This window comes from Candoia aspera, chromosome 3 (genome assembly GCF_035149785.1).
Source record: "Candoia aspera isolate rCanAsp1 chromosome 3, rCanAsp1.hap2, whole genome shotgun sequence".
NCBI classification, from domain to species: Eukaryota; Metazoa; Chordata; class Lepidosauria; order Squamata; family Boidae; genus Candoia; species Candoia aspera.
In genome coordinates, this window is record NC_086155.1 from 92,979,105 (window position 1) to 93,123,283 (window position 144,179).

Here is a 144,179-nt window from a genome sequence, read left to right on the forward strand (position 1 = left end):
GACTTGCAAGATTCTGTTACTGTAACCCTATAATAAAAGTAGTATTAGCATTCATAACTTTGGTTCCCTTGTCTGGTCTACCTCATAGGGCTGACACCCAGGCTTTCTATATAAATTTGTTGTTTATTAAATCAGACTACTAAGTCATCTTGTTCACAGAATTCATACATTATTCTAAGCTACACTCGTTGCCGTTGCCTAACCTTAATACACTTAACATATTCTGCTGAGTCAAATCCAAACAGTGTTATGACTGGTTCAGATATTACATTAGACCATAATGTGGTTTGTTTGAGTTTGGCTTGGTGTGTTGTAGACCTCAGCCATTGTGATTTATAAGCCATGATTGATGGCTAATTTATTTATTTATTAAACACATTTATATGGCCATCCAACTCACACACGGTAACTCCGGGTGGCTTACAGAATTAAAACCCACAGTACAAAAACCCATCAACCCCCCACCCAATGATGTGTTAACGCAAACAGTTGAGGCTTAGCATGATGTATGAACACAAAGGTGTCCATAGGGGAGGAAGGGGTGTAAATGATGTGTGTATGATGATATGGTCACGCAAACATTGTAACTTATGGATTTGAGGATGTGTATGTTGTCATTTGGCATTCCTACATTTTGCCGCAGACACAACTGTATGAACTGACACTGTGTGGCAGTGGCTCTCCAGGGTTGAGGCAATTTTTTCTTCCAGTTCCATCTCGAGATCAAACTAGGAAACTTATGCATTCGAAGAATATGCTTTACTGAGCTCAGGCTGACATTAGGGTTCAGTGAACTCAACCACAATTTGATCATGCAGAGAGAATTTTGGGACTGTTTCTATGCTCTTCCCCTTTGTATGCCTCCTTTTTCAAAATTAGCAATGTTTACCATAATGTTTGAACTGGGTTAAGTAATATTTCCCAAAGTCCTATTTTACCTCCCAACCCATATTTAAAAAACATTAAAACATTAAAAATTTTCCATTCTGGTTTTGGGAAGTAAAACTAGTGTTTGTATTTTGCCTGATTCAGAAAAACCCTGAGCACTAGGAAGAGAGAAAAAGAAGCAGAGCTTCGAAAGGAAAGGGGAGGAGAAGGGGACGAGGGGCCCTATGCACAGAACAGGGCTGCCTCAGGGCTGCAATCTAGCACATGCACAGTAGAACAGAAGGGTTTGGGGCGCGCTGTTGTGTATACAGCATTTACATTCAGGATTAGGAGAAAAGACTTCTTAATCAGAAGGCTCTATTACAAATGGGTTTTAATCCTTGTAATTTTTCATAGTTAGAAAAGCAGGGGAGGATCTGGAGTCACAGGTCAAGTCCTTTTTGCCCCTTATATGTAGAACCCTTTATATAAATATTTCCTGTCATTGCTTAGTGGCAAGAGAGTTCTCGTTCCTCAGCAGAATGATACAATTCATACGGTTCTCTTGTTTCAAGCCATAGCTAAGGAAGCATGTAGATCAATCGGGGCAACCTTCAAGCTGCATGAGGCTCCCAGGTTCCTATTTTGGACTCCCAGAGCTCCAAAAAGTGGACAGGTTCAACATTTTAGTATTTTTCCCCATTTTGGGGAATACTGACAGTTTTAAGGAGTAAAATTGGTGCCTTGAACTTTACAAAGGCTTAAGACATCAATTTCTCCCCTTACCCCACAAATAAAACACATACACATGCAGACCACTGAGGCAGCTATGCACAGCTCCCAAGGCCTGCCCCAAAGGTTGCCCATCTCTGCACTGATTTGCTGAGCCAATCCTCATTCTCAAATCTTCCCAATCCTTTCGGGCCCCATTCTCAATATACATTGTAAAATCTTAACCGCTCTTTCTCCTCTTTTAATTAAAACATTAATATTAATGTTTAATTAATTCAATTAATGAAATATAAATTTAATGCATCCTCCATGTTATGAGGTCCCATCCGCTGCAGTGCAGCCTCTGACAGGCAGGTGAAAATTCTGCACCCCTGCTTTAGGTTATGGCAATTAAAATAATGGGCTTGTTCTGTAAATGCTACAAACAACACCAGATTTCAACTTATTCCCACCTTCAAACTATGCTCTTTGTCTAGGAGCAGTAAAGAAATCCTATATTTTGCAGATAACTGTTGGCACAGAAAGTGACAAGTGTTATAGAAGCTGAGTTGTAATATCTGCTCTACCATCTCTGACTAAATAAATTAGCACATTTAATTAAGCAAGAAAAGAGATTGTAGCACTTTTAAAAAGCCACAACTTTGAAGGTTGAATGCAATGCTATTAACTTTAAGGATTTTTTTTCATCAGAATGGAAAGAGGCCCTTGCAGCTGTATAAGAACTTCCATTATCCCATATGCAAATAGAAAGGCATGATGAAAATACGTTTTAGCATATACTAATTTTTCAAATTTCTGCATTCTAGGACTAAAACTCTGAGATTCAGTTGATATTTATAATTCCAACAGTCATTGAAATGATATTGTAATCTCTGCCATCTAGATTGGCATTTTAGAGTAAATATATCTCACCTCAGGAAAGTATTCAGTATTCATTGGCAAATGGCTGCTATTGTGAAAAAAAAAAACCTTGTGCCAATTAAACAGATGTATTGGGAGGGTGAACTATTTGAACCCCAAAATGAAGTAAGGGCACTGAGTTTTACCTGGGTAGCACTATTTATAACATATTCTATTTATTCAGGTTTTCTCTCCCAGCATTCTGATATATTTATTTATTTATGTCTTTGTCATATTTTTATTACTGCCCATCTGCCCCACTTGGGAGCACATGTGTGCTTACTGTGGGCACAGGTATGTGTAATTTATATTATATTTTACAACTTAAAGAGAGATGTGGAATGAGCTGGGATGTAATTCCTAGCATTACAAAACAGACTTGGAAATTATTAAGACTGCAACTATTGACATGCAAGTCAGTAAATCCCACTGAATTCAATGGGGATTATTTCTGAGTAAACCTATTTAAGATCATATATCTAGATCTATTGGACTTAAAGATTCCATCATTTGCACTAGATGTTAAATGAATAGCAAAAGATATATACTGCAGCAGGCTGTGTGAATCCAGCCAACTTTGTATGTGAATCCAACCAACTTTGATACCTGACACCTGACATACAGCCACCATTATGTAACATATGCAAAATATTTAAATTCAGAATGTTGCTATATCTGTAGTTAGTGTTTTAATTGTTCTTTTCCAGCATGTAGGAAACATTGCCTATTGGCTTTCTTCATATTAAGTCAGAGAGAACCATACGCTTCTTAAAGATAAGAAACTGGAGGCTGGAGGGAGGTGTACAGTCTGTTTAGAACTGCTGCTGTTCAACAACTTAAGAAGATAACATGGATAAAAAATATAGAGTGTAATAGCACCTTTAACTGACTCATTACAAGAAGTGTGGGTTTCCTAGGCAACAGCCAGCCTACTTCCCCACACGCATGAACCATGTAAGGTGATAACTAGCTTTCCATACCAGCAAGAATTATATTTAAGCATTTGATCTGTACAGAAACTGGCTCTAAGTTGAAGAATTCTATATATCTAGAAAGTTGTATGTTAGTATAATTCTGCTACTTCACAGGATGCTACAGCTATTTTGCTGTATCTAATAACTCCCCCACTATAATTGCTACCCATTAAAATACATAGGTGGACAAATAACACTCATACGTGTACAGCTGTATCTGGATTGCTCTTGAATGAACGAAGATTGCAGCACACAAGGGTATACGGCACATTCAACAACTGAATGGGATAGGGCTCCAGGGATGCCCCCAACTATTAATTTTTTGGGGAAGGCATGGACGGCACCCCAGAACCTAAACCTGGGGCACTACAACAGCATAGCTTCTGGGATGCTGGAATACAGGCATCATTCATATATATATAGGGATGCTGGAATACAGGCATCATTCATATATATATAGGGATGCTGGAATACAGGCATCATTCATACATACATACATACATACATACATACATACATATATATATATATATGATTTGCTAAGAATGAAAAAGAGTCTGGATACTCTCAGAGATTCTGCAACTGCTCTTTAAAGGCTTGGAGGCATTTGGGAAGTGGGAAGTCAAAAATGTCATCCAATGTCTCCCTCCAATTTTTAAAAACTTCTATATAAGCACAGTAAACTTATATTTAACAGTAACGGAATGTGCAGCAATTAGCACTGAAGTTTTAGAGCAGGACTGAAGGATTTGAGATATAATTGCTAAAAAAGGGTGTAGGAGGGAGAAATTCTACTGTCACAGACCTTTTTCCATTTAGGCAATAGAAAACTTAGCACCTGCTAAATAGGTTGTCCATTCAGTTGAAAATAAAATTAAGTAGGGAATATTAGTCTACAATTGGTGGCAGCACCTAGTTGATCATGGCTGGGCTAAAACAAGAAGCGGCCAAACACTATCAGATCTGCTTAGTATTGGTTAGTAACATTTCTAACAGGAAATCCCAGCTATAGACTAGACTGGGGAATGATGTGTGAGATGAGGAATAAAATGAAAGGCTTGTGGAACGAGTGACTGTCGTCAGCAACCGCTTTAGCTCTTTTCTCCCTTTGTAGGAATATACCTGGGTTGCAAAGCTTCAAACGATCACTAGAGGGCAACAAGAGACAGTAAACTCTGACCTTCTGCTGCTCTCTAGCGGTCTTTCCGTTTCATGCAGCACAAGTAACTTCTGAGCTGCTTCGGAAAAACCGGGAATTGGCAGGCTTATCCAGAGAACCAAACGTGCCTTTGTTTGCGTCAGGCGGTTACAAAGAAAACTTGCCTACTTAAAAGTACGTGTTCACATTTTATTCGGAAGTATCTGCAACGCCCTACAGTTGCTCCCGACTCAGCCCATGTTTCCAGCAGGAACCGGAAATGAAGTCTGTGAAAGAACAGCCCCTCTTCCGCCCGCAGGAGAATCCGAGGCGCTGTGATGACGGCTAGAACGGCAGCAAGTGTTGTGATGCGTAGGTGGGAGGACGTCCCGGTATCGTGTATGCTGGAGGACGAGTTTTACAGTTTAGATGATTAAGGAAGTCTGAATCGCTTTCCACGGGAAACCGGGTCCGTCGGTTGCTGCTGCTGTAAATGCTTCCATTGCTTGCATGCTGCCTTTTCCATTGGACCGCCACTTAGCCTTTTTGGTCGCTATGTATCTCTCTGAGGGGATGTGCTAGGAGAGTATCGGAATCCGATGGAAAAATCGTTTGATGACAGATCTATGGGGTGATTTGCGGTAAGTTGGCAAAGATTTTTCACCGGTTAGAGTTGGAAGTTATTTTTAAATTAAAACTAAATATCGAGTGGCCTTACCCTAGTTGCTTATATTTTTAGCATTGCTATTTTCCCCTTTTGCAATTAGCTGCCTTGACCCTGACCTGGGGGTAGTTCTCCTTGTGTTCGAGAATCACACATCACATTCTTGATTAATACACTAACTGCGGTGTAGATTTATGTGCACAAAATACGATTCGTGGACTTCTGTTGATTTTTATTATTTTTAAACTCACTTGTACATATATACTTATGTTTTCCCATATGACAGTTTCAGAAAGAAATTTTGGATATTTCTTTTCAACAGATTTAATTTCATTTTACATTTAGGTTTAACCCCATGGGTCCATTGTTGGGAACCTGGCTCTGTAAGTGGACCTTGGATTTGGTTAGAAACAAGAACAACAACATAAAAGCCTAAATCTGCCCACCCTGCTTTAATTCACAACAGCATATATTGTGTACCTTTAAGGTACATTAAGATAGCCTTTTGGTTTTTTCCTCAGCAGTGTTATTTTATAAATGCTGTAAATCAAAACATAAGTCCTGTGATAACTGTGATAGGTGTAAAATTGGGTAATAGGGTAATTCATGGCAGTTCTTTATGATTTTGATGCTAGTTATTTCTTCTTTTTTCATGGAAACATCTTTTATAGAAATTAAAAGAGATATTAACTGCTACACATAATCTGAATAAACACAACTGCTCTCAAGCAACATTAGTAAAGGAGAAAGTCAAAAGGTGCAGGCAACCTTTCCCGTTTTATGTCTATCTGAAAATGCGGGATCAGCAGTTTTCAAGGAACAGAACTCTAGTTTTAACGAAGTTCATTGTCCATTTATTCTGTGTCAGTTTAAGAGGACAGAGAATAAATAAAGGCTGGAAAAGGTCAGCCTGGTTGAGATTTTCTTTCTTTAATTTCATAGAAAAAGAGCCAGTGAAGCAGAAGGGAACATTTGAGCCAACATGAGGGTGTACTGATTTAGTCACTCACCATGTAAACCCTATTTCAGAAGCTCAGCGGGGAAAAACTCAAGTTAAGACAAGGTATAATTCAGGACAACTTTTTGATGGTTAGAACTGCATTTAATATTGGGAGTGGAGGAAGTACCAGAGTGGGGCTTGGAGCTGCAAAAAAGTGGGTAAAGAGTGGGGCCTCAGTTTTACTCTCTCTCTCTCTCTATATATATATATATATAGTATGTGTGTATGTGTGTGTGTGTGTGTATAATATTATTTTACTGTATCTTCAGTCAAAGTGACCTGGATTACAACTGTGTTGATCTAAGCAAAGGGTGCTTTCTATTTGAAGGACAATATGTTTGGGTACAATACTGTTTTGCTTTAAGAAACAACTTTTTAAATTTTAGACAAAACGAAAGACACTGGGACAGAGTATAGAGATTATATTATTAACTTAGAAACAAATGTTTGGCTCAGTCACTTAAACTAATACAGAACTATGAACAGTGTCCAGAGCAGTAGAGGCTGCCTTGCATTTAATGGCACAATGTACTAAGGGAACTTTTCCTATAACCTCAGTCTTTGCTAGTTAAAATTTCTAAATAGCCATCACGGTAAAATTCCCAGAGTTAAGTTTTATTTCTCAGTGTTGAAACTGGAGCCTTTGCAGCCTTTCATAGCTCCATAGCAAACAAAAAAAGAACCAATCCAAACCTATGTGCATTGTTTCCATTGTCCAAAAAAGTATAAGAAATGTAGTAGATGGACTTAGTAAAAAAACTCTGAGCCTCTGGGTACCAGGTTTTCCTTGTAAGATTAAGTCAGTCACTTCTATACTACTTTTCTGTGTTACTTAAATGCTGTAAAACGATCCATGAATTTCAGGTCTAAATAACTCTTAACACATGATACAAGTAATAGACTCTAACCACAACTTACAATATTCCAATTCAAATAAACTTGCTCCTGTGTAAATGGAGAGTAATCTGTTCTGTGATGTTCCTACTGTCCTTGCTGAATCATTTGGAAATATTAATTTGTCAGAAGATGGCCCATTCTAATTATTGTACATTTTCATGATAGGTTGTTGAAGAATGTTTGTTCCCAGATCTCTTAAAGTCAAGAGGAATGCTGTTGATGATGAGTGCTGTGTAGCTAAGAAAAACAAATCCTCCCACAATGAATCTGCATCTGAAAAGGCTACAGAACTCAGAGATTCCAAGTCTGACATAAAAGATGTAGCAACTGTTGAGACTGATTCATTGAAATCAATAGAAGGACACACTGTCCCACAGATATTTTTAGATTCAGCTCTGGACCTTACTGAATCAGAGTTAAAAAACAATGAGGACCATTGTGTTACAGAAGAACCCATAAAATCTTTCAGTAAAACTCAGCGCTGGCCACAATCTGGAGAACCTGTATGTGTGGTCTGTGGTCGGTATGGGGAGTACATCTGTGACACGACTGATAAAGATGTCTGTAGCTTGGAATGTAAAGCCAAGCACCTTTTACAAGTCAAAGGGGAGGAGGAAAGCTCAAAACCTACTAAGAGTGAAAAAGCCAACTCTCAGCCTGCCTTCCTTGATGCTGCTTATATGTATGAAGAAAATGAATTTCTGTTAAGCCTTCGGGATGAGCAGATTGAAAGTTTAAAACAGCAGCTGGGCATAGATGTTCAAGGGCAAGGAGTTGCAAGACCAATTGTTGAGTTTGAACATTGTGGCTTCCCAGAAATTCTCAACAGCAATTTGAAAAAAGCAGGCTATGAAGTCCCAACCCCTGTCCAGATGCAGATGATTCCAGTTGGGTTGCAGGGCAGGGATGTTGTGGCAACTGCTGACACAGGCTCAGGAAAAACTGCAGCTTTCTTGCTTCCTGTTATAATTAAAGCTTCAGAAGAGGTAATGTATATTCATTGAGAGGATCCATGTTTACTGAGAAGAATTTTTCAGGGCATTCCAAAGCACTGCTCCTTGAGAAATTCTGCATAAGATCTTAAGACATGAACATGTTTTGTGGAAGAAAAAAGGTTAAATTTTTTGATACCTGGGCATTTGAAATATTGATAATTCTGGAGACTGGATTTTTTTTAAAATGATCACAGGATAATCATTGTAATGAAAGCACAAGCAAATCTTTCCCATGTTCAAATGACTCCTTTCCTTCTGTGTTTATTCCTATGGCTTCAGTTCTTCTCTGGCAAAAAGAATTGCAAGGCCAAAGGAAATTTTGCTAGCCTCGTTAATTTTTTAAACTAGAATTTAAAATTAAAGTACTGATAAGAACAATGTAAGAGGACTTTCCTTTCAAAGATGCAAGAAAAATACATTAAAAAGGTTTTATAAACTTAAAATGCTGAGCTGTTTTTGAGATGAATGAAAGGCCATTTATTGGGACAGTTAAAATTTATAAGAATTGCTGATGATTTCTGAAATAAATAAAGGGCGCCAGTTACACCCTTTCCTGGATTGGGAAGCCCTTTGAACAGTCACTCATGCCCCTGTTGTCTCCCATATAGACTATTGCAATGCGCTCTACATGGGGCTACCCTTGAAGAGTATCCAGAAGCTACAGCTGGTCCAGAATGCAGCCGCGCGGGCTATTTTTGGTGCCCCTAGAAGGGTGCATATAACACCTTTACTACGCGAGCTGCACTAGGTCCCAGTCTGCTTCCAGGTCCAATTCAAGGTGTTGGTTATCACCTTTAAAGCCCTACATGAGGGTCTGCCTCTTCCCCATCACATCAACCCATCCCATCCGATCATGCAGAGAGGGTATGTTGCGGAACTTGTCTGTAAGAGAATTCCATTTGGCAGGGTCCAGGAAGTAGGCCTTCTCTGCAGCAGTTCCTGCCCTCTGGAACATCCTGCCCCCAGAGGTGAGGTTAGCCCCATCGCTCCTGGCCTTCCGGAGGAACCTGAAGACTTGGCTCTGCCGCCTTGCTTGGGGTGGGGAGGGGAGTAGTTCCGCTTGGGGATGGCTAATGCCCTAGGGTGCTTCTCACACACATGGACTGAATTAGACCTTTCTGCCACTTGGATTTTATTCTTATTTTTATATTTATTTATTAACTGTAATTATATTTTTATATTTTATGCTTATTGTTTTAATTGACCACTTTTATTGTAAACTGCCCAGAGTCCCTCTGGTGGGAGGAGATGGGCAGTGACAAATTTGATGAATAAATAAAATAAATTAATAAATTAAAATTATCAAAATACTGCGAACTTCATAGATGATTGCATCTATTTGTTATGCATATGCAATATAATAATAGACAGAGTTTGCAGAAAGTTTCAGGGATTGGACTGCCTTTACACAACTCTTTTCTAACAGTAAGAATACCTTCCATCAGTCTTCCGAGAAATGCATTTTATTAATTTCTTGAAATTCTGCTTTGCTACTAAAAAGCATTCAGAATAGATTTACTGCACAAATTACAGTTGATAAATAATAAATGCCAATGGAGAAATGTATTGGGTCTACCTATCCCACAAATTAGTTTGCATGTGCTGTTATTATGCTGCAACTGACTGCTGTGCGCTTTCTTAAAACTGAATGTGTGTAAAGGTACCATAGGAAATTATTATACTTGATGTAGAGAGAGACGGAAGATTCAGCTATAGTGTCAAATCTGTGATGGCTCTTTGATACATGCATACCAACATTTGCAGCCATCAAATACTGGTGCAGCACATTACATCTGCAAATGTCCAGGGAGGGGATGGAATAATGGTATGTGCATCATCACATTATTATACAAATGATGCTGCTTGTTTACTTATGTCAGACATTACATACATTAATCATTTGTGTGATGATATCACAACACACATGTTGTCATTTTGATATCATTGAGGCATACATGTACAGAAGTTCTCTGTAATGGATCACCTGCTTGCTTTCACTTCTGCACTTACGGCAGCATGTAAATGTATACCTCCCCAGATCCTTACAATACCCAGAGACTATTCACTGACATCACCAGGTCACCTATGGATGAAGTTGATGCTGTTGGGATGATTTGATATAAATTAACCCCTCTTACATTTTTTTTATCTGAAATCTTTAATGAGAGTAAAAATCAATAACTTACAGTTTGTTTTTGTGCTTTTTAAGACAAACACTCTATCCGCTCTTATTCTGACACCAACAAGAGAATTAGCTATACAGATAGAGAAGCAAGCTAAAGAGCTCATGATTGGTCTACCAAATATGAGGACCGTTCTGCTGGTTGGAGGATTGCCTTTACCACCCCAGCTTCATCGCCTGAAGCAGAATGTGAAGGTAAAACATGTTATGTTCTCTTCTTAAGCATCTGAAACAGCAGTTGATGCAGTTTATGTTCAGAATGGCATGGAAGTCAGAGAACTTGATTGAAATGTTGCCTCCGTTTTGTTGGCAAGTTCCAGAATAGCAGATAATTTCAAAACTGGACCAGAAAAAGAAGAAGAAAAGAAAGCTAGGGGATAAACTTTTTTCTTCTCATTCAATCAATCAATCAATCAATCAATCAATCAAAACTTTATTATGAGTGACAGACCCAGACTTCAAAAAACAAAATACAGTATTGTGTACAATGTAGCATGTGTAATAAAAAGGCCTGTAATTGTGCTTAATCTACTTGGCAGTCAACCACACATGAATTCTACAAATACAAACTTTGCAACAGCAAGAGTTATCATGGGGTCTTTATCTGCCAAAAGTGTCTCAATAAAAACTAAAGCAGGCGGTGATCCATGATTCATTGCTTCCATCTTTATAAAGACAAAGCCTTTCAGCATAGAGGATTTTGTGATATTTATCCTCCAGCATTGCTGATGGTAATGCAATTCCTTCTGGGATTCACAATTGTTGCTCAAAGAGCAGGTGACAGTTGTGGCTTGGAGGGCCTTTGCACAGCTCCATCTTGTACCCCAATTGCACCCATTCCTGGATCGGGAGGCCTTGCTCAAAGTCACTCAGACCTTAATCTAGTGATTGGATTACTGCAATGTGCTCTACATGAGGCTGCCCTTGGTGACCACTCAGAAGCTTCAGCTGGTCCAGAAGGCAGCAGCACAGGTAGTTCTGGGTGTGCATTGGTATGCCCGCATAACATGTCTACTCTGCAAACTGCACTAGTTACCCACACAAAGCAAGAGTCTTGAATGAGATCTCTTCCCCACTCCCAACCCCTTGAGCTGATCAACTACTGAAAGCTGCTGAGAGATCAAGGAGAGCCAGGATGGATGTACCATTTCCATCTGGGTTTACCATAGGTCATTAACAAGTGTGATCAATGCTATATCCATACTTTGTCAGGTCTCAAACCCAATTGGGAAGGATCCAGATAATCCACTTCATCCAAGGCTCTTTGAACTGTAGTGTGGCACCCTTCTTAACAACTTTCCCTTAAAATGGAAGGTTGAAGACAGACCAGAAGTCATCCAGCACAGTTTGTTCCACAAATGGTTTCTTAACCAACCTTAAACCTTCTTAAATGCAGACAGGATCATTCCTTCTCTCAAAGAAGAATTCACCACTGCTTGGATCCAGCCACATACCACCTCCTGGGAGGCTTTAACCAACCAAAAGGGGCATGGATCTAAAATACAGGTAGACACATACTGTAGGTCCAAGGACTCTGTCCTTTTTCTCTAGGCTACTAGGATCAAACCTTTCCAAGATAACCACATCAAACCATGTCTCAACCAACTCCCCAGGACCAGCACATCCAGAGTCCATCTCCAAGCGAATCCAAGTGATTTCATTTATTTATTTATATTTATATTGCAAATTCCGTCACTGCCCATCTCACATGAAGTGACTCTGGGTGGTTTACAATAAAACTAAAAACAAATACAAATTAAAGTACACTAAAAAAACATATTTCTTAAATACAAATATAGATATACAGTAAATATAAGTATATAATATAAAATCCGAGATGGCGGTATTAACAGTTCTTAATTTAAATTTGTAAATTCATGAAATCATGAAGCCTCTTTAGGGCACTAACCACCTCCAGAATTGGCTTGATTTTATCTGACAAACGCTCTGAAAAAACCTGTTTGCCAAGTTTAAACATTTTCTCACTTGGGATATTTGTTTTAATAAGTCTGTTGGAATCTTTAATGGCAATGAATGCATTTATTTTCTATTGTTTGTATTTTCCACCTTTATTTTAGGTGATCATAGCAACACCTGGACGGCTCCGAGAAATTCTAAAGCAATCCTCTATTCAACTTCACAATATTAAAATTGTAGTCGTTGATGAGGTAAGTGTATATTATTGTTCAAAACAAGTTTTTGGATAGTCATTAGTGTAATGATTCTTCTTTTGGGGGTGGAGATTGAATGACTCTGCTTCAATTTGGTAACTAAGCACTGTAGGCCATGGTGGGCAAAATATTACACATTTTTAATATTGTAGTTTGTGCATTATTAGATTGTTTGGGTTAACTTGGCTTGAAATGTAATCCAGTAGTATCTCTATTTTACAACAGCTCTAAATTACCTCTGAAGGTTTTCTTGTACTTGGCAAAGAGGCAGCTGAGTATGTAAAAGTGTTTACTTTCACCTACTTCAATGGTCTTTTTTTTTCCAAATTTCAAAAAACTTCCTATTAACTTCCTATGGGCTGTTCAACCTAATTATTGTTAACAGAAGCAGTGGGCAGAGCAGAGACATAATTTGAGATACTGGGAATATGTGCTGTGTTCTTCAAAGAAGCCAGTTACTGTAATTCTTTTTTTCCCCCCCCAAACCACTATCTAAAACAGTGCACTTTCTCTGTATGTGGACTTCAACTCCTGGCAGTCATCAGCTGGCATGGTTATTGTTAAGGATTCTGGGAGTCAAACTTCACACAACCAGAAGTAGTCAAGTTTGAGAAGTGCTGATCTGAAAGTCCAGATAGATGTTGATAATGAATGTTAAATACTGTTTTCTCTCATCTTCAAAAAGAGGGGAAAAAATACTAATGAATCAATTTGTTGTTTTAAAATAGGTTGATACCATGCTAAAGATGGGCTTCCAGCAGCAAGTGTTAGAAATTTTGGAAAATATTCCCAATGATCATCAAACCATTTTGGTGTCAGCCACAATGCCTTTGAGCATCGAACAGCTGGCAAACCAGCTTTTGCAAAATCCAGTGAAAATAACAGTTGGGGAAAAGAATCTGCCATGTTCCAATGTTCGCCAGATTATTTTGTGGATAGAAGAGCCTTCCAAAAAGAAAAAGCTTTTTGAAATATTAAATGTTAGTATCCTCATGGAAAGACAACTCTTTGTTTATTTTCATTCACCATAGATACTTGGGAGAAAATGAGCTAGAACTATTGCTGTGATCAGTTATTTTCCTGGGAACTGGAATTAAAAACATAAATCTATCCCTATAAATTGTCTTGGGCAATTTCTCCGCTGAAATGTTAATAGTTTCAGTCTTACTGGTTACATTGGCTTGCATTACTGTAAATATGTCTGAAACTGTGATGGTGGAAGCTATTTAAATTAAATAACAGCTAGTATTCAGTGAACTATGGCCAGGCTCCAAGAAGTTTCAGGTATGTTTGAATAGAAACCATACCATGCTATACTGTACGTTGTTTTCACAAGTGAGTTAAAATAGTTTCTATTGTGGCATGTTTCCTTGATAAAAAAACTAAAACACATATCCTTTGGGCTGTGAGAATTTAAGCAGCTCTTTTGATTTGGTCAGATTTATTTTATTTTGATTTATTTATATTCCAAAGTTAGTCACCGCCCATCTCACTCACTTAAAATTACTTGAATCCTCATGCAATTAAAACCAATTTATAAAAAAACTCTGTAGTAATAGAAAACGATGACTATTTGCATTTTTTTACTTTATGAAAAGTATTTGAAACATTACTTCAGAGTTACTAATATTGCAAAATAGTTGGATAGTTCTTTTACTTCATTTACTACTGCTAAATCTCACACTATTCCATTCCCTTTGTTTTGGTATATATTCAATCTTCCAGTTCTTACCTTATACTCAATGTGGTCTCCCTGCCCTCTCCCTTCTTTTTTAGGATAAAAAACTCTTTAAGCCTCCAGTATTGGTATTTGTGGAATGTAAGTTGGGTGCTGACCTTCTGAGTAGTGCTGTTCATAAAATCACAGGTTTACAGTCAACATCCATGCATGCTGAGAAATCACAGTCAGAAAGAACTGCAATATTACAGGTTTGTAAGCGTCTAGAAACTGGCTAAAGGAACTCTAAACCAACAGTTCCCAAAGTGTGAAAGTGAAAGTGTGAAAGTGAGACACTTTCAGGAGGTCCCCAAAGTCAAATAAATATTTTAAAATTCCTCAGTTTTAATTTCCAATACAGTAAATATCAATAGATATAACCCACAGAAACCAAAGCTCTTTAGGGTTTCAGTAATTTTTAAGAATGTAAAGGGGTCCTGAGACCAAAATATTTGAGAACTGCTGCTCTAGACACAGTGCAGAGCTATTAGGTAGAGTGTTTGAGATTTGAGATTGACCCCTTAGTAAGCTTCCTTTTAAATGCAAGTAATTTTTCATGCCATGAAATATATCTGAAGTTTCATTGTGTTGGCTAGAGAGTAGCTATGGAATCAGGTTTGGGAATTTATGTTCAGAGGAAATGCCTCATGGGGAAAATGCTTTCAGTTTTATTAAAATAGATAGGTACTTCTTTTTCCTTATTGCTCAGCTATTGTTTTTTTAAGTATTTTTTAAAAAATGCATTCAGAATTTTTACTGATGCCATTGTAATTTTGTAAAAGTAAATTTCTATTGCTGAAAATAATGTTTGTATTTGTCCTGTGCTAGGGATTATTGCAAGGGAAATATGAAGTTGTAGTAAGCACTGGAGTCCTTGGGCGTGGACTCGACCTTGTCAATATTAAATTGGTTGTGAATTTTGACATGCCATCTAGCATGGATGAATATGTACACCAGGTAAATATACTTTCTGATTTAAAAGGCACAATGTAATACTGGAACTTTCAACAAAAAGCAAGCCTCATTGCTCAAAAGTCCTACAAAATGCTTGATGATACAAAATGGAGTGGGGAGGAAGGACTTTTAAAATTAGAAGCTCTCTCTTGAGTTACCACATTTTAAAGACTGGCTAAAGAGGTATGTTCTGGATCATGGTTTAAGAATAAACAATGAATTGTAGTTTTCCAAGCACATTTTGAGAAACAGGTAAGAGGAGTAGCATTCATTTAAATAACTTCCTTATAAAAGTGAATTAAAATACAGTGAGCAACCTTATTTTGGTATGCGTCAATTACTCTACGTATCCCGGCAAAAGAAAAGCTGAAATACCGGAGCTGATCATGAAACTTGAAAATGTAATAACAATCAAAGAAAGAGTAGAATGAAATGTGGTCATTCCTGAAAGAGCCTTGGTTTTATTTGCAACCCAAACCAATCACAGCTCTTCAGTTATGTTTCGATTTAACATATTTATTAGTTGCTTTTCAGCTTTTTAAATTTTGACAATAGCATAGAAAATAATAGAAAAATGCAGTTAATAATATTAACTCATGGTAAAGTAATACTATTCCTAGCTGTTCACTGTGGCTCTGCTTAGAGACAGTAAATGGATTATTTGAGGCGGAGAACAGTGATTTTTCTTTTTGTGCACAACTGAAACTTCAGTAATTTTAATCGTTCATAATTAGATATGTATTATATATGCCTATAACATTTGGATCCTTGTCACTGATAGTTCGTTTATTTTAAGTACCACTGCTTTTTTCTTTTTTAGGTTGGAAGAGCTGGTCGGCTGGGTCACAGTGGAACTGCAATTACATTTATTAATAATAACAGCAAGAAACTTTTCTGGGATGTGGTAAAGCGAGTTAAACCAACTGGCACTATTCTTCCACCCCAGTTACTAAATTCTCCATATTTACATGACCAAAAGCGGAAAGAACAGCAGAGGAGCAAAGAATCTCAGAATGATCTTGTAACTGGGGATAATCTTATGGACATTATTAGGAAACATGATAAAAGTACTTCTCAAAAGTAACAAGCTATACTCAAAAATATAACCATTTTATGTTAACTTGTTTTATATGCAAAATTTTAATCCATTTCTATGGATGTGCTTCAATAAAAAACAAGCATTTTGTAGCCCTATTCAAATGAGAGAGCTAAGCAAGGTGTTAATTTTTTTTTCATTTAAACTGATGCTTAATCTTGGTTAGATTGTATTTTACATCTGATAGTTTATATGTCTCCATTCTTATAAGATATCAAAAGTGCCATTTTAGTAAGAGAACGGTTTTGTTAGGTTGAGATAGTGATTTATTCTGAGTCATTTTATATTTCATTAAGGGCTTAGACCTCAGGTTAAATGGCAAAATAATATGTTTTTTCACTGGCTGATTTTATTGCAGTATGTGTAGAGAAGCAGAGATCAGGAAATCTCATTCACTGTTACCAGATATTACAGCATTCCACAAATACAATTATTTAGTCGGGATTAACTTTTTAGTTTTGGCAACCAAAATCCCGCATCCTGTTAAATCTCAGAGGTAGAGGTGGTTTTTGAACAGACATTATCTAATTTACGATGTGCCTGATGAACTGAGATGCTTTGAGTGTGCAAAATAAGCAGTTGCTTCTGCATTTGTTTCTTGAAGTGGCTGGTTTTAGAACATGGAAAAGCAAAAGAATATAAGAAGATGGAGGAGTGACTGAAGTATAGATTAAAAACAATAAGGCTCTGCCAGACTTGAACTTAAATTAAAAGGTAAATTTAAGTTCAAATTCAAAAGATGTTGAGACAGGCAATGGGTCAAGTACTTCTGAAAGGTAGTATTTGTTCAGTTGTATCTGTAAGCAGGGATTAAGGGGGAGGCAGATTGTAGGTGGGGATTAATCTTTTTTTCTTACATGTGATTATTTCCAGTCCCGGTTCAGACTGAGTTAATTGGGTGCATAGATTCAACTCACACATTTCAGATTCTTTGTCTGGACAGGAAGGGCCTCGAGACAAAATTGAAAAAGGACAAAAAGATCATGTGATTCTGAGCCAACTATTCCTTACCCCTGTCTGAGTCTGGGATGGCTACAAAGTCACACTAGTAGTCAAAAATCTCTGGAATGAGTAATTGCACCTTTTGGTTTTCTGGTTTTGAAATAAAAAATGTAAAGATTATTGGCTACCTGGCTGAGCAGTAATACACCTGTACAGAAGAACTGCAGGATACATGTTTAACACACATGTAGTCCTAACTTCAGTCTTGGGTATCATTAGTTAACAAAGGAAGATCAAGAAGAGATTCCTACCTCCCAAATCTTTGGAAGGCAATGTTCAGCCAATAGTGGGTATTGAGCTAGATTGGACTTTCCCCATCTGGGTGCTTGCAAGATAGGTGGATATTAACTGCTCAGATTTTCAGCAGGGTCCTGGGAATTATATCTGCACATCTTTTATTTATTACAAATATTTATATGCTGCCTACTTGCATGGCCCTATGGAGGGGAGCCAGGTTGGGGAAAGCTGGATGAGGCTGACTCAACAGTTTACCTCAGTATAAAACAGCTTAAAATGAATATTGATGATTGCAGTGGAAGTGGAGTGGAATTCCAGAGGGAGAGAGGAATACAAATCTTGAACTTGAGATCATTCATTGAATTGTGCGATCAAACTGGTGTCAACTCTTAGCGATCACATAATTAGACCACATCCAGAATGATCGGGTCCCAACCTGGCCCTCAGGTCTTCCAGTGGTGCTATAATTGAGTCCACTTTGTTGCTCGTCATCTTTTTCTTCTCTTTCCTTTCACCTTTCAAGCGTTATAGACTTTTCAAGAAGATATCTACCTACCTACCTACCTACCATCAGCTGAAATGTACTGTCTGTAAAACCCATGTTATAAAGCTGAATGAGTTTTTAATTGTCTTGCCTGTAAGCTTTCTATTAGCATCTACTTGGCCACTCCAGAAGAAGAATGCTGACCTACAGGCCTGTAGACCTTTTGAGTATCCCATCTTGAGATCTCTAATAAAGTTCAGTTCACAGTTGTTGTTTCGCTAAAACCACAAATTTAAATGACAATGCACATATATAACAACAGGAGTCCACAAGCCAACTGGATTTATTTAGGAATAATTTTCTAGGTATTGGACATAACATCTAGAAATGTGAAGTACTTCCTTTATCTTTGCTGAAACTGGTAGACAGATTGAGGGCACTTCTACCCAGGCATTGGCCTCAACCTTCTTACTCCCTTCAGCAGATCTGTAGTACTGGTATACTATCCTCCCATATTGTGGGCAAGTCTCCCAGCTGGCTATTGGAAAGATGAAAAAAAAATAGCCAAGCAGCTGCTGTTCAGCTCCCCCCCTTGTTTTTTCTTCACAGCATCTACTTTTCATGGTAAAGGGAAAAAAAAGTTAAAACCAGCAATTGGCTGCTGTACAAGAGAAGGGACAGAGCGGTCCCTTTGGAATAGCTGGGAAGGATGGGTGGTGAGATGGTGGCAGGTTTCCATTAAGCTTTGGCTGTAGGAGGAAATTCCATTAAGCAGGGTGAATGGAAGGTTCTGTCAGTGAGAAACCATCTGCTGCACAGCTCAAGAAGTGCTGCATAACTGCTTTGTAGCATTTCCTCTAGAGCAGAAGAGTTGCAGATTATTAATAAACTAACGTACCTAAATTGTACACAAGCCTCCTGATGCCATGGGAACCTGAGAATGGCATGAATTTCAGATTCATGCACTTGTTTTTAAATTGTCTTATGCTGTCTATTACAAAAAAAGTAAGGTGAGCAAAGTCAACATCCATGGGAAAACAAGCTGAGGTCACTATAGGCTCTTGGAAGACTTGTGATTACAATAAGGGAAAATTATGTCCTTTCAGTCTTCTGTCATCTCTATGGCATAGAGCAATAGCTGGCCATAAATTGCCAAACAGTACTCATAAGTGATTGAACGTGCAGTCTAAGGGCAAGGTACATAACCAGCAAGTCCTGTTTGTGGTAATGCAGCTGGCTCAGCAAGGAAGCATTAGATTAGGTCTTCAGTCTGCTGAAGTATGAAAAAAAAATAGGCAAATGCTGTAGGACCAGGAGACAGGTAAAATCATCCTGCACATCTATCTGGTTCTACTTTGTTGGGCTGTAAGTATTAAAATGGTAACAGAATAGGGTGGTCTTGGACGGTGGGGCTGAGATAATGGGAGTCCCCATCTGGAGGAGGGTAATAATTGCGAGTTCCCAATCATCTATCAAATCTCTGAGTTGGGTGGCCATATACATTAATTAAATAAATAAAACACGTAAAACACTGCATGTAGGAGTGGTTTTTGGCCATTTCCCCACTTTGATGCTGGGGGTATGCAGCCCTTTGGATTCATCCATTTTAAAAAAACTTGCCTGTATTTTGGAGGCTTGTTAAAGGTAAAGGTAAAGGTTTCCCTTGACGTAAAGTCCAGTCGTGTCCGACTCTAGGGGGCGGTGCTCATCTCCGTTTCAAAGCCTTGGAGCCGGCGTTGTCCATAGGACACTTCCGGGTCATGTGGCCAGTATGACTCACGGAACGCCGTTGGAGGCTTGTTAGATTACAGCAAATTTTCCAAAACCTGATAGAAAAAAGAATAGAAAGGTTCAACTGAATTGTTGAAAATTGGGTATTAGATGGGAGTAGTGAATAGTGACACCATCCTGCTTTCTTATTATGAGCCTCTGATATATAGCTAGAGGGCCGTTCTTGTGTCTGCTGTGAAATATATAACTGATGTGATTATGGACTTGGCACTAAAATCTGAAAGAAGTTTTTGAAATCAACTGAAGCCAGTTACAACTGGAACTACTGACTTGTACAACTTAACCAACAGTTTAAAAATTCCATGAAATGAAATTTAAACACACCGATTTAAGGAAGTCATGGAATACATTTTATTTTTCTCCCAAGGGACTCTTAACTACCTAGAACAATCCAGTTTTTCGTCAATACGCAACTATTCGTATGGACGTTTAAAGGAATTAATACGTTTCTCTCCGATCATACGTTAATTATTCTACACGTCCAAACGTTTGAGGTAAAGTCTGGGGTGTCCGTTTCGCGGTTGCAGCTTCATTTTATGCACAACTGATTTTCATTACAGAGATTTCGGGCACAAGCTGCAATTTAATTTAGTTTTACCGTAAGAAGGTAGAGAAGTTCGAGATGGAAACGCAATCCTGAAGCAGCTCCTCTGACTTTTCACCCTGCTCTCGCTTTAGGACTCTTCCCACTGAAATTGGGAAGACAGCAAACATCCCTCAGGCATCAGGCTCAGCCCGATTCCTTCGGCCGCCCAACTTGGTCGCGACTGAAAGTGTTCGCTTCAGAACCAGTGGTGTCGCTATAGCGCCCTCTTTGACTACTTCTGGTCTTCCCCGTTTTCGGGGCTGCGTGAGTCGTCATCCACCATCTCAACCAATAGCAAGCATCCCGGCGCATTCGAAAAGAGAGTTGGAGGTACCGCTGAAATGATAGTCTGTTGGTTCAATGTCGAAGGGCAGGTAAGCAGTAACGCGCAAACAAATCACTTCTGAACGTGTCTTCCTCTTCTTTACTCGAGGGATTGTTTATTGATTTGCTAGATTTCTATAGGCCGGCGCTTCTTTAACTGGTCTCTTTTAAGACAGTTTTTCTTGGCACGCCAGAAGTACTATAAACCTTGCCTTGGCGGAGGAAAGGAAGTCCGCCTTTTGTTTCTTCCAATTTCGGGTTCAGGAACTTGAGGGTTCCCAAATGTTTTGCTGCAATTTCAGTGCACATGCCATCGTCTATACTTCCTGTAGATGGTGGGAGTTGTAGTCTAGCAACATCCAGAGAATCACAAGTCCCCTTCTTGTTCTAGTCCAGTGTTTTTCAAACTTGACAACTTTAAGATGAGTGGACTTCAACTCCCAGAATTCCTCAGCCAGCACTGGCTGGGGAATTCTGGAAGTTGAAGTCCACACATCTTAAAGTTGCCCAGTAGGAAGTAGAGATGTTCCTGTCCATGCTGGATTTTGTAAGTTGACCAAACAATCTTACTCCAGGGTGAGTTTGGCCATTAGTTTACTGTAGTTTGTTTAGTTTTATGGGTGCCAGTAACACTTATCGTTGACTTTTTAAAAAGATATTATGTTAATACTGTATATTGCTATATAATTTTCTTTGCTTTAACTTTGTTGTACCCTACCTAGAATCTGTTAAGAATGAGGCGGGCTATAAATATTGTGAAATAAATGAATAAATATGACTTATTCAGAAATAAATACCACTAAGTTAATAAGATGTATTCTAGCACTGCAGTCTTATTTGAATTTTAAGAGGTATTTTACGAGCTTGAATTATTAGTTCTTTATTCGATTGAATATGCTCCCACCCAGAATCCTAAAGCACTTTATACTGAATTTTACGCTTGAAAATAATAATGCTTTTTTTTTTAACAGATCCCATCATGACAGATCTTGTTTACATTACAGAGAAAATAAGATTAGAAGCCAATTTTTTTTTCCAGGAAGAACTTATATGAGATAATTTCAGTTCTACAGTTGTGGTTAGCTGTATTCAGCTTTAATGTCTATCTTTTCTATTCCTAAGAAAAGCCACATTAGTGAGCTTGGTGGATCTTCACAAGAACAGCCCCCAGAAAATGTCTGTTCAGCACTTGGGCTTGGACAACAATTAAAACCACATGTATATGAGAGAGCCAGTTCACTCTCACAATCTTTGAATAAGACTAAAGAAATAAATAGGACCTATGTAGTTTCTGCCTGTAACAAATTGTCCAATGCTTTACCTGCACATACATCAGAAGTCAAGTTGATCCTCCAAAGAAGAACAGCAATGAGCAAAGGAGAATCCAATACGGATAAAATTCATGGCAGTGATAGTACACTACCAGAAGGAAGATTAACCCTACAGCGCTGGATGGTAACTGGATCAACTGAGAAGTCCAGGACAAATAATATTTATGAAGCTAGAACAGAAAATGCTGGGTACCTGAAACAGAAAATTAATAATGCTCCATTTCCATCCAAAGCTAACAGCAGTGATGTTTCACTTACTAAGGCTGGTCTTAAAGGTAGCATGGCTGGAAAGACAAATCCTGATACAAAAACTGATTTGCTTTCTAAACCTAGTAGTATTGTTACTGGGAATGTTGCACCTTTAAAACCCAGGACACCTGCTGCTTCTCAAAATCAGAATGAAATTTCTCGATTATTACGTTTAACCATGGCAAAACCTGATGGTAAGCCATCAGCATTAAAACCAGCTGGAAGGTTCAGTAAACAAAATGGAACTGAAAGCCAGCACAGTAATGTTACTAAAAATGAATATTTAGAAAGACAGAAGACACCAAGGAAAGATACAGCAGAAGCACTTAAATTGAATACCCAATATGTTTTTGCTCAGCATCCCAAGAGTCCTGCTGTCTCCGCCTTAAAAAGTAGGATGCCTTGTCTTCAAATCTCACAAAAGGAAAGTAGCGTTGCATTCACTCCAACAAGTAAAATGGGAAAGATACAAGAAAGCACCACATATATTCAACAAGCTGCTTCAGTTAAAGGAGACAGTGTAAAGCAGGATGTGTGCACTAAAGACAATCATTTTAAAATAGAAAATAGTAAAGTGACTGTGGCTGTGAGAGTACGTCCCTTTAGTTTCAGGTAAGTCCTTATAATTTTCTGGGATTTATCACTACAATTATATAGGTAGTTGTGTACTTCTGTCAAGATAATGATTATCATGAAGATCCTTTAGTGACTTACAAGAACTATCCAATTTTACTTCTGTTGTCTCTTTTCCTAGTCCAGGGTTTCTCAGCCTCAGCAACTTTAAGCTGTCTGGACCTCAACTCTCAGAATCCCCACTGGGAGTTGATGTAAATTAAAGTTGCTGAGGTTGGGAAACACTGCCCTAGCCTATTATCTCCAGCTAATCTCCAGCTTTGCAATATAATGGCTTCCATATTTGTCTTTATTTCTGCTTTCAGCCCACCCTGAATCTGTGTAGTTTTGGATAGGCTGGAGATGCATTTGACCCAAAACCTACCACCACCACAACTCCATCTCTAGCAATTATTATTTTGAACCTCAGGGTTCTAGGTGCACCCCCTAATATTTTAGAGACCTTGTGATGCAAGTCCAATTCCAACAGTTTAATGTCTTCTGGGCTCTATTTTCAGATGGCTAATAACGTGCAGACTTTGCGGCAGAAACATCATGCCTTATCTTCCTCTGCACTCTTATTTTGTTTAATATTAAACCTAGTAAAATGTTCTGGAGAATTCAGATTTGCTTTCAAAGTTTGGACATTTTGGTTGATCATAATTAGGTCATGGCTCCTCATTTTTTAAAAATTAATAATTTTCTAATGATTCCAATCAGCTTTCACATTATGAGGAAAAATCCATAAAATCCAACCAAACCTTAATATCCAATTTTAAAAACGTGCATTTGCCCTATTTATTTTATATTGCCTTGTCTTTTGATATTAAATAATATTAAATATGCTTTCACTGAATATTTAAGTCTATTCTTTTGTATAGTAGATATATAGTTACATTGCATCATGTTCTACTTACTTCAATTTTATAGTATATATTTGATTTTGGATTGTATTTTATTTATTTGCTTGTTTGTGAGATTATATTTAACTTTTCATTCAGGAGCTCAAGGTTACATACATTATATTTTCTCCTCCTATTTTTCCCTGCAATGACCCTGTGACGTGGGTTGAGCTGAAAGAGACTGGTTGCCCAAAGTCACCCAATGATCTTTTGTGGCCGACACTGGATTATAACCTGGGACTTTTCAGTACCAGCCATAACTACTACATCATGATGGTCCTGAACTATTTTGATTTAAGTTGCTTTCATACATGAATTGTATGGATCTGGTGGTGTAAAATCTTAGATATCAGTACAACTTATTAGTGTCTTATTTTAGGTTTAGATATTGCCATAAATAAAATTTATAATAATGTAAAAACTATAATAAAATGATATTCCTGATCATGATAGAGTTTTTATCTTTTCACAATTAACTCATAACCCAAATGTTATGATTCCCAATACACTATAGTTCCTAGAGCATCAGCTAGATAAATGCAAATTAATTTGTTAGTTTTCATGACTGTTTTAGATCTAATGTGTGAGTATTTACCTCATTGCAAATTACAATTATTTTGTGTTTTTTTCTAGAGACAAAAATGAAGAATCAATCCAAGTGGTTTCTATGGAAGGGCAAGAGACTGTTGTTCACCATCCATCTACAAAACAAATGTATTGCTTCACCTTCGACTTTTCATTCTGGTCTTTTGATAAGTGTCATAACTATGCAAGCCAAGAAAAAATATACCAATCCTTGGCAATGCCTCTTCTAGAAATGGCCTTTGAAGGATACAATGCTTGCCTTTTTGCATATGGACAGACTGGGTCTGGAAAATCTTATACGTAAGTTGAGTTGGAGGTGTAAATTTTTGGGGTAGATGAGGAGCAGCAGCATTCAATATATGTTGCCTTCCGCAGTGCTCTTTAACTAAGAATTTTATTGAAATATGGTTGCATCTGCTGAAATAAACAATCCATGAAACTGTGATAGAACCTAAGCTAGTCTTTGAGATGCCATGAATCTTTTTGTTGTTTTTTTGCTGCAAGAGATCAACATGTTTAACCCTCTCTAGAATATAATTAGGATAGAACACGACTATGTAGTGATAAAATTTCATACAAATCTTCCTGAGAAAATGATATTAACTAAATAAAAATGTACACAGTCCTGTAAACTAGGGGTAGAATTGTTTATTTATTTATTAAATTTTGCCGCTGCCCATCTCCCCCCAAAGGGGGGACTCTGGATGGTTTACAACAAGGATAAAAACATTAACATACCATAATAAATATAAATACAAATATAATATTGAAGATAAATACAGTATAAAATCCAGATGACAATACTAGTTGGAATATCACCCATGTGTATCTAAGAGGCCATTTTAGGGGGTTAACCATCTCCAGGGGTGTTTACTCCCCCTCCTGCCTGAAGTGAGGTGGCAGAACCAGGTTTTTAGTTGTTTTTGGAAGGCCACAAGAGATGGAATCTGTCTTATTTCTGGGGCAAGGATGTTCCAGAGGGCGGGAGCCACTGCAGAGAAGGCGCATTTCCTGGACCCTGCCAGATGGAATTCTCTTACAGACGGGGTCCGTAACATGCCCTCTCTGCATGATCGGGTGGGACGGGTAGATGTAATGGGGATGAGACAGTCCCTCAGGTACCCTGGCCCCATGCCATGAAGGGCTTTAAAGGTAATAACCAACACCTTGAATTGCACCTGGAAGCAGACTGGTACCCAATGCAGCTCGTGAAGTAATAGTGTAATGTGTGTTGATCTAGGGGCACCAAAAATTTTATGCGCGGCTGCATTTTGGATCAGCTGTAGCTTCTGGATACTCTTCAAGGGTAGCCCCATGTACAGTGCATTGCAGTAGTCTGTATGGGAGATGACCAGGGCATGAGTGACCGTGCGATGGTCCTCCCGGTCCAGGAAAGGGGATAACTGGCACACAACATGAAGTTGTGCAAAGGCCCTCCTGGCCACGACTGCCACCTGCTCTTTGAGCAGGAGTTGTGAGTCCAGTAGGACCCCCAAGTTCTGCACTGGGTCTGTCTGGGCAGTGCAACCCCATCCAGAACCAAATATGTTAAATTCCTGGATACCGAGATACCTGGATACCACTAATATGGTGGCAAGAGACTTTAAAGCAGGAGTTTAACCAGAAATTCCTTGAACGTGTTATGAATGTACTAAGTAGTCTCAGGCAACCATCTTTTGGGTTGGATGCACAAATTGTGCTAGGCCATAGTTTCTTTTAAATCTGGTTTGCTGGATAAGTGAGAATTAGTTGAATTCATATAACGCATTAAGTCAAAAACAAGAAAAATATTTCGATTCAATGGGATGGGTGAATCCATTTTTGTCTTGGACATCTATCAGCAATATAGAGGTAGTAATATTGATCTACTTAGAAGGCATATTGTAAAGATGGCTATAACAAGGTATGTGAGATCCTTTAAAAGTGCCATACAAGTATTATTAACAGGAGTATTAACACCAGTTTTCTTCTGGAGTTCCAAGGGGGTGGAAGAGGCTTTATCACATATTTAGAAGCTACAAATAACTGGTCTTCTATGTGGTTTTGGCTGTCATGCTGCAGAATGAATGTTAAGTTCCCTGTTTTAGTTAGAAAGTCATAGCTGGACTGCATCCTCTGTTCCCTCTGAGATCATTTTCCAAAACGTGGGATTTTTTTCTGAGACATGAAGGAAAGAACTCTTGCTTTCCTTCCCCAGCCAGTGTCAAGGTTGGTACTTTCCAATAATTGGCAGTCTGATAAAGGAGAAATGAGGCACTGGATGTACTGAGAAGATTGGTGGATATTCTTCATCCAAAGGCCTTCTGGCTCAGCCTTGGATCTGGACAGTTTTATTCCTTCCAGTGTTTTTTCCCTCTTTTTCAAAATAAATGTATAAGGACAAGAACCTCTTCTCTCTTGCTTCTGTCTTGCCAGTGGTAGCTTAGCAGCCCATCTGCTTGCTTTCAGGATGCTCTAATTTTGGAGTATCCAAGAAGGAAGGTGAAATTGCTTTGCCTTATTATATATGTTATCAGATATATTTACTGTTATATCATTTGAAGAAGAAATCCGTTAAGAAGCTTCTATCTTTGATATTAGATCAATTTGCATTAGAGATAGAGATTGGTCTCACTCATTAGTCTGATGAACATGGCTCATTATTATTTTTTTCCAATGCTAGGAGACTTTGCAGTATTCTGATTCTGTAGAACAATTCTGCTGATTTCAGTTTAAGTTGGCCATTTAAACCTTGATCTCTTTCATACTGAGAGTGATTTGAAGAAATGCAAGAGTCTTCTGCTGAATTGAATACAGTATATTTCAATTGTCATTACAGCATGATGGGGTTTGATGATGATGAACGCGGAATAATACCACGATTCTGTCAAGATCTTTTTTATCAAATAGCAGAAAGAGAAGCTCAACAGGTACTGTGTTACTTATATCCCAATCAATTTGGGACTGAAGTCTTTTTGTAGCCTGTGATAACTAAATGTGTGTTTCATCATGAGTTTCTGGAATTCAGATGGAAGTAAAATAAAACTGTGATAAATCTTCAGTAGCTGATATGGATAGAAGGTAACATTTATAAAAGTGCATATAAAGAACAATGTGATCTAGGTAAACTTCATGCCATATAATTCCTACAATTCTTTTAGTATGGGAAGTACAACTTACTTCAGATGCATGCTAGGATTTTCAAAAACTGGTTTGTAGATTTGGTACAGCATTATCAAGGGTATGTAATCAAATAGCATAAAAAATATTCTATTCCTTCAGGTGAAGGTTCATACATACATACTGTACATAGATACATACATACTTATTCTGATACTGCTTTTTCATCGAGGATGCATTATGATATATTGAAACGTTTTCATAAGTGCTATAAAGTTGGATCTTGTGTTGTATCACAAAGTAGTTAGGTTTCTTTCCTTTCCCCCAAATTGTAAACGTTTTTACGTATTTACTGAGGGCTGAATATTCCCACACTTCTTTGCTTAATGGAAAGCACTTCCATGTTTAAGGTGGGCCTCAGCATAGGTCATTAGTCAGTGAACTGGCTAATAGGTGTTAGTGCTGCTGAGTCAAGTTGTTCATTTTTTTTAATGGATGAGGTAAGATAGAGAACCTTTGAATGGTTTTCAGTGTCTGTTAGGAGTGACCCAGCTAGGTCAGGTAAATTTGTGTAACTGTTTCATTCTTTGGATGATTGCTTAATTCAGTTTCACTCTCGAGCTGGATGGGTTGGTATTAAGGCATAGGCGTGCACCTTTTCTTGGAGTTACACCATTGAACTTTGGGGAAATTACAAATACCAGAGCCTGTTATGGGAGCAAGTTTTAGGTTGTGAGATTCATGCCTTAAGCATCTGCAAGGTTTAAGGCACCCATTTTGCCTCTTAGGAACTTAAAACTTCTTCTGCCCTTGAATGGAACAATAGGGCCCAAATGTTGGGCTTCACCCTCTCTGTGGGGATTCTAAAAGTCACAAAGTGGGTCACGCTTTTGCGGCTTCCACTGTCATATAGCCTTCTTTATTTTTCCAAAGTACCTAACCAGCCATCAAACTTTTCTTCTTACTATTAGACTACTTATCATCTTGAAATGAGCTATTTTGAAGTGTACAATGAAAAAATTCATGATTTGCTTATCTTCAGAGCTGAAAATGGAGAGAAGAAGCAACCTGTAAGTTAAAATATTAGTTTTAAGTAACTAGTCTAGGTTAATTTTTTTTCTCTGTTATTTCATTCTACTATTTTGTTTTAACTCTTGTTTTTAAACCTCTTAAAGCTTAGTCTGCATTCTGTTTTGCCTGGTGCAATTCTTACAGTGAAGTATATTAATATTCTCCATGGTTTCTAAGTAAAATGTAACATGACATACCTTGTTTCAAGAATTTTTACATTTTTATTGTGTTTCATTGAGATATTTTAAAACATTCACATTTCTAATCAGTATTTTTTTTAAATTAAAAGCTTCGTGTAAGAGAACATCCAGTCTTTGGACCATATGTTGAAGACCTGACAGCGTAAGGGATTTATCCAGTGGTGTCTTTTCTCTGATATAGTGGTATCTGCCAGTAGAAATGATTTCTTCTCCGATTCTCCCTGTTTTCTCCAAATCTGCTCTGAACTGAGTTGGGGAATATGCAAAGAGTTGTAAGGAGGTAACTTAAAATTGATAGGAAGTTCCATCGTGGAAAGAAGTCTATTTGGATATTCTTGGATTAGCCCATACATTTTACTTTCTAATTTTTTCTGTGAGCACCTGGATGCTGAACTGCAGCTTTATTTGATGGTGCCAAATATAACAAGAAGTCTGCATTCATTTCTTAGTTATTGTAAATAAGGAAATTAAGTCCTCAATTAATCTAATTTCCTCTGGGTTCTTTTTAATATATCCTCTCTCATTAACTTCTGGCTCTTCTCCAGATTTCATTTTATTTTACCTACTGACCTTTGGGGTCTTGTTTCCTAATTGATTGTTTACTGTATAGACTTCCATCAAAATAGCCATCCATTTCTCTTCTCCCTACCCTGGTTTCTTAATCAGTTTTCCAGGCCTCAGCCTGCCCAGTGTGGATTCTCCTCCTTAGTCAAATATAAGTTCCAGTCGAACACTTAGCTTTGCTTTTCTACATAGAAGATAGACTGCAAACATTTAGTTTGTAATCCCATTTAATTGGTTCTTATGGCCTAAGAAACAAGTAAAAATAGATTCCTCTGTTAACTGTTATAAGCTAGGAGGAAGTATGCATTTCTATTGTTCTATATCTATATCTCTAGGCCATTATACTGTTAGAACTGAATGAGAAATTTAAGCTGATCGCTTCATATGTGTCAAATGTGTTGAATGTTTTTATGACTAGATAAAATTATCCTTTTCTTTTTAGGAATGCTGTTAGTTCCTACTCAGATATCCAGGTAAAAATTTGTTACTGAAATATAAATTATGAATCTTTCAAAAGAATATATAAAGATATTACCATCAATAATAGTAAACAAAAAATTATAGAGTAATGGAGAGAGAGTTTTACATTTTAGTGACTTTTGTATGAGTTAATATTAAAATATTTGAACTGGTAACGAGTAAGATGTATTAGCATCTTAGTAGAAAGTTGTTTGCAGTATCCGTATTTTTAATTCATTTTTTTGCAAGCTCAGCAAGAAATTGAGAAAGGCTCTGTTTTTATATATATTTTTAGTTATATTATTTGAAGAGGGGACTCTCTTTATGGAAGAAGTAACAGATGACAAGCATAAAATGCAAACACTAACCAATTCTATAATAAATGCAATACTGACAAGCTAGTTTTAGGGTTGCAGCTCAAAGGCCATTTGGGCAAGCAATCCTGCTAGTTTCCCCTGCATATATAAAACAGCATATGGAACCGTTCCTTAAAAAATAATGCAACTTTTTGCTTCTCTATTGGCTTGCTGCAAGAAGTACACCAATATAAGCAGCCAAAATCCTCCAAGATGAGACCATTCCTTCCTTCCCAAGGAGTATCTAGTAATTTGTCTAGAAGTAGCATAATGATAATGGCAGAATTGGAACCAAGCAACATCAAAAGCTTTGCTTTAATGTGTAGGCCAGGTGAATGCCTGGGAAGACAGCAGAACTCAGCTGAAGAGGGAAAGGCAATGTTAGATCTAGAGACAGGCTTCACCCAATTTCTCTTAGTCAGGGGCCATCAGGATGCTATTGCACTTATACTGGACAGAGATGATTTAGGTACCCTGTTTTTCAAACAATTGCTTTTAACATTTGAGTGTTTTATTAGATGAAAAGATGGTAATTTCAAATCTATGACAGCTGAGTTCTATATGTATAATTATATCTGTTTTATTTACGTTAGCTGTTCCCATGTTTACTCTGAAGTAATAAGATGTAATGGGATTCAAAGTGCTCTTTAAACATTTTCAACTCCTCTCTTTTCATCAGAATTGGCTCCAGCTAGGTAATAAACATAGAGCTACTGCTGCTACTGGTATGAATGACAAGAGTTCTCGATCTCACTCTGTTTTCACACTGGTGATGACACAAACAAAGGTATTATGGGGACTGTCTTAAAAAGTTGTGTATCTGTCGTGTGCATGTGCTGATAGTGGCTTTATCATAAGGTTTTTCAAACATTCAAAATTTTAATCAAATAAGTTCCTTTCCTGAAGGAGATTCACTTTTACCATGGCTTATTAATAAAGTATTCTGATAGCTGAAAATGCAAAGAATCTGTAAGCTCTGGTAATAAAAGTCATGGAGCACAGTGAAAAAAATGGGACTAAAATTAAATACAATATAAAGAAGACCAGACTAATGACAACAGGTAGAACAACCAGCTTTAGAATTGACAATAGAGGTATTGAAGTGGTGGAGAGCTTCTGCCTTTTAGGATCAACCATCAACAGTAAAGGAATAAGCAGTCAAGAAATACACCACAGACTAGCAATTGATAGAGCAGCCATGAAGGCCTTGGAAAAGATATTCAGATAGTGTGATGTGTCTATACCTACAAAGATCAAATAGTGCAAGCCATGATATTCCCTGTGACACTCTATGGAAGTGAAAGTTGGACTTTGAAGAAGCAGGATATGAAGAATATTGACTCTTGAACATTGGTGTTGGAGAAGACTCCTGAGAATACTGTGGACAGTCAAGAAAACAAACAAAAATAGATCATTGAACAAATCAACCCAGAGTTCTCACAGAGGGTCAATGTAGTAAGAATTAAGTAGGTAATTTGATTATTTAAATGCTTCCTAGGGAACCGTTTTGATTCATTTATCAAATTTTGATGCCACTGGATCTTCAAGAGTCATAGCATCTTACACCTACTAAAATGCAGTAAAAACATCCAGAATGTAGTAAAATTAAGTATTGTTATTAAGTATTATTGTTATAATAATAATCGTCATCGGCACAATAATAATAATAATGATAATAATAAAGATAGTAGACATCCAAGTAGCGATAGCCACTGTTACTCCCTAAAGTCTCTCTGGAAAAACTAATTTTTAAAAAGTTTCTCAAAGGCCATCAATAAGGGGCCATTTTTATTGCTAGAGAGAGGCTGTCCATTAACAGCCACTATGATGAAACAGCAGCATCCTCTGGTCTCAGCATCTCTCACCTCATGAAATAATGTTGAGGTGGAAGGTGACTGGTGCAAGTGGATTGGAATTTTTACTCATGCTATAGTGGTTCCCTCAATTTTCTCTACTTCTTGCTCACTTGTGCCCCATCTCACTTCAATCAGATGGATTCCTTGATATCAAGATTGAATTTTATGGGTGTGTAGGCAGCTGCAGTAATAAAAAGCATGGGGAAATCAATGAACAGTTAAGAATTTTATTTGGACTTCTCTGGATCTGCCTGGGTACCAGAACCGTCTGCAGTGGAGGAGCCAAGAGGGCCAAAATGGTAGGTACAGCCGTGGATGGAATCCTTGCCACTCTGTATTCCCTCCAGGAATATTTGCCCTCTTGCTTCCAAAAGCAAGTGAAACCCTTATCACTTTGAACAGGAAATGATTTTGAGTGATGGCAAAAATGGGCATGAAGTATCTCTTCTCTAAGGAGCCAGACTCTCCACCCTTCCCAATCAAAATGCTTTTGGCTACAAAGAAAAATTGCCCTTTTGATGCAAAAGGATTATGGCAGAAGATGGAACTGATTCCTCTTGAATTTTCAGAATTCTCACTTGTCTTGAACATTGATGCCTTTTTTGACCTACAGCAGACTTGGTAATTCATTCCTATTTTGACATAATATGCCCTATTAATAAGTATCTATCAACAAAACAGGTCTCTAATTCTAGCAACATATTTTTCTTTCTATACTTTCATTTTTAGTGTGAAAGCAGCATTTATTTTCTATATATGTTATTGCTGTTAAATTTTTAAATATAAGAGAACCATAATGTGTGAAGGAGGAAATCATTCTGTGTTTGTTATAAAAATATAAGCTAATTATTATGGGGAATTTGTAACATGTAGGCTGTGTTTAATCAAAGAATTACTTGTTTTAGACAGATATTGTGGAAAAGAAAGAGCATGAACATAGAATCATTAGTCGTGTTAATCTAATAGACCTAGCAGGAAGTGAGCGCTGCTCTACGGGTCAAACCAGTGGAGAAAGACGGAAGGTAAAATTTATACGTAGGTACTGTAGTCTTCTAATGGAAGTGCTTGTCCTGTTTGTTTCGTTCTGTCTCAGATTTGCTGTTGCATATTTTTGAGGTTGATGGATTTAATTGCAAAACAAATAGTACATATGATCATTTATAAGACTTAGTTTCTAGTCACCTGAGTGTTTATTTACTATACCGCCAGCTCTATACAGCTTACAGGATTCAGTCAGTCAGTTGATTGCAGTCAACTGCAAAACGTAAATAAGATTTGAGACAAAATTAAAATAGACCTATAAAACAACCTGACTAGAACCCGTGAGTAAACTCCAAAAGGAGCAATCTATGTGTAGCTATAAATGAGGTAGTAGCATGCACAATATAAACATATCAACAATAAATGGTAAGAAACAACAACGTAATACCCCATCAATAACTTGCAAAGCTCCCAGCTGGCATTTGCAATGCTGGTTGGGAATCCTGGGTATTCTAGTCCCAACAAAACTGCAGAGCACTAGGTTGGAGAAGGTTGTTCTATGGTATCACAATTCTGAAAATCTATTTCTGTAGGAAACCAAGATTTTAAATGCATTGGTGTTTCTTTTTATCTACACAGGAAGGAGTAAGCATAAACAAATCATTGTTAACTCTGGGGAAAGTTATTTCTGCACTCTCTGAGCAGAATCAGAGCAGGAAGAAGGTATTTGTTCCCTACCGTGAATCTGTTCTTACATGGTATGTACATATTTTTATGAGCTGTAAGAGAAAGTTTTGTTCTCTTTGGTATTGGTCCTGAACTTTCTCACCCTTGCTCAGTTTTTATGAGAATAGTTATGACAGTAAATATTAGAACTATATCTTTTCTAAGCTTCTGATTGCATTCTGATTCATTTTAGCAAAATACTCTTCTGTCCTTCTGCAGGTTTGTTTAAACTCTCTCATCTTTCCAGAAAGCAAAATATATGATGCTATCAAATTTAGCATATTTTGAGGCCTACTTTTTGTCAAAAGAGTTGAGTTTGTGCTTAATAACAATCCTATGCATATCTACTCATCCTGAAGCTGTAATCCTATGCTTACTTACGTGGGACTTATGACTTAGACAACAAATCTAGGATTTGTTTCTCACATTTTAATCATTTCTCTCATTTTAAGGATTCAGTCTGAGGCAATGGTAGTCTATGCTTGTAGGAGAGAATAAGATTACAGGAAAAAATCTTGCTTCAGCACGTTTGTTTCAAGGGGTATAACATTTCATGCAAACTGTATAACCTGCCTAGAGTTCATTTAACATAGCTTTCTAGGTTTTTCAGAAATGATTTGAATGAGTGCCAGACTCATAAAAGTGCAGCTGGCATCACATGTATTTTATTTAATCTGCATTGATTATGTGTACACCTGGATAAAAATGAATAATATCTTAATATTTGGTAGATGAACTTGGAAGACAGTCCCTCTACCCCCTCATTTGCACAGAAGCTTATTTCAGTAGCTTCTTGAAAGCCAAGCTAGCCATCCTATTGTCGAAAGCCTGTGATATGTCGCGTGTACTTTGTTCAGCCTGTGTAATGCTGTTGCTCAAATAAATCTACATCTTATTTGTAATCCTAATACAGCACCCCAGACCTAATGAAATGTCTACCATGGCATTTTTAAGGCATTGCTTTCCCTCCACCAGCTTTTTAAGGCATTGCTTTCCCTCCACCAGCTTTTTCCCAGGAGAGAGATTCCTGGGAAATAAGTAATGTTAAAAAGGCTTCTGGACACCTGTTCCTTTTGAAGTTCAAGTGGAGGATAGGATGCCCCAGAAAGATCTGTGGACTTGCAGTTCTCCTGATCCTGATAAATTATCAAACCCTGAAGAGCAAAGAAAGGCAAATAATATTGATCTGATTGGTGGAAAGGTGCAAGGATCTGATCCCATGAGTGAAGAAATCTGTTTGCTTTGCCTTAATTGGATTGGATTTTAACTATTGTTCAAAAATTGTCCCCTTTTAAAACTGCAGACAATATACATGTTTGTGACTTTGTTTTCTTTCAAATAAAGGCTGCTGAAGGAAAGTCTTGGTGGAAATTCAAAAACTGCTATGATTGCCACAATCAGCCCTGCTGCCAGCAATATAGAAGAAACACTCAGTACTCTTCGATATGCTAAGCAAGCTTGTTTCATAATCAACACTGCCAAAGTGAATGAAGATATGAATATGAAATTAATTCAAGGTAAGGAATAATAATTCTATTTATTATCTAAGTCAGTCATTTTGTCCTGTCCCAAGATGTGTCTGTATTTACTAGAGAGTATATATTTGATAGGAGCAATTTGAAATTGGCTTTGCCAGTTCATGAACAAAAGCTTAGTTAACCATTGAACAAAAGTTAAAACTCACTGAATGTGCAAAATTCATTTTGTCTGATGGCATGAGAAGTTGATTCCAAAATTTAGAATATAACTTCCTCCTTAGAACCCAGTCAAGTTTTTAAAGTTTTAATCTGAATTATATCTGAATTTTATATTTTCTTAAAATGTCAGTTTTGCTTGACTGAATGTGTTGCATTTATATGCCAGCTTTCCTTGTGGAGCTCAAGTTGGTGTACATGGGGACCTTCCCTTATTTCATCCCTATGCATCCATCCTGGCTCTCTTGGACCTCTCAGTGGCTTTTGATACCGTCAACCATGGTATCCTTCTGGGGCGGCTCAGGGTGTTGGGGGTGGGCAGGGTAGTTTTGCGCTGGTTCACCTCCTTCCTCCAGGGCTGTTCCCAATCTGTGGTGATAGGAGAGGAGAGATCTGGCCCTCGACCCCTCCTTTGTGTGGTGCTGCAGGGTTCGGTACTCTCTCCTCTCCTATTTAACATCTACATGAAACCGCTGGGTGAGATCATCCATCACCACAGGATGAGGTATCATCAATATGCTGATGATACCCAGTTATATATCTCCATCCTGAGTGAAGTAAGTGATGCGGTCTCCACCCTTTCCAGGTGCCTGGGGGCTGTGGGGGCCTGGATGGGGAACAACAGGCTTCAACTGAACCCTGGTAAGACAGAGTGGCTGTGGATTGATGGCTCCTCGGGTTCCAGGAAGTTGTGATCTTTGGTTCTGGGTGGGGTGGCACTGCCCCATTTGGAACCAGTGTGGAACCTGGGGGTCCTCTTGGACTCGCAACTCCTGCTCGAAGAGCAGGTGGCAGTCATGGCCAGGAGGGCCTTTGCACATCTTCGGGTGGTGCGCCAGCTACGCCCATTCCTGGACCGAGATGCCCTCCGAGCAGTCACTCATGCCCTTGTCATCTCCCATATAGACTACTGCAATGTGCTCTGCATGGGGCTACCCTTGAAAAGTATTCGGAAGCTTCAGCTGGTCCAGAATGAGGCTGCACGGACAGTTATTGGGGCTGTAAAATCAGCCCATGTGACACCACTGTTACGCGAGCTGCATTGGGTACCAGTTTGCTTCCGGGTCCAATTCAAGGTGTTGGTTATCACCTTTAAAGCTCTATATGGCATGGGAGCAGGGTACCTGAGGGACCGTCTCGTCCCCATAACATCGACCCGTCCCACCCGGTCAGGCAGGGAGGGCATGCTATGGACCCCATCAGCAATTTCATTTAGCGGGGTCCAGGAGGCGAGCCTTCTCTGCAGTGGCGCTCGCCCTTTGGAACATCTTGCTCCCGGAGTTGAGACAGATTTCCTCACTCTTGGACTTCCGGAAGAAACTTAAGACCTGGTTCTGCCGCCTTGCTTGGGAGGGGGAGAAAGATAGCTCCACCTGGGGATGGCTGGCGCCATAGTACCCCTTAGTGATCCATCTCCACTTGGATTTCATGTTTGCTGTTATGTATATTTTAATGTAATTTTTATCTGGCTATGTTTTAATGCTATTTATTGTAAACCGCCCAGAGTCCCCCATTGGGGGAGATGGGCGGTGATATAAATTTAATTAATAATAAATAAATAAATAATAAAAATAATCCTTTGAAATAAATTGGGTTGATGGCCCAAAATCACCCAATGAATTAGATGGTCAAGTTAGGATTGATCCATTGCCTCCCTGGTCTTGTCCACTCTGGCTATTCTAATCTAAATGGGCTTATTTTAGTAAACCACCACTTAAGACTAATTATAGTTTATTTGACTTCAACATAATGTTAAGCTGCAGATTGTCCAAAATAGAAATAGAGGATTGTAGGTTCTTCATATGTGTGCCTCATATATAGGATGTGAAAACCCAAAATTTAATGCTGCATCCAAAGAAAGCTGGTGGGTATCATGCTTTTGGGGTGGGGCACAGTGAATGTATTGTAGTATGTTGGCAGTAATGAATTTATTATGACTCTTATGTGAATATAAAATGCCTTCTGCATCTTGAGATCTGCTTTTGAATGCAGCCTAATGATTCCTTTAATCTGGCATAGCTATTTTTTAACGAGTTGAACTTTAACACCTTTCTGACAAACGTCATCAAAACACTGCTAACAGATGATTGCCTTCTGAGTAGTTGCTGAGCCTTCTTGTTCAATATAGAATTGAAAGCTGAGATTGAGAAACTGAAGTTGGCTCAGAAGAATGCTCAGAATATTGACCCTGAAAAGCAAAGACTTTACGTGCAGGAAATTACATCTTTAAGAATGAAGCTACACCATCAAGAGCGGGAGATGACTGAGATGCAAAGGTAATAATGATTTTATAATTAATTATAAGGATGTAGTAATGAATCACTAATGTTAAAAGTTTGTAAAGGAAATTATTTCCTCCTTACTTTTTTTTATCAGTAAAATGCAATGTATATGACCCATAAAAGAAATGTTAATGAAAAATATTAATAAGTACTATATGTATGCATTGATACATATTATATATGAAGTATAACAATTTAAATACATAAGATTTGATTCAGACTGCTCATTGCAATTTGGCATGCAATTCAGTAGGACTTTAGTGACTTACGATTAAATTTCATGTTAATCATAAGTCTGGCTTCAACCAATGATTGACATAACCTAACCATTATATGTTATTATATTAATTATCTGTAATTTCTGTAGATAGCTTTATCTATAGTTATGGATATTAAAACCAAATTTTGTTTAATCAACTTTGGCAATTTTAACATTTGCCTCATTATGTTCACTGGCTATTGCATAGTAAATCTGTGTACTGCTATAGTTCAATTTTTTCACATTATAGTTAAATTCAAAGTAGTACATAATTACTGATTCTGTTTTAAGGTCCTATGTTTTTCCTGTATGGTGAAAAAAAATTCTGTTATAAGATTCTGCTGCTTTGGTTTTCTAAAACTTTGTTTCCATAATGTACATGGATACAAAGACTGTGCAGTTATAATTCCATTCTTTGGATTACATGTCCATTTTCATCTTCTTACCATGGCACTTGTAAAATGTTCTAAGTTTATTATTTAGTAGTACCAGGCGATGCTTTTATCTTCTGTTAAAGGGCCTGGAAAGAAAAACTTGAACAAGTAGAAAGAAAGAAGTTTGAGAAAACAATGGAATTACAGGTACCGTTCTTTGTTAATAATCCTGGAGAAATCCTTATTTACCTATAGCAGTAGTATCTGCTGGACAGGTAGACTTCAGATACTTTGGCTCACATAATTGTCAGCCATTATTTATACTAAATGGGAATGTGGGAGCAGAATTTCAGTATGTCCAGAAGGTGTAAATTTGCAGAAGACAAGCCTTATTCTTAAAGTAACAAATAATCTAACAACTCAACTTTTATTAACATACCATTTTTCAAGTCCCAAATTTGAATCACTCACTTCCTTAATTCTTCATTTTAGAAAGCCGGCATTACATTCAAGGTGGATAACAGTTTGCCTAATTTGGTTAATCTTAATGAAGATCCTCAACTGTCTGAGATGTTATTGTACATGATTAAGGAAGGAGAAACTACAGTTGGGAAATGCAAGCCAAATTCATGTCATGATATTCAGCTGTCTGGCATCTTAATTGCGGATGACCACTGGTATGTACTAACTGAAGAAATAAGGAATGTGAAATGCCTTGTGTCTCCTCTTCTTTATGTCGGAGATTTGAATTCAGCAGGAGCCCTTGACAGAGGATGTGCTCCTGAACCTAAGTAGAGGGTTAAAAGAATACTGAGAAATTAGGTAGCAGAACATCTCGTTAAAAAGAATTAAATTCTCATAACATAGTTGTCTTGGATGCAGTGTATGGGCTTAGACTAGCTATCAATGAATACTAACAGACATTCATTATACAATAATTATCTCTGTAGAAACTCAAAGCACACTCAAGGGCTCTCACAGGAGAGTCAAGGACTTGGACTGGTTAGATAAGTTTGGTTTTATTGCAGATACTAAATAGCTTTGGTAATGATAAAGATCAACTCCACAGAATCTAAGACTATCTGTCTATCTTTGTGCCCCAAGTTTTAAATTCTGAATCCATTTTCCTGTCCTTTCATTGTAATAGATTGCTTGCAGCTTGTTTCTCATGAATGTCCCGGGTTCCTTACCATGAGCCTTCCCAGCTCTAGCCCTCAGATCATAGTATCTTTGTGACATGTTATGACTGTTTCTAAAATCTGTTCATTTCATATGTCTCAGATGATAGCTATGACTCCCCTAAATATGAAACTCATTCTTCAAATTTGGGAAAACAAAGGTTTTCTTCCAACATGCCTTGCTTAAACAGTAGCACTAGACAACAGTGTGATCTTTGGAAATGGAGGTAATGTCAAAAGCAGGTTATGATATAGCTAAGGAGTCAAACATTCCATTGATTTTGACCAAGTTCAAAAGAACTGATTACTATATTGCTATTCAGACATGATCAACATCTATTTCTTGATATGTTAATGCTTCTTATTTGTAGTGTTATCAAACATAAGGGTGGCGTTGTGAGTATTGTTCCTGTTGGAGAAGCAAAGACATATGTTAATGGGGAATGCATTTCAGGAGCTACACTTCTACATCATGTAAGTCACTAGAAACAGTCATAAATATATCTACATGTAGTTTTCAAGATAAGATAAGTTTAAGTCCATATGCCATATGCTGATTTAGAATAGACTATCCCTCTATGAAAGGTGAAAGGTCCCCTGTGCAAACACCGAGTCTTATCTGACCCTTTGGGGGGATGTTGCTTTCGTGACATTTTCTTGGCAGACTATCCCTCTATAACCTGCAGAAATTTTCTGTAAGATGACCTTATTCAGTACTGTCTGGATTTCCTAGGGTGATCGTATCATTCTTGGAGGAGATCATTATTTCCGGTTTAATCATCCAGCTGAAGTTCAGAAAGGAAAGAGTTTGTCTTGTGGGACTTCATCTCCTGAGGATGGTCCAAAGGACTTCGAATTTGCAAAAAATGAATTGCTGGTTGCACAAAGGGCTCAGTGAGTAACAGCAGCTTTAAATAGTCCCTGTGTTTTCTCTTGCATATGACATGAATACTGCATGTTAGTTTGTAGAACTTTCATATTCAGGCATTTGGGGTTACGTAAAGGTTTGATTGCATGCTGTGCACTATATGCAAAACCACAGCTGCCATTTTTGCTCATATTTTTGCACCCTGTCCATAAAATCAAGCTGACATCAGTCAGAACATATGCAACCTGGGACTGCCTGTATAAAAATATCATAGTCAAATCATGTGGTCCTTTTTGTACATATATTAACATGGATTTCCACATTCTAAACTTTACAGGAAGAGAGTCATATTAGTCAACGGGAGCAAAACGTCAGGAGAAGTCTGGTCTTTTTCAACTAACAAATTTTATAAAAAGGCCTAAACTTTTGTGAGCTACAACTCACTTTATCAGATGCATAGAGTGGTTAGACTGATGTAGGAGTTAAATTGGGATCAGGTACAGGGCAGGTTGGTTATGCAGATGCAGGTGACATGTGACACAGATTACAAATACTTTTATCAATTAACAACTGTAATATGTTAAAAATCCATTGTGTTTGAGACCTTCTGAGATAGCCTGAAACCTTTTGAAGTACTGTATGTGAGTTCAGCAATCTTTCATTCAATGGAGCTGTTAGTCTTGTTTTTCCGAAATGAGAACTTTGAAATCTGCAACACAGTGTCCTGGGAGGCTGAGATGCTCTCATATTACTTTGTCCTTGATGTGAATCCTGATGTCAAACTTGTATCCATTAATCCTTTTATGCAAAGTTGGTCCCATTTGTCCTAAATAGAGCCCAGAGGGGCTGGCTGACTGCTGGCTGATAATGGCATATATCACATTAGTATTAATCCGTAGTTTTTCAGAAGGTGAAGAAAATTAAACATGGTTTTCTATGTGGCACCAACAAAAGTACTTCTGGAATATAACAAAATTGATTACCATTACAGGTAGTCCTCAGTTAATGACCATTTGTTCAGTGACCATTCGAAGGTACGATGGTGCTCAGCAAGGAGATTTATGGTCGGTCCTCGAAGTTGTGGCTGTCACAGCATCCCCATGGTCACGTGATTGTGATTCAGGTGCTTGGCAACCAGCTCACAATTATGACAGTTGCAGCTTCCTGCAGTCACGGGATCACCATCATGTGATGTTGCGCTTTATGACTGTGTTGCATAGCAACAGAGTTCTGAGTCCCAATTACTGTTGTTAACTGAGGACTACCTGCAGTTTTTTTCATTTGGATTACATGGACCCTCTCACTCCAAAAAGCAGTGAGATTTAAATTTGAACAAATAAATTATTTCCTAACAGAATTAATTTAGATCTAAAGTTAAAAAGAACTCTAGATGAAAGGATAATTAGAGATTCAGCACAGCATATTTTAAAGTTAAACATATATTTTTATATTTTACATTTCCTTTGTTGTTGTTGTTTATTCGTTTAGTTGCTTCCGACTCTTTGTGACTTCATGGACCAGCCCACACCAGAGCTTCCTGTCGGTTGTCAACAACCCCAGCTCCCCCAGGGACGAGTCCGTCACCTCTAGAATATCATCCATCCATCTTGCCCTTGGTTGGCCCCTCTTCCTTTTGCCTTCCACTCTCCCTAGCATCAGCACCTTCTCCAGGGTGTCCTGTCTTCTCATTATGTGGCCAAAGTATTTCAGTTTTCCTTTAATATCGTTCCCTCAAGTGAGCAGTCTGGCTTTATTTCCTGGAGTATGGACCGGTTTGATCTTCTTGCAGACCAAGGCACTCTCAGAATTTTCCTCCAACACCACAGTTCAAAAGCATCTATCTTCCTTCTCTCAGCCTTCCTTATGGTCCAGCTCTCGCAGCCATATGTTACTATGGGGAACACCATTGCTTTAGCTATGCGGACCTTTGTTGTCAGTGTGATGTCTCTGCTCTTAACTATTTTATCAAGATTTGTCATTGCTCTTCTCCCAAGGATTAAGCCTCTTCTGATTTCCTGACTGCAGTCAGCATCTGCAGTAATCTTCGCACTTAGAAATACAAAGTCTTTCACTGCTTCTACATTTTCTCCCTCTGTTTGCCAGTTATCAATCAAGCTGGTTGCCATAATCTTGTTTTTTTTTAGGTTTAGCTGCAAGCCAGCTTTTGCACTTTCTTCTTTCACCTTCATCATAAGGCTCCTCAGTTCCTCTTCGCTTTCAGCCATCAAAGTGGTATCATCTGCATATCTGAGATTGTTAATGTTTCTTCCAGCGACTTTAACTCCAGCCTTGGATTCCTCAAGCCCAGCACGTCGCATGATGTGTTCTGCGTACAAGTTGAATAGGTAGGGTGAGAGTATACAGCCCTGCCGTACTCCTTTCCCAATCTTAAACCAGTCCGTTGTTCCGTGGTCTGTTCTTACTGTTGCCACTTGGTCGTTATACAGATTCTTCAGGAGGCAGACAAGATGACTTGGTATCCCCATACCACTAAGAACTTGCCACAATTTGTTGTGGTCCACATAGTCAAAGTCTTTAGAATAGTCAATAAAACAGAAATAGATGTTTTTCTGAAACTCTCTGGCTTTTTCCATTATCCAGCAGGTATTGGCAATTTGGTCCCTAGTTCCTCTGCCTTTTCTAAACCCAGCTTGTGCATCTGGCAATTCTCGCTCCATGAATTGCTGAAGACTACCTTGCAGGATCTTGAGCATTACCTTACTGGCATGTGAAATGAGTGCCACTGTTCGATAGTTTGAACATTCTTTAGTGTTTCCCTTTTTTGGTATGGGTATATAAGTTGATTTTTTCCAACCTGATGGCCATTCCTGTGTTTTCCAAATTTGCTGGCATATAGCATGCATTACCTTGACAGCATCATCTTGCAAGATTTTGAACAGTTCAGCTGGGATGCCATCGTCTCCTGCTGCCTTGTTATTAGCAATGCTTCTTAAGGCCCATTCAACCTCACTCTTCAGGATGTCTGGCTCTAGCTCACGGACAACACCATCAAAGCTATCCCCGATATTGTTATCCTTCCTATACAGGTCTTCTGTATATTCTTGCCACCTTTTCTTGATCTCTTCTTCTTCTGTTAGGTCCTTGCCATCTTTGTTTTCGATCATGCCCATTTTTGTCTGGAATTTACCTCCAATGTTTCTAATTTTCTGGAAGAGGTCTCTTGTCCTTCCTATTCTATTGTCTTCTTCCACTTCCACGCATTGTTCGTTTAAAAATAATTCCTTATCTCTTCTGGCTAACCCCTGGAATTTTGCATTTAATTGGGCATATCTCCCCCTATCACTGTTGCCTTTTGCTTTCCTTCTTTCTTGGGCTACTTCTAGTGTCTCAGCAGACAGCCATTTTGCCTTCTTGGTTTTCTCTTTCTTTGGGATGTATTTTGTTGCTGCCTCCTGAACAATGTTGCGAACTTCTGTCCATAGTTCTTCCGGGACCCTATCTACTAAGTCCAGTCCCTTAAATCGATTCTTCACCTCCACTGCATATTCCTTAGGAATATTAGTGAGCTCATATCTAGCTGATCTGTGGGTCTTCCCTAATCTCTTTAGTCTGATCCTAAATTGTGCAAGAAGAAGTTCGTGATCTGAACTACAGTCAGCTCCAGGTCTTGTTTTTACCGACTGTATAGATGTCCGCCACCTTTGGCTGCAAAGGATGTAGTCAATCTGATTTCGGTGTTGTCCATCTGGTGAAGTCCATGTATAAAGCCGTCTCTTAGGTTGTTGGAAGAGAGTGTTTGTTATGCAGAGTGAGTTGTCTTGGCAAAATTCTATCAGCCTATGTCCTGCTTTGTTTTGTTCTCCCAGGCCATGCTTACCTGTAATTCCAGGTGTCATTTGACTGCCCACCTTAGCATTCCAGTCTTCCGTGATGAAAATAACATCTCTTTTAGGCGTGTTGTCCAGTAGGTGCTGCAGATCCTCATAGAACTGCTCTACTTCAGCTTCTTCAGCATCTGTGGTTGGGGCGTATGTTTGGATCACTGTAATGTGAGATGGCTTGCCCTGAATTCGAATTGAGATCATTCTATCATTTTTTGGATTGTATCCAAGCACTGCTTTAGCCACTTTACTATTAATTATGAAGGCTACTCCATTTCTTCTGTGGTCCTCTTGTCCACAGTAGTAGATCTGGTGGTCATCTGATGTGAAGTGGCCCATTCCAGTCCATTTCAGTTCACTGACGCCCAAAATGTCTATCTTTAATCTTGACATCTCCCCAATAACCACATCCAATTTGCCCTGGCTCATAGATCTTACATTCCAGGTTCCAATGGTGTGTTGATCCTTAGAACATCGGATTCGCCATTCACCACCAGCACCGTCGGCCGCTAGCCGTCCTTTCGGCTTTGAGCTAGCTGCATCATCACGTCTGGGGCTAGTTGAACTCGTCCTCTGTTCCTCCCCAGTAGCATTGTGACCATCTTCCGACCTGGGGGTCTCATCTTCCGATGGTACACCGACATATCTCTGGTTGTACTGATCCATTTAGTTTTCACAGCAAGAATACTGGGGTGGGTTGCCATTACCTTCCCAAGGGACTGTATTTAGTCTGACCTCTCTGTCATGACCTTCCCGTCTTGGGTGGCCCTTCACGGTTTAGCTCATGGCATCACTGAGGTGCTGAAGCTCCAGCACCACGACAAGGTAACGATCCTTTGCTGAAGTTACATTTCCTTAGAAGTTGAAAATAACACCTCCTCTTTGGGAATATTCAAAAATTATATTAGCATATATAGATTTTTACTCTTTTGTATGTACTATTTTTCTTAAAATGTCATAAAACAATTGCTACTTTTTAGGTATAAATTGTAGCATTAATTTAAAAAATTCTTCTAGGCTTGAATTAGAAATAGAAGAAGCACGGCTGAAAGCTAAGGAAGAAATGATGCAAGGGATCCAACTTGCAAAAGAAATGGCTCAGGAAGAACTTAGTGCTCAGCAACAAAATTATGAGACCCAGATAAAATCATTAGAAGTGCGACTGGTAGGTCATTACTGATATTTTTATAAAGCAGTACCTGAATCAGGAATGCAACAGCAAGTGATCCTAATGTGGGAACTTAGGGCAGTATATCACCATCTCTATCAAAATACACATCTTGGAATTTGGATAAACCTTGAAATGCAAGTAAGCTTATGTTAGTATACATCAGGGTTTCTCAACCTTAGCAACTTTAAGATATAGGGACTTCAACTCCCAGAATTCTGGGAGTTGAAGTCCACATATCTTAAAGTTGTCAAGGTTGAGAAACCCTGGTGTACATCCTCACATCTACAGTGACTATATGAGTCAGAGAATAAAGATAGAAACCGTAATATAAGTAGGTGGTGAGTTTGCAAGCAAATTGCAGTAAGTTTTTTTCCCCCTTAAGCCTCCTTGTTGAAGCTGTCTATCCAGTTGTTACGTTGGCTTACCAGTTAATTTCATTTCCCATTCAGCCAGCCTTTCATCTCTGCAGCATCTGATCTTTGTTCCTATACAGGGGCACCTTGTTATTTGCAGGGGTTCTTTTCCAGCCCAACAGGACCTTGAAGAGATGGACTTTATGCGTATGCAAAACATACAAGAAACACAAGTCCAAAAGTCCTCCTTCAAAGAGAATCCATGCCAGAAACAGCAGATTCTTGAACCCCTTTGCTGCAGATAAGGCAATCTGGTCTGCATTTACCAACCAGTAATATGTTATCCCATGCCTAATAACCCTGCAGATAAAGAAGGCCACCTGCATCTACTTATCTGAATGGATGAAGTCATAAATCATGATACTTTCAGGAGAGAGATGGAACCTTTTCTTCATTCAAAACTTCTGTTAATTGTAATATGTGACACCTGTGGTTTTTAGCCCTGAAGTTAGATGGTTTACATTAATACAGACACATCTGCACCCAAACCGTTTTAGCTTCATAACAGCCTTCCCCACAGCCAAATAATAAAAGCTGTAAAGTGCTAATTCTCCACCCCAAATTTTCTCTTTTTTTCTTCAATTGTTGTTCCACTGTGTCCCAATGTAATGGCTTCTATTGGGCAGTGAGCATCCTTTGTTCCTGTGGCAACAATTCAGTGGGGTTTATATCTTTATATTTGGTCTGCGTCTTTGCTAATGAGGATAGGACTATTACACAGTACTAAAAGAACAGATATAGAGGAAAGGGGAAAATGCATAAAGAAGTCTTTTTCTCCATTCCATACACGTATGTAAAATAATAAAATATTGTTCATTTTGGGCAGTGGCTTTTAGGGAGTAAAGCATCTTTATGTTGGTACCTATGATTCAGTCTCCTTTATTTTTTAGGAAGAGGAATGCCGTAGGAAACAATTACAGGAAATGAATAATCAGGTGGCTGTGAACAAAATTGAGGAACTGGAGAAAGCAAAGCGAGGCCTTGAGCTGGAAGTAAACTTCAACAAGAAGCGATTGGAAATAGAGACACTAGCTGCCAGAGAGGTAAATGGACAGAGTAACTTCATTTGCTATTACTTTTCTCCGGTATCTTCAAGAAAATGAGTGAGTCTCAGATGTCCTTGAGTTGACCTCTTCCACAAAATCCATGAAAGTAGTAGAAAAATTAACAGTATTGCTAATATGTTATCCAGGCTTATGTCGAGGCTGTAAGCCTGCAGTGTTAGATATTTAGAGTCTTATGAGCAGGAATCAAAATTCATTAATTAATTATCACATTTATAGAGCTGCCCAACTCAACTGACTCTTTACTCAATCAACTCTTTACCACCAGTAAAAAAAAAAATCCTCAATAAGATGGCACAACTTGATAAAATGAATAAAATCTAAAAAAGAAGAACAAGATCCAATAATATAAGACAATAAAAGAAAACTAGTCTTTACCCCAGGGCCTGGGGAAAAACTCAGGTCTTCAAGATTCCCTTGAAGGACAGCAGGATCAGGGCAACATGAATGGGGGGTGAGGGGGATACCATTCCCTGGGTAAGGCACCATGAGAGAGAAAGCATGCTTCCTGGGACCCCTTAGATCAGCCTTTCTCAACCTTTTGACCCTGGAGGAGCCCTTGAAATATTTTTCAGGCCTTGGGGAACCCCTGCACGTTCAGGCTCAAATACAGGCCAGAGGTTATAAAATTATTATATATGTTTTGTGTGTAAGCCTGTATATATGCATTAACAGTGTTCTTAAACTAAAACTAAAAATAAAGACTGAAATTTACCTCCTTAATATCAAGTTGCCTGAATCTGAAATAATTTTTTAAATAAATCGAGATCTCCCAGGGAACCCCTAGTGACCTCTCATGGAACCCTAGGGTTCCACGGAACCCTGGTTGAGAAACCCTGCCTCAGATGGTATTCGAGGATGTTTCAAGGATGGAACCATTGAATAATTATTTCTTTCTTTGGTACTCACATCTCTCTTTGAATAAAACTTAAATTTAGAATAGTAATAATAACCATAATAAACTTAAAAAAGCAATAAAATTCTCTAGTATATAGAAAATCTGGGAAGCTGGATAAAAGGGCTTATCAACACTGATATTCCGCAGAATATGTCTCTTGCTGGTTGTCAGCCTCTTTTCAGGGAGAGATGATAGAGGCAGGGAACTACCCAATACAATTATACAACTCTTCGATTCAGAAGGGAAAAAGGTGTTTGGGAGTGTGTGGGAGCATCTCTCTAGCACTTGTCTCAACTCTTTAAGCAGCTGGATCTTTTCCTTTTTTTTTTAAAGAGCTTTATTATTTTTCAAAGTATAATTAAAATACAAACTAGAAAGTATAGAAAAGATAGAGAATAGAACTAAAGAAAAAAGAAAAAAACCTATAAAAGTGTCAATAGACAGAAAACAGACAGAAAGTGACTTCCTCCCTTCTCCAATGCAGATATAGATAAATTTACAAATGTAATCTCTTACCATTAATTAGACCATAGTAACATTATTTCTAATAAAGCAAACCATTTAATCACTAAAACCCAAGAACAAAATTTCATTTTTTTTCTACCACAAGCAAGTACTCTAAAAGTGGTTGCCAAATAGATATAAATCCAGAAACAGAGTGTTCTCTTATTAGTGCTCTTAGTTTAGCTATTTGAGCCAAGTCCATTAATTTAACAATCCAATCTTCAACCGTAGGTATTTGTGGATCTTTCCATCATTGTGTATATAAAAGTCTTGCAGCTGTAATCGTGTATAAAAGCAAAACTCCATGTTGTTTCTCTAACTCCTTCTCCATCAAACCCAGAAGAAACAGTTCTGGTTTGTTTTTTTATATTAACTTTAAGAATCTTTTGAATAGTAATACGTATTTGATCCCAGAACTTTTTAGCCTTCTCACAAGTCCACCAGATATGATAAAAGGTTCCTTCACCCTGTAAGCATTTCCAACAGACATTAATTGCACCATTATACATTTTTGACAACTTACTGGGAGTTAAATACCAACAATACATCATCTTATAAAAATTCTCTTTTAAATTGTAATTCAAAGTGAATTTCAAACCTTTATTCCACATATTTTCCCATTGCTCCAACTTAATATTATATCTGAAGTTCTTAGCCCATTTAATCATACATTCTTTAATCAGTTCATCTTCCAAATTCATCTGTAACAAGATTTTGTACATTTTAGTAATAACATGTTCATCATTTATACAAAGTTCCATTTCAAACTGAGTTATTTCATTAACAAATTTATAATTATTTTTATCCACTTTAAAAAGTTCTAACAATTGTGCATAGGTGAACCAATGACATGTAAAACCTTCCAACTGTAACATTTCCCTTTTTTAAGGTTAGGTTGCCCATCTTTAAAATTAACAAGTCTTTATATTTTAACCAACTTATTCCTCCCACATTTTTACTAACAAATGCTTCTTGAGGTGACAACCATAATGGTATATTATGAGACAGTCTTACCTTATATTTATTCCAGATTGTCAGTATGGCACTCCTAACAAAATGATTTTTAAAATCCTTGTTAACTTTAACTTTATCATACCATAAGTAGGCATGCCACCTGAATTTTAATTCATGTCCTTCAAGCTGTAGTAATTTTTTGTTCTCCAAAGTAATCCATTCCTTCGTCCAAAGCAAACAACAGGCATCAAAATACAATTTCAAATTAGGCAGACCCAAACCTCCTCGTTCTTTGGCATCTTGCAACAATTTATATTTAATTCTTGGTTTCTTGCCTTGCCAAATAAATTTTGAAATATCTCTCTGCCATTTTTTAAATGGTAAATCTGTTGACAAAATCGGTAAAGTCTGAAAAAGAAACAACACCAGCTGGATCTTTTCCAGGGACCATTTTGCTTCCCACAGCAGCTGTGGCGCAATCCCAGGAAAATACAGATTTGATGTAAGGAGCTGGAGAGAGGTGCTACATATGCATGACTACGCTTTCTGAAGCAACTTTTTGCCTTCAGATCTGAAATGGTGTACCACCAGGGATTTGTTTACTTATCTGAAGAACTTATGTGGCTGCCTATCTCATGTGGTGTTGCTAGGCGGTTCACAGTAATCAGTAAAAACAGCAACATAAAAACACATCATACCCTTCCCACCAAGGTTCTAGAACCATCTGTACTGTTAACCTTCTAACTCAACCCCATCCTAGCTCAATGCTTCGGAGAAGATGACCTTCTTGAGGGCTTAAAGAGTAGGGCTCCTCTGAATCTCAGGTGGGAGGCTATTCCAAAGGTCCTGGGTGGCCATGGAGGAGGAGTGCCTCCGAGGTCCCACTACGTAACAACATTTTAGGGAAGGGACCTGGAGTGCACCCACCCTATCTAACCTACTGGGACAGGCAGACCACTCAGGGGGAGGCAGTCCTGCAAATAACCTGGCCCTGTATCCTCAGGCCGTGGTGTAGTCAAAATCAAGATTGCAGCCGTGACAGTGCAGTTGAAGCTCCACCCATTTTTAATGTACATTTAATCACACTGTTGTGGCCTCTATCTTGCCTTTTTTGACCATACCCTGAAGACACTCCTGTATACCATCCTATTAAATTGCATCCTCTGGTTTTGAAAGCTTTTGCCAAGAACACTCCCCATCCTGACTTTGTTTTAGGTTTTAGAAGATCACACAGTTCGTCATGTCAAGATTCTTGAAGCTCTGGAGGCTGAGAAGCAGAAAATTGCTCAAGAAGTGGAAATTCTTCAGCAGAGTCAGGGAAACAGGAATAAAGGTATGTGTGATGAAAGCCTACCCAGTTTCCAACCAGACTCACACAAGAAGCTTATGGATATCTGATTTATTACTGAATAGTATGCAAGTTCAAGAGCAAAGCTGAGAATGGCAAAAGCGCGGGTCTTTCAAACAATTAAAGCTTAAACAGTTCCAATCCCTCCCCCCAGAGTCAGAAAAAGTCCACTCCCTGCAGCCTGCAGGTGTTCCTAATGGTTCCTGCCGGTCTTCGGGAAAGTGTCCTTGAACAGGCGAGATAACCCAAATAGACATTGCAAAGCCTCTACATCAGTGCCTGGTACAAAAGAACGAAAGCAGCACCCTCCCGAACAGTAACACGTGTCAGCACCAGCATGGCATGGGAACTGGTTACGATGTTCACAGGAACATTGGAACGGGAACCATGACAGTATGGCTATAATGTAATGAAATTATCAGTCTGGTACTTGCCCATAGATAAATATTAATGGATTTAAATAAGTAACATAACTGTTTTCTAGCAGACCTCTGGGAAGGGCCCCTTCCCTTCTTTGTAATGGAAATACATTTTTCTGTCACAGCATCTGGGAACTGCATATTGACTTCAGACTAATCACTATTTTTGTGTGGAGGACAAGCAAACCTTTTCACATACTGAAAGGAGTTCTTTTCACCCTGTAATCCTGTCACAAGTCTCCATTCTCAAGCAAGCCCCATTAGTAGAATTAACTTCTTGATAAGTGTGTACCAAATTGCCAAACCTATTCTGGATTTTGGTTCTGGATGCAGTGGCAGCTACTACAGTAGACTCTCAGTTAACTGGAACTCAAGCAACCGGCACTCTCAAGCAGCCGGGGAAAAAAAATAGAATCAGCACTCTCAAGCAATAAAAAACAAAACAAAACCGGCACGCTCAAGCAACCAGTGAAAGAAATCTGTATCTCTCTGCTGCCATCTAGTGGGTATTAGGGTTTAATAGTAACTCTCAAGCAACCAGAAACTACATTTATCCAGCATCTACCAATCCCCATGGGTGCCGGTTAACTGAGAGTCTACTGTATTTAGTCTGCATTTGAACAGTTCTTGGGAAAAGAGACAGGTGCAGAAATAGGTAAGAGCTTCGCTCCATGCCAAACCTTGATGGTGATTTGTCGTTCCTAACTGTATCAGTCCTATCTGTTAGTAAAAAAGGCCCTGTAACAGAACTTGCTGTGAAACATCCTAGAGTAGTACAAAATCCAGAGGTCATTGGGAAAAAAGGCTAAAACTTATTGCTATAATAGGATGCTGTTTTAATTGCAAACCTATAGAAATATAATTGGTATAATAGGGCATATGTATTTTTAAGAGAGAGTTTTGATGAGCTCGAAGGGACTACAGGAGGAATTTCTCTGTGGATACTAGGATGCCTGAAAATGTGATCTCTAGAATCTACCAGAATTGTACCTGCTACAGCAGGACAAATTTAAAAGAAGAAATGATAGAACTGTCTCTGTGGAATGAGATTTGGGTGCTTACAAATACAGAAAAATATTCGGATCTTTATTTTTATTTGTGTTCAGAGAGCTATAAAACCTGGAAAAAAATTAAAGGAGTTGACAAATAGCATGCTGGTGCTCTTACAAATAAGAACTTTTCGCTTTAATTCCCAGAGTTGCTAAAACTTTTCCAAAAATATTTTGCAGAGCCAAACTGGGATTCTTTGAAACTGTCTGTGATGCTGAGAGAGGCTAACACAATCAGCAGTAAACTTGACAAGCACACTGTTTTTTGTAGGTATGTTCTTGACTAAAATACTGGAAGTTGTTCCTTGTATGCCTTTTAGTTACTGTAATTTAATGATTGCCTTTAAGCAATCGAATTAAAGCTATATTTCAGAGGGGCATTTGTAGTCTGAAGAGTTTCTAAAAATGCTCCCAAATTTGGCTATTTGTAAAAGTTGCGTTCCAACATTGAGCACCGATATACTTTGTTATCTTATCAGCCTATAAAATACAACTCCTTCCCTGCCCCCCCTGCAACTGTCAGTTATAAAGGGGGTGCATCAGATGGTGATTGTCGCTTTATGTTCTGGGAGTAAGTTAGTTGTGTTCTTTTATCAGACATGATGTAATGGCTAAAGAAAATGGCCTTCAAGTACAGGTCCGTAACATCAGGCTGGGTGTTGCAACTTTCTGGAGCCTTGAGAAATTCGAAGACAAGCTGGCTGCAATGAAAGAAGCGTATGAGGTTTGTTTAAGAAAAAAGCCTGAAATGCTTCCTATTGCTTTTATTTTTTATTTTATTATTCATTAGATTTGTTAAGGCTGCCTGACTTCAGGAAGACTCATTAAACTTCAGAGAAAGGAATGTGTCTATGCTCCTGTAAGTCACTTTAAGTTCTCAGTAAATTCATTTAAGAAAAAATTATGCAGAAAGGATTTGATTCATTTTTTTATGAGTGCCAGTATGGGTTCTGAGCAAGATATGTTAGCTGAAGTACTTACCTTCAGTTATAAATGGTTACTTATCAATTACTTATAGGGATCCTGATATACATTGTGTTGGGCAGGCCTACATTTAGAGGTATGATATGTGAGAAAGTCTTCCATAGGTTTTAATCTTTGTGGAAAGAGTAATGCATTTTGAGTATGAGTTTTAAAAATAGTAGGTTAATCCTGCATTTTAACATGTGATCGTATCTTAATATAAGTTGATGAGTGCTGCCTTTAGTATTAAACTGTGGAAACGACTTTTACGAAAACCAATTCCTTTATTTTCAAGATGAACAGCACTGAGGAAGCTGATGAGATTTTTTATGATCCTACTGATGAATGGGAACCTGATTTTTCAAATGTATCCAGTTGTTCTATTTCTACAAAGAGGTAAATAATGCCCTATATAACAGTGTCAAATTATGTCTCAAGATCACTACACTGTAGTTCCCAAAGGTTGTTTGTTTGCAGACGTTTCATTACCCAACTAGGTAACATCATCAGTGCACTGATGATGTTACCTAGTCTGGTAATGAAACGCCTGCAAGCAAACAGCCAAGCTCAGAGAGCACCACGGACTCCACAATCAAATACTGTATCAAAAAGTTAAAAATGGAAGTAATTTCAAGAATGCTACCTCCTGACCAAGTAACATATAAGCATGTGACTAGAGGTTCAACCCTTCTTTCCCTACTTGGGAGGGAAATCTTATCAGCAATAAACAAAATCAAACTTTATTCTAAAAGAGAAAAAGAGAAAATGAAACAAAAATAACTTCTTAAACTTAAATATTAAAATGCAGATGGCTATATTCTTAAAAAGGAATAAAAATATTCCTTTTTAAGAATATAGCCATGGAGCTCTTCAGATTATGAGAAAAACAGCAGCTTCACTTAAAATTCATCAAAGAATATGTTATACTCCCAGCAGCTGCTGGTCTACTCCAGAGGAAGATTCTGCCAGAATCCAAGGAAAGTGAGGAAAGTTTCCAATTTATTAGAATCAGAAAACATCTACATCTTTAAAAAAACCCAGACTGAAGAATAGAAAGGCTGGGAATCCAAGCAAATACTGAACTTGTACAGAGAAATTAAATTTTTAAACCTCTTTCTTCAGAAATAACCTCACCTGAAGCAACTGTCCCTCAGCTTCAGTTTTCCTGGACTTCCAGGAGTGTTTGGGAAGATAGTAAATCTCACTTTTCCACCCTCACTTCCCAGCTTTTTCCTCTGTCCTCTTCTCCAGTTCTGCCTTTGTTTAAAAGGAATCCCAATTTTCCTTTCTCCAGCAAGGAAGAAGGGGCTTAGGTACACTACCTCTGTATGTGACTCAAAGCCACGCCTCCCTGGAAATGAAAGTTGATTGACTGGTATGTAGCTGACCCTGCAGTAATGGGAATGCAGGCTGACTAAGAATACTGGTTTTCCTAGAATTGTTACTGATTTCATCCAGTAATATATATGTATGTAATAGCAATTAACTTAATTCCTTAATTTTGTAAAATATTTTTTTGGGGTTTTGTTCTTGTGAGGGTTTTGGGTTTTGCTGCTGCTGTTGATTTTTAGCTTGTTTAGGTGCTCAACGGTTAGATTTCCATATTTTGTAAGCAGCTTTGGCAGACTCCTGTTTTGGAGATGAACAGCAAAATAATTTTTTCTTAAATACACAACATACCTAGAAACACAAATACAAAAAAAAAAGACAATTTTAGAATGTTAATAGAAACCAGGGAAAATATGTATGATTTTTTTTTACTTGGTTCTTGCTTAATTTCAGGAGAAGTAGAAGTTTGAGAAAGAGCAAGCGAATCTCTGGGTGTTTGTCTGGGATAAAGGTGAAACTGCACAATTCATATGTAACAGGTATGTGTATTATAAAGCTCTGCCCTTCAAAAGTTGTTTTTAATCACTGTTTTTATTTTAGTGGCCTTCTGTAAAAGTCCTTGAAGTTTTATAAAGGTTTTAAAAACTTACATTTTATGTTTTTTTTATATATTCTTTCCTCTTTCAAGTAATTTTTTAAAAAATTATTTCTTTTGCAGAGGGTAAACCTGATTAAAAATAAAGAAATTCATAGTAGTTATCATGATGCTCAAGTCTTCTTTTATCCTAGGCACAACTGATACGTTGGCCAGTCTGATCGCAGATCCTCCTGAATCATTTGTACCAGGCATTTGTAAAAAACTGATAAGTTCAGCTTTGGATGTACTGGGACAGGTTCATCAAGAAGAAGAAAGCATGGCGCAAAGTCTTTTAAAAACTTTGATTACAATATATACTAGAGTCACTGCTATGACAAAAGCTTATGAACAAGCTGAAGAAAATCCAGAGAACTGTAAGTTCTATTTTTAAACACAAATCAGATTGTTTTAATTTAAACGTAATGGGCTATAAATTTTCCCCAATTCCCTCTTTAACACCTTATTTCAAAACAATTTGCATTCTAATTGAGGATTTTATCTGTGTGTTTAGTTTTCACTGTTGATCAAGCTGCTCAGTCCTGCAGCATTGTAATTACATCAGCTTTCCAACAGCTGGTGGTTCTGACTAATCAATGGCTGAACAATTTCCGAAAAAATGATGATTTTGTAAAAAAAATTGATGAACTAAGGGAAGATGTAAAACATTTGGGAGGATATCTTCAGTTGCTCTTCCAGGTAAGGGATCTCCTTGCAGGTGGCCTTTATAAATATCAGTACTGGAAGTATTGTTTAAATCAATCTATACATACCACCATATGTTACAGCTTAGATGTTGAACCAGTAATTTAGTTTATGCTGTTTTCACCATGTGAACTGGAATGAGCGAGGAAAATTCAAATACCAAACACTTCCTCATGCTGTACCAGTTTGGTCTCGTGGTTAAGGCAATGGGCTAGAAACCAGGAGACTGAGAGTTCTAGTCCCGCCTTAGGCATGGAAGCCGGCTGGGACTAGAACTTGGGCCAGTCACTCTCTCTCAGCCCAACTCACCTCACAGGATTGTTGTTGTGGGGAAAATAGGAGGAGGAAGGCGCGTTAGGTATGTTCACCACCTTGAGTTATTTATAAAAATAATAAAGGTGGGATAGAAATGAAATGAAATGAAATGAATACCTGTATGTTTATCTTCTAGGGTGGTTGTGCAGACTTGTCATCAGTCGTAGCAGAGGCACAGAAGAAAACAATGCAAATATTGAAACACCTTGCTAAATGTGTAGGACATATGGCAGCAGTGACTGGCTCAGATCTACATTTTGCAGCTGAAAATGGAGGTGATGAAAGCAACGCAAAGGTAAAGTAAGGCCGTGTGTATTTATGTGTATGTGTGTGTGTGCATGTGTATAAAAAGTGAATGGACGATATGGCTTGGTGTCAAGGTTACTGCAGGCTTTCTATCTTTGGCCAGAATTGACCTGCCCAGTGTGCACATTCCAGGAAAAACTACTGTAGGTCCCTCACTTCTCTTAAGTCGGGGGGGTGGGGGCTGAATCCAGCAAGTGAGTTTTTTTGTCTTGATTTGACTCAACATTGATAGTGTTCTGGAAACTGGTTAAAACAGAACTTTTCTGGAAGGCTTGTTTGGATTAATGGGATGATGCTAATACATTGACCCAGTTGTTTTAGAAAGGACGTTGGTTTTGGTTTTTTTCCTAATTACCACTTACTGTTTACCTCAGATCTTTTATTTATCCTTCCATGTATGTTTTATGATGTTGGACTATGATGCCCCCTGCTTTGATTGTGGTATAGAAATAAAATAAATAAATAAATAAATTTCTAAAGATGGTTCTGTCAAATAGCCATGGTGTTGTTTCTATAAATGGGCACTGAATTGTTTCCCATTATAGGCATTCATTACCCGTTATAGGCATTCATTGCTATTAGAAAACTATAACTGAGTTTTTATTTTGTATTTTTTTCCCTGTCTTTCTGTCTTTCAGAAACGGTTCATACCAGATATCTGTGATGGAGTAGATTTGGGACTGAGGCACCTTTTAGATTATATACAGAAAACATGCAGGACAATGCAGAATGAACTCTCAAAATGGTACCCACAAAATGAGGTGATGTGGACATAAAATTTTTTTCTTTTCAACATCCTGGGGGAAGCGTATTTTTAAGTCTGTCACAACTTTAATAATGTTTTGACAAGCTTCACCTTGATTTTATTGAGAATTTCTAGAATATGTTGGCTGCTCTCATATACATAACTGCATCTTCATAAGTAATTCCTGACTGGATTTGTTTTTGCCTTATTATGACATCTATTATGCCAAACAAAAACATAGCTATCTGTATATGGGAGAGGAAAGCTGTCTATTGCAAGGTAAACAGACTTTTGGGAATGAAGGCCAATTTGGTTTGAGTGGTATGCTGGAGACACAAACAATATGGGGGCCAAGTCAAAGAGTAACCCACATCCTTATCAGCTGTTAGTTATATTACTACAGTGTACTTCTCATGGGGCTGCCTTTAAAAACTACTCAGAAGCTGCACTTGGTCTAAAGTGTAGCAGCTACTTGGGGCCAATGAGAGCTGTTATTCACAATAATAATTCTGCTTCAGTTTCTGCACTGGCTACTGATAGACTTCTGGGTACAATTCACAGTGATGAGTTTGATCTTAAAAATCTTACATGGCTTGGCACCCGTATACCTGCAGGATTGTTTATTTCAAATAGATCCTACCTGTTCAGTGCACATGTCTCAGGTTGGGATGCTGAATATTCCTCCCTTATGTGAGATCCGGGTGGGTGGAGAGAGCAGAAAGATTTTGTTCTCCACAACAGCACCCATCCTGTGGAACAGCCTGCCATCAGAAATCCAGGCAGCGGCATCACCCCTGACCTTTCGAAAAGCTTTAAAAACTGAATTGTGCAGAAAGGCATTTATTTGAGATCTGGCATCAGTATACCTATTACTATTATTTCTAGTTATACATGTTTTAACCATTTTAAGTATTATTATTTCTGTATTCTGTTTTTTTATTATGATTATTTTGTTTTCTTATTGTGCACTGTTGTGAGTCCATATGGAGCACGGGGGTATATAAAAAATAAAATAATTGAATGAATAACATAAATAAACTTCTTGAGAAGTTCCCATAGTTGTGTCCCTGTAGTCTAAGGCTGACACTCTTCATTTCTTGACCCCAGAAGATAAATTTATACAAACCTGTCCATTACAGAGCAGCAGGAATACCTGCTAGAATAATTTAAATAGGTAACTAGGTTATTAACCATCATTTACATGGCTGCACCCTACTGAATACAGGTAGTATATAAGGATGTGATTTCCATTGCCAAGTTCAGTTTCAAATTAGCTTTGAAGATGTGAGCACCGTACTTTGTGAAACAGCACACATTCACTCTCATGTAGTACTATCCGAAAGCAATTTAATCAATTACAGTGCTTTATTTACTATTTTACTTTTTCATATCCTGATTTGGCTTTGTTGCTTTTGTAGGGTAGAAAATTCCTGGTTTAATTATTCTCTAAAAAAACCCAATCTTATTATTAATGAGATGTATTTTTTCTTGTGATTGTTATTATATCTATAATAATTTTAAATGTATTTTTATTTAGAACTCTTATTCCCAAGTATACCAGCCAAATACAAAGACCTATTAGAAAAGGACTTTGGCAGTAAAATTTGAAAATTCTTTTTCTTTAAGCAGTTGACATCCCAAATGATATCATATTACAGACCGCTTTAAATGGTCTGCAATGTGGCAGGAACACTTGTTATTCAGAGAAAGACTATTCAGAAAATGCCCAAAGACTACTTCTGCCAATAGTAGAACCCTTCTGAAGGGATTTCAGGATCCAGCCTAATGAAATTTAAAAAATATCATAGGTATTTGGATTTGAAAATGACCTTTGAGGTATATTTAAAGAATTCCCTGCTCTTCACCTGGCATTATATGACAAGATATATTGAAAGAATAATCTTCAGATATGATACAGTGTTAGATATTTTTGCTGAAACTACAAAACATTCAGCAGTTCCAGATAGACCTGACAGAAGGTAAATCTTAATTCTCTTAGTACAACAAATGATACAAATTATGCTTAATTAGAAAAAAGTATTGAAGCAAAATTTTAAATGATGTGCAGTTGTAGGTATGATCAATTTAGGTCCTGGAGAAAATATGGAGAGAAACTATTTTAATCATGATCCTATTTAATTTTTGTTCTTCCGAATTCTTGAAGTCAAACCCATACCCTATTCATACACACTAAGTTGTGGGATCCTATTCCTAGGGTGAATTGCATTTGTAAGTAGCTTTTTTTCTCCCCATCCACTCAGTGTATTTGTCAGTGAATTTTTGTGTGCACAATCTCTAGTGTATGCAGCCTCCCCTTATAAAGTGTTCATATGTCTTGGCTTGTCTAACAAAGTGTTACAGATGTATTTATTTAATTTATGTATTAACCTACTTCTGTACCGCACTGTTATGCAGCTCTTCCAAGTAGTTTACAGTTACATGCTTGGGAAATTATTTGGAAGAATTGCTTTGAACCTTGCATAAGCCCAATACCTCTCTGATATTTATTAAAGCAGCTGCTTTAAGAGTCACATTCTATTATTCAAAATATTAACTGCTTAATATTTTCTTTTCAGGTTCAGAATCAAATGAAGAATAAAGCAACTGAATTGGCTAAATACCTTGAAGAGATCATGTCTGAGTGTAAAAAAGTAAGTAAAAACTCCTTTTATCTATTACATTTTTCACAAGTTGAGATGAAATTTTGTTCCCACTATACTATTGGAATATAACATTTCACAATATTATTGACACATGCGTAATGACACATTCATTTTCCAGCATTTTTTACACCTTATACTTTTAGAGTGTAGATGTAATGGCCACAGAAGCATTATTTAGTGCATTACATTACATTGACATTTACCGGCTTCAGTAGTTCTCGGATACAGACTTATTCTTTCAAAAGCGATGTTTTAATCTTCTTGAAAACTCTTTATTCATTCCAACAGAATGAAGCAACAAATCTATTAAGAGAAGAAGAATCTATTGACCAAGAGTTAAAGAAGGCACATGATAAAGCTACTGAATTCTTGGAATTACATTATTGCTTGGATCAAGTCTACCAGATGATTATTCATTCATTACAAGGTATTTACCTTTATCATCCCACAAAGCCACTTTGAAAGAATAGCCACAAAGATGCAAGATCTGATGCTGGGATTCTCTATTTGTTGTGATGGAAACTGGCTGTTGTTGTTGTTATTATTATTATTTCTGATTCATTACCTCCTTGGCATTCTAATTCTTGGCAATATTATGGCTCTAAAACCACTTGTCTGGAATCATATCCCCACATTGGTAATTCTATAAACGTGCCAGTTGCTTAAGTTATTTTGACTGCAGTACTTACAACAGCAATATTACAGTCTGATAGAAGTATTAAGCTTTAATTTATATCCTGCCTTTCCTTCAGGAGCTCATGGTGGTATACTGTGTCTTATGAAAAGTATGATTTGTTACTGGATGTATAAATTACTGATGCAAAGCAAAAACAAATAACAAAAAAGCAGTTTTGCAAAGCCTTAACTGTGGAGGACAACGAGACAAATGGAAACAGATTTTTTGGGGGGTTGTTTTTCTTCAGGCTGCTGTGTGATAAAATTTAGAAGCCTGCAAGTCGCCAGCACTTTTGTGAAACTTGATTTCATTAATATATGGAATCCCAGAAAACTATATTTGCACTAAAGGGTAGTGCAATTATTTCCTCTCTCTATTTATATGGTGGCTATTCCTATTGTCAAGCAGGAGTGGGCCTCCAGATGTTCCCAGACTAAAACTCCCAGCACCTCATATGTGACAGTTATGCACGTTAAGGCTGCTGGGAATTGTAGATTACCACATCTGCCAATTGCTTACCATTATTCTCAGAGGCAAGATAAGATTGCACACACTTGGCTTGTGCATTATGTATTGCTAATATTAATCTCTATGTTAAAACTTTGCTGAGCATTCTGTGGCCTAGCTTGGTTGGTTAAGTATTGTTCTACTTATACATTTCACTTAAAAAGCATTACGAAGACTCTATGCATCTTGATTTCCCATTATATCTGTATGCATTGTTCTCTCTCTTCTCTCTCGGACTTCTCCACTTTTGAAACTCAGTGCTTATTTTAGCTCAGAACTGCAAGTGCAGTGACAAAAAGCTTTTATATCCATGAGCTGTAAGATTATTTAGTAGGTTAGTTGAATTTACTCAGAGGTTCAGAAGCTGAAATATTTTCTGATGACTCTTGTGTTTTAAAAACTCCTAGTTGCATAGAAGCAAAGTGGAGGGCACTAAGAGAGAAATCAAACACGTGGATAGTTAACAGCACCCCACTGGAAACTCCAGAGTTAGAAAGTCAGCTTAGGAAAAGGGATACCCAAATTCAAATTTCCTTTCTTACATACATCACCGGATTGTTAAGAAAAAGAAGGGTAGGATAAAAATGTAAATCCTAATTGTAGCAGAGTGTAATGGTTGCCTATCCCAAACACTCAGACTCACAAGAGGTTACTTAAATGAAATCTGATTTATTAGGGAAATTATGGCAGATACAGAGAAAGCTGAGAATGACTAAAAGCGCGCCAAATACAAACTAAAAACCCTTGGCTCCAAACGTAATCCCTCCCCCCTACCAGCCATAGCAACCACCCCCCTCCCAGGTGCTGGTAACCGTTTTCCACACATCCTGGGAAAGCAACCTTGAACACATGAGATAACCCAAACACATTCCAACCCAGCGGCCAACAGATAACAGCTCCCTGACGAGGAATCCTCACTCCCGAGATCAAACACGTATCAGGCAAATGACATGCGAAACGTTACGATGTACCAAGCACATTGAAACGGTGAACATGACACAGAGTATAAAATGAAAGTCATTTGCTTTTTAACTTGATTTGATTCAGCCATTACTAGGAGTGGATGGATGGATGGATGGATGGATAGATAGATAGATTTTTATAACCTTCCCTTCCCTTCCCTTCCCTTCTTTTTATTGTTTTTGCTTCTATGGCTTCTCCCATTTTGCTGAAGTATGGGAATGGGGCAAAAAGTCTAAGAGTTGTACTTCTAGAGAGTATGCTTGAAGGGTATGCTTCATTGGTCTTATAGCGGAAGAAACATGAGATAATCAGATGATGATTAAACATTTTTACTGCTCTGTGTCACTATGGCTTTTATCCCAGCCAAAACAATATATCATGAGCCAAGAAACTGAAATGGCTGTGAATTTGTCCCTTTGTCAGGGATAGCTAATTTGGGTCAGATCTCATCTTTTCTCCTTAACATTGTCTCATGATATTATCTCGACCAATGTTTCCAAATTAGGTATTTTACTTTACATGAGTGGATCTCATACATCAAATAATTTTGGATAGCTCATAACTTGTTCCCAACTCTGACAAACACATATTAATCATTATGATTAACTTGCAGGAAATCTGTTTCCACAGTTACTAAAGTCTATTTCTATCTGATTCGTTTTTTTATTCTTGCATTTGTTTGCTAATATATACACAAGCCAGCTCCTATATATTTTCCTTCCAGAAATGTAGTTGCTCCATAACAACCCGGTGCCCTTCTTAAAAACTGAACTTTGCAAAAATAGGTCCCTGGATGAACAGCTTTTACATATTATTATTTACTGGAAGTTTAAAAAAAACAACTTTATGGCTGATGATTGAGGGAAACAGATTTCCAAGTATTGGAACAAATTATAGCCTGACAGTCATTTCTATAATTCTTAATTGAGCCTTTTGTACAATTTTTTCATGAAAGAACTAAGTCAAAGGAACATAAATTATTTTTCTTTTTTCTCTCTTTTCAAATAATGCATAAATTATTCAACGTCTTAACTTTTGGATGTTTTGGACTTATTCACTTCCTTTTTTGTTTTCTGCAGGTGCATATAGAAACAAAAGTCCATTCAGATTTTTTATTAAAAAGATCTGCACCCTAACTGGGAATTTCAAAGCCCTCTGTCAGTCACCAACTTTGCCTATTAGCTCAACAGACGGTCCTCTTCAGGAAATCCCACACGTGAACCAGGATGAGTTGAACTCTGTAGCCCAGTCACTCATTATAAGTTTTGAACTTGAACAGGGGCAAAATTCATTCCACCTTCAGGATGGTTGTATGCCTAATGCTCAATCTCAAGTAAATCAGCTTGCAAGAGGTCACCCTACAAACTTTGAGAAGCAGAGAACAGTTCCAAAAAGGAAGTATAAACTTTGGTCTACCCCTGAAAACTTAGGGGAAACTTTACATTGGGTATAAATTATACATTTACCTTGGGATTGTAAATGAATTGATTGTGGATAAATTATTGCTTTGTGTTTGGGATCAATCAGAAAGCAATATTTACATACTATAAAGATTCTATTTTCTGCTGTAATGGTGTCACAAATGAATATCTCAGGAGAGCTGAAATTCAGCTTATGTTCATATGGTTACCAGCCAAGGCTGCTTTTCTGGGATGTGCAGATGCAAATGCACGTGCTTCTTCCTATAATGCATGTAAGGTATTATATGAACCAACAGGTTTGTGTAGATTGAATTTGTCTCAGTAAAGAAATAGGGGAAAATACCATGTAAAGGGTGCTTCGTCCACAAATGTACGAACTGGTCTTGTTTTCATTGCAGATTAAATTTGGATAGAAAGATCTACTGTTTAGAATTCATTCTGCAAGAATAGAGTAAATTCATTTTAAAGCTCTGAGTTCATATTGAAGAAGACATTATTTAATTGAGCACCGCTGTTAGTTTTATGAATGTTTAATGAGATAGAGTTATTTTATTTACTGCGTATAACTAGGCCAACTATATTCAAAGGGAGTACTTTTTCCCCCTTTCTTTGGAAAATGAGGGTTTTTTTATTTAGATTAATGTTGTGCCATTTGGTATTAATGAGAAAGGAATATGCAATCCTATTTTGCAGCTAGTCTTTCCTTGGCAGCATACTGAGCCTAGTATACAGGGAAAGGACTTGTGTGTAGTATGTGGGAAATGCACATATGTTTTCCCATTTAGTAGTAATTTTTCAACCCCATTAAAAAGCTAATCTGGAGGTTCTCTCAACCTTTAGCCACAGTTTTATTGAAAATTGCTTTAAAAAGGAAGATGGAAAGCTTATACATAGTATTCTGGGTCCCCAGTGACGTGTGGGGTAAATTTGCTGTGACGGTACAGTGCTTTTAACACCTCCACACACATTTTTGTCATCTCAGGGATATATAAATATAAATATAAACATAAATAAAATCAATCCAGAGGGAAATAGTTTCTGAATATGGTTGCTCCCCTCAGCTGGCTTTTTTTTTTTGTAGTGTAGTATTGTAGTGAAGTTTGAAAGCAAAAAGCATGCTGTGTTGTTTTAATGCAATTCCACTCTGTTGAAGAATCAAGGGCTCATCATCAACTGAAGACCTTAAATGATTCTTGTCCTGACATAAACTATTTTAATGGTTGGGAAGTAAAAAATCTATTTGTTAAAACAAAAGTAAAAATTTTGCTTTCACATTGGGGAAAGAAATTGCCAGATTTGATTGAAGCTTGACTGTGTAATTGTGTTCATAATCATGTCCTACCTTTGATTTCGCAAGCACTTGCACATATATGTATGTAAAATGCCTGTAACATTAAAGTTGAATGATAAAATTTTTGCATGTAGTCAGAATTTATGGGAGTAAAAAAGTGTTTTCTTTATAACTTAACTGTCTCAGTAGGTATTTAAAATGCTGTGCAAAAGCCATATTAAACTATTCTATTGAAACATGTGCCTTGGTGTTTACTCATCTACTGTATTTACATTTTGGAATTTTTACTCTGTATGGACTGATTTTATGTGTTTCTGTAATAGTAGTTCATGTATTAGTTGTCAGAAGAGACTGGTATGCTCCTGGCTGGGATGTGTACTGTGCTGTGCAGAAGAGAAGTTGCAAATCTTTTGCTTCATGGGTCAGCATTTCCTCAGCTAAGTCTTCAGGGATTTGGGCAGTGAACCACCAGAAGAAGCCTAGGGAAAAGTCCCTGTGGACTAGTGTGCATAGCCTATGGAGCTCCACCGCTGATAATTAAAATGGAAGACTTACATACAGAATAGCTTCTCTGGCACAAGATGCTTAATCCAGCTACTCTTCCATGCAAAATCTCCTTAGTGATGTTTCTAGCAGCAGACCATCACAGTGCTCCAAATGGCACCACTTGCAGAACAGTGTCCTCATTTAATTTCTCCAAAAATGACTTACATCCCAACAGCCCTTGCTGCAAGAATTGTTTTGGTGCCTTTGATTCAGTCTCGGGAGTATTGACACAAGATTTCATTACAACCCCTTCTTGGTTGTAGGCAGTAGGCGTGGCTTGGCTGCTGCGGCCAATCAATGTTGGGAGGCGTGGCCAATGCTGCCAGGTCTTGCCAGTGAATTCTGTAATGAAATTGGGCAATTGATTGTGTTTTGGTTGACAGGAAGGTTATCCTTTATCCAAAGCAGATCTCTGGTTAAATCTAACTCATGGAGTGAGTTGACTGCTCAAATGATCTCTTTTTGGTATCCATACATGTAACCCACCCCCATCGACTTAGCTAAGCTGTGTTTCATTGTGAAAGGGTTTAAATTTCCACCAGCTTATTTGATTTAAAATGCAATAGACAAGATTTATTGGCAGAAAACAAGCATATCTCAACATAAGACTTGAAAAATAGTACATTGAGATAAAAATATAGATCCTTGAAGCTGCTTAATGTTGAATCAGTGTATGCACATTTCTAATAGAACTGTATGCACTTCTCTCTGCTAGGGATTGTTATCTGAACTTCATTCCCTCCCTGATCATATGGATTTATGTACATCGTTATGTACATGGTCAGTTTTAATATCAAATCACCAACATTCCAAATGTTTTTCTTTATTCAAACCCACCCAACATAATGTAACATCCTTGCCTCTGCTTTCTTCCTGGAGTAGCATTGGCCTTTTCTGCCTGCATCTGAGCAAATTTCCATGCCAACACTGGCGCATTTTGCTAAAAATGTTTCCAAACTATCACTGTTATTCCTTCTGTGAATAAGTAAGCTGTAGGTTAATATTCACTGCTACACTGAAACTTGAAATAATTCTAGAATTGGTAACTTTCCCTCACAGTATGTAATCGGCTGCGAGAATAACCCTAAGGGACAGGAGGAAGAGCTACAATTTAGACAATGGTCAGATAAATGAAATGGAACGTAAGAAAGTGACTTGGCCCTCCCTATATCTCTTGAGCATAAAGGCAGGGAGGGGGGAGGCATATTCAGACTTGCAGGATTCTGTTACTGTAACATAATAAAAATAGTAGTAGCATTCATAACTTTGGTTTCCTAGTCTGGTCTACCTTGAAGGGCTGACACAGTGGTTATGAAGGTCCTATTGGATTCAAAATCCTCCAGTTTTGCACTAGCATTTTTGAGCTTGCCCTTTTCAGTGTTTTGGCCTGTAGAGAGCCACAGAGATAACCTTGGAGAAATTGTGCAGAGTGGGTTACAAAAACATGTACAAAAATGTTGGGAAGAAGCCCAGACTGACTGTCCTAACTCCCTGGGATATAAGAGGGAAGGAAAAGAAAATACAACCATTCTTTCAAGATTTTGTTACTGTAGCCTACATCAATAAAACATAGTTCCAATCAAGCTTGTGGAGTTGACTTCTTGGTCTGGCCTTCCTTGAAGGGCTGATGCTACCAGATGGGAACTATATTAGACACAGAATATCTTGTGAGATAAAGTGATTGGCCCAATGTCACATTCACAGATGAGCTGGGACTGTAACTGATATACTACAATAGATCTATGAAAACAACATTGTGTGTGTGTGTGTGTGCACCTTCAAGTCAGTCTTGACTCCTGGCAACTGCCTGGACTAGTCCCTGCAGTTTCCTTGGCAAGATTTTCAGAAGTGGTTTGCCATTGCCTCCTTCCTAGGGCTGAGAGAATGACTGGCCCAAGGTCACCCACCTGGCTTCGTGCCTAAGGCAGGACTAGAACTCACAGTCTCCCAGTTTCTAGCCTGATGCCTTAACCACTACACCAAACAGGCTGTGTTAAAACATCCTTATTATGTAATGAATTTGGGCTACCTGAATCTAAATATCTCATCATTAATGTTGATTCCATCACTTCTAAATGGGTCAACATTAATTCGAAATAGCTAACTATGTGCGTTTTATAGAACCCCAAATCCTGTGGTTTAAAATTCCTCCATAGGCAGTGCTCAAATATTCTCTCCAGTTTCAGTTGTTTTGCAACTCTTAATGCTAAAGCACTGTTGAATTGAAAGTGTCAAAGTACAGAATTCTCATGAATTAAATCTTCTATAAATGTCAGTAACTTTTGTACTTTTAAAAGAAAGTAATCAGCATTTAAGAATAAGGGCATGTTTTTATACCCCGCAAATACTAAATACTGTATAAAGTGGTAACTTTTGGCTTCAACTTTCATTTTAGAGCAATAATGGCACCTAGAGGTAAAAGGAAGAATTACATCTGTTTTCCATTCTACCTAGATCTTTGCCGTTTGCAGGATTTTGATCAAAAGTACACAGCCTATCATGCAATTGTGAGTACCATGGTTTGAAGATGCTAATCATTTCCACAAAAAATGGTTATAAGTAGTTATTCAAACTGCATGTAATTTGGAAAGAACTGAAGTCTCCAATAATGCCTGGCCAATGGCTTCATGTCCTTAAAAATGTTTAAATGGTATCTACAGATTTGAGATTAAAGTTGATTAATTAAAAATTGTATTTAGAGCATATTGGGCTCCCCAAAGTATGAAAGGATGGACATCAGATTTTCTTTGTTAGAGGTGTAGAAAATTGGAGGGTTCATTGACCCATATAAAATGATCATGTGATCATCCGATATCTTTTTGGAATAGTGTTTTAATCTTTAAATTGGGAAAATCTTTAAATATTATACATGTTAATGTGATACTGAATTATATACCAAAGCTTTGGAATCTGCTTAAGAAGGAATTATGGCTGAATCGAGCATGGGGGTTGGCTAAAAGAATTATATTGAGAACCTGGAAAAGTTATATTATGCCTGATGTTGAGGAATGGCTTTTGGAAATGTGTGACTTAGCTGTTTTGGAAAAGGCAATACTGTATTTTCTACCAGTCAAAGGATGAAGCAGTAAGTACTACTATGGTAGAGATTTTGTGATGTTTGTGGTATTGTGGTATGTATGGTATTTATTACTAAACCAGTAATGAATTGGTTTATTGATAAGTTTAATATATAAGTTTCTTTTTCTTTTTTTCTTCTTTGGCCTGTTTTTTAAAAATATTTTTGTTTTCTTTCCTTTGGCTTTTATTATTATTTTTCATTAAATTTAACTGTGTTTTTGGTGTATTTGGGTATTTTATCACTCTTGTATGCGATTTATATTTTGAAAAATAAAAAATACAATTTTTTTAGAAAAATAATTATTTAAATTTCAGGTCCCTGCCACATGCACACTTTTTATGTGGAAAGCTAGGTGTAAGGTTTTCACTTTATAACCACCTATGATTTAATTGTAATTTAAATGTAATTACAATTTATTTGTAGCCTCTAAATGCTGTCATGGATTTCTTGAGATCCCTCTGGCACAGTCCAGTGAAATGGATATGCAATTGTGTGATCTCAGCCGAGTAGGCAATATTCTAAACTACCTAGAGATTTTTTTTTATTGAAAAGTAAGCCCTCCTCTGTTCATCATTTACACACGTATTTTTTATCAGAGGTTTCTATCCGAGCTCAAGATAAGCATCAGAAGTGGCTTTTCTTTCCCAGTCTCCCCTTTTTGGATGTCTTGCTTGTGTTTTGATTCTAAAGTAAGAAGTGATTTCTTCAGGGCCACCCTTCAAACTGAGAATCTGACTGTTGATCCACTTAACTCCTATACACTATTGCTTTCCCTTTCTTTCTTTTAATGGCTACGGGATGTCTTGCACGAATGACAATGGAAAACATTAGATTAGGATTTTAATTCTGTTTGATGTAAAAAATAAAATTTTGGATTTGCATTTGGTTCAGGTTCAACTGGACCTCCTGGTTTTACATTCACTCTTATATTATATAGAAAGTAGCAATTTTTAAGGAGCCAGACTCTTGATGGAATCATAACAGAAAATTATGAAAGCTAACCCCTTATGCTATAATAATACCAGTACAAATACAAGCTTGAAAGCAGGTGGCTAGTTATGTTTTCTCATACAATCCCCTCCCCGCAAGCCACGTACATACATACTGGAGTGCAGCTGGTATTCCTTAAAAAATTAGGTTTGCAGCTACAAAAGTTCAATCCTGGAAAAAATTACTGGGAAATGCAAGGGTAGTGATGTCATGTATTTGTTTTAATGCTTATACGTTCAAGGGGGAAAGCATTCATCTGCTTTTATTTCAAGTCATTTTGAACTAAAATCCATTTCCTTTTTGGCAAGCGTAGAATGATTATTTTAAAACTTTACAAACTGGTATTTCTAATTAAGGTAGAAGCACTCAAGTGATGTTTCTTCAACAAAAGTTATATGGCATTGCCTGTAGCTTACAGCTCCACCCAACAACTTCAGTGTCTTTTACCCAAGCCAAAAAAGGGCTCAAATCCAGCAGTGATGGACAATGAATATTGCAGTTTTAAAAGGCATAGATGGAAGCTCTTAATATAGGAAATGTCCTAGATACTTTAAATACCAGGTGATAAACTAAAATGTCAGGCATAATTATATTGTGTGGAACAAGAACAAATTTGTCCATCAGTGGCTGATAAAACTGCTCAGCTGCAGGCCTTCAACCTGTTTCCATCTACATTTAAAAAAAAGAAAAAAAGTCTGCTGAACAAGATCAAAGAATTTTATTTTAGGAGATGGCAATGGAGCTGAAACATTAAATGCAATATATTGCCCATCCAATCTGGCATAAAAATACACAATCAATTCAAATAGTGTACTGCAGACAGCAGTGAAATGATCTGCTTAATTCTGAATGTAACTTTGCTTTTCATCATTTAGAGACTGACTCTGCAAATATAAAAACATAGTAAGATCATACCTTGAATTTTCCTAATAGATTACAATATAAAACAATTCATATGGCAATGTCTTTATTAGGTCAATTAGTAAATTTTTAAATTAGTCCAGCTTTGCTTTCCACCTTCTAAAACTTCCACTTTCCAAAGGTAGCAATGAAACACTTTTCATTTTAACAGCTGATTCTTATGTTTCCAAAAATGAGGGGCTCAGAATTTCTTGCCTTTTTATTTTCCCAATAAGTTTTCGAAGAATCTTTGGTAAATTTGGTTTGGCACTGGCTAAGTTTGTATATTTGCTGACTATTCCAATATGAATGAAAAGTACTACTGGCATATCTTAAACACCTTCCACCCTCCCATCTTCCCTTTCCTGTTACTTTAGCTACTTCGTCTATCTTCAGTTTATCCTGATAAAGTTAATTGACTCAATGTAGATTTTGGATTCTTTTTCTTATGGTTCAGCTAGGAATCATCTTCTAAAGCTGCTAAAGCAAAACAAAATTGAAGTAGATAATATATTGATTCAGAGATTTGTTTACTAAGTGTAATATGCGGAGGTATTTTGATGGTAAGTTTTGAAAAAATATGTTCAGTCTTTTATCTTATTTCAGTACCATGCAGATTCAGGTTTTTTTCCACTAGATGGAAGCATTTCACAATATACTATTACAATCTCTGTCCCTCTTTTAAGGAGCACTTCTATTTCTCCAGGCATAAAAGTAAGCAATGCTCTGGAAAAATAACTTCTTTCCACCCCTACCTCTTTCACAAACCCAAAAGGCCTATTTTTAAAGCCCCCACATCCACATCCTATTCCATAAGAAAGCTAGTAAAACCTGACACATTCTATAGGTAGGGAATAGCTATTTTTGTTGTTCTGTTACTAATATCTTTATGCATACTGACAATAAATTACATAGTTACCTGCTTTTTAGCAGCCAGATCAAATTATTTGTTCATAGAGCTTAGTATTGTCTATTTTGACTGACAATGACTCTGTAGGGCTCCAGCAGAGCTTTTCAATTCACCTACTCCTTAAATTTAAAACCAAACCAATGAGGGGCCTTGCAATTTCTGTAAAATAAAAAGTTATTCTTTACAGGGCCACCTTATACATGTTTACCTGAAGTACAGTATGTCCCTATGGATCTGAAGAGGGTACCTCCCTAACAAATATGGGAATACAATCCCATAAATATCTACATGGCAACATACTACTGAGTAAATGTGTATAAAGTTGTTCTATATATACAGTAGGGTTCTACTTTTATTATTTATAAATTATGTATTAAGAAGAAAATCTATGTGGTCACTAGGAGTTGAAAATGACTTGATGGCACATAATCAATCAATCAATCAATCAATCAATCAATCAAAATCTACTTTTATTAAGATGAATTGAAATGGCATAATGTACAGGCCCAAAAGCAAGCAGGCAAACTCTTTTAGAGGCTGAACACTTCTACTGATAATTCCATTTCTCTAACTAAAGCAACATCATCCCCCATATCATCTGACCAAGTATACTGAAATCCTAAAGTTGTTGATGATAATTACATGGCTGACTGTGTTTTCAAATGTTTAAGGAGAAAGGGAATATGTGAGCTATCTGAGGTAGCACCAGTCCTGAATGCAAAAATATTTTTAATTTTAATAATAACCAAATGTGCATTTATCATCACATCATTTGAATGTCCCCCTGTAAAGAAAAACTAAGGAAGTGTTATAAAGTATTATAAATGGATGCAACTGTAGCCAAGTAAAATTGACACACAACTGTGTATAAGAAATCTCAAATGTGGCCACTTCCCAGGAAAACAGCCTCAGACGAGGAGCGATTTGTGGCTAAAAATTCCACAGGCTAGAAGGTTTAACTTGTCAATTTCACTATAGCCTTGCTTGGAGATGACAATTTTCTTCCGCGCCAAAGTTTTGGTTTTACAAGGGTGATGATTTGCACATTTATTGCTTGAATACTGGAAATGTTCCTGGCCATTTTGATTATCTTTTCCAAACTGCAAACTGACTCTCCGGGCACTAATTTGAAGTACAAAAATAGCTGAAAACATTGTATTGTTTTTGTCAGTGAGCCATAAGCTTCGCTGACAACTGTCATTGTAAAAGAAATGGCATCTTTTATATTGATACAAATGTTAGCTTATTTTCAGCTGAGCATCAGAAAGTCTGGAATGATTGCCCATAATCATACATTTCCCTAAACTGTTGCCCTTCTGATGTGGGTATTGAAATTCCCAGAATTCTCTGGCTGGAAATTCTTGGAGTTGCTGTCCTTTTCAGATGGGAAACCTTCAGCTAAGAGGTAAGTAAGGCCACGTCAACATTAATTTGGAGGAATGGAGTCCAACTCCGTTCTGCTTTGTTATTTATTTATTTTCTATCCTGCCTTTATTATTTTTATAAATAACTCAAGGTGGCGAACATACCCAATACTCCCTCCTCCTATTTTCCCCACAACAGCAACCCTGTGAGGTGAGTTGGGCTGAGAGAGAGTGACTGGCCCAAAGTCACTTCCTCCTCCTATTTTCCTCACCACCACAACAACCCTGTGAGGTGAGTTGGCCTGACAGAGAGGGACTGGCTCAAGGTCACCCAGCCGGCTTTCATGCCTAAGGCGGGACTAGAACTCATAGTCCCCTGGTTTCTAGCCCATTGCCTTATTTATTTGAATCCACAGCAAGGTGGGCATTTTCCTTTTCCCTGTTCATAGGAACTCTTGCTTCCCTCTGCTTCCTGGTCCATCTGCTCATTGCTGTCTCCCTCCTGCTATTCCTCTTCCAGTATGTTTTCTCACAACTTACCTTCCCAGGGCAAATTATTGCAGCAACCCAGAACTACGGGCACAGCTATTTTGGAAAAGTGACCAACTGCAAAATTGCTTACATGTTATTATTTCACCTTCATATATCATGGGAACATTTAAATGCAAGAAAGTCTTCTGGAAAAAATGTTTGAGGAGTTGAATGATTTCATTACCTTTTAAAAAATATAGCTTCCCTTGCATAGCTTTCTGGAAGAGCAACTTCTCCGGTTTGGTTTGGTTTGGTTTTTGGAAACCATCAGACAAATGGACACAAATAGTTGTACAGAAAAACAAGGATGGAGAGCGCTAGAAATGTATTTTCTTTCTGTTTTGGGGCAATGGGGGTGGAGGCAAGGAGCTTTTTGTTTTTCTGTAACCAGTGATAGCTCAGAGGACAGGCCACTGATTGGATTATGTTCTTTGGACTCTCGCATTGGTAACCTGGAAGGAAAGTGGGTAAGAACTGACTCGCTTGTGGTGTGCATAAAATCCTTTTTGGAAGGCTTGCAAGAGAAGTGGCCAAATGTAAAATTCAATTAAAAAAAATGAAGTGGAGAGAATTCAAATGGTGGATGTTAATTCAAATGGAAACTCTCAATCTTTCTACTTGGATAATACATCTGCTATAATTACAGCATGTGAGCAATACATTTGAGTAAGATGCTAAATGAATATGATGAGGATAACAAATGAAGATAACAAATTAGAACATAGAACATCACGTTTTGTTACAATTCCTTCCATCTATTTGTTTTTTTAATATCAAATCCTGCTCACAGTTAAAAAGGTATCAGAAGGGTGAACTATCTCCTAATGGAAATGTTTGACTTTTGTTCTTTGAAAAATAGGTTCCATGCCAGGGGGACTGGGAGTTCAACAATATCTGGAGGGCCACAAATTCCCCATCTCTTTTCTGTTCTTGAGAAGATCCCTCTCCGTTTGCAAGGGCATTTGGGATAGGCCCTGTTTTAGACACAGAGATATAGTTGTACTAACAGTAGGATCATAATCATGTTGCCACCTACATGCCTAATATTTAAGATTGAAATCTTATATTCCATTTCATGGACTGAGAACTCAGTTGGGCTTCCATATGAATACCCTTGCATAAATATTCTTGTATGGCATTGAATTGTGGGAGATGAACAGTAAAAGTATCCTTTGCCCCAGGGAGCTTTCATATTAAATGTGGATTGTACAAGCCATGATTTGACATACTTGAATGTTCAACAAGATTCTGTAGGTTTTCTTGTATCTTATATATGGAATATAATGGTTAGTGGTAGCGACATATATGTTGCTCGTCAATGACAGAGTATTATTAGAGCTCTCCTTCATTCCTCAGAATGTCAGCTGAGTTGATGATGTGTAAGCATGAGTCTGGTATATCAATTACCTAATAAAGCATGTTACAAAGCTCTGAAAACAGGATGAATTTGCCCTGCTATCTTAAAAAAAGTGCTCAGATAATTCTGAGGAATGAGTAATGATCTGTAATTGCCACTACATGAATCCACCTCTTGAGAAAAGATATTATACCTTTCAAACCTGTTTGTTCCTTACCACCTAAAATATGGAGTGATGAATGAATTAAGAAGCAGGCAGTCAACTAGGCAATTAGTCTGAAATTATTCAATTATTAAAATTAAATTATTAATAAAATTATTAATTATTTTTGAGATTATATATTTAATTATTTAATATTTAATTATGTACTTAACACAACCACTTTGTATACAGTTCGAGAGATCACTAACTTATTTTATAACTTTTAACGATTTTTAAAAAGTAAATATGCAGTATTTTATTATAAGTATTTTATACAGACTGTTTACTCTTCTAAAAGCTTATCATGAATTCAAGTCTATGTGAATGAGTCAGTGCACATGTGAATGCAAATGCGAATGAGTCAATGCAATTGAGGTAGAATTTCATCTCCATCTCAGTCTCAGTATTACATATGGTATGTCCATTTCCAGAATATAGAAGGTCTACAGACTCCTATAGGTTCCAAGGAATCTACAGTTGAACTTCCAATACAGGAAATGAGAGGAAGGCTTAATTCCTATGAATCCTGCATACAGCCCTGCTCACATGAAATGATTAACTGTGTATTGAAAGGTGTGTTAGTGTGTTGAGTGAACTAAAAAATTAATTGATCCAGCCAATTAACCCTGAGGGAGCTAGTTAGCCCCTGAAATTCAGGTTTGTTTGACATTAATCTAATTTTCTCCAGTCAGTAAACTGCCACTCTGTTCTGTGAACTTAACCCAACATAAATAATTTCCAACATCTATGATTGAGACAAATTCTGCTATTCCATTTCTGTGGCCATTTTACCCCTTTGTGATCACATGGGAGGGGCTAAAAAAGGGACAGAAACAGGTGGGTATGGATTCCATGGATGTGCTGACTGAAATCTTGAATCATAGATTTTAAAATGAGATTTTCTCTCTGTAGCAAAAATCAATCAATCAATCAATCAAAGAAGTGGGAAGGATAATAATAGCCTCTCTGTCTCCTTTGCAGTGGCTAGGAAGATTAAAAATAGGGTTGTTGCATGAATGCCTGAGATATCCCAGATCATATATTGCTGGTGCACAGAATTTGGCCAGGGGATGAGATTAGACAGCTGTGGAAAAAAAAATCCATTGTGTGAATTATGTAGAATGCAGCTGACTCCTCTCAACTTCCTATCTCCTTTAAACTAAAATCTAAAACACAACATTTTTCAAGCTTATGAGCAGCATGAGTGAATGGTGCCCTGTGCAAGCACCGAGTCATGTCTGACCCTTTGAGGACACGCCGCTTTTGCAACGTTTTCTTGGCAGACGATAGTGGGGTGGTTTGCCAATGCCTTCCCCAGTCATTGCCTTCCCCAGCAAGCTGGGTATTCATTTTACCGACCTCGGAAGGATGGAAGGCTGAGTTGACCTGAGCCGCTACCCGAGAGAGAATCCAGCTTCCGCTGGGACTGAACTCAGGTTGTGGGGAGAGTTTCGGTTGCAATACTGCCACCTACCACTCTGTGCCACATGAGGCTCATGCCACAGGCCATATGCCGAAAAGGTCAGGAAAAAGAAGAGACAGTGCATGAATAAAAAATAAATTTGATTTAATTTTAATTATAATTAATTTTACTTAAACTTGCATTGGTTGAATCACATTAATCTATTTATTGCCATACATTTAATATCTCTATCTTTATGATACCTCCAATGTTAGCATTTTTGGACAACTTCTGTAGGGCTTTGGGAGTTATGTGGGACCCCTGAGATCTGAGGTTAGGGCTCCAGGTGTAAAGTAGCAGGACTGGGTTCTGGTTTGGGCCCTGGTACATGGATTTGAAAAATTTAAATTTTACCACCAACTGCTTGCTTCCTCAATCTCTACTCTTCAAGAGTTTTCTAAAAATCAATTGATGCTGATGCTAAATTTAAGAGACATTCCTAACTGAAATTATTTTCATTCAGCAGAAAAAAAAAAATGCAACCCCCTACCTCTATTACATTTAAATTTCTTTTAAACCCCTTTATCATAGGTTGTTCCTCTTTGTACTGTTGTATTTTCATTGTTTCAAGAGAAAATATTGTGATTGTGAACATGTAAGACCAGAGTCGCTATATGAACTTGACAGCTTGGTGGAGTCTGGATTTGGCCATTTTCACTTGGGGCACTCAAAATACATCAGAACAGGCAAACCTTTGATCGTACTGTTGTGGCCACCACCTTGACTTTTTGGACCACAACCTGCAACCCCCCCTGCCTGCCTCCTTTATTGTAAGAAGTGAACTGGCTACTAAATGATGGGTAGGGCACACATGCAGGGAATAATTATGGAATCGTTAGCACTGGTACCAGAAATAGCAAAATATCTAGTTCACTGACTTCAGTTCCTCTGATTTTTATGTCAACAACATTATAGTATTGGTGATACTAAACAGGTTATGATCCTCAACAAGCAATAACTGAAACAGTGAGAAAGACAAAACTGATGAAGCAACTAGTCAAGGAGAGCAGAATAATATAGCACTTTTTATTTTGGACTGATCAATGGTCTTTTATATATTTCTAATACGAGTAAGTTAAAATACGTTCCAAATTGGAAGTTGGCAGGTATTCCATTTCCCCAAGCAAAACGTTATTATTGATGTATTTCTTAGATTTATATCCCACCTTTCCTCTAAGACAGTGTTTCTCAACCCTGGCAACTTTAAGATATGTGGACTTCAACTCCCAGAATTCCCCAGCCAGCATATCATTATCCCAGGTGTAGACACACATTTCTATTGTCCCACTAGCAACCCTACTCAAACAAGTTTTGTAGGATTTAAAACATGACATCATGAAAGACCTTCTAACAGAAATTACAGTGGAATGAATGTATGAATTGGCACCTATCCTCTACAATACTCTGAGAAAAAAAATCCATCATTGCCTGCCTGTGGTCCTTTATTCAACTTCAAGCGTTCTTAGTTGACATTTCTCAGTGCATAATTGCTGATGTATTTTTTTGTGATATTATTTTCATAGCCTGATCTCTGAGCCTTAATTAATTTCCTTACATACCCCTAGGATATATTTTTAATGACTTGCTTCATTCTGGCTAGGGTAAAGGTTAGCTTGTAATTTAGTCACAGTAAACAGATGGGATTTAGGCTGCCAACAATGAAAAGTCTGCAGTAACACGTACAGCAAAGTCAGACAAGTACCCCTTATATGAAAATTAAACAAGACATTTTTGAAAGAAATGGTGAGAGAGTGCAAAAGAGTCCTACAAGGTAAAAGGCTTGTAAACATGCTTTTAAAAAAAGAACATGAACGAAGAATTGCATTAATACTTTGACCATAACTAGGAACAACAGTTCTTCTGTCATTTCCTCAGATGAACAGTTTTTCAAGTGGATTACAAGGCTGAGCAGTCAGTTTTTAAGAGGTGGAGTGTAGTAGATCTGGGGGGCCTGCTGAGATTGCCATTGATCAATGGGTGTTGTGATAAGCAGGGAAAAAGATCAGTGTGGGCTTAGCCTGGTTTCAGCTGTCACAGCTGCATCTCTTCACTCTTCTAACCCTATCCGTCTCTCTGGGAGCCTTTAACGTACCTCTTTTTTTTGGCAAATAATTTAATCAGATGCCAAGGTACCTAGAAACAGCTGTTTCTTTGGAAATTTGCTGCAGGCTCACATATTTGGTATGGGTAAGAATACTGCTTGCGGCAATGACTCCTTGTGGAAATGGTGACTAGGGTGTGTTAGGGCCCTGAGGATTGTGGTTTATCAAAAGTGGTTTAGTAAAAGGTAGCAATTTGGAACAAGTGCCTCTTTTTTGGATTTCTCATAAAACAACACAATCATTGATCTGTACGATGTACTCTGCTTGCATTGAAACATAATTTGAAATGTAATGAAAGTTCAACAGTGTTGAATCAGTGTTTGCTATTCCACACATGCACATTTTGACTGAAAAAACAAGGGGAAATTATGGTAACAGAATGGCTTGTTTCAGTTTGATGTTTAATTTTGTTCATGAGAATTGTCCCATGGATGTCAATTGACTTACTTATCAGAGCATATTATAGTAATCTCTTAATGTGCATTTCTATACTAAACATCTGTTCTGAAGCCCTTTGACACTTGGAATGACTGCAGTGGAATTATGTACTCAAGATGCAAGAACATACTAAATGTTTGTATCTCAAAGCTTTTCCTACCTGCTACTATCTAGAGGCACTAGAATGCACCTACCATTATCCCCAACAATCATATGGAGAGCATTGATTTGGGACTGGAAGCATGTGAGAACTACATCTTTGAGAACTAGCTAGAAACCATATGGAGGTCGCTCTAAGCTCTTTGAAAGCAGAATAGGGTATGAATCAGCCTCTCCCAGTATAATACCCCATCCCCCTTTGAGCATGATCAAAGACAAGGTGAGAAGTGAAGTAAAGAGTATTGTTAGAGGGAGACTAATATAATACTGTATATAAAAGAGAGTTGGGATCCAATGAATTCTAAGGATGAAACCAGATATTTTTTACTATTTTTCATTGAGTACAGGATCTTTCTTTTCTTCTTTAATAAAGTGAAGACTCCACTGAGTCACTCTTGAATGTCTACATGGCTGCATCCATGTTGTTTTCTTGGCAACAATTTACCATACCATATACTCTTTTTGATATTCACCAGACATATTGGAGGATGACAATTAAGGGACAATGATTTCTGAGTTTCTGATGGATTAGGAGAGCTTAATGAGGTGGGAACTGTGAATTATAAGCATGTAAAAATTATAACAGGAGGACAATTTTTATTTAGATAGATAAATAGGATGAACATTTTTACTGATTTAAAGTAAGCAATGATTTTCAGAGAGAACCAGCAAAACTCACGGACCCCCCCACCCCCACCCACCACTCATGGTAGAATAAAAACATTTGGAATCTAATGAATTTGTGTTTCTCACACACTGCCTCTCCTCAAAGGTACCACATAAGTTCTTTTTATAATTGAGGGACTTGGAGCTTTTAAAAAGAGTATTGTTACATGACGTAGATGTGGAGGTGGGTGGGAAGCAGCTCATTTTTCATTTAAGTTAAAATGTCAGTGAACTTGTTCTTTAAATTCTAGCCTTTGAGTATGTTTAAAATCAAGGACCTTATCAACCCATAATTTGCCACTTGGAATTTCCACTGAATTTATTGGGAGAACTAAGTACACCCTTATCTAAATAAAATTAATGCAATTTGATTTCCAGATCTTCATTTTGCCTTGGCGTGCCCTAAGATTTCAACAAAACAACTAGATGCTTCTGCAACCAAATTCAAATTGAGTAACTTATTGCCTGTTCTGTCGTTATGGCCTTTTGCTGCTATAGGTTTTTGCTCCTTTTCTGTAGGAAAATTGCTTGCTACTTTTTCCATAGCGTATGCTAACACTTATATATGACAAACCTTACTTTAGTTATTTGTAGCTGAGCAAGACACATTTGATGGAAAACTATTTCAGCATCAAACAAGCAAATAAATCTTGGGCTTTAAAAAAGAACATTACTCTAAAAAACATATCTAAGAACCTTTGTATTTCAAAATCAAGCTATTTATTTATTCAAGTATAATACCATGTGTCAGCCATGTCTTGTAATGTCTTCTGTCATATAAAAGCAAACAAAGTCATGTTACATTAATGCCTTGTCTGAGATCATATGACTGACTGGCTATAATTCCATGCCCCTTTGCTATTAAAAACATGACCCTGAATGTTAAGCAGCATTTGAATAAAAGCACCTACCTTTTGGACATGGTTACAAAAGCTGGTGAGATTATTTATGATTTCAGTGTTTGTACTGTGTATGTTTGTTTGAATTATCTCATGCATCCCATGAATGTTATTGAAATTGGATAGGAATACATTCTTTTTTTAAATAGATGTGGACCACAATTGTATACTTGTTTACTCAGAATTAAATCCCATATATGTATTTTTCTCAAGTTAATACGCACTGGATTACCACCTTTAAGCCTGCAAGTTTTTAATACTACAAAATCCACGAAACTCCTTTCAGGCTGCTTTCAAGTTTCTGTAACATGCAATTGTTTCTTGGAAATGAAGTACTGTACGCATTTCTTCACCTTGGAGACAAAGTACAAATTTGGCTGAGTCACTTTCTTACATGATAAGAAAATCAACTTTGTGTGTGCCATTTTAAGAAGGGCTATTGCTGGCAAGGAAAGGGTTGAGCTCTACGCTTCCTGTCCAACCTTCATTTTCAATCTTTAGCAACTGCTTTTTATAGGTGGGAAAATTAAACTTAAGAACTCTATGAAACATGTAGCCAGATTGATGGCAGCCAAATGGTTATAGTTTTCTTACTTGAACATTCTCAACTTCTTTCATGAAGTATATTCCAACTTAAAACCACAAATATTTCATATAAAGAAAGTTATGTTTACATTCACCTTAATTAAATGAAGATTTTGGTTCAGAGCTCTATAAACTCAAAGAAAGTCCATTTTTTTCCATGTGAAACAAAGATCTTGGTTTTTCAATATTTAGGTCCCTTACTAGAAAAAAATCTATGCAATTTCTCACCCACTTTTGTCTTTCCTGTTATTCCAGCTTGTCCATGTCCCTCTTTCCCTGTTCCAGCAAGCGAATGTGTTCACATTTACAATAATTCACTTCAGCATGAAGCAGCTTTTATTTCCTTCAACAAGTGTTTATGGGAAAGTGTTGATGCTTATTAATCTGTTTCTTGTCTAGCAAGTGGGTTTGTGCATGATTTGTGGCAAAACTGGCATTTCTGATAGCTCTCAATGTGTGCAGCAGGGTGGTTACACTGAACAGATGTGGTTTGGAATTGTTGTTCTTTGTAATTACCCTCATTAAATGAAAGCATGGGTCAATCAGCTATGTACTTTATACACACCAATCACTTGCAAGAGATTTGCATGTATATCTTTTATACACATATATGGGAAAAATATCTAAACAATGTGAGTACTTCATTAGATTTAATAATTTGGCAAACAAATGCTAGTTACTTGAGAACTGTTGATAAATAACTGCCAATTGGTTTCAGTTAGGACCTGGCAGTTGCTTTGTGGGCTGCAATATTACACCCTTTATGCATGAACAGTATGGATTGAATACTTCAGAAATATATATATACACACACACACACTGTATATATATAAAATATTGGATAGGAGAACCATACGCAATCCTGCAGTGCTAAACAAAATAGCTATCTCTTCCTCAAAACATACCAGCAGATCTAACTCCCTTCAGATATTTAAAATCTGTAAATATGGAAAGAGCAAAGGACATACACCCTAGTTTTATTTCTCACCTCCCTGCATTGACTGGGAATTGAGTCATTCTGCAAGGGCAAACAGCAACACTCCTTCTCCAGTTCTTCCCCAGAACAACATAGGAAGGGCTGGTATATATTCTCTCCCTATTTACACATTTTGAATGCCAGGAGATTTTGGGAAGACCCATTTCCAATCTAGTAAACTGTAATTTAGCAACAACATAGATCCAATTTGTCTACTTTCTTTTAGTGTTCTTATACTTTCCCTCCCTCCCTGACAGTGCAAACTATTGTATTTTATTTGTTATACTTTATCTGTTTTAAGGGTCAGTGACTGTAACAAAAAACTGAACTGAATGTAGATGTAATTATTAGACCTTCCCAGTATGTAATACATAGCCAAGAGGTCTTTTTATTTAGTTTGGTGAAGCATGTAGTGGACCAGCATTTGAAAATGCTCCCTAAAATGCCTGCCACCAGACAGAAAAGGAATCATAGGCCCATGTCATATGGCTCAGTACTACATAATAAAACAACAAGTGGTATCCCTCCAATTGTACAACCTATTTTTAGATGGCCTTTCTCCAAAGAGACTTAAGTCCTCCAAAAATATGTCATCAATCCCATTCTCTATGGCTGTGCATGCTTCAGAAATCATTAGGAAGAAGTGCTTTGGACTTCACACGAACAGGGCGCCTCTCTGCTACTCATGAAAGCAACCCAACTTTTTTCAGGCTTCTATGTGAGCTTGAAAATGGATATCACTGTTGTAAGGAGTCTTCTGTTTAAGGGTAATAAAACTCTTAAATTGGTGGTACCTGTTTTTCAGACTCTTTGCAGAAGCCTGAAGAGATTCAGGCTGGTTTAATAATAGCAGGGAGCTGCTCATGTGAGGTCTAAAGCAGATTTTCAATGTATGCATGGCTCTATCAGAGTCCATATTTTGCCACGGGATCCCAAAGACAACCTGAATATCTAAAAGTAAACACGTTTGCTTGTTTCACATTTAAAAGCAATGATGGTGTGCCCTTGGTTTGTACTTTAACTGGGCCAAGGAAATACTTTTCAAAAATTTCTCTTGAATAAGGATATTAATTATCCTTAATATCAGTTGGGGATGCAAGTGAAGATGTTTTGGATTACTCAATTATCTAACTATAGATGATGGGTATGAAGGTGAATAGATCTTCATCTGAAGAAGACAACACACTTTTTCAACTTTCAAAAGTACAGTGTTCAGGTGGGCAGGTATGAATACAGTGAATCTGAGCGAATTTAGGCAAAAAGAAAACAGAATGCAGCAGATCCATTATGTCGAGGAGGAGCAAGAACAGAAGGAGAAGAATTTTTGATTACTATTTTTATTATTACCAATATTAAAAGCAGCCACAGCAGTCTCAGTCAGAGCATCATTCTGTACTGTTCCCTGGATTTGTTCCATTCCAGTTTGGCGTGCTAACTAAACCTAGTCTTTATGGTTATTCAATGGTAGCTGATGGCTTAGGATGATTTGTGAACTCTGCTAGTATGGTGAGCTCTCTAACCTAGTTGCTCCCCAAAACTAGTAGCCAGTGGAGAAAAAAACCTCTGCAAATCCCAATATTATGTCTGCAAGTTTATTTCCCTGTGAAATGCGTACATGAATATTCACAGGAAATTTTGGGGAGAAGGATACAGTGGAACTGCAATTTAGGATGTTATTGTAATGTATAATTGTGCTACTACAAGATGCCAAGACATGTTCTTTGTGTATGTACCCACAAATATCTTGGATATTTTCTCGTGATGCTACCTTTTTTATACGTTTGACAACTTCACAATATTTATCATGAAAAGGTCCTCAACAGAAACTTGAGAAGATGTTTAGTATTGTTTAACTTCACCAGCTCACATCTTGTTAAGTCATTTGTTGAATAACCCATACTAGCAGAGTTCACAAATCATCCTAAGCCATCAGCTACAATTGAATAACCATAAAGACTAGGTTTAGTTAGCACACCAAACTGGAATGGAACAAACCAGGGTAAGGTTTAGTGTGAAGTGTGGACCTAGCCTAAGGCTACCAGAATTGGGCTGGAAAAATCTTGTCGACAGCAAAGAGGTACAGAAAATGCTACATCTCTGTTGCCATCTAGCATTTCTCTGCACGTTTGCACTCCAGATTTGGCAGCCCTAAGTACCTAGCCAGTGTTTGGCAATAGTAATCTGGGGTTTCAGAGTAGAGCCTTTCTCCCTCCTACTGTCAGGGATAAAACTGGGTTTTCATCTTCTTCTAGCATGTTGCTCAAATTCAACTAGAACCTCCAGCAACTGATTTCAATACTTTTTTAAAAACATAAAACATTGGGAGATCAAGTTATAGACCTTCTGCATCATAAATCTTTCGATTTGCCTCTGAAACAATATATTAGAAGTATTTATTCTCAAGCTGTTTCAAATTGTCATTTTAATTATTTCTGGAAATGGCAATACCTACTCTATGTTCTGGAGCCCTGTTGCCATTGGCAAAAGAAACAAAAGGAGGTTATTAACCTTTTCCCTTGTTCAGTTGTCTCCCTCCTCTACTCTGTAGAGTTCAGATGTGTGTTTAAAAAGAGCAGGCGGGATCCAGATTAAAGTTTCAGTGTATATTAATGGGGCTTGCAAATTCTACATTCATTGTTTAAATTTTCTTTGATATCTTTTTATATTTAAAAGATGTAAACATTTATTAAACTTTTTAATGCCCTTTTTACTTTCTTATATATCCAGTTATACCATTTGATTTCATATTCAATACATGTATCTCTGAATTTACTATAATTTGGGTAGGGTTTTTTTGGGGCCTTTGAGTCAGTGTTGACTCCTGGTGACTACCTGGACTAATCCCTGCAGTTTTCTTGGCAAGATTTTTCAGAAGTGGTTTGCCACTGCCTGCTTCCTAGGGCTGAAAGAGAGTGACTGGCTCAAGGTCAGCCAGCTGGCTTCGTACCTAAGGGAGGACTAGAACTCTCAGGTTCCTGGTTTCTAGGTTGGTGCCTTATCCACTACACCAAACTGGCTCTCAGTGTGGGTAGTACTAATCATAATTATTAGGTATACTAATACGAGATGAAGCTAAACGTTGTACTTTAATAATAATGCATAATAAAGATAGGCCTGATATGGTAGCCTGGTGCCAATCTATTCTGATTTTAGAGAAGCAGCATTACACGTGGAGGCCGGGCCACAACTAGGGTCTGTGTCACCTGGGGTGAACATGGATTCCATGCCCATTTTGGCGCCCCCCCAGCATGGTGCCCGTGGCACATTCCCCGCTTGCTCCCCCTAGTTGTGGCCCTGCGTGGGGGTACTGAATCTTTCCACTGTTTTACAAGGTCCATCTTGGGGAAAGAACCTATTTTATTTACCCTCAGAACCTGGCCTTTGTATGCTCTGCTGGACAACTAATTACTGTTTATTTGGAATATTTACTCAGCTGATGTATAGTGTTAAAAATAGAAAACATATTGTAAAAATCAACACACTCTGACCACTATCCCTATTAGTATGCATAAGTAATTCTCAGTATTATTAATGATAATTATGGGACTATAGCCCAACATATGTCATAGGCAGTAGTTACTAACAACTATGGCAGACAAGTACATGATACACAATTGAAATATGTACAAAGATCTTAGCCAAGGCAGTAACATTTTTCTTTGCTTGTTTTCTTTGGTGATTACTTTTTAAAATATAATCTTCCTTCCTTCCTTCCTTCCTTCCTTCCTTCCTTCCTTCCTTCCTTCCTTCCTTCCTTCCTTCCTTCCTTCCTTCCTTCCTATTTAGATATTGACATATGATCAAAAGCAGCTGTCAGAACATAATGAAAGAAAAAAAATGAAGTAATATTTTTCTGACCTATATGTTAAAATCTGAGTCTTGATAAACGTTTGTTCTCATGCTGAAAAATAATACTTCCTCATAAAACAGACAATCTATGTGGTTTTTGTTTGTGTGTGTGTGCATGCCAGTGTCTTTCCTATGTGCAGAGTACTATAATTGTATTTGGGAATCAATCAAGAGTCTTGGTTTGGCAAAAATGGTCACTTAGGCAACAAGGTGGCTTAGGATATAGTGCAAAATAAGAAGGAAGCTTCTTCCTTATTCTCCTTACCTAACTCCCCTGTCAGAGGATAACAGAATTTCATAATAAAAGGACACAGCAAGAGATGAAAACCTATGTTTAGAATCTTTTTTTTAAAGAGAACATGTTTTGTTTAAATGCGTGCACATCCTCCTGGCTGGAACATCTGTTTCTAACTGGTTGTTCCTCTTGGCTGCTTTTCAATTGGATTTCCTTGAGCAGGTCCAAAGCTTGTCACCTTAGCCAGGGTCTGTTAGCTATCACCACTGGTCCCACATTAAGTAGGAGGTTCAGGGCTAAGCTAATAACTCTTCTGCCTTTCTGACTGATCACAGCATTTCTGGTGGTGGCTGCTTATCATGTTAGGCTCCTCAGGGAAGTTGCCCTCTTTGTCTGTATCTTTCTGCAGAAACTGTCCTCTTCTGTCATTCCTGCAGTTGCATTAGGAATAGCAAGATAATCCTTGCTTGCATGAAAACACTGTTTAAGCCTCACCTGCTGTTTGCATGCCACTCCAACCCACTTAGTGCTGCTTTTTACATCTAAATTATCTGCCTATCTATATTCCTGCCTCCTTTTCCGCCTCCATGGTTGCTTATGATGAAAGAAACAAAATGGAGTGCCTGTGAACATAGAGGCTGGTTTTCAGCTCAGCCAGCCGTTGTTAGCATAGCAGCAACCTCATTTTTGACGGCTATTTTCAATTTACCAAACTGTTTAATTTGGTAGGGAGTTTTTTTCCTCCTCTCCCTTTCCTGCTCTCCTTCCAGAATATCTAAACAGATATCTCACAATGCAGGTATGAAAAAACTGGCAGCCTTGACGTTTCCACTATAACCTCTGAATTCTGATGTTGCCCCATTTTTTTTTCTCATCTAAACAAAGAGGGGGCTTCAAGATGGATTATTCTAATATACTAGGTATCCTGTCCTAATACAAAGGCATTGGGTGGCTATGCCATCTTTTCCTCCTTAATTAATTTGTTTGTGTGTGTGATAAGAAAGCAATGGAAGAAAAAAAATTAATTCCTATTCCAGCCCTTGGGGGAAGAGCCAGCTCTTTCTGCCTCTCCAGAAGGTTAAGCGGGTGGGGGCATGCCAGATCTCCAGGGGAAGGGTGTTCCACAGGACAGGGGCTGCCACAGAAAAGACATGCTTTGTAGGTCCCTCTAGATGACAACATTTAAGGGAAGGGGCCTGGACCACGGCCCCTCTATCCAATCTGGTGGAATGGGCAGATACCCTGAGGGAATAGATAGAAGATGACACCATCCTAACCACATTTTTCCCAATCCAACCCCTCATAAAGTTCAATATTGGAATTCGGGCAATCACTACAGCTACTGAATCTGGGCTGCAAAAATCAGGACAATTACTAGATGGCAACAGAGATACAGAACATGCAAACTCTTTGCTGTCATCTAATGGTCATCTGGACTTTTGCAGGCCAGAAATGGCACCCTAAGCTGAAGAGAGTAATAGCATACTCTTCTTTTCCTCCAGCAGTTATGTAAGGGAGCTAGAATATGATGTAAGTTATGATTACCATGGGCTTCTTGCTAAAACCAGCTGACTCTCCATATTCTTTATCTGTGGTAACAATGGGAAAATTAAGACAAACTATGGAGTTAGCCTTGTAATTTGTTGAGGATCATATGCCAGTAGCGGATAGGACTGAAACAAGTTGAGGTGCCAGAACTAAATTAATTACTTTCTCTTTGACCACGCTTTGAACACTTTCTTGTCTTTTTTCTAAGCAGGCTGTAGGGGAAGGAAGAGACTACTTTTTACCATCAGTCTGACCTGAGCTCCTATAGAGGGCTTTTGAAATTAGCCAAAGGGCTGCATTAAATTTGGGTTGAGGCTATCAAATTACCCTTCCCTGCTGTAGACTAGATGTATATTACCTGAAGCTCCAGAGCTGTAGCTGTTCCTTGAAAGCCTTTAGCGTGGCCCTACGGACCTCAGAAAATGACCAAATTATGTCAGAAGGGGAAAATTATGAAATACCTTATGGAATGTAAGAACATTGATCTTACTTAATTTTTATTAACATTTGAAGTGTGAATGTCCATAATTAAGGTTTAGCTCCACCTGCTACTTTCTGAAGTGTGGCTTTAGCAAAATATGCACATGAATTCTGTAGAACGTCTAGCTGAGAGCAGAGATGGCTTTGTGGTCTCTGTGGTGACTGGGTTAAAAGTTCAAGTGATTCTCTGGCTCTTGTAACCTTCAGTCTCATAGACTGGCTGATGATCTACATTACGGTTTTGTATGTGTTATAGCCAACGTAGCTAGATTTTATATTGTCTTTTGATACTGATTTTAAGAATGTTCTAAGACATGTTGACATAGCAATAGTATATAATTTTACGTGCAACGTTCTGCTGCATTCAGTTATGCCTAACTATAGGATCAGACCTACAGAGTTGCATGCACTTCTTTCTGTGTGGAGAAATAATGGATGGTGGGAGGGAAAAACAGAACAGAATATGTATTAATAGGCTGATAATGATATGGAGTTTACTTGGGGGGATTGAAGTAAAATTTAATGGATCATAAATAGCAAATCTATTATGTTTTTAATACTCAGGTTATATTAACACCATATAACAACTTTATAGTACTATTAATACTGCTTAATCCTTAGCCTAACTTAGAAATGAACATTCTTGAATTTTTTTTTCATATTTAAGTGGCCAAAAAGATTTGTTACAAAAAAACAAATATTACCTATTATTGCTTTGCGGATTCAGATACAAGTAGTCTTCATTTTAAATTTATGTTAACACAAGACTTACTTATTGTTAATACAAGTTTTTAAATACCACATCAAGATGATAGGTCAGATCCTCAGTTAGAATGACAATCATGAAGTCATTTGTCACTCAGCCTGTATTAATAATGACAAATCTGTTGAGCCTAAGAAATGTGCATGGTTGTTAAATATGAATTATAATATGTACTTACAATTACATGTATTTGTATAACATTTGTTAGCATGAATGTTGATCTTCAACATATATATTAAAGTTGCAATTTTAAATTTGGAATCAGAACAGAATCTGAGGTTGGACATTAGAGTAACTAGCAAAATGCTAGTAAATTATTAATAACTCAAATGAATACTTTAGCTTATTGAAATGCACACACATATACACCAAAGATGATAATAAGTATTCAGACCTCTTCATGTTGGTTTGGAAGGTTAAAGAGAATGTGCCAAAATGTTTCCCATTAACATGCTTTAATTATTCTAAAGGGTTCTTTCTTGATGTTGATTTTAATAATTCATTTCTGCCTTCAGGTCATTATAAAATAAATACCTGATTGGGGAGACAGTCCTTTCTATGAAGTTTGCTATGATAATTCTGTCACATATTGTCTTAAGTCTTTGCATCACTGTAACATGGCAATGACAAGTCTATGCTGATAATATACTTGGCCTTTTCTACACCTTTCATGTGATACTAGAGCTTTGTTTCAGCATGCAGTCCTTTAAAGAGATGGTCAGTTTTGAGAGGATTACCAGGTGTACTAAAACTGTTGGATGGCCAGACCCTCCTTTGGACCATGCTGTCATTCACTACAGGATGTACTTGAGGGCACTTGAGTAAAGTGATAATTCTGAAGAGTCCTTTCTGATAACACAATGTGTTAGGGAGGAATGCAAGTCAAGCCAGAAGATTGCCCTGGCTGGCACTTTTCCCTGAATGAAGTGTTTTGAGGCCAGCAGCTTCACAAGTCATATAGTATGGAGAAGTAAGGACAGCTCAAGAAAACCTAGGAGAGCAATCTCAAGATCCAGATTATCATCTTTGTTTCAGTTCTTTGAGATGCTTGCCTTATGTTATTATTTGTGGAACTTGTATATTTATTCAGTTAACATTTTATAAACTGAAATGTAAGCATTGTATGAGAAGACTGAGTGATTTATGTAACAGAAGACTGGGAGCTTTCCAATGAACCATGTAAAACAGTTCATTAAAATGTTTATGCGTTTGGCTGCTTAATGAAACGGAAGTTTTACTGCTGACTTACAACCTTGGCAATGTTTAGGCTAAAGTAAAAGGAGGTGATTGTTATTTAATCTAACTTGTGATCATCTTCTCAAGTTCATATCATCATCCTTTCCATCATTATGACAAGCTGTTACTGAATTTTGATTTTTAGTGGTTCTGACTCTCTAGGAAAAGATATACCTACTTGGTTTTTGTAGTCCCATGTGGGCAAGAGATCTCCCCAATTCAAGACTTAAAAATACACCATCTTGATTCCTCACTCATCTCTTGCATACCAAAACATAAGAAGAGTCATGCTAGATCAGACCAATGGTCCATGAATTTATTAATTAAAAGATTTATGTATCCTTTCTAATCTGATCAACCATGGAGTGCTTTACTATACAAATAAAGGCAGAAAAAAAATTAAAGGGAGTTAATAGCTAGAAACATTCAAACTAAAGAAAAGTAAAAAACAAAAACCAAAACCCTACACACCTAAAGCTCTTTTGTGTACAGTAGGGAGAGTGAAAGTTGGTCCCATAGAAAGGGGCCACCACAGATAAGGTGCCTGTTAAATGGTCAGATAACAGCCTTTAAGCTATGGCACAGAAGCCTCGGAGGCTGCTACCAATGGAAAACTACTTTAAGGCTCCAACTGGTTAACAATTTTATATACTACAGAAATTCCAGTATCTCAAGACCAGTGTCAAAACAGCCTGTCTGCATCTTGTCCTAAGAAGCTTCTATCTGGCCCTAAAAGCCAACACTTCCTCTTCCTTATTCCATATTCAGAATATACTCATACTGAAGATGGAGATTCCACTTAGCATTTAAAATCCTTATTCCAGCAGTAACAATTCTTAATTGTGAAATAAAAATATAAATAGCAAGTAGCAATTATCCATGCAAAATGCTTAATCCTTAAAAAAAATAATCTGACAAGAGACTGATAATGTGAATGGGAAAATTTGAAATGAAAAAAAATGGGCCAAATTCAAAGTACTGATCATGCCAGTACAGTCATGCAAAGAATAATATATCTCTCTCTCTGTGTGACAGAGAGAGAGAAACATTTTTTTTCTTCGATTCTCCCATTTTTTTGTCCTCCTATGGGGACTGTGATGATGTCAGATTGGCTGGTTTTGGGGGAAACCAGAAGGTGTTTGATGTGATTAATCCAGAGCAAACTGCAGAAATTATTGTTAGCACTTCAAGGTAGTCCAGACAAGAAGCACAACAATGACACTAGCTCTGTCTTTATTGTCAGGTTACATTAACAGAATCTTGCAAGACTGAAAGTATTTCTCCCCTCCTCTCCTTTCATTCTTTGGAAAACTAGGGAGGGTCCCTTCTGAAATGCTTCTCATGCCCCTCTCTCCTTCTGTGGACTGAGGTATCTTTTACATGATGGTTGCCCAGTCTGCAGATCTTCCTCCTGTCTCCCAAGGTCATTCCCACATATCACTACAATTATTTCTATTATTGAACACAGAAAGGCAGAGGTTTCCATGAAAGTAATTGCGAGACATGAGTAAGCATTCTACTAGCTTGAATTTTTTTGCAGGCAGAGAGGAGGCTCTGTTATACCCAAAGTAGTATCATAAAGTACTACAATGAGTTATATATAAATATACTATTATCTCCTGGATTTCGTTGGGAGTCCAATAAGTGTCAGAAAGAAATTCCTAATGCATTTATAAATTCTCATATTCCAGCTGCAGAGATTCTTGTGTAGCAGTTGCGTAATCACAGTTTTAAAAGAACTTGCATTTAAGGGAGCTTTGAAATTGCCTGTTGCCAGACTAAGCATCAAGTTTCTAAATGGACACTCTCTTCTCATCCTACTTGAATGAACATGGGCCATCAATTTCTTTGTAAGGTGAAGGAAATGTAAAGCAGTGGTTTAGCATCCTATACATTATCTTGCTTTTATGGTTACAAATTGGGCACTTATGTGCACTGACCCATATCTCATACTGGTTATCAGTAGCTAGTTGCAGGTTATTGTTCCAATAGTGTATTAGGGCCTCAGAATGAAATCTGGTCCCAAATATATCTAATGCAATTGCATGATTGGGACAATTTTGTTGTTTATCATAGTTGTGAACTATACATTATGATTGGGGTATAAAAAATTGGAGCAAAAGAATCTACGTATGAAACCAAATGAAAGGCCAGTTCATTGAAATAGTTGTCTCGATTAATATTCACCTTTTCTGGTTCCAAACTTTATAAACTTACTTTAAGAGAGCTGAAACCTCTTTTTTTACCCATTCTGGGTTTCCCCAAACTCCACTGACTTTAATTGCAAACGTAAATGCCCCTTGGTCCTGGACCATATCAACTTGATGTCTATAATTGATAGGCAAACATTTTTTACAGCCTTCTAAATGGTAAGACTAAAATATTATATATATATATATATATATATATATATATATATATATATATATATATGTGTATGTGTGTTGATTAAAGTACTTTTGTACAAAGGGGTCAGAGACATTAGGAAGTTAAAAGAGAGTGTGAGTTCTGCTTTTGCACTTTTAACCTGTTTGCTCGATGTGTTTCCATAATTGATCCCATACGCTGGCTTTTAGAGCATTTCTTGTCAAATATCAAACTGCAAAAAATCAAATTTATTTAGAAAGGAACTCACATTTGGATTGGGACACTACACAGAATGCCCAGCAATTCAGATTGCTCATTTAATAACAGAAATGATTACAAAGGGAGCAACTGAAAGCACCACAGTAGCTTTTACCTAAAATCACAAGTGAAAGAAAGGAAGAAAGGAAGAAAGGAAGAAAAAGAAAGAAAGTCCTAATTTAACAGTAAATCTGAAATGGATTAAAAAGTATCCCTGAATGATAATTGCTACATAATTTTGTTTGGATTATAATTTGTGGTGTTATTTTTATGGCTGACATGAGACATAATATGTTTTCCGGGTTTTGCAATTGCCAGCCGACAAATGGATTCTGTCATGAAATATTTGCAGCTTCCCTTTGTGAAGGTTGTAAGACTCTGGAATACAAGTGCATACTGCAATTATTTAATACAGAGATCTATGAAATACTTCTCTAACAAGGTAATAATAACTACAGGCAGGTTCAGCATAATATTCTTGTTCATTATACTATACTTTACAGAGTAGATTTATTTTACAGGATTTCGGATCAGCATCTCTTTCATTCTGCAAACAGAAGCATTCTTCTGTGCTCAGCCCTACATATCAACCAGTTTGGATGGACATAAAAAACCCCAAACCCAAACCCTAACAGTGTCATGATATTAGGAAATCCTAGTTTCAGGACAAGGATTTTTGCAAGACTACAGTTCCTGTTAAACATTAAAGTCAATTGTTTCAAAGAGTAACCTCACAAAATCAACCTGCTAACGAAGTGGGGACCAACTGCTTATTATCTATGATGCCTATATTTATTTTATATAACAAACAAAATGGTGTTCCCCATCACAAAAATAGTAACTGTATTTTAGATATAAAATTATAAACATCTTAACTTCCCAGATTTGGAGCTTGCACCCTGTTTCTATTTTCTTGTCTCTGTTCCTATTCTATACTTCCCCCTTTTTTGAGGGACATGCTGAAAAGAAATGGGTTGCTAGCTTTTAAAAATCCAAATAACAGACACGTGTCTATTGGACTTCTTTGGGTTTCAGCCCTCTACACATCTATTACATCTCTGACTAAAGAGCAGATACATCTAGATTCAACTTCACACTAATATAAAATATGGGCAGATGAAGAATGCACTTTTCCACCCTCTTCCATAAGCTCTTTCCGAATCATATAATACTGATTTTGTTTGAGGATGTGAAGACTGGGCCTTGCATATGCAATTCATGTGAACCAGGGGCAGGGAACTGGGAAATGGGGAGGACCTACTGTAATAGTAAAGCTTGAAGAGGAAACCAACATGCAGTTTTATTCTGGAATCAGAAGTGACAGATAACGAAGGATCAAAGAATGTCATATCACAGTCAGGGCTGAAGAATAACCAAAGTTGTAGGACTATATCAGAACTCAATAGGACTTTTTCAAAGAATCATAAAGATGGAAGGGGTCATCTAAGACAAATTCCTGCCCAGGACCCATAAGACCATCTCTGACAGATGACCATCCAACCTTTGTTTGAAGACCTCTAGTGAAGGAGAGCTCACCACATCAAATGACAGCCTGTTTCGGCTGGCTGTAGGGAGTAAGGAAGATGACCTTGATAGACATAGGCCAGATCCATTACCAAAGCAACAAGGAGAAAAACACAGCTCAAGTCCAAAACAAACAGAAAGTATGTGTAAACAGTTCAGACAGAAATCTCCCTGGCTATAAGAACGGGAGGATAGATAGCACAATCAGACTTGCAAGATTCTGTTATTATAGCCACTCTCAATAAAAGTAGCCTTAGCTTTCCTATGGAGTTGATTCTGGGTCTGGTCTATCTGGTGGGGCTGATACTGGCTGACAACTTGTATAGTCAAGAAGTTCTTCCTGATGGCTAGCTTGAGCCTTATTCCTTGTAGTTTTAACCCATTGGTTCTGGTCCTGCCCTCTGGGGCAATAGAGAATAAGTCTACTCCCTCTCGACTGACAGGAAGCTCTGGCGTGGGCTGGTCCATGAAGTCACGAAGAGTCGGAAGCGACTAAACGAATAAACAACAACTACTCCCTCTTCTGTGTAATAATCATTTAGATATTTGAAGACTGCTATCATGTTTCCTTTTGTGCTCTCTGCAAATGTGGTAAGTATTCCCTAAACTCTATCATCCAAGTCACTGAGAAAAATGTTGAATAGCACAGGGCCCAGGACAGAGCCCTGTGGCACTCCACTCAGTACTTCCATTCAAGTTGGAGTAGAGCCATTTATGAACACTATTTGGGCATTGTCATTCAGTCAATTGTGAGTCCATCTAACAATGGTATCTTTTTATTCAGGAGAATGTTATGAGATGCTTTGCTGAAGGCTTTGCTGAAGTTCAGATACACTGTGTCTCTGGTGTTCATGTGGTCCATTGAGCTAAGAATTCTATTAAAGAAGAAGATAAGGTTAGCCTGGCATTGTTTCTTTGCAACAAACCCATGTTGGCTCCTCTTACTTGTAGCATGCTTATACAAGTTCTCACAAATGTGCTACTTGATAATCTGTTTAAAGATCTTGCCCAAGGTGACAACCTAATGAGTCTATAGCATCTTAAGTCCTCCTTCTTCTCCTTTTTGAATGTGGGGTGACATTTGTTCTCTCTAGTCTTCTGGAATCTCATGAGTCCTCCAGGACGTCTCAAAGTTTACTGAGAATGATCATGTAATGCCATCCTAACCTGGGAATATTGTCAACTTCATTAACATTACAACCTTTTCCTGAGCATTCTGAAGCTACATTTTAGCTGTTTTTATGCTTTATTTATTTATTGTTAAATGTTATTATGTGATGGAGTTTTTAAATGTTACTAAAAGAACTCCAAGCAGCTAACAGCAATCTTGCAGAGTAGAAGTGTGGACCAAAAAAAGAGAACTTGGCACATCAAGCTTAATTATGTTCAGAAATAAATTCAGTCTTCACACAGGAGTTAGATGAAGAAAAGTAGAGGTAGCTTACTTTTATTCAGCAGATCTGGATACAGGTAGGTTCATGGTAGAAAGGCACTTCATTACTGATTCTTTGTAGACACTTTCTATGTGGAATAGAAAGTCTGTGTGAAAGTGAGATGGTAGAGGATGAGGCCTGCATTATGCTGTCCTCCTGCCTGCATGTCTGCCCATGAGGTAAAGATGGAGACTGTGTGTATCCTAGACTCAAGAAGAAGGAGGAAGAGGAAATCAGGTGACCCATGTGACATCCCACAAGCACAATAGAGACATGCCTACCAGATAAGCCCTCTTACTATGCTTATGAGACAATGCTGAGTTGACCCCTGATAATTCCAACATTATGGTGATTTGACTAGTTTGTCCTTGAACTGGTGATACCCACCTTGACTGCTACAAAATGCTATACATGGGGCTGCTTTTTCAAGACAGTTTAGAAACTTCAGATGATGCAGAAAGCAACTGTTTATGTTATTGGGGTGGTGATGGTGGTGAAGTCGCTCCTTCACATAGTACTTTTATTGCAAATTACCTTGAGTAGGTAATACAGCTGAAAAATTGCCACATATTTATTATAAATCATTAAATGCCTTTGAAAGAGGTACTTCACAATGTGTGGCAGTTGCAAGAATGATCAAGGTTCCCAGTGAAGTGCACATGTGTGCAGAGACAACTGGAAGGTGCTATCAAAGCAGCCATGTGAGTCTTGGAAAGGTATGACCGCATGAACAATTGGAAGTGAGGTGCTTTGTGTACTCCTGTGCATTGTGAAATACTTCTTTTGAAGGCTCTGCACAGCCCCAGTGCATGTGCTTCATGATGTGGTAAATTATGCTGAAATCCAGTTGAAGCAGAAAGATTTTTAGACTCCTTCCTACCAAAAGGTCCAATGATCAGCCTAGCTGTATGGAATCAGTCTAGGTGTGAAAAGTTCTTCAAGTGGTTGTCTTGTGTGGTTCAATAATTTACCACAAGGGGCAACAATATTACTGACTGCAACTATTTTTATAAATAGAGGCAACCAGATATATTGTGCATCCTGTCAAACATTCTTAATTTTTAAAACATTCATAAAGTGTCATAGTGAGGTAAACATGAAGAATGCAGAGATCAGAAATATGCAGTGGGGTAGAGAGACTTAGTAAAGTCTGGAAGCTGTGGCCTCAATGTATCTTGAAAGCACCAGTTTGGGGAAAGCTGTATTCAGAAATAATGATGCAGTACAAGGCTGCATGCAACATCAAATATCTGTGATTGGCTGCTGGTGAAAGGTGAAAGGTCCCCTGTGAAAGCACCGAATCATGTCTGACCTTTTGAGGGGACGCCGCTTTCGCGACGTTTTCTTGGCAGACTATGGCAGGGTGTTTTGCCATTGCCTTCCCCAGTCATCACCTTCCCCAGCAAGCTGGGTACTCATTTTACTGACCATGGAATGATGGAAGGCTGAGTCGACCTGAGCCGGCTACCCGAGAATCCAGCTTCTGCTGGGATCGAACTCAGGTTGTGGGGAGAGTTTTCAGTTGCAATACTGTCACCTACCACTCTGAGACACATGAGGTTGGCTGCTAGAACCCACATAACACAGCAGAGCCCATTATGAAACCTCAGTTGGATTCCCCATTTAATTTGTTTCAAAACAGTGGCAGATGATTGCATCCAGCCACCATACAAATTTTCATTAGTGAACGAGACTTAGTATGGTGCACTGCTGTAGGCATCAGCAGATAACCACTGACAAATGAAGGAATTCACCAGAAGATATTTTGCCTGGACCCAGAGGCATCCATGGGGATGTTTCAGAAAAGTTAAGAGGGCAGCCACAACTGCACAATTGAAGTCATGCACTTTTTTTTAACTTGCGTTGCATGCAACAAATTAAAATAGAGGTGTAGCCTTCATTATGCTATAGTGTCCACCATTTTGACTTTTTAAATAACCTCTGTGGATGCCCCTGGTGGAACCCTCATCAAACCTGGAGCCACACTTACTGGAACATAGGAAACACTGCAGCTTCCAGGATTCCTTTGAGAGAATCTAGCTCTAGCAAGTTTTTTTTTTTTTTGCTAACTTGTTCATGTGTTCTGCCCTGGTCCATGGCTGTGTGGATAAATTGAACTGAGGGGAGATCTGAATTGTGTCTATTTGGGGGCCATCTTTATAGCAGCCCACATTTATGCCTTTGTATAGGATGGGGGTGGGTACCATTTGGATGGTTAACAGCTTATCATTTTTGGGAGGGCAAAGATTACAGTAAGCAGGAAAATGATGCAAGATGGATGAGGCTACATCCTTCCCATGGGAAAAGCCAGGGTTTGGTGTTTCTCTATGCTTCAGGAAAGAATTTGGGGATATGTTTTGTTTTGTCTAATGTTAAAACTGTTTTAGGGCATGCGGTGCAATATTTGTGTATTTGTTGCCTTGAAATGGGGGGAAACTCTGCCACTGATTTTCTGCAATGGTGGTAAGAAGGGGCTTCATAAACCACACAAAGGGGCTTAGCGGGGATACATACTGAGCAAAAAAGATGCAGCCAAAGCAAATTCTGTAAAGCCATCCTCCATCTCCCTGTTATCATATACCACTTGTTTTACTCATGGAGTAATCATTGCTACTATTTATCTTTACACATCAAGGTATTTTTGTGCCACAATGATGCCTTGTTTCTTTAGGTCTGCTCATAACAAAATACCTTGATACAAGCCTGGACATTCTATTTCACACTACGGCCTGGTACATTAATGCCCCATTAGAATATGGGGCGTAAGTTACCCATCTCCTAAGTACTTCTACCTCCTGTCATCCATAGCCCATGGATTCTTGCTGACATTTAAGTACTTATTACATTCTTATTACAGTCTTTTTAGAGCCACCTCCTCTTCCATCATCTCCACATTTTTCTGCCTTTATTATCCTCTCTTTTGGGGGAGATGGGCGGTAATAAAATTTGAATAATAAATAAAATCAAACCACTTAATCTTTCTTCAGGTTTTCATTTGCAGATTACTTCATATTGCATTCTTCCTAAACTTTTCTGGGCCCTTGGCCTTCTTTCAGAATATTTTACAGATTTTTTTTTAGTCAAACTCTTTGGAAAATTTTAATTCCAAACAAACTAACAACTTTTTCTCTTACAACTACCTTGTAGTTCCTTGAACAAATGAATTGAACCAATTCGGCTAATCAGAATCAGAGGCTTTATGAGAACAATAGATTATAGAGATAACCCAGCCCCAAATGGCTGAAGTAGAAAGGTATGGTTTCATCCCGGTGTATTAGAAATTATGAAAATCACCACATTGACACACATGCAGAATGATAAGAGTAATTAGGTTCATACTATTGTATGTTAAAGATTAAAAAAAAGATATTAATTTTTTTAAAAATAGAATTAACGTTTCTAGAAAAATATTGGTTATTTGTTTGTGGTATTAAATATAAACTAAGGAGCTATATAACTATATATATATTTTTATCCGTTCAATCAGGTCCAATTGTCAGACACTGCCTGGACAACTATATTACAGCTGTATAAAATACAATATAAAGAAGAAACCAATGTATTCTTTATTTATATGTATATGCTCATGTGTACACACATGTCTCTATGTGTGTGCACATAGACACACACAGTAGGTTAAAGATATGTGCAAATCCAGCCTATCATTGTTCTCATGGTGAAATATAACTGGAATGCTGACAGAAAGAGTGCTGGATGGAAATATGTACTTTGATTTACCAGCAATGTACCACAAGGAGGCTGATTTAATTTTTAATTTAGTGTTATAATATTATTCTTTGACAGAGATGAGTCTTTAAAACCCTAGGGATATACCATGGTTAGAAAACAGGTGCCTGAAGATGAAGAAAAAGGAAATAACAGCTAAATAGAAAAGCTTTATGTAAGATGTACAATTATACAAATAAGCTATGTGAATTTTAATGAAATTGAACTGGTTTGAACTCAGTTGTAAACTAGGCAAACCAACTGCTTTGACAGTACAGTAAATAAAAAACTAAATGTGTATAAGATAGAGTTTTAAAAATAAAAAGCATTTATTTATAAACCACAGAAACAAAGTAGTGATGCACTCAGTATTTAATTTTTTTATTTTAAATAGACCGACTTTAAGGCCACTATTGCTTTTCTCTATTCATCTTATATTGTTTTGGCATTTACACTTATTGAAAATTAGTTATGTTTCCAACTGAATAATTTTCAGATCAGAAGCTCATTAATTCAGTCATGACTGGCTTTGGCAGAAGTTTCATTTAAGGGACAAGAGCGCGGAAGTTAGAAACATGTTTGTGTCTTTTTTTCATGAATAGCCTATGTCTATTCTCTATGAAATTGATGTCAAAAAAGTATTATATATTTTCTGTGGGAAATAGAAGGCTGCCCTCTACTATCCTTGTCAGGTCGTCGTATCCTTTTAATCATACTTTTCATTTCAGTACATTGAAATTTCCGTTACCAAGGACAACATCATAAATAAAAGTGTTTGTGAAATTTTTACCTGCAGCTTCCTAACTTTGTGCATTAAGCATGAGACTAGCAGAGAGGTGGTCAAATGTGAAAATTTATAATCATTTATTACGTACGGCTGAAGCGAGAAGGGAATAAAAGCGTGAAGGCATACATCCATAAACTGGAGCAGAAAAGCTTAAATGAAAAGTAAAGTGAATTTCTGTGTCTTGTCATAAAGTAATGAGAAGCTAGAGCTTTTATTCATAGCAACCCAAGATGCATTTACTCTCAATCTAGCTTTAGCAGTAAATGCTCCTCTGATGTATTGCTTCACACTTACAAAGAAATATTTGTGCTCTACATAATCGTATAGTTAGGAGAATTACTGCATGGTTGAGAAGATTCTATAAAGGTTTATAGCTGATGATGTTACTGTAATTTAATCATGATCTAGCTAATGTAGTACTTTAATATCATAGGTTACTTTTTATTTACCATTTATTAGTAACTGACAGAGTCAATCATCACTACATCATAAACAAATCATGGAGAATTCTGCTGGAACCTTGCAATCCGGGAACAGATGTAGTGTAGTGTTTTTATAGAAGGAGTTCCATAATGAGTTCACCATCAAATTGTTATTTAACTGAGTAGCCATATAAGTGAGTATTGCTCTTCCCAATCCACTGGCCAATGGTGCATTTACTCCATGAATACAATTAGTACTGTATGTGGTACAAACACACCAAAACATGCTGACAATCGTTATTTGCAATGTCGAGGGCTGACATCTCAAGAAGTTGAAGCATCTCAGAAAATATGAAGCAAGCTTGTAAAGAGGGCTTCCAAGATTCTTTTTGCTTAGAATTCATACAAGTTTTATCCCCCATGATCAATAAATTAATCCCAAACTATTTGATGGCTGTCTTGGCTGGAATTTCAGCGGCAGTGCATTTTGTACTGGGTGTCTCCTGCTATTCCAAAGATAGGATTCATGTGAACTGGTAATATTTATTTATTTATTTATTATTCACATTTCTATCACTGTCCATCTCCCCCTAAAAGGGGGAGTACCTAAAAGTAGTAAATATTGACTACTGTTGATGGTTTTCACTTACATTATTTGCCTAGCTTAAGTTGTCCTAAAATTATTACTAGTACCATCGAGAGAAAACAAAAATACTGATGCAGAACATTGGCAGAATTTGGTCTTCAATCTTGGTGATAATTGCTTTAATATAACCCAACCTTCCATATCAAGGTGTTGCCAAATGGGGAGGGATTACAAGACCCAATGTTCTCAGCCAACAAGGTCATTAGCAGATAATTCTTTTGAATTTCTTTTGAGGATGGGACAGTGTCATTTAATAATATCCATCTTCTAAGGTTATTAGATGGAGTGGGAAATAAAGACAAATTAATATATTAAACATGCTTGTAAATGAAATTAAGATGAGCCACTTATATGAATTAGTGTCTTGGACTGTGGAGTTGACATACATTAAAAACAGTGATGGGAGCATGCAGCTACCAGGATTTTATTCATTTAAATTACTTGCATAGTATGTATTACTTATTTATTTGGTTACTCTTAATAATTTGGGAGGTTATATTTATTTTATAAAGTAGCTATGCATATTTTGCACAGCAGTAGAAAGCAGAAAGGTGAAATGATAGCAAATGTTTTCTGAAAGCTCTGAAGGCAAAGGCTGAGAGCTGTATGATAGTATATGTGGCACCTTCAGTTAGTCCAGTGTTTCCTGTGATAAAGATGTGGAGTGTGAATGGAAGATGCACCTCTCTGAACACTGTATTTGGCTCACATCACCATGCATGGCTATGGCATGTGGGAAATGTGTGCAAGAAAAAAAGTGTTTTATAGCAGAAAATGCTTTTTGAAATTTTAAAAAAATGTTAAAATGAAATACATTTATTGTAATATTTTGTCTTCTTATTCTGAAAGATCAGCTGAGCTTGCCAGATAAATAAAATGTTGGAAATGCCAGCCAGAACAGGATAACATGGAGAATCCCAAGCTACTTTATTCTGAATATATGTCACCTGGGGAAGTGAAAGTGAGGAAGCCTAAAAGGAAAATAAGTTGCTTCAGTATTTGCAGCTCTTGTAGGAATTAAACCATCCACTCTCAGCTGTCATAACCCTGACCATACATTCAAAAGCCAAGCACTTATTTCATTGGATATCACACGTATCATATTTTTAGGTAAAGCAATTTTAACTATGAATATGTGCCTTAGAATTCTTAGCTATACTGTAGATATAAAAGCTAGTTTCACTCACACAAAGCAAAATAAAATATTGTTGGACATCTGATTGCATAGGAAAAAATTCTCAGCACCCCAGCATACCTTCTTAATATCATGCTATCCAGTCTTCCCTCAAGGAACTGAGGACACACAATGAGTTTCCCCTCCCTCCACTTTATTTACACAATATATGATTGGATAAGTTAGAGGTCATAGTTTAATTCAGCTATGATCATTCTGCAAGCCTTAAGGTGAGCAGAGTTTAGATCCTGATTGTCTCCTCCATCTGTTCCACTATCTATCTGATAGTGAGATGAGATGAGGAACTGAACCTGGATGGTCAGGACTGCCTCCTTCAAACTTCTAATGAGCTGGATGATATCCAGAAAAGTTCATGATCTGAAGCCCTAGTATTTAATACCCTCCAGGAAGCCCTAGTATTTATTACCCTCCAGGAAACCTTCCAGTGACTTCTCCCTTGCTGCTTCTGAGTAAAGAAAGGCAGCATTCCTCTCTTCAGCCAGAAATTGGAAGCCACCAGCTCATCCTCCCTATGCAATATGGAATCAGTTGTCCCTCTGCTCTGAGAGTACTGAAAGAAGGAAGGAAGGAAGGAAGGAAGGAAGGAAGGAAGGAAGGAAGGAAGGAAGGAAGGAAGGAAGGAAGGAAGGAAGAAAGGAACAATGACTTTATTTTCTTTCTCTACCCTGTAGAGGAATGGCATGGAGGTATGATTGGGGAGGTGGTGTGGCCTTCCTCCTGGTCTCTGCTGCAACCAGGTCTGGTTGCTTCCGAAGCTGCATCTGGCCCACAGGCTGGAGCTTCCCTTCTGCTGCAGTAAACCATATTCTGAGGCATGCCAAATCTATCCAGCCATTAGTTCCCCCATATTTTAATCAAGCTCTTAGTTTCTTACTAACTTAATCCTGGAAATGTGGAGATATAGTAGTTTGGAAAGCTAGCATGAATGGGGATAAAGGGAAGGAAGGAAGGAAGGAAGGAAGGAAGGAAGGAAGGAAGGAAGGAAGGAAGGAAGGAAGGAAGGAAGGAAGGAAGGAAGGTGTGTATAGCTAGGATTTTTAAAATTTATTACTGTCAGTTTAGGTACTGCTGTGATAGCTCAGCTCCTGAGGGGTCTCTGAAATTCTTTTCATTTTATTTTTATGATAGAGATACCCCACTCATCAAATCAAAATGGTTGAACTGAATGGGGACCTCCAAGCACTCAACATATTAAATAATAGTGCTTGCAAGCCATTAGAAGAGGTGCAAACTTACCCAGGAGAAGAATGTATATTGCTCTGTAGCTCTGTGAGTTTTCTCTGTTGGCTTGCAAAACTGAGGACTGGGATTTCTTTCTTTCTTTCTTTCTTTCTTTCTTTCTTTCTTTCTTTCTTTCTTTCTTTCTTTCTTTCTTTCTTTCTTTTTCTCATTCATTCATTCATTCATTCATTCATTCATTCATTCATGGGATTTATCTACCACCACTGTCCTAATAGACTCGAGGTGGTATACAGATACTGATGACACTTAGATTTCTGGTCCTTGGAAACTGGTCCCAGGGCTTTTTTATTAAGAGGATGGCAAAAATATTTTTAAATAATTTAAATTGAAGAAAATTATAACTTATATTTTTTATTTATTTTATTTAATTAATTTTCTGTCCCGCCTTTATTATTTTTATAAATAACTCAAGGCGGCAAACATACCTAATACTCCTTCCTCCTCCTATTGTCCCCACAACATCCTTCCCCCAGAAGTGAGGTTAGCCTCCTCCCTCCTGGACTTCAGAAAACAGCTGAAGACCTGGCTTTGCCACCTTGCCTGTAGTGGGGAGAGGAAGAACCATTCTTGGGGCTGGTTGGTTCCCTAGTTCTGCCAGGACTGGTTTTATCCCCTTATGGGTTCAATTATATCTGCTGTTACTTGGATTTCATTGCATTTTACATTTATTGATTATTGGTAGTATTTATGATTTTATTGAATTTTAAATTGTTTTTATTGTGAACCGCCGTGTGGGGGAGATGGGCGGTGATACAAATATGATAAATAAATAAATAAAATAATAACAACAACCCTGTGAGGTAAGTTGAGCTGAGAGAGAGTGACTGGCCCAAGGTCACCCAGCTGGCTTTCATGCCTAAGGTGGGACTAGAATCTCAGTCTCCTGGTTTCTAGCCCGTTGTCTTAACCACTAGACCAAACTGGCTCTCAGTTTATATCAGTTTACATTATAATAGATAATGTAGGTGAAGAAGCAGGAAGGGCAACAGGGTATCTGTCATGACTATTAGGACAGTATCTATCATGTGTAAGTAAACTCTGATCTGCAAAAGGTTTAAGGTCAGCTTGATGGTGTCATGAGTAAGGATGGCGAGCAGGGGGCTCCCATCCAGACTGTCAAGCGCATGCGTAGCACTGAGGAATTGTTCAGCCATTCAAAGAGACACAGATCGGGACCGCCTTAACCCTTGGGGGTTATATGTCTGGGTTTTTCCCACGCTTCTTCAGTTTGTTAGGATTCCTGTTAAGTACTAGCAATAAATATTAGAGACCAGTTTATTGTCTCAGTGTGTTTCCTGGTTGTTAGGACAGATGGAATTTTTAAATGTTAATAAAAGAACTCCAAGCAGCTAACAGCAATCTTGTAGATTAGAAGTGTGAACCAAAAGAGAACTTGCACATTAAGCTTAATTACGTTCAGAAATAAATTTAGTCTTCATGCTGTAGTTAGGTGAAGAAAAATGGAGATAGCTTACTTTTATTCAGTAGATCTGGATACAGGTAGGTTCATAGTAGAAAGCACTAAATCATCACTGGATGATGAAAAAGGGGAGAGCTGCATTCTGCAGCTCTTCCTGCTTGCATGTCTGCCCACGAGGTAATGGAGACTGTTAATCCCCAAGCTGAAGAAGGAGGAGGAAGAGGAAATCAGGTGACCCATGTGACATCCCACAAGCACAATAGAAATGCGATTTGCTAGAGTGATCCCCTTATGGTTATGAGACAATGCTGAGTTGACTCTTGATAATTCCAACACAGCTGTGTTACCCAATCTGTAGGGAAATTTTAGGGTGCTCTTAGAATGATACAATAAGCAGTTTTGGATATGGGGCTGAGGAAACATGGTTATGATACACTAGTACATCTACCCAGTCTGCTGAAATCATATGGTTCACTTGACTGAGTCCAATTCTGACATCCTGCATAATTTCTTACAGTTTCAGTTTCAGTAATAACTTCAAGATGCAACAGTGAGATCTAGCATGAATGTAAATTTAGGAAAGGTTAACAGTTAAATTAAGAAATATTTCTTTAGCTTATATGTAAGAGCCCATGTACTGAACTAGCAGCCCTATCCTCACTGATGCATAGCCAAGAAAGGATATGGCATGATGCCTGGTCCAGAAATGATAAAATATTTTATACATGTACCTTAATCAAGAACAATAGTTGATACGATTTCCTGTGATATCTGCTTTATTATTTGCATATATAACATGACAAATAATTTCTTAATCCAAAAAGGGAGTTTTTAAAGATTATACTTGATAAATGCTAAGGCAAAACATGCCCTCACACTTGTTCATGGAATAAAGGAATATAATTAATTGTGTGTTTTCATATAAACTCTTGTCTTTCTTTGTCTAACCCCCCATGCTATTATCTATATAACCATAAGTTATGTTTCAGTATAGGAACTTATTTCCTCTAATAAACAGTTTTATTAGATTATTAATATTAAATGCATATGTTAAAGTGGTATTCATTTATTCATATTGATAGTTTATTTGCTAAGGGTGAAATTCTGAAGTTGTGTATTTCCTTCCTGTTTTATTTTTAGTAATTGAAAAATGTAAGCATTGAAGTGAAGGCTGCCAACAGCTAAAGGCCTTCACTGTGTTTTAACTGTCCTGTTTGTAACTGATTGGTCAATTACACAATTAAAATATTGTTATTCTAAGCATACATACATTTAACATTTTGAGAATATCTATGATTCTAAAGAAACCTTATCTATGATTCCTTTTTTTAGAAATTATTTTGAAAACAAAATGCATGGAAAGTTAGAATTAGTGGCACAGTTCACTGTTCAGGGGCATGTATGCACATGCACACAGATTTCCTAGAAGTAGATAAAATGAGACTTTCTGTTGAGCAATTTCAGTTCACACCTAGAAGTGCTACTTGAGAGTGACTAATATTTTTATTATGTTCACAAAAACATTGTTCCAGGAAGTTATAGGAGCTTTTGAAAGCAGCTTCTGGTGCAGTGGAAGGGTTAGGGTTAGTCAAAATCCAAAAAGGGCTAGTACACATGCAAGAAATATCGTATATGGATAAAAGGGCTGTTGCAGTTACTAAGACTGAAAGCTTTAAAAAGAGGGAACTGAAATTAAAAATATCGATATGTAATTTCTAATTTATGTATTGATATTTTCAGTCATCAGTCAAATCCAAATGCCTGTTTGGAAGGCAGGACTCAGAAAATGGTGCTGGCAGATTGCTTTTCTACCCTATAAGATTTAATCTTTAGGATACACACGATTCTGTTTCATCATCTCATTGTATATCGTATCAATATTCTGCCATTTCTTCCATTGGTATCTCTCTTGATTATATTTCTGCAAAAGTAGGTAGAAGTAGGTAGTCTTGGCAGAGAATGGTTCAAAGTCACTTTGTAGGTTACCATGACTAAAGGGAATTTGGGCCTTTTCAATCCCAATCCAGTCCTAATCCAATACTTTAGTCACTACATTGGCTGCCTTGCCCAACCTCGTAGATACATTCCCAGGAATATACCAAAATTGTAGTCACAATATCTCTGCAGATCACTAAACTGGCAAACCTGCTTTACCTTATGAAACTTCTGGAGAAGATTACCCAGAGATTTGGTTTGAGATAGTACCAGGAAGCAAGCATCACATGACTTTCCCTCTCATTTCTATAATTTGATCTCAAGAGGCAGTAATAGTTATAAATCTGTTTTAGGATTTAGCAGTACATGGCTGTGGGTAATAAACTGAAATTTATTCTAGATAAGATGGAAGTACTATTAAAGAACTTTAGGGATCCATCCCCTCAAGGTAAACCAGATTAGGAAACAGACCCTGCAAGGATTACAGTAGTATTACCTTATTGTGGGGTGTAACAGAATATTGAAAACCTGCCTGAGTTTCTGTCTGCCCCCTTTTATACCTAACAGATTCAAGGCAGGTTATTCTTAATTTCATTCTCATGCCTTTCCCAGGACTGAGTTTTTTCCCCTTTTTGTGCCTTCATTAAGGTTATCTCCACGTTCCTTTAAAGATAATTTGCTTGGTAGGCCTCCTTAATCTGTCACTGCCCACATGGTTGCTGGGAGTGTCTTTGGCTGCATCGTTGTACAATCAGCAAGCCCCAAAGTTTGTAGGTATCTCATAGCCCCTTGTTGACTGTTGCCAATGTTGGAACATTAAAATTAATTTAGTGATTTTAAGATTGGATTAGATGAAGAGAGGACAGTAGGAGAAAATCACCATGGGTAGGATTTAGGAGAAATGTGGCTTTTAACTCTGATCATTCCCACTTTGACCCACTTTCCCCTTGCATGTGTGGCCCCCAGTACATCTCCAAGGCTCATTTTTGGCCTTTGATCTAAAAGAAGGTTGTGGTACACCACCTGCATACTCTCTGGGAGGAAGCAACTTTGTTTTACATTGCTTTTAGTTATCTTCAGATAGGATTATTGCAAAGTATTTTATTTTATTTTTTATTTTATTAATCAAATTTATCACCGCCCGTCTCCCTGGAGAAGGGACTCTGGATAATTTTAGTTAGAGTTCAGTCTTTTCTCATTGCAATCTTTAGAATAATTTAGGTCTTCTGTATCAAATTAATGGTTTACTGGGACAGAGAAATGTTGTCATGGTTATTGTCCTGCCTGGCTAACATAATGTATTGTCTTCATTAATGAGGGAAGAATATCTTGAGGGTGCTGATTGGCTGATAAATAGCCAATGACATACACTGCTCACATCAGATACAGATGCCTCTCCAGGAATCTATCAATAACTGTCCATAAAGGTATCTGACCCATAAACATAGTTCTATGAAAAATGGTGGGGAAACTGTACACAACATAGTCCTATCTTGACTGAAGCAGGGATTAACCAATTATTTTCCAGAATGGGAGGATTCAGCAAAAAAGTGTTTAAATCTAAGGTTGTGGGGGATGAAGTTTAGGTAAGAGTATTATATAACCAAGGGGTAATACAGTGTTGAGGTTACCAGGATATTCTGGTGCTGATGTTAATGGCAAATGATGAAAGTGCATTTGAGAATAGTCTGAAAGCTTCAATTTGTACAAAATGTGGTAGCTCAACTTTTGTTCAGTATTTGCAGTTTTAACTATGGAACTCAGTCATATACTAATTCCATTATTTTGCTCTTTGCTTCTGGGACCAACTGAGATCTGGATTTTAAAGACTAAGTTGGCTTTGGGCCAAGTACTGACTTATTTGATACTGCAACATCTAGCTCATTAATGGAGCACACCATGGGCTGCCAACCAGCTTTGTGCAATTTTTGGTTCTTATTCTGCTGTTTTAAAACCCTTTTTAATTATAGTTCCTTTTTTCTTGATTGTGTGATCTTGTAATAGTGACTGCAGCATGAAAATACTTTGGGGTATTCTACTACTGGCAGTAGCTCCAGTCTGCAGTGCCAATTTGGCAACTGTCCTCCCCACCTTCACTTTTTACTTTGAGCTGCAGGAATGGCTCTGTGGAAGGAAAAGAAGGATCTGTCCTCCATTAGCTGGCTGTTGTCAACCAGGCTAAATATCAGCCATTAAAAAAAATATCTATTTTTCTATGTGTACCTACAGAGATTCACCACTATGGTTAATTGTGCACTTCCTTTTAACGTGTTTGCAAAAATGGTTCTATAGAACTGGGTGTCATTTATCCTGCATGCACACATTTGAAATAATGCCTCTGCTATATAGCTGAAGTGGATGGCACTGTTTAATCAACTGTCTTGGGCCAATGATTTCCCTTTGGAGAGCTTTCCTTGCCTTCTTTCTATTTCCCTGCCTTGTTCCTTGGATGGGAAACACTTTTCTACACAGTAACCATTTTTCCCACCAATCCGTCAGACCATATTTGCATCACCCAATCACCTTCATTGCTGTGTGATGGTGGGGGAGAGCAGAACATAAGGTGGACGTTGGGAGAAAGAAAAGAGGAGAAAATAGCCTAAACGTTACTGTTCCCTAATGGCAGCAAACAGGAGTAAGATCTTTAGAAAACGGCAATAACTCTAAAATTTTGAGTAGCAGGTGTAGTAATAAAGCACTTGTTTTGAAAAGCCCTGGGTATGTGTTACAGAGAGCCCAAACCTAATATTCAAGATAAGTAAATGAAAATGCATTGTTTTATTGGGTTCATGAATTTGTATTTGCTTAAAAAGAAAGAAAGAAAGAAAGAAAGAAAGAAAGAAAGAAAGAAAGAAAGAAAGAAAGAAAGAAAGAAAAAAAGATTCTATTCTGACCCTCTTCTGTGATCTACCTGTATATCTTTGGGATTACATATTATTAAACTCAGTGGCAATTCCAAGGATACTTGCACTGGACTGAGCTGCAATAGGCATATAGAAGAACGTTAAGAACTAGTAATTCCTTGAAAGAACGCAGAGTTTTTAATTATTGGAGCTTCTATTCAGTGCTTAAGGGACACGGTGGCGCTGCAGGTTAAACCGCTGAGCTGCTGAGCTTGCCGATTGGAAGGTCGGCAGTTTGAATCCGCGTGACAGGGTGAGCTCCCGTTGCTAGTCCCAGCTCCTGCCAACCTAGCAGTTCGAAAACATGCAAATGTGAGTAGATCAATAGGTACCGCTTCAGCGGGCAGGTAACGGTGTTCCATTTAGTCATGCCAGCCACATGACCACGGAAGTGTCTACGGACAAACGCCGGCTCTTCGGCTTTGAAACGGAGATGAGCACCGCCCCCTAGACTTAATGTCAAGGGAAACCTTTACCTTTACTATTCAGTGCTTAGTAAAATGTACTGACTGACTACAAATTTAAGGCATTGTCAGAAGTATCCATGTTATATTGCTTAAGCCTATAGGAAGAACAGTTATTGCAAATTGTCAGGGATGAAGTGTCAGTATTATATTGCTCAAACCTGTAGGGTGACATATTATTGATTTTTCCCTTTAGTTTGTAAACATGGAAACCAGTTTAGGATCACTGCAAGGTACACTAAATTTGGCACTAAAGATTCTGTCTCAAAGCTCCAGCTGAATATGGATGTTAACATAGCCCAAACAACTGTGAAGATTTTACAGCTGCAATGTTCAAGAATCAGGAACTTTGTGAAGCTATTATAGACTACAGTATATAGGAAATATAGTCATTTTAAACTCTATCACATCATCCATTGTTTTTAATAGTTCTAAATGTTTCAAGTCATTCATAATGCAGTTTACCCAGACCCCACTATATACCAGCTAATCAGGAAATCATTCTGGTGAACCTAAACCATGAGCTGATGTGAAAACACTGATAGGATGCATTGATCATCATTCCGATAGACCAGATCCCACAAATGCCCAACTGCAAAATATAATCAAACAATGTTTCTCAACCTCGACAACCTTAAGATGTGTGGACTTCAACTCCCAAAATTCCAGTATATGGACTGGGGAATTCTGGGAGTTCAAGTCCACACATCTTAAAGTTGCTGAGGTTGAGAAACACTGCAGTAGAACATCAGATCATAACAGATTTACCACGTTACTTGGGAAAGGCTGGAGCTCAGTGTCAGGACTTGTACTTTCCTTGGGAATGGTCCTGGACATATCTGTGTAGTGCTGGAAGCATCCTTATCTGAATCCTTGTACAACCAAGATCCCCCCATGGTAGATAATGAGATGAATCACTGATAAACCCAATGTGCTCTTTAACATGGATTTTACAAGTGAGAATGTTAAGGTCTGCAATACCCTGAGAAGCTGCATCAACCAAAAGTAACCCTTTGGTATAATTTATAAACATACAGGAATCTCTGTCATATTTAGGCTGGCATTTATAACAGCCAACACACCTATCCTTAAACTAGCATAGATTCCTTGATCTACTTTCCTGAAATTAACAGTGTGATTCTGTATTTATTTGCAAATTAATACATTTTCAACAAGAATCCCAGGAACACTGTAGCCTAAAGTACGATTCACTGATTTAACTCAATGTGATCATCCATTGTTCTCTTTGAAAGCAAGAGAATTAGGTCTGAACTCTCTTCTAACCGTAACAACTTCTTTATTCAATAACTGAAATTCTCTAGACCTTGTTTGCCAACAGAAAGCTGTTAAGTTATGTGCAAAAGTAAACTTTACTACAGAATGTAAACTTGTGTAACCAAAACTTCAGTGCAACAACTGTTTCAACAAAGCAACAAAAACTATTTGCTGATGTTTAAAATGTTAAAAGAGGCTAGCATTAAGTTTAAACAGCGGGGTGCTGTGACCCAGCCAATTTACTATGATGCAAGTATTGAGGTCTCTGTGCTTATGAGTGTAGCATGTTTACTCAGAAGGTCCACTGTGCTCAAGAAGGCTTATTTCTTAGGAAGCATGCTTTAAGATTGCGGCGCAATCAGTTGGGCCTTTTTGTCAGAATTCACTGCTTTTCTTAAGCAAGCAACTGTAATTATTGCTATGATACAAAATAACTGTCTTGTATTTAAAGCAGATGCACTTTTGTGGAATCCTGCAGATTACGGCTTCTTGATGCTGAAGTAATTCTCACACTTATAAAACTGTATGCAGGTTTTTGAATGCATTTTACTGGTTATTCCTTCTTTATCTGTGAACACTCTAGTGTTACATTTGCAGAAAATAATTTTAAAAAGCCATATAATGGAAGATAGTCATGCAATTTGTGACAGGACCTTGAATATATGACATTAAGTCTATTTTCACATATTTCTTTCAGACCATTACATGAAAAAATCAGAAATGATTCTTCCTATATAGAAATAACACTCTGCTTGTACACCATTTATACTGTTGTTATGCCTGCTTAAAATTTAAGTGAATTTAGCACTGTTTTGCATGGACTGAGGACTTAATTTTGAAAGTGCAGAGCTTTGAGCAAATAATTTAAACAAATTCATAATGGACTCAACTCAGTTCTTTTGTGTTGAAAATACGTTTCTTTAGTCTTTTGTACTGAAAATATATGTTTCTTGGTTCTTTAGAACCAAGCAAGCAGGTTCTCTTGTCTAAAGTATATTGCATTGTAATCCTTTTTTGTTTGTAAATGGTACTTTTGTTGCAAATCTATGGGTCTTTAAAGCCTGACAATAAGATTTGTTAAAGTAAAAAATGGGCCAGTTTGATCCCAATTTTTAGTTTTAAAACCACTGAAGTACTTCTTATGCAGTAGTAAATACTGAGAGTTCTTCAAGTATAATTTAATAATTTATATATTACATATCCTGAGGTACAACCGCAAAGATTTTATTAAACTTTTTGTTAATCATTAAGCACTACTTGTTTTATGATGCATGCATTAATGATTATTTAGATATTGTGTGGATTTCTCTAATGAATATTTTAGATCTTTGATCTCTTTTATGCCAAATTGTTCAATGGTATAACTACAGTACACAATTCATTCCCATGTTATCAAATAAATGCTCAAGGTACACTTTATAATGTTGAAAAATAGAAAAATAAATTGACCTTGATGAAGTGTGTCTTCTTTTGTCTGTTCCCAGGAAAGTTTATTTCAGGTATTTCTACTGCTGAAATGATTAGAGTTAACAGCTTTTTCCCTCCATTTTATTTTACAGGGTCTCTTCATCTTCCTGATATATGGGGTGTACAACACAGAGGTAAGTCTGCTCAGAGTATCTCAAGGCTGACAGAGTGAATGAGAGAAATGACAGGTTTCTTATCTTGATAACTGAGGGACAAAGTTGGCTTCCCATATGAGTGTCCTACTGCCCTTCATGCTTGGACTAGCTTATATGCATCCCAGCTTACCATTAAACACATACACCCTGAATAAAGGGACAGACTCATTTCTCATAGACATTGACTAATATTTTACTGCTGCTTTAAGTTTTAGAATTTCCAGTCTTTTTAACACTTCACTACACTTGACAATCTTAAAACTTCTCAAACTTAGAGTACAGGTTATATCCAGTAGACGAAGTTTCCCACATTGTTTAAGAAAAAGAGGGATGGCTCAAATATTGTCACGAAGTCTCAAACTAGTTCAGAATGTGCATGTGCAAATGCTCTAAGCTCTGGTAGCATGAAGCAGCATGCAAATTCAGTTGGATCACTGACACTCTAGGCTGCCTTATTTTCCATATGCTAGTGATGTGGTTTATGGCTGCATGTACACACCCATGTCACTCTTTTGTGAGTATGTCAGACAATCTTATGCAAGACAATCTGATCCCTGAGAAGATAACAGGGAAATAGATAAATGTTAATTCTTCCCTTGCTAATCAGCTGCAGAAGTTACGTTTGATATGCCTAAAAGATTCCAACGTGATTTACATGATCATATGTTATAAACTGTTGGAGAAATCATTTCTAATTTTATTATACCCTGGTTGGTAGTCTAGTAGCAAAACCAAAAGAGGAAAAGAAGGAGGGAGAGGAAAAAATGTCACTTTCAGTTTGATCTTTTTAATGAGTAGGTCCCAGTTAGTTTAGTGGGACTTATTCTCAAGCAAATATGCACAGAGAATTTAATTACTTTAATTCCTTTTTGTTAGCTGGCTGTAATGAACAGTATTTTGAGGTTCACCCTTATATTTGCTTGCATTTAATAATTCTGAATTTGGGTTTCCTCTTATATCCAAGAAAACATATTTGCAGCACATTTGTCCCCATGAATTTACCTGAAAATTTATTTAATTGAATAGCTTCATTCTGTATAGTTTTGGTTTTCAAAGCACTTACTTGCATAATGTTTGATGCCCACCGTCTGCTCATGCATATTAAAAATATGCATAATTCATTTTATGATGGCAGTCTTATACAATTTGTACATTACAGTGCAATATGTCTGTATAGTATATTACACATACACACAGTCTACCGCTGCCATCATGATAAATAATTTGAACTTAATTCTACAGGAACAGATTTTGATAAGATTGAGCGATAGAAGCCAAAAAAAAACTTCCTGTGTATAAATAATGTGATTAACCATAGATCCTACTGTCAGGCCTATTATCAAGTATATTAGGGTAAAGGATTGTGGAATGATATTTATGATGTGTTTCATTTTATGTAGAACAATCTAAATATATGTAGCCTAATATGTTTCAGCTTGTCTAATATATGCATTTCATTCAGTTTTATAACATTTATAAAATGTTGTATAAATGTATTATAAAATGATACATTATAAAATGTATCTGAATTATTTGTCAGTTATCTTAGCCCCATTGTACTAGCTGGTTGGAACATGGAAAGCAGGATCTAGGCTGCAACCTACTAACCAATTGTACAGAATATTGCCTCCACTCTTAAGTCAACATAAAGAGAGGATCACTGAAAATTTAGGGAAGGGCCTACAGTATATTGGAGGATGCATGTTATCCCTAAGTTTATAATACAGTAGATTCATATGCACAAATAGAACACTGAAATATCATCTGAACAAAATAGATATAATCAGAGTTTGGAATGATTTGATGTCCCTATATAATCAATATGGATAAAATATACTCCAGCTCTGCATCCTTTTTTTCATATAGTGTAGTCTTTATACAATTTGAGGCTGGGAAAGCAAAAACAGGTGAGCTATGTTTAGCTGATCAGATAATTAGAGGAGAAGTATATTGAACTGGATAAGTAACAGCAAAGGCTGTCAGGGACTATTGAATATCAATACAGTAATGAGAAATACTGCTTTCCACACTGGCTTATATTAGGACATTCTTAAAGCAGTTACTTTGTGGTGTGATGAGCATTTTATTCTTTACACATTTTTCCATCTACGCTTGTGCCAACGTTGTTTTTAATAACTCCGTGCTAAAACATGTTTCTGCTCACTTGTACTGAGATTTGGACTAGTTCATTACAAATTTGTTTCATGCTAACTATAGCTCTTTGATGTTGCTTTCCTTAATTTTGTAGAAGTTGTCTTTTAATTTGTGAAGGAACTTAAATTGTTTGCACACCTCTTAGCTTTTCTGTCATTTGGCAGAACAAAGAAATATATCCTGAAGCTTTGTTGACAATGACTCCCATTTTCTAGGATAGTGATTAGACTAACATTGTTTTAAAACTGCAGAGCAGATGGAAATGCAGAATATAGAATAAGTGTTTTCTATTAGTATTCTTTGCACCTGGCACCTTTCCCTAAAGACTTTTCAGTTTCAAAGTGGATGTGACCTACTATATAAAGTTGCCTCTCAAGTATGATTTGTGGGCAGTTAGAATAGGACTGCCATAGATACCATATCTCTATCTCTTTTTTTAGTAAACAGGCAAGGAACATGAGGCAGGAAGTGTGGAAGGAACTTGCAGATTTTTATTTAATTCTGCAATTGCAGAATGCATAAAATTTGAATTGATAGCTCATCCAATCACTGAAAAATGCTATGGACAGAGGGGATTTCACAACGTCCATTGTCAATGCTATCTGTTGCGCCATACTGGCTTTACAGTCAGGAAGTGTTTCCCTGTATCCAGTTTGAACCTGTACAGTAGTAGCCTTTTCAACATTAAAACCTCCCTTTGGCAAAATAAAGTCTTGCTCAAGTCATGGACTTCGGTGGTTGACTGCAGGAAACACAAGTGATAGCATTTTTCCCACCCCAGACGCTTCATGTCTGCTTTACTGGGAAGGAAGTCCCTTTGCATTCAGTGGCATTTACGTTTGAGTAAGATGCACCCAGTTATTCACAATCCAAGGAATATTTGTAACGCCTGGCCAACCGAGCTGGGTAAGATTCCTGTCCCCCTCCTAACATGTAGAAACTATGCAGACACGTATATTAACTGCACACGTGTGAAGCTGTGTTCATTTACATCCCGCTATGGAGGGAGAGAGAACTCTTATTTATTCCCATGAGGCCAACTGACCCCTAACGCGGCACGGTTGCCCTTTTAGAACCAGTGCTCTGCCGGGAACGAACGAGACTAGCCCGATCGCGGGGACAGTGAGGTAATGCGCTCGAGGGAACGAACCAGGGGGAGGGGGCGCGCGAGGGAGATGCAGGGGGTCAACCCGCGCCTGCGCCTTCCTGCCTCCCCCAACACTACTGCCCTCCTGACTGGGCAATCCTTCCCAGCATGCCGCGCGTGGCGCATGTGCAGTAAAGGCCTTCCAGGGGGCTCTGCTAATTCCATTGTGGCGATATTTTTAACTGGAGGCGGCGGCCGTGAGGAGGAACCAGCGGCGGGACGAGGCTGGGCCGGGTGGGGCCGAGTGGCGACGAAGGATGCGCCCGGCTGTCGGCGGCCGCGACTGGCGGGCTAGCGGGTGCTAAAGTACGGAGCGCGAAAGAGACCGGGCCGGCCGGCCAGCCGGCGGGTGAGTGAGTCAAAAGCGAGCGAGCGGCGCAGCTGCGGGGTCCGGCAGCAGGAGCAGCCCCTAAGGGCCGCGCCTCCGCCTCTTTCTCTTCCCCGGCTTTGCGGCTCCCCTTACTGCCTCCGAGCGGAATATGAAACTCGGCAGCGGCTTCTTGGGCGGCGGCGGTTCTTCCAAGAGGACGGCGATGGAGCCCACTTTCCCCCCCAGCATGGTCATGTTCAATCATCGCCTGCCGCCAGTCACCAGCTTCACTCGGCCGGCCGCGCCCCCCCAGCATTGTGGGCTGACTTCGGTCTCTGCTACCGCCGCCTCTTCATCGTCGTCTTCGTCTTCCTCCTCTGCCACCGCGACCACTGCCTCGGCCGCTGAGGCCCCCGCCCCTCCGCCGCCTCCTCCTCCTCCCCACCCTCAGGGCATGACTTTCAAGAAAGAGCCGGCAGGAGGGTTTCCTCTCCCTGCCACCTCCTCATCCTCCCAGAGGAGCTCATGGGGTTTCTTCCATTCCCTGGTGAACATCAAGCAGGAGAAGCCCAGCGATCAAGAGGATGAGGAGCAGCAGCAGCAGCAGCACCATCACCACCACCATCACCATTATGGGGGTCTCTTTGGTATAGCTGGGGAGGAGAGGCACCCCACTCTTGGTGGTGGAGGAGTGGAAGGGGCCAACCAGAGTGTGATCCAGGACCTCAGTCTTTTTCACCACCTGCATCATCATCCCCATAGAGGAGATTTGCTGTTGGGCATCAGAAGCAGTGGTGAAGTAAGTGCTGCTGGCTCAGATGAGCCTAAACATGATGCCCAGGCCAGGAAGGTGAAGAGGCCAAAGTCAGAATCTCAGGGAAACAAAGCCAAGAAGAAGCCGAGCACTTCAGCCAAGGCCCTTGTAACAGGAGATGGAGAAGCTGCCGTGCTGTCCCCTAGCCAGAAACCTCATGTCTGTGAACACTGTAGTGCTGCCTTCAGGAGCTCCTATCATCTGCGCAGGCATGTGCTCATTCATACTGGTGAGAGGCCTTTCCAGTGTAGTCAGTGCAACATGGGTTTCATTCAGAAGTATTTGCTTCAGAGGCATGAAAAGATCCACAGCAGGGAGAAGCCATTTGGGTGTGATCAATGCAGTATGAAGTTCATCCAGAAGTATCACATGGAAAGGCACAAGAGAACGCACAGCGGAGAAAAGCCATACAAATGTGAAACCTGTCAGCAGTATTTTTCAAGAACTGATAGACTTTTGAAGCACAGACGTACATGTGGAGAAGCCATAGGGAAAGCAGGTGCTGGAATGGATCCTGGGCCATCAAATCATAGCATGGGCAACTTGTCTATGTTGTCTCAGGGAAATACAGGTTCATCAAAGAGAAAAAGCAAAGCAAAATGTATACCCACTGAAAACAAAGAACATAAGCCTAGTCACAAAATATCTGAATCTCAAATTGCATCTAATATGTCCTTGCAGAATTATGCGGTAGAGATTCCTATAGTGTCTTCCAGTGGTGGCTTGATTGGCACTGGCTTAGAAGAGCTACAGAAAAAGGTGCCAAAACTAATCTTTAAAAAAGGAAACCGGAAAAATGCAGATAAGAGCTTTCTTAATTTTATGTCACCGTTACCAGACCTCCTTGGTCAGAAGCAATTTTCTGGAAAACCAAGTAGCTCTCTTGGCATAGTTGCAAATACCAGTGTAGATGCTATTGGCCTTCTCCAAGCGGCAAGTGGCAAGTCAGGTCAAATAAATAGCAATTATGATGATGCCATGCAGTTTTCAAAGAAAAGAAGATATTTGCAAACCGCCAGCAGTAACAGTGCCTTTTCTATAAATGTTGGGCATATGGCCTCCCAACCGTCTGTTATTCAGTCTGCAGGGGTAAGTGTTATGGACAGTGAGACCCCATTATCTCTCATTGACCCAACATCTCTTAATGCTGACATCAAATCTTGTCATGACAAGTCTGGCATTCCTGATGAAGTCTTGCAAAGTCTTTTGGAGCAGTACTCTCACAAGTCAGAAGGCCAGAAAGAAGATCCCTTCAGCATCACGGAACAGCGTGTGGACTTACAAGCTTCAGGAGAACATACAGAGATGGTTCAAGAGGAGAACCTGAGTCCTAGTTCCCAGGCAGCTTCCAATGACAAAGCAAGCATGTTGCAAGAATACTCAAAATACCTCCAACATGCTTTTGAAAGAACAACCAATAGCACTGGTTTTGCTTTTGGTCCCAGTTTCCAATTTGTAAGCTTGTCTTCAAGCCTTCATAACCATACTTTGTTTCAAGACAAACAAGTGTACACTACGTCCCCACTTGAGTGTGGTTTCAGCCAATCTGTTACCTCAGTGTTGCCATCTGCATTGTCAAAGCCTCCTTTTGGGATGTTGCTTGGATCTCAGCCGGGTTTTTATTTGTCTGCTTTGGAGGCAACCCATCAACAGTTGACTCCTTCACAAGAACTAGATGACCTGATAGACTCTCAAAAAAGCATAGACACTTCATCAGGCTATCAGTCTACACCCCAAAAATTGAATAGCCAGAAGGAACAAAAAACCCTAGAATCTTCAACAAGCTTTCCAATTCCATCTCAGGAGCTAGCTAACCAGATAGATCCTCAGAAGGACCTAGAACATCGAGCAACATATCAGATAGAGACCTTTGCACAAGCATTTGGTTCTCAGTTTAAGACGGGCAGCAGGGTGCCAATGACTTTTATTGCTAACTCTAATGGAGAAGTGGACCATAGAGTAAGGACTTCAGTATCAGATTTCTCAGGGTATTCAAATATAATGTCAGATGTTAGTGAGCCATGTAGTACAAGAGTAAAGACCCCAACTAGCCAGAGTTATAGGTAGAGTCTCACGTATGACTAGGCTTAGGGGTGGTCTTAATGTAGTAGTTTTATTTTGATAACACTGCCATTGGAATGTTTCTACATGATCCTAATACAAATAATGTAACACGCCCTTTCAATGCAACTTTTCATATTTAGTTTTGTTAATATAATTTTAGATTGGTTTGTATTAAGATTTTTAATCAGATCAATAGACATTATAGTTTGCATTTTTTGTGTGTGTGTTTATGTGACAGTGTTTAGCAATCAAACTTACTTAACTTAGATTGTCAGGGAATAGCCCAAAAATTGCAACTGCAAAAAAGAAAAAAAATTAAAAACCAAGACAAAAAAAATCACTTTTGTTTTAGGATTAAGGTTTATGTTAATTGCTTTACTCTCAGGAAAATGTAATGAAGCAAGGCGATTCTGTACACTGTTGGTGTATTGGAGTTTTGAATTTACAAATAAGTGGTAACTCTATTCTGCCATTTAACAAAGGGTTCTAAGACTTTGCAAATTGCTGTCTTGTATCTGGGTGATATAAAATTCTGAGAATTTAGCTGCCTAAAGCTTGTTTATAGTTTTTAACAAACTTTATTTCTTTTCCCAGAAGATAATACCCATTCCATACTTTTAGGGTAGCTACTCTCAGATCCTTGGTATATTTCCTGGAATGATAGCTTTAAGAAAAATAATGTCCACCCCCATTCCTCCCTGCCCCTAGAAGATTATAATTCTGTAAAGAGATATTAATGGTATAATCCACAAGAGGATTTTTGAAGTAGTAATTTGATGTCATTGTAGCCCCAAATTCAAATTACATTAATAATTTATATATGCTTTGGAATGCATTATTTATTATATATTTTTAAAAATCCCTTCAATTGGCCTCCAACCTTTTCTTTCCATTTGCTCAATTTTTAAATTTTTTTACTATCTTAGGCTGTCTTATCATCTGTTTTCTATACCAAGTTTGTTTGCCATGATTTGTGATCTTTTTCTTGTCCCTTAGCTTAACAGCTGGAATTTTAGAAGATATACATTCCAGAAGATTGCATAACTTATTATGTATTTTCAGATGTCTCATGACATCAGGAGTTGAACAATTGAATGCCCCTTTATTTTAGAAGGCTATAAAGTTTTCTATATAAGATACAGCAAGGAACAATTAGTTGTACATAGAAAGGTCTCCCAGTGTGCATTGGGATTTGCATCCACAAGATGTCGGGTGGGGCGGAGTTCAGATTACGTGTGGGTTTTAAGGATGTGTAGAAGACATTTTGCAGGCTTGGGTCATGAGACTTCACTTGGATTCAGAGATTGGCCTAACCATATGAACCATGTGAGAGGTACCTATGTGGTTTATTGTAGCCAGAATCTTCCTAAGGAATTGTTGCTCAAATTAATGTATATTTTGTGGTACATAATTTATGATATGTGAATCTTGATTAAAGCCTGTGGAGCCACAAAAACCTGCTAGAGAACTTAGTGGCTATTTTAAAACTGCTAAAAAGCGGTTGCACTGTCCAGAACCACAGAACCACTTTTTTTTTGCAGATTTTTTAAAAATTAGTTTTTCAATGTAATTTTGGTGATGTTTTTGCAGATTTTTAAAATGTACTTTTGGTGATACTTCTGTCTTATGTGCTTTCTGAAGGCAGAAAAGTACCAGTGGTTGTTTGCGGTCTTATTGTGTAATTGGCCTGTTTCAGGTGTTCATGTATAATAAAGTGATTAACATTGTGCAAGTGTAAAACACTTCAGTTATGAAGATGTATTACGAGAACTATGAAATCCTTAAATTGTTACAGAATGCTAAACATACCCATTTTCTCTCTTCTTCCTGCCTACCAAATCAACTTGAACACTCTTTTCACCAAATGAGACATCACCTTATTACTAATGCGTAATTAATTAAATCCCATTTAAGTATATATATATTTGATAATGTATTTCCCGTCCTTCAAATTAGTGCTGTTAATTTCCCCTGCCATCTAGTTATAGAGCACAACTTATCATCAAGGGATGGAATATATCTTAACCACTGTGCAGTTCTGCTATATGGGTTTTTCTTTGTTTTTTGGGGTATTTTGTTCACTGCAGTTATTTCTTTTCTTTATATTGTGTGTACTGGATAGTGTGGATAGGGATTGTTTGCTTTAGACTGTGACCAATTAAAATGCTGTTCACACAACTAAGGAAAGAAGATGCCGTTGTATTATCTATCCAGTTACACCTCTGGCTTTGTCAAGACAATTCCATAAAATGCTTGAAACTAAACGCTGGAACAATAGAAGAATAACTTGCTTGCTTTTAAAAGGTATTTTTATTGTAAAACTTCTTTAGGTGAACAATAAAAACAGTTTTTCGTTATTTTGAGCTTTAAATTATTTATCTTACTCTATTTGAGTTAGAGTTTTTTTCTTTGAAGATGCTTTTCAAATGAATGGAGTATTAGTAGTATTAGCTCACTTACACTAATGGATAGAATTTGACACAGAATACTGAGAACTGTTAGCAGTGATTGGGTTTTATTTTAGTGGCCCTGGAATTCTGTTGAAGAATGGATGTTAATTGGATAAATTACAGTATTGCATTGCTTCATCCTGCTGTTAATTTTATATGTTTGGAAGTGATTAACTCAATTGGACTCCTTGAATTGGAAGGGAAACATGGTTTCACATGTTAGGTTAAGCCATAGTTCATTTTAACCATTAATTGTTGAATTATCAGATATTTAGTAGAGAACCAAATGGCTGAATTCAGTTTTACTTGATTTCCTGGAGCTATCAGAAGGCTGATGGAAGATCTTGGCTCTTAAAAAAGAGGTTCCAGGCATGCAAGCAGCATATATCCATTGGATTTAAGGGCAAATATTTTAATATCCAGACAAAGGGATTAAACTTTAGGCCTAGGTAGAGCTTGGTTGTGCTGCATCAACATGGTGCTTCTCTGAGGCATAATACTCTGCCTTGAGGTTGATGTGACTTGACTTGGTTGATTTGCTCCAACAGCTAGCATCTGTTCCTGTGATGAATATGTACAAAAACCATTTTTCAGCAAAATAAAGCACTGTGGCAGCTCTGCTGCAATAGTTAGAACCAGGCCAACACAGCACTTTAGGGGCACTCAGAGGGTGCTTCCTTTGAACCGTTGTCAAAATGAACTGCTGCTTTGAAAACTGACACATCTCTACTAATGATTTACATGACTAGTCATGAATGTCAGCAAGTTTTGTTTTCCAAATTTGGTAAGGAGGACAGCTTTCAAAGGTGGAGATTAATAGAAAAGCATGGGGAGGGGGGGCTGAAGTTACTCACTGCTTGCTACTTAGAGTGATACATTTTTTTTATAGTGGAACGTATGTAGTATGTTATGGTATAATTCTTGGAACAGGTGGAAGTTAAAATGTTTGTATTATGTTGATTTATAGCAAATATTAACGCACTGAAAGACAAGAAAAGTATAATTCCTTATGGTTCCCAAATAACCAGCAGGGAAAATATATCCTAGGGCCAATATATAAATGGATCTATTGTTAGACTCTTGTGCCAAATATGATGGTAAGGTGGCTGTTGAAAACAAGGGAAAGATATTTCCACGGGAAGATCTTAGGATTAATGCTTTTCATGCAGATCTTTATTACTTTCATGTTGGCAGTTAGTCTGATTCTGGTATTTTAGACTGCAATAATGGGAAAAGTGCAGAAATACTTCAGAAGAGGAAGCAAAAGAACCTGATTATGGAATTAGGATATCCTTATCGCTATCTTTTAGTTCCATTTTCTGTTCTTGCTCCTTGGATACCTTGGTAGTATACAATGGTGCTTAAAAGTTTGTGAACCCTTTTGAATTTTTAACATTTCTGCATAAATGTGACCGTGATCCATTCTGCACACATTCTAAAACTAGATAGAACCCAATTAAACAAATGAGTCAATCTCTGTTGGTTTATTTATTGAGCAAAATGATCCAAAGCTGCATGTTTGTGTGTGGCAAAAGTATATGATCCCAACTGATGATCAAGGAACCATTGGTACCCTGGTGATGATGGTTGTAGTAGTAGTAATAATAGCTAGTATCTTACATAATCAAGAAATCTTGTAAAAATTTGCCTTTTGGTCCAACATTGCATAAGATTTCACTTGAAAACACTAAAATCTTGTGAGATTTGGTGAATTCCCAAAATTTTAGCCACAGATAAGGGAAAAAAAAAACTTGACATCTGAAGGGTTACATATGTTGTGATGCCCATATGGACCATGATGTTATGTTACACATCTTTAAATGTTCCATTTGATAAAATACTATCAGATGTAGTGGACAGTAAATAATTGGAAACAGTCTGTCCTTCCAAGATGCACATTCCACAATAGTACAGTGTCTGTGTATCTTGCTGAGCAAAGTTCCCTTGGCCTTTGCAAGTGCTGTTTTTACAAAGTAGATATTTTGATCTGTGCTACCTACAGATAGCTAATCAGACAGTAAAAAAGAAAATCCCTCTCCCTGCCTGTTACTACTGTAGTAATGATAATATATGAGAAATTACCTATTATTTTCTCAGAATCGTACAGTGTTAGACTTCATCCTCTTTTGAAAGTTCTTGTACATAAGACATTGTGTTGAAATTTGGGAGAAAAATAAGAATGTTCTATTCTTCCTCTGCAGTTCTACACATAGCCTTAGCTTATTGGCTTAGTGTGCTGTATGACCGGCCAATACCTTGTTTTGCCATAAACCAGAGCCACATGGAGCTCATGAATCATTTTATGGTCCTTTAAGGCGACTGAAAGCAAATACTCTTTGCATATATTACACTTGGCCTCATGCAGAAAAGATGTACATCTCCTTGGGTATTGGACTCTGAAGTTGGGCTTAATGAAATACATCCACTCTCAGCCTTTGAACTGGCTTTATATAAATGGAAAAATAGGTTGGACAATAGGATTTCTTGTGGTTTAAGTACAGTTCATTTAAAAATTGAGTGGTAGTTTATATAAAGACATCCTTGTATTGTAGAAAAATAAATACATTTTATTATATTTTTTATTTTATTCCGTTTTTTTACCTGTGTTAGTTGTTAGTTTTTATCACTTAATTTTAAAAATATATACTTTAATTCAAATTGTTTGAATGGATTATGCAAGTTCTGCTTTTCTATTTCTGTCCTATTTTATTTCTATTCTTTAAGAGACTCAATAACATTATTTTTTAAAAACCAACTGAATCTTCTGGAAGCTTGCACCATGCACATTCCCTGCATATTAAAAAAAATGGGAAAAGGTTTTAGTTTTGGACAGAATGAAATACTTTTTGCCCTCTCCTCCATTTTAATTTACTTGAGAAAGCAGGTCATGAGAATGTCTGTGTTTGGTCTGACCAATATTCATTTTGATTTTGCATCTTTGTGCGGGGCCATGGTGGCAAGACTCAGCTCCTTTAGTTAAACTCTACACTAGTACTCAGCAAGTATACATAGCGTTGAAGACATTCCCAACTTGATGTAGATTGTTTTGGATTACGATCCCTATAAACCTTGGCTTATCGGTATAATGGAAATTGTGGATTAGCACATCTGGAGGACGCCAGCTTGGGCATAGCTATTGGAACTTAGCTGTATCAGATGGACCTAAAATGGAGGTAAAAGATAGCCTACTACTATTTTCCTTGTTTTCCTCCATTTTTTTTTTAAGATTCTGTATGCTGGTTGGCACTTTCACATGGGCATTTAGTGTTAATTTGGATCAGTTGTGCACTCCCGGATTTCCACACAGTTGATCTGTTTTGAACAACTGATCTATGGTGTGTCTTGAACTGGGAATGTACCAGTTTGTTTTTTGAGATGAGCCTTCCTTTGGTAGAAACTCATTTCATTCCATCCTCCCGCCACCCTGTAAGTAACCAAGCACTACTTCTTAGCCAATTTTAATAGAGCGAAAGGTAGAGGATCTTGTCACATTTTCCTTGTTGTGAGCACTGTGGTTTATAAAAAGTGACAAACCAGTCACTTTACTGAAGACTGGGTTAAGACACTGATGGAGTGCCATTTTTTGCACTTTGGTCAGCTGGGTGATATGAGAATGATGGCAGTGAAAACCACTTTAACCTTTCACAGGGCATGCATATATGTTGGAAAACAGTGGCAGTGGCAATTTCAAATCAAATCCATCTTTATTATGGTGATAGACAAGCATAACAGTAACAGCATGGAAGTGCCAAAAGTGAATTTTTTAATCTTAACTCTACTAGTTTCAGAACTGTCAGTGACGTACTTTAATTCTTGGGTGGGTTGGTTAGAGAGCCTGTGAATCACTGCCATTGCCCTTTTTCAGTTACTAGGTTTCATTACAAGGCAGATACATAAGCTGCCCAGAGTCTTTGATTGCGGCAGAATAGAAATGTGAAAAATAATTTGGTCACAACATTTTATTTATTTAACATATTAAAATTGATTGCACAATATTTTTTTAGATTTTTTTTATCCTGCCTTTATTATTTTTTATAAATAATTCAAGGTAGGGAACATAACTAATACTCCTTCCTCCTCCTATTTTCCCTCCAACAACAACCCTGTGAGAGAGACTGACCCAAAGTCACCCAGCCAGCTTTCATGCCTAAAGCAGGATTAGAACTCACAGTCTCCTGGATTCTATTCTGATCCCTCAAGCACTATACCAATGTGGTTGCGTTGTGGTTGCATATTTTGTTCCAACCACTGTGGTTGCATATTATGCGGATGCATTAAGTGTGGATACATATCCCTTGGGTATTATTTTCTTCATAGGATGCAAATGGTTTCTCATGACTGTTTGCCTGTTCTAATCTAAACAGCATGAACTAAATAGGAATACTCAGTAGGCTGAGAAGTACATTGAAGATGGACCAGATATCGGTGAATATGTGTTGTAGTTTGAACTAGTAATACCAAGAGGTCCAGATGACAGTTCTAAGCGAGAGATAAGGTGGATTTTTCCTTCTTACTATTTTCCTCTTCTTACCCATTTTATATGGTATGTATAAAAATGCTTCACTGGAGTATTCTTAATTAAAAATGTTGACTTTGATATAAATTCTACTTGATATTAGTCTAGGGGGATTTTAACCCAGTTACTAATCCCCTGAAAGGTTAGAACCTCTTATTTTTATGAGATTACAATCAATTTCTGAGCAGATGAGTTCAAATCTGACTTTTGCAGAGACTGGGAGATGTCTTTGTGCACCAGAAAATATATTTCTATTTTATTTCCATCTGGGCTCCTATTCAAATCAATTTTTAATAGGATATGCTAACCTCAATACTGTGTTAAAGGGCAAAATATTCAGAAGATTGCCAGGTTTGATCCTTGAAGGAGAGAACCTATTTCCAAGGTGGAATTTGTTTTTATTGGAGTGTAATTTTTCTTCTTTTACTGTAGGGTAAAATGGCAAGTAAAACTGAATAAAATGGCTTCTAATTGATGATTATTTTTAACCAGACTATATTTGGTGCTGAAGAAAGGTTTGGTGGCCTGATAATTATAATAAGCATTAGTTTTATTTGGTTTATCATGCTGTATGAAGCCAGCGTGAATGATATCCAGCATGAATGGTATCCAAGAGAAGTAAAAAGACCTATTGGCTGACCTTCAAGGAGATGGGAAGATCCAATAGTCAAGGACTTTGGCCGAACCTGGAGAAGGAAAGTCAGGATTTGAGACAAATGGAAAGTGAGTTGTGACCAGCAGGACTCTGTCCGGCAACAGTCTGGTCAATCAACATGATCAAGGTGATGAAGCCAGTGATAGGAATTCATAAACCCTGTCTTAGAGTTAGCATGATGTATGAACTCCATACATCATATAATTGCAGGTTATTCAACAAATCTTATTTAAACAAACTGTGGCTTAGTCTTAATGTGTTATGATAACCCAGTCATAGTCTCTTTCTTTTTCAAAAGAAGAAGCATAAAGGCAACCTGTGGCCTTCATCAGCAATTGATTTTCTTAAGGAAGAATGCTGGCCTGGCCTGGCCTAGAGGCACTTCAGGAAAGGGAGGAAACATTATGGAATCCAAAATGTGTGTGCCAATTTGGCCAAGGGCTTTCAGTTGCTGTCTGGAAATAACTATCATTTGTGCTGGCAGCATACTCCATAACTTTCACCCCAAATAAACCAGCTGAGGCATGAAAGTCTCCCTATATGTCAATGCCATTGGCTAGTTTGGGACATTGTTCCAAACTAGGCTGGAGGAGGCAAAGTGGTCTCTAATGGATTTTTTGTTCATGGTGGAGTCTGGTGGACTTACCTTAAGGTGCAAGGGCTAGATAGTAACTGTGCCCTGAGCAATGCAGTCATCAGTAAGTCCAAACACTTAAAAATGGAAGGTTCATGATGAAACACAGAGTCTATCAAGGCACTGTAGCCTTAGAAGCTGCCTGCCAAACTCGAATGTCAGTTCTGCTTAACAACTTGAAAAATCTGAACATACTGCTCCAGTCCAGAAAGAGATACTCAGCCTTGCATTGGATTGTATCTGCACCCTTTGAGATGGACATAATATATCTTTTGATACAGATTAGGACTGGCATGGTCATTTAGAGCATGAGTATTTGACTGCAGCTAAAGCTGGATTGGGATCATGTTTTTTGATGAATGATTTCCCTATGCTTTCCATTTTATCCACCTAAATTTGCTATCTGGAAGGAAAGTTTTGGAGAAATTGTGTTTTGCATGTCTAAAGGAACATCGACATCTCTGCATTGCCTTAAATAGGGTGTTTCTGGGTGTTTTTTCCCCCTGATTTTAATTCATCTTTGTTCAGTGTAAACTTTCTTTAAAAAATACAATGGTTTTGTTCATTTGTATTTTTTTCTTTGAATCAAAAGTATAACTGTCTTTTAATGAATGATTGTGCAGTCATGACTCAGTTGAGGTGAAGATTTAGCTTCAGATAAATCATTTCCGCATTCTTGCTTAAGTGGCTATTTTAGAGTAGGGAAATAGATTTGCTATTGGGATCTAATACTCAGATTTCCTTGACCCAAGGTCTGAACAAGTTTTGAGCAATATAGGTTAACTTAACCAGAAAAAGAGTGACAAAAATAACATAAATAAAATATGTAAAATTGATGAATTTAAATGTAAGCATTTTAAAAAATATATATTGACAGACAAAAATTTCTGTGCTTTCCTGGAATAAAATTCTATGGTTATATGAAAATAATGGATAATCATAATCATAATAATGATAATGATAATCTATGACAGAGATAGGCAATGTCATATCATCCAAATGTTTTGTTTTTTAGAAAACTTCCCACTAGACCTGGGCTGAATGGCCGGTGCTAAGAGATTTTCATAATCCAAAACATCTGGAAATCACCAGGTTGCCCATCTCTGATTTAGGAGTTGGATCATTTTACCATACTTAAAATAGGCCTGCTGTAAAAAATGGGACTGAAATTAGTTATTGATTTCATTACAGCTATTCTAAGATAGATCCAGACCATTACCACCATACATATTGATGTCATAATTATCACCTGATGATTTTTAAATTTTTCCTCATCAAACTGTTTGCAAATCTCTGTACTGTTCACACAGGAAAGGACAAATGGTTGCTAATATAAATATTCTAATAAAACAAAAATGCTGTCTAGTTAAAATAGATCAAGACCTTCTTGTCATGCATTTAGCAGTGCCCTATGTGTCTTAGAAGCGTTTGGTGATGGCAAGAAAGGAACAACCATTCTATATTATTGAGCTCTGCATGAGATGTTCCTTTTTTGACTCCCTAAGGGAGAATAGTATGGGAAGGAGAAGAAAAACCTTTCCAGTTTCTAGCTTGTGGACATAAAAACACTAGAGTATATAATCTGGTAATTTATTCAGGTATCAAATTTGCACGAAATTACTCAACTTATTTGAACTTGAATCTTATTTTCCAGTTATTACACCTACCTATAATTAATAGGTGCTGTACAAAAACTAGAGATGACACAGGCCCTAAACTGCTACTGATTTCTGCACTGTTAAAGATTTTGAAATGGTGTCAAGCAAGCGGATTATCTAATAGCTGAACAAAAGACTAGGAGAAATATAAGGATCCTTCTTAATGGACATTAATTACTAGAAGATGTGCATTCAATGAGCTATAATGTCTGGGCGCCACTGAGCACCCTAATCTGTTAAGAGTAGAGGCTGAGAGCTTTTTCTGCTCTTGGTGTGTTGGATGTGAGAGTGAAAATTTAGGATATTTATCTAGCAAAGGAGATAGGTTTGAGGTTTTGTAGTTGTGTGCAAGCATATCCTGTTTGCTTTGGAAGAGTGAGTCTAGAGCTGTTTTAAATATTAGCATTGTATGTCAAACTGCTTGCCTGCTCCTCTATTTATGTGCAGCATATTCATAAATAGATTTTACAGCAAGATCACTAATCTCTACTTCTTTTATCTTAGAAGAAAACTGACCCTGTAAAAGGTAGAGCTCATGAATATTCCTATGGGAAGCGATGAGTATCTAAGACTGCCTAACTGGTAGAGGAAATACAAATTCTGCAAAGTGCTTATTTGGAAATTCTTAGTGACATTTACAATAGTGGAACATTTTTTTCTCATTTAGCAGGAAATCATTTCATGACACATATTTCTGCTAAATGCAAAACTTTCAAAGTAGTTTGGCCTTATAGTACTCAGAAATATAGACAGGGATACAAAACCATGTCTCCTGTTACAGTGCCCATAATGAAACTGAATTAAATTGCAAAACCAGAAGATGACTTTAAAGTGTAAGATTGTGGTAACTGTAAGATTATTGTTTTGTTGTTCGAGGCAGTTGTAAATCTGTTCCTTTTGGTCAACTAATAAAAATACAATACTACCCAATGTTGCTTATTTCCTTCCAAAGTTACAGAGCAAAAATGTGGATGTAGACACATTTTTACCAAATTTGTCTGAGAAAGAACAATGCTTATTTTATAATTACATTTCAAATGTAATGAGTTAGGTGAATAAATTATATAGGTTTGTTTCACTTAAGTACGGCTGGAAAAACTGAGGAAGATTTCTCTTGTAATTTTTGTTTCAGGAGAAATCATTGCAAAGTATTGTTTACTCCTAGAGATGTCTATTCTGACTTCCTTATTCTGTGTATATAGGATAGCAGCTTTTATTTCATGATTCCCTTTTGTTATTCATCTATAGTTTAAAAAATAACAAATAGATGAGCTTTAGCTATCCAAGAAAGTGTCAACAAAGGAAGATCTGAAAGAGGAAGACTTGCATACTGTGTCCAAGCAGGCATGACTATGATTTCTCTAATTTCTCTCAGATCCCCAATCCAAGCATACACCTCCATTCAATCTCAGACTTCTCCAAGGTAAAAATCCTTGCAAGCTAGTGACCATACTGAACCAATGGCTTACATGATAAAACTGTTTGGGGGGCATAATCATTTTTCTGGTTTATTCTCCTCTCCCATGTGAATTATTCATTGATTTACAGCATTTATGCCCTTCTCTTTGCATTCAAAGGTTCTAAGCCCAGCTTTCAAAACAATAAAGGCGAGATGGTCCCTGATTCAAGTTCACATCCTTAGACAATGTAAAAGGAAGAGAGGATGGGGAGGGAGGAAGAAAACAAAAAACACAAGGCACCAGTTCTTATTGGTTTATTGTTTCTATAATTTTGGTTGGAAATGGGCTGTTCAGAGCTACCTCCAGAGTCTATAGCCCTGCCACTCTTCTCCCCATGAGAATTGATCCAATGGCCTCTGTGAGGAGCAGCTCAAGCCATTTGGTAGTAGCAAGCAGAGATGGCCTTTTCTTGCTGTTAGCTGCTCTTTCTCTTCCTTGCAGAGCAGCTGATCTTCATTCTTGGTGAGGGAAAGAATGTACTCCACCTCCCTGAATGCAAAACGTCTGAAAAACAACACTGGGGTTGGTCTGCTCCACGTTCAGCTGCTGTCCTGTAGAGATTGAGGCCGAAAGCCTGAAAGCCCTTAGCAAGGAACCGTCCTGAAATACTGGCTTTGCTCCCTCCCACCCAGGAAAGCTAAATGAGATGGGCCACATGCAGCCCTTCTGATGAGTCAGGCATGATTTTGCAATGACCAGGTTTGTTCAGATTAGTGAAATGGAAAAACAAAAAAACCAAAAGGAGCCTAGATACAGCCTGGTGCCTTTTGGGTCGTCACGTGGTATTGCATCATTTGCATTGCTGGAGGATTATGTGTACTTTCAAATTCAGGGGAAAAAAATATGGCCAGTCTTGCTTTTGTACATATGTTGCTATATGAGAATAGAAAGCTATACAAAAGTGCATTGTTTTCCTTTAATCTCCATGTCTATGGGACAAACTAGCTCATTAAAGCTAGTTTAAAAACAGTGCTCTGTCTTAGAATAACAATACTGTGGGCTACTATGTCTGGAAAAAATATTTTTACTTTCACATTTTTTTCCTTTCTTGATAGTGCGGTTCCAAGTCTGAAGGCTGTTGTTAGTATGTACATATGAGAAGTACTGCTGTAATGCTACTTCATCTTTGTCTCTGGAAGACAATCTTACTCGGCCACGAGTGATCGCCAACAACAGCTTCATCTTTCGGGCCATTTCAGATTCCATTGGTTGAGATGAATATCTCCTAAAGTTTCAGCAAAGAATCATTGAGCAAAGGCCTCCCGTTTCAGGTTAAGTGGGAAATCTGGATTATATTAGGCTTATTTATTTAGTTGATTTATAGAGATGCTCATCTTGCAGTTGTGACTGCAACATATGATTAAAAACCCATTGAAGCAATACAAGCAAAGCAAACAATAACACAATAATAATGTAATGACACAATAATATATTTTCTGATTATCTTGTTTTTGGAGTTTTCTGTAACTCTGGCAATGCCATCAATATAGGACAAATACAGATTGGATTTGGCTTAATAGATTGGATTTTTTTTTTTTTTTTGCTTACTAGTTCTCATTTAGAATTTCAGCTTTCTTTGGATAGCTGTACACAAGATTTTTTTAAAGCTATCATATTTACATACTGACAGCAGTGTTTAGGGTGTTGTAGAAACGTCAACTAAAGTTTTTAAAAGGTTTGATATCTGTAAGACTTAATAAAACAATAAAGAATGCATGCAGGATTCCAGGAGATGCCTGTGGTTGAATTAGTACAATTGTCCCTTATTAGGGTTCTTTTTCTTATACTCTTCCTCTGACTTAATATATGTTATACTTGAGGCCATTGTTATGTTATCAGACAGGTTTATCAGCTCAGGCATTCTCTGTTTTTATCTCCTGATTGCGTTAGTGAATTTTAGCATAAAGGCAGAATGACACCGAGGGCTGGCCTAATCATTAGATCCAAAGTAAGACTCCAGATTTCCCCCCTCCCCCCTTTGAGAACCAGTTTAGGCATAAACAGTCTCTTAAAAGTAGAGCATATTCAAATAGCCACACCATAAATGGCTAGGCTGAGTTACTGTGGCAACTAGAAGCTGGGAATATTTAATAGTGAATACTTTGAAATAGTCTAGATAAGAAAAACATTCAGTTCTTTTACTCGCTTCACAAATAACCATGTTGTAACAGTCGCCTCGCCTCTGGTCAATTTCTCCGAAATACAAAAATGAAGCTTTCCCTGCATTTCCACTCTGCCCACTTTCCTTGCCTAGTGTTCAGGGCACAGGAGAAGCTGCAACACAACTGAAGAAATGGAAGCACTGAGAAACCCACTAAATCACTGTGTGTGTGTGTGTGTGTGTGTGTGTGTGTGGCAAGTATTCATTATTCCAACATTCTTTGTCCCAAGGATGGAAAGAACATTCAGGGCATGTTCACTTATAATATCCCTTGTTTATTAACTAGCTTCCTCCTGTGCCTTTAATTGCAATTTGAGATGCAGACGTTAATCAAAGCTTACATATATGCACTATAATCTGGTGGAGTTCCTCAGGTTTTTAACAGCTTTTATGTCAGTTTCTGAGTCATTGGAGGACAAACAGGATGCAGTGTTGGAGTAAACCTCGCCTGCTGGGCATCTGCTTGCCATGTACTGGGAAAGATCTAAGAATCCTTTCAACAAATGATACAGTCAAGTTATGTTTACAGAATCCCAACAGCCTGTTAAAGAAGTTAATCTCTTTGTCCCTTTATCTTTGAGTTGATCTCTTTATGATTTGCTGTAGAATTTTCCCAGGTATCTTCCTTCTACCCCTGTTTGAAGGTAGGGACAACAATTCCGGTAATCTGGCAATCCACCAGTTCTTCTGGTGGTGTCAGAGACAATAGGTAATGGTTCAGGCAGACAAATAGCTGGTTCCTTCAGTACTGGGGGATGCATTTCATCTGGTCCTGGAAACCCATTCAAAGGAAAAAAGGCATGGTAACCATTTTAACAATTTAAACCACCTACTTTATACAATTTGCTGATAAAGCACATAGTGTTTTTGTTGGAGAAGCTGAAATAAAATAGGAGTGGTGTGGCTTTGCCTTTTCTTTTTTATGTTAGAATGTTACATCACCATCATCATTTTATTTTGAACATATCTAAATAATTTTTTGTTGTTGTTTTTAGTAGACTTCAATAATCTCAGCTCATTCTGAACTTTTATTTTCCAAACACCAGCTATCTTTGCTGTAGCCTTTCTTGAGGACTTTGATTTCTTTCTGTTTCCCATATATGTCCTTGTTTTGTTTTTAGATCTTCACTACACTTTTTGTGTTCTTCATCCCACCCCCCATTGGAATTGTTTGGAATTGTGCTTTTAAAATCTCTTTCAGGAACTCTTACCTGTCTTGAGCAACTATTCTCATTAGCTTCTCCTCTCATGGGATCCTACCAATCATGCTCTGAGTTTATTAAAATCTGCTCCATGTAAAATGTACCATATGTAATGCTATGTCCATTATTTATTTATTAATTGCTTCATAACTTAAGAACTCCTTCAAATAGAATTTATCTCAAGCATCTTTAAAGCATCATGGTGGGTCATCTCTGTTCTTGGACAAAAAAGGAGTGATCTGAAGAACCTGGAATGTTAATTAGCTTATAGTCTACACTTAGCATCTGAAACATAGAAAAGAGCTCTGGATCTTTTGGCATCAATAGGTGGAAAATCTTAACTATTGCCTAAATCATATGTATACTAATGGGGTATATAAGCCTAGAAGGTGCTGATTCATACTATTTTTCTTTCATGTAATGCCTGCTGGATTTTGAGCCAATCAGTAGCTCTGGGCAGATTTTCAGGCCATCAGATCCCAGGCTATCTGAATTGCGTGATGTACTCAGAGTGAGATTGTAAGTCATGTGCTGAAATCTTAAACTAGCTTCCCCAGCTGGATATTTCCACTTACATTACCCTAGCCCGTTTGGCCAATGGGCATGCTGATTGGGAATATGGAAATTATAGCCTAACATTTCAGGGTGTGCTGATGAACCAGGTTGGGGAAGATTGCGTTAGGAATTCTCAGGTTGTGTTAGGGGGTCTCAAGCCACTTTTAAGAACCTGAATGATAAGAATGGGCCAAAAGCCACAGCTTCAGAAATCATCAGTGAAGTAATTGGTCACCTAATTTTACAGGTAACATAGAGACTTATTGCTGTATTAGCAACTGTGTCCATACAAGGGTTGGCTCTCAATGTGGCCCTATTTATTAATGAGCCAAGAATATCGTATCACCCAGTGTGGAGAATTGATTTGAACTTGCGTCCCTTGAACTCTACACTTACTGGCCCCGTTACATCTGAAACAGGCATGTACATTTTCATCCCCCAAGATGCTATAGGACTTCTGTGTAGCTTGGGAGCCTACTATGATTACCTAGTGCCTTCTGTGCTCCATAGGAAATCCTGCAAAGACAGTTTGCAACTTTCCTCTGGAGTGCAGGTGGGATAGTTTCTAACTGCCTTATCCTGCCTCCAGAAATTTACTCATCCACCAAGTGGAAGGCACCATCATGTCTTTGCAACCATCTGTCTGTTTTCTGCAGTTGCACCAAGGGCTGGCTTTGCTTCATCCCCCCTTTCTGCCAATGGTTGATCAGGATATTAATTTTTCTTTCCTCACGGTGTGTCCATTTTAATTTTTAATATGGTAAATATTGATAAATATAACCCATACAAACAAAAGCTCTTTTGGGATCCTCCAGAATTTTTAAAACTGGGAAGGGGTCCTGCGAGCAAAATATTTAAGAAAAACTGTTTAAACAATGGATTAGAGGCCTTAAATCACAGTAAAAATTATAGGCACAGGGGTGGAAGGGAACCATTCCCTCCCCAGGCAAATAACATACCTTGCTGGAGCTATGAATTATAATTGAATCATAAAATGTAAATTTAAGTCCACCTGCAGCCTTAAACCTGTTAACTTGAAATGTGTTAACTCCACCAAAATTAATACAAACTTTCTTCAGATATCATTTTGCTGCTGCTTCAGAAATCTAATGTGTGGGACAAAATTAATCCTCACTAAAATGCACTTTGTCCCCTCTCTGGGCTCTTCCTCATGGTCACATTAATGTGCTTTCCTCCAGCCCTTGAGTTGACAGAACAGTACGCAGCATAAATTGTGCTACCTCAGAAACAAGGCTTGTGCGTGGCACTGTCCTTTCTGTTCAATGCCAGAGAAGTTAAGGAAAACGCTGGCTTTGTCTCCATTCCCAACTCGCATCACCTGCTAGCGGGACATGCAGCCAGGCAGTGTTGGACAAATGTTGGAAATAGCTGGGACAGAGGGTTTAGCCATCTTTCAAATTGCCCAAGTGACAGGTTGGAGGTGCAGAAGTGTTTTGTGCCTGCAAGCTTCTGGGTTACTTCTGAACATAAGTCTAGCACTCATTTGAGAGAGGGCTAAACCTGTGTCCAGAAACAGCTCAAATGACAGGCCACAGGCTTGAAAGAGAGGCGTGGATGGGGTGAAGTGGGAAGGGGTGCTCCCAGTATTCAGACCCTTGAGGTTTTGCCCTTATGATTTAACTACATTTTGTATTCCTCTGGCTTTCAAATTCACGTATGTATAATTGTTCTACAGTATATGCATAAAATGTTCTATCTAGATATAGTAAATACCATGTTTATAATAAAATCAGTGTAATAGAGATCTTAGTGTGTGGAATGCTGTTTTTTTCCTCACTTTTTCAATCATTTGTTGTAACAGTATCTTGCCATCAGTTCTCTTACATGAGCTAGGTATCCATAATCCACAATGAAAAGAAACAAAAATGCCAGCCACAAACTGCTCCTGATGTTAAAACAACAGCTTTCATTCAACCTCTGAAACAGGTACGAATTTTCTTTGCAGGGCCTTAGGAACTGCTTATGTTCTAAGGTGTTCTTTTCGATTTGCAAATTAACTCATGGAATAGTTAGATGAATGCAAATAAAAGTCTTCAATTTCTCTGACATTCTCAGCGGACATCATCTGGAGGCCACACACCTGATTATTATTAGTATGGAATCTGACTTCAACTTCTGTAGGTTCACTCAAGAAATCCGGTGCAGATACATACCCTGCTGACATGTTCTTTCCAGAGAGACAATCTGTCAAGCTTTGAATATAAAACAATGGCAACTGCGTTTGAAACCGAAGCAGTATGGGTTCATTGAAATATAATGCAGGGGTTGTATGTGTGTTTTTTCCCTGCAGCAGATGTAGTTTATCATGGCAACTTGCTGCCCCATATTCCAAATGGGAATGAATCATTGATACCATGTAAATCTGAGCAATCTGTTCATCCTTAATTAGCAGGGGCATTAATTTCATGCATTTGCTACATGAAACTGGCATGTTTGGATTCTTAAACATGTGGTATGAAAAATTACTGATGGCATCTTTCTAATTACTAGAAAACTACTATTACTTACAGCTCCAGAGTGAATGCAGATGATTCACATAGTAGATACTTAATACCCCATGTCACCTGCCCTGCATTGGCCTGATCACTATCTTTAGCTTCTGACCATGTATTTAAGCTGCACTGCCATTGTAATCCTTCACACACAAAGGGGGCATTTACTCCCTTCTAATGTTACATAAAAAGAAACTTCACTCCAGAAGTTTACCCATGCAAAGCATCAACCTTCCTACTAAGGCAGTAATAGGCAAAAAATGTCCAGCCTAAGAGCCACACTTCCTCTCTAGGAGCTGTGGAGATGTAGCTAAGGGCATTATGATGTACCTGAAGTAGAGAGATCTAAAATTTTCAGTTTCCCCCCCCCCTTTTTTTTGCTTTGGAGTCTTTAGAAGTTCTTAAGGGTTGAAATTGGGGTCTTAACCACCCTCCAGGAATATTGATCTATTTGGGGGGACATTCCAGAAATTTTTTAAAAAAATATTCATTCATTCATTATTTATTATTATGTCTCAACATTATTTATTAAATGTCTCAACATTCCATCCTTATAATGGAAAACAAAGGGGCATGGAAGTTTTGGCCTTGCCCAGGTTGGGGTCTGCTGGAAGGCTCTGTGCTGCCTGAGAGCCACAGGTTTGCCACCCTTGCATGAAGAGATGGTTAATTTAGTGACAATAAGAACTAGCCTGTCATAGATTGATCTCAAGTTACACTGGGACTTTAAAGAACGTGGACCATTGGTAAGGCTCCTTCCCACATACTACTGCTGTTTCTTCAAGGATGGTGATTGGATTCCAGCACAATGTAGGTGATGGCCACTGGAAGAACCTGAACCCTTTCACTACAAAAAGGGTAACCAGCCAGTGTGCAACCCCAAATAGTGAGGAGATAATGGCCTCCCATCTCACATTAGTCAGTCTGTGGCAATAGTTTCTGATGTGAGATATGATTGCTATCAAGCCCTCAGACGTTGCACTGAGGATGAACTCCTAGTGCTAAACTCGACTCCTCTTGATCTGCCATCCACGTTACCAGTCCTCCGCTACTCTCTTCTCTCTGAGTTGAAGTTCTGTTTCTGCCCTTTGCCACACCGTTCACCAGTTGAAATGGTCTTTTCCTGGGTGGGTACAAGTGGCACACTTGAATACCATTCAATAGCACCACAACCCATCCCAGAAAATATTCAAGGATGCTCTGGTGAGGTGAGTAGCTGGCAGCCATAGTGGACAGCAGAAATTCTGAATGGAAGCTGCACCTTTTTATCAGCCACTTACCATTTTTGATGACTGCAGATGGAATGCTTCTTGTCAAATTAGGATGATCTAAGATGGCAAGCGTCTGAACAACTGAGCTTCTTCAGAAGTATTGCTGCAGATCAGTGCTTTGTGCTATGGAGCAGCAAGGCTGGGAACAGATAGGTCCCTTTCAGCCCCAGGGCAGTCATCTGCTAATTCTAACCCTCTGATGTTCAATAAAACAGGAAGTACAATAACACTGAGAGGCCTTCCAGGTGATGGTGCAGTCCTGACGGTGGGCCAGCATGCTCTCCTGCTGACCACTGCGAGGTTGCAGTTACAACTTGTTACTGCTGTTAGTGCTGTTTTTCCCTTGCTAGGAGAAATGCTATTTCAAGGCAGTGAATGCCCTTCACAAATGGCAATCTATGTTAGGTGTCAGGTGCTGGGCATTGTTCACGGTTGTGCCGCCGTGCCCCATCTCCTGCCTCCCTCACTTTTGCTGCCTTGGACAGGTATGCCAGTGTTGCAAGTCGCAGAGTCTTAGAAGGTTACAAGAGTTTGTCTTGGTGAGTGGGAAGCTTTTGAGGGGTTGCACCTCAGCTGCATATTATCAGCCTCTCCTCACAAGCCCCTCTGCAACGTTTATAGACACATGTATGGAAATAGATGGTATATAAGAGAAGGGGAAGCAAAGATTTTACTTTTATTCTTTTGTGAATGAGGTAAGAAATGGTTATTTAGGCACAGGTCTGGTGATGGGTCTGAAACAACTTGACATGCTACCTGATTGGCTCTTAAATATCTGGGTCCAGTTATTGATCACAAAGAGCAAACATTGATCGGCTGCAAACTAAGCCCAGACTCACCATGTAAATATGGCTGTGCCCACAGTATCTTGTTACCCAACTAGGTCCATAAATAATCAAAATGGCCCAGATCAGCCTCAGGTATATTTTAAACTGGATTGAGAAGAATTGGAACATGAAAGGTGCACCATCTGGAAGATTTTTGAATCAGGCCATTGGGCCATCAAACTAGCATTCTGTACCCTGGGTGGCCAGCAGTTTTCCTAATATGAGGCAGAGATTTCCTGAGTTCACACATTTCAGCTCCTTTTAATTGCAGAAGCTGTGCATTGAACTTGGAATTCTACCTGCAAAACATTTTTTAAAAAACTACTAGGCTACATAGACCGCTGGGGACTACATAACTTTACAGGACACATAGCTGTTTAAACAGAAGTCAGTAAACGTTTTTAAAAATGGGAAAGCTAAATCTCAGAAGACATTCCACTGAGATCGAGTGCTATGTTTAAGTTAATGTACTTTTGCATGTGTAATTAGATTTTTAAATATTACTGCTGCCTCTTGAGCATTAGATTAATAGGGAATGTAGTATGTAAACATAATGCATAGAATTTCTGCTTTATGTCTAAATCTGTGCATATAATCAACTCCCTGAAAAAGTGGAATGTTTTGATTTAGACTCTGTACATACATTTGAAAATGTTGTTGAATGTGAATGGTATAATCCACGTTACATTTCACTGCTCTACACAGAGAGCCAGATTTCTCTTCTATATGACTGGCTAACACTGTGGCCTGGTTTGTGGGTAGCAGCAACAGAAGTTAGAGAAACTACCCTGAACACTATAGCTTCAGATTAGGGAAAAGGAAAACCCCAACTAAGTGCTCCCAACTAAAAAGGAAAAAAGAAAAGAAAAGAAAGAAAAGAAAAAACACCACCACCACAGCAAACTCTCAGGTGCTTGGAAAGCTAGAATGTCAGGAAGAGAGGTTTTATTTAGACTTCTCCCTAATGTATTGCATTTCTATGAGTTACGATTTCTTGAAGTAACTCCCTTGGCTCCTGCCTGCAGTCTGAAGGACAGTTTTGTTTTTAAAATATCAGATGCTCAAGTCTTCTTGAAGTGACTTTTATAGACTTACTTTCACATTAGGAGCTGCTTGATATTGTTCCTGCATGAATAGTGCTGTAGTTATAAGCCCATTAGAGGCTTTAACTTGCTCTAATGTTCCTGCTATGCTATAGCAAGTTGCTTTGAACTCTGAAATATTTTAGTTCTGCATGTGCTGGCTGCCTGTTTTCGTTTAGTCTCTGTTTTTGAGCGATTGCTTTGTTGCTTTATATTTTTGGAGTTGGATTTTTAAACTTTGATTGCATGTTTAAAAATAACTTTACTGCGTATCATCATGAGAATGATCTTCTATTGGGCCACTAAGACAACTTAGAAATATATTTTAGTACTACCGCAGGGACATTCCATTGCGCAACATTTTATAATCTGACATGGTAAAATTGACATTTTCCCCCTTGCCAAATTGTTTCAAGCAAAACTTTCAAAATGTACAAATAAGATAAAAATGTTCCTCCCACCTCCCTAATCATGGCAGAAATATGCCCCAGTGACTGGATTTTTTTTTGGAACCCTCATGACATCACCTTCGTCTCCTCTCCAATCTACAGTTAAAACAGGTTAAAGTTGTCTTCAGCTGTTCCAGTTTTAAAGTAGTATTTCCCCTCTTCTCCTGAGACAATTTTTGCTGTGGAAATGATCTAAGAACACTTTGTTAATGGTGTGGTTACCAGTACAGTCAGGATCGCTCCAGTTCCTTTGGGCCGGTTTAAGCTGCGATGGGCCTACTTCCTCCCCTCTGGTTGCTGGGCACTGTCCTCTACAGACTTTTTGGTCTGGGCTGCAGGACAAACTAAACACGTGGTTTCTACAGCATTTGCTATCTAAAGCCTGACTTGTGCTTTCCGGTGTAGGCTTCTTTGGTGGTGTGCTGGAGCTGGCTTGCACTGGCTCATGAGAGTCGATTGTTAATTATTCTGGAATTTTGCAAGCTGGTTGAGAGAAGAGCTGAGCCACAACACCTAGCCTGATGCTCCGTTTGGTGGCTAGCAGCACAGTGTGGCAGTGACAATGGAGCTGGCAGAATGGGTTGTTAAACATTTACCATCATACCACTGGCTTCTTATATACACAGGTTTAGTGCTCTTTTGAAAGAATGCTAAACCTTTTTTTAAAAAAAAAAAAAACGGGTTTAGCACACTTCTGAAAGAGTGCTAGACTTGTGTTAAAAAACAGAAGAGCACTAGTCCTGTGATGCTCAGAAAGTTGATCTAAACCTGGAAAGAGTGCTAGGTTATGCCAGTTGTGTCTTGTTCATTCTATCAATAAATGAATTAAAGGTTTTTACATGGCCATGCGTTTTGCTGTTTTGTAGCCATTTTGCCTACTCCATGATCTTCTTACAAGTGCTGCCAACCATGGACACTTGCTGCCAGCACTGCCGTTGTAACAGTTGTCAAGGACAGAATTTGCTTGTTATGGACTGCTTTCTCCCCATTTCATTCTCCACTGCTTCTCTGCACCTGCGACCTGTCAGCCAGACTGTTTTTGGACTCAGGTTTAGCCCCCAGGACTTGTAGACAGAAATAGTCTGACTGACAGGAAACAGACAGAGCACCTCTGTGAGTGCATTCTGTCTGTGGATTAACCAACAGCTTACACTGGCCTCATTCCACCTCACTGTATACGTATTTAGGAGAGTGGGGTTCTTTTTCTGTCTGGCAGTTGATATTTGGCGAAAGGGAAAATACAACCAGGGGAATCCACCAGTGGCTTTCCTTAACTTGTCCCTCATTAAAATAGTAAAGATGGGATCATGCCCTGGCCTTGTTACTAGACAAGTTAGGGATTGAGAGCAGTGTAGTTTATGCTGGCATGCTTTTCTAGTGTAATTTTGTTTATGCTGTGTACATTATGCTTAGTTTATGCAGTGAAGTTTATGCTTGCATACTTTTCTACCTACTCACAGACTGGAGGATACCCTGTTAACACAGTCATCTGAAAGTGCCCATAGTCAAATCATCACATAATCATGTTTCATTTCTCCCATTTAAGGCTGTTAACCAGGCCTGAAGATATTTCCTTCCAAAACCAGAGAAGAAGTGGTCCAAGACCATTGACCAGGGAAAAGGATTAAGGTTTATAGAGTAGTGTGCTGCCTTTGCCATCAGAACATGGTTTGAATTAACGCACGTTGAAATTGCAAGCAAGAACCCCAACTACCTTAACCCTTCCTTTAACAACTACACTATTGGGTTACACAGTTTTAATCCCGGAGGAGTTGTCTCTTGACATTAAACTGTCCAAATAGTATTTATATCTAGTGCTGCCTTGCAAGATCACTTAACCCTGCACAGCAGTTTAAAAGTAGTTAATGACAGCCCCAGCTTGACTTGTCCCTTATGAATGATCACATAAGTTCGACCTGTGCTGTCATGGTTTATGGAGGAAGGCAGTTTGTCCATAGCCCGCTGCTTCAGCCCAAGCAGGTAATTTGAAATGAAATGAGACAGTTTCTACAAGCAGATTGATTTGGGAATCTTGCCTGTTCTTCCCTTTGACCCTTGACAAGTTGACACTACAAAGATTGTGACTTTAAAAAATGATTGGGTGCAAATACATTTAGGTAGATGATTTACCACATGTTAAAGCAAGGACAGTGCGTCCAGAGCGAAGCTCGACAGGAAGGTAATTGTGAACTTTAACAACTCATGTTTTATGTTTCTGTATTTCATTAATTATCTGACCATATGAATCCACTGATAAGAAGTAGATTGTCCTGATTACCATGACATAGATAGAGTACAATATCGGTAGCAGCCATTGGAGGGATTTCAGTTTGGGTGATTGGTTAACAAAGAAATCTGTGACCATTCAAATGCCTCTTCACAAATGTTACTGTGGCAATCCTGTTGAAGCCTATGGCATTTGGTCAGCTGGAATGGCAGAAAGCTGAAAAGAAGGAGTTAAGTCTCAAGATAATGTTGTATGAGTTGCTCTTTGAAAAATATGAATTCCTAGCTGTGACTCACTTCTGAATCTGCCTTCTCTACATGCTTTTACAAACATGAGATAATGGAACTGTGATTTCCCATAGAACAATGCCAGAAAGAGCAATAATGACAACAAGAAACCTCTGTTACAGATGAAAAATATTTATTGAAGCTAATTAAAAATAACTCCGAGGAGCCACATGTATCATGTGTGCAGGGAGCTGCATTTCCTGCCTTGGCATCTTCAGTAGAACTGGAAAAAAATCCTGCCTGACGCTGTGGAGAATTGCTTCCAGTCTGTATCAAGAATAATGAGTTGGAGAAGTCACTAGAGACTGAAACAGGCCATTTCCTAAGTTCTTACTAGTTGCTCCATGGACACCCCCCCCCCAATATTTTCACTTCAATTTCCTTGTCTAGAACTGAAGTTAATCTTAAATAGTAAAGGACAAACTTGACATTCCTACAGCTGTTTAGGAATCCTAGAAATCCTATATTCTATTGAATGGCTTGCTAGATGTGCTGTTACATTTTCCTAAATGCTGATTTTTTTAAGCGTTGTAAAGTTACTGAGTTAGACTCATAATAAATGAGTCATGCTTAATATCATTAAAATCACTATCTATAGAGCTAAGTTAAACCCCTTTCATTTCAGTGCAACTGAAATACAATTCACTTCCTTTTCGGATTCTCTGGATCAGGTTTGGAAAGATGCAGAATGGGAGCCATCAGCTGGATTT

General features: G+C 37.9%; 3 protein-coding genes across 4 annotated transcripts; all 3 read left to right on the forward strand.

The window, feature by feature from the left end:
* The first annotated feature begins 4,937 nt into the window (after window positions 1-4,937).
* Window positions 4,938-17,416, forward strand: DDX59 (DEAD-box helicase 59). Of its 2 annotated transcripts, none has more exons than XM_063298378.1 (8): window positions 4,938-5,034; window positions 7,338-8,158; window positions 10,377-10,544; window positions 12,428-12,517; window positions 13,249-13,500; window positions 14,297-14,449; window positions 15,066-15,194; window positions 16,012-17,416. In XM_063298378.1, exons 2-8 carry the CDS (start codon window positions 7,349-7,351, stop codon window positions 16,273-16,275), a joined length of 1,866 nt encoding a protein of 621 aa, XP_063154448.1. In that variant the 5' UTR covers window positions 4,938-5,034; window positions 7,338-7,348; the 3' UTR covers window positions 16,276-17,416. The 2 variants fall into 2 exon arrangements, with proteins under 2 accessions (XP_063154448.1, XP_063154447.1); XM_063298377.1 differs by having other exon boundaries at window positions 4,946-5,252.
* Window positions 17,417-20,728: 3,312 nt separating this feature from the next.
* Window positions 20,729-64,063, forward strand: KIF14 (kinesin family member 14). Its single transcript, XM_063297212.1, has 30 exons — window positions 20,729-20,761; window positions 21,834-22,903; window positions 24,439-24,690; window positions 27,209-27,299; window positions 28,461-28,559; window positions 28,850-28,902; window positions 29,767-29,797; window positions 30,819-30,926; window positions 32,901-33,017; window positions 33,616-33,734; window positions 35,047-35,219; window positions 37,525-37,672; window positions 38,455-38,518; window positions 38,804-38,988; window positions 39,861-39,963; window positions 40,223-40,383; window positions 45,217-45,364; window positions 46,674-46,826; window positions 50,419-50,536; window positions 52,200-52,290; window positions 52,617-52,743; window positions 53,278-53,378; window positions 54,765-54,850; window positions 55,101-55,322; window positions 55,460-55,644; window positions 56,102-56,260; window positions 56,910-57,032; window positions 59,593-59,667; window positions 59,968-60,106; window positions 62,905-64,063. Exons 1-30 carry the CDS (start codon window positions 20,729-20,731, stop codon window positions 63,276-63,278), a joined length of 4,908 nt encoding a protein of 1,635 aa, XP_063153282.1. The 3' UTR covers window positions 63,279-64,063.
* Window positions 64,064-116,479: 52,416 nt separating this feature from the next.
* ZNF281 (zinc finger protein 281) lies at window positions 116,480-119,900 on the forward strand. The gene has a single exon (XM_063298379.1). It carries the CDS (start codon window positions 116,814-116,816, stop codon window positions 119,523-119,525), a length of 2,712 nt encoding a protein of 903 aa, XP_063154449.1. The 5' UTR covers window positions 116,480-116,813; the 3' UTR covers window positions 119,526-119,900.
* Window positions 119,901-144,179: the final 24,279 nt, after the last annotated feature.

Bases quoted from the DNA above. Each gene is read 5' to 3' on its own strand.
- DDX59 (XM_063298378.1), top strand. From the start codon at position 7,349: ATGTTTGTTCCCAGATCTCTTAAAGTCAAGAGGAATGCTGTTGATGAT. The intron at 8,159-10,376 runs GTAATGTATATT...GTGCTTTTTAAG, and splicing joins TAATTAAAGCTTCAGAAGAG to ACAAACACTCTATCCGCTCT. The intron at 14,450-15,065 runs GTTTGTAAGCGT...GTCCTGTGCTAG, and splicing joins AAAGAACTGCAATATTACAG to GGATTATTGCAAGGGAAATA.
- ZNF281 (XM_063298379.1), top strand. From the start codon at position 116,814: ATGAAACTCGGCAGCGGCTTCTTGGGCGGCGGCGGTTCTTCCAAGAGG.
- KIF14 (XM_063297212.1), top strand. From the start codon at position 20,729: ATGATAGTCTGTTGGTTCAATGTCGAAGGGCAG. The intron at 28,560-28,849 runs GTAAGTTAAAAT...TTAAATTAAAAG, and splicing joins ATGGAGAGAAGAAGCAACCT to CTTCGTGTAAGAGAACATCC. The intron at 52,291-52,616 runs GTATGTTCTTGA...TTCTTTTATCAG, and splicing joins AAGCACACTGTTTTTTGTAG to ACATGATGTAATGGCTAAAG.